Source organism: Pristiophorus japonicus, chromosome 10 (assembly GCF_044704955.1).
Source record: "Pristiophorus japonicus isolate sPriJap1 chromosome 10, sPriJap1.hap1, whole genome shotgun sequence".
NCBI classification, from domain to species: domain Eukaryota; kingdom Metazoa; phylum Chordata; class Chondrichthyes; family Pristiophoridae; genus Pristiophorus; species Pristiophorus japonicus.
The window spans coordinates 148850986-148990307 of NC_091986.1; the positions used below are offsets into that span (position 1 = coordinate 148850986).

A 139322-nucleotide genomic window follows, 5' to 3' on the forward strand; every position below is an offset into this window, starting at 1 on the left:
ACCGGTCTATAATTCCCTGTTTTCTCTCTCCCTTTTTTAAAAAGTGGTGTTACATTAGCTACCCTCCAATCCATTGGAACTGATCCAGAGTCCATGGAATGTTGGAAAATGATCACCCATGCATCTACTATTTCTAGGGCCACTTCCTTAAGTACTCTGGGATATAGACCATCAAGCCCTGGGGATTTATCGGCCTTCAGTCCCATCAGTTTCCCGAACATAATTTCCTGACTAATAAGGATTTCCTTCAGTTCCTCCTTCTCGCTAGACCTTCAGTCCCCTAGTATTTTCGGGAGGTTATTTGTGCCAGGATCCAAGTTTCGCCTCAACGGGGACCCATACGCATCGCCGAGGAAACCAGCACGAAAATGTGCTGGAAACAGGGTGGTATGTGAGTACCCTGCAAAGAAAGGTAAGTTTAAAGGTTTTTTATAATTAGTTTTTAAATTCTATGACGGCGATTACGTTAAAAAGTGTCTTGATAATGCTTTATAACTTTTTTTATTTTTTGTTTAATTGAAAAAATATTTTTTGAGTATTCCCCCCTCCCTAGACCCAACTGCAGCCTCGGACTAAATTTTAAGTACTTGCCGTCCATTCCAGTAAGAACCGCCCATTTTACCTAGTTTCGCCTTTAACTGCCGAGAAACCAGTGAGAATCTTGGTGCAAGATCCATTTTCTCGCCGGGCGCTATTTTTTTGCTTTATTATGGAAATTTTCATCAGCGTTAGTTGCAGAACCTTTGCCGCCCAGAAACACTGCTATCAGGCAGTGAGGGGCTTTAGGGAAAATCTAGCCCATTCTTATCTATCTAATCATAGCCAGAGAATAATTTGCAATGGCTTCTCTTCCTGCCCCCGCATCGTTGCCTCTGGTGTCCCCCAAGGATCTATCCTTGGCCCCCTCCTATTTCTCATCTACATGTTGCCCCATGGCGACATCATCCGAAAACACTACGTCAGTTTCCACATGTACCCAGCTCTACCTTAGTTCCAGTTCTCTCGACCCCTCCTCAGTCTCTAAATTGTCAGACTTGTCCGACATCCAGTTCTGGATGAGCAGAAATTTTCTCCAATTGAATATTGGGAATACCATTGTTTTCGGTACCCGCCACAAACTCCGTTCCCTAGCCACTGATTCCATCCCTCCCCAACTTTTGTCTGATGCTGAACCAGGCTGTTTGCAACCTTGGTGCCATATTTGACCCTGAAATGAGCTTTCAACCACATATCCACAGCATAACTAAGACCGCCTATTTCCACCTCCTGTAACATTGCCCATCTCCACCTTTGCCTCAGCTCATCCACTGCTGAAGCCCTCATCCATGCCTTTGTTACCTCTAGACTTGACTATTCTAACGCACTCCTGCCTGGCCTCCCACATTCTACTGTGTCATGTATTCTACATAGCTACTGTTGGTACTATCTCAAGGTGTGCCACTAGAGGGCACAGCAGTGGGAGTCTCGTAGGTTACCTGTACAGGTGTGTCTGGCCTCTTATAAAAGGCAGGCCACCAGGTGTGACCCTCACTCTGGAGTTAACTAATAAAGGACTACGGTCACTACGGTTCAAGTACAACACTGCCTCATGGAGTCATTGTTAGAGCATCTAAGGACACAACAACTGGCGACGAGATTACGAATTTTCACGCGGAAATGGCTACCCTTGATACATTGCAGCAGTTCATCGATGGTGATGATTGGCACGCCTTTGTGGAGAGGCTAGAATACTTCTTCACAGCAAACGACCTGGCAGGAGACGACCTGGCCGCACTGGCTGATAAGCACCCCGCTATCCTGCTTAACCAGTTGTGGGCCTAACGTCTATGGCCTCATCAGGGACTTGCTGGCACTAGCAAAGACAATGACCAAGTCGTACAAGGAGCTCATAACCCTGATCCAGGAGCAACTCAAGCCCAAGGAGAGCATCCTCACAGCCAGACACCGGATCTATACCTATTGCCGGCCCGTAGGCCAGGAAGTCGCGAAGTACGCCGCAGACCTCAGGAGGCTGGCGGCACCGTGCGAGTTCGGCACCGACCTCAACGAAGCGCTGCGGGACATTATTTCATTGGAATTGGCCATGAGGGCCGCCTTCACAAGCTACTGTCGGTGGATACCACAATCACACTGTAGAAGGCCATCTCTGTGAGCCAGTCATTCATGACCTCGACCTGTGGCTCTCGGCAGATGTCTCACCCTCAGGACTCAAGCCCGGCAGGTACTGTGCACAGAGTGGCGCCATTCAGGGGCTGGACTGTAGAGCGCGAATCCTCTCAGGCAGGAGAGAACAGGCCCCCCCCACCAAGTCCCTTAACTCAGAGTCCGCCGAGGGGGGATAATTGAGTAGCCCCATGCTGGCGTTGTGGAGGGAATCACAGGGCTCACCAGTGCCGTTTTAAAGACTATGTATGCAAAGGCTGCAGCACAAAGGGCCACCTCCAGCGAATGTGTAAGAGAAATAGGACTCACTGTGTCGATGAGGAGTCCCCAGATGGCCATGAATCCAGTGTGAATTATGAATTGTTAGACAGAGGCAGCCCAGTCCCACGGAGAGGTACATAGAATGCTTACCTGCACCACCGAGTGCTCCCCACTAAAGATGGAAGTCGAGATAGAGGAAAGTCCAGCCTTCATGGGAGTGGACACAGAGGCGAGCCAGTCAGTGATGAATCGAGGAGTCTTTGCGAGGCTATGGGACAATCTGGCTGAATGACCCGAGTTGGCCCCGGTTCAGGCAAAGCTGCGCACTACACCAGTGAAATCTTCCCAGTCCTTGGTAGTGTGAATGTAAAAGTACTCCATGATGGCGCTGTGCACAAGTTACCTCTGTGGATTGTTGCAGGTGATGAACCAACGCTGCTCGGTAAAAGGTGGATGGAGAAGATCCAATGGAAGTGGGAAGACTTCACCCCTCCAGCGATGAAAGCCCTCCGCACTCAGAGGCAAAGCAAGCCCTCACCTGAGAGTGGACCCGGCACCGGAGAGCAGACCAGCACGGCACCCGAGACACAGACCGCTCAGCACGACTGCGTGGAGGTGATCCAGCTGAGACGAACCGAACGCACCTTCCGGGCTCCAGTGACAGGACTCTGGAGGAAGAAAATCAGATCCAGAAGTGACTTCCCAACTACGGAGGGTAGAACCCGAGTAGAAGAGGATCACCTCAGTCGACATCGTGGACGAAGGAAAGATGGTGCCCGCACCATGAGGCGATGCGCTGAAGACAAAGATGGCCGCGACCAGACCACGAGGTGCAGAGCTGATGGAGCAACACGTGGCACCAAACGGAGAAGCGGATTGGGGTAAAGCAAGCAGGAGACCGGTAAAGTGTGTAACTGATCATGTAAAATGTGTAACTGATAATCGGAATTGTATACATGCAACCAGCGAGGAAAAATCGCGCAATCGTGATCGGACCCCTACAGTGTCCATCATAAGTAAGGAAAAGCTGTGCTATGCAGGATTCCCACCGCATGCAGCCAGTGCAGCGGGCAGACACCCATCGGGTGCACACAGGCCCAATGCTGTAGCCTGCATTCCGGGGACCAGAGTCATGAGCCACGAAGTGTGGCCACAAGCAGCCAACACACACGAGCTGCGAAGCAAGTGACCTCAGCAGGGCAACAGCACCGGTATCTATACCATGCCCTGGGTCGGCTCCATCTCTCAGGCAACCAATGGCACCAACTGCCACGAGCCTGAAGGCGCAAACTGCACTAAGGCCATACCCCTAGATGTAGAGTCACCCGCCACTGTTCCCCCAGAGGAAACAAGCACCAGCCAGGATTCTAAACCAAACGACGCTCAGGCCAGTGAGTCAGTAGTTCCCTGTGCACTGCTAGACGACAGCTCCTCAGGGAGCAGCTGTGACCCAGGGCGCAAAGAAAGGACAGGGAGGTCACAGACACCTGTGCACCCACCCGACACTAGAGACCATGGCAACAGCCCCGAGAGCAGGCTACGTGAGCCAACCAGGTTCCCACTGCCAGCACCGGGCACTGAGCTGCGACCAGACTGCAAGGACACAACCCAGCAGCTCTGGAACTAGCTTGTCCTCACGCACCGGTCACCGCATCGACAAGGCATCTAATGTACTTGTCGCACCACGGAACCACAGAAAAAAATGCAAAACCCACTTACCTGAACTTGAATGTTCATGAATGTCAGGAGCCCCTGACACATCAATGTGGGGCGGGTGGAGAATGGAGAATGGAGTGGTCAGGAACACACACAAACAGCAACCATCAGCATGCTCCTGTACCAACTACCCACCCAAGGTTGAGCTGGCCAGCCAAAGGTCAACCAGACAAAACCCACATAGAGCTAAGCCCAGAGCACAGTCAATGCAGAGGCGATTTGCACTGAGGGTTCAGGGCAGAGTGGTGTCATGTATTCTACATGGTTACTGTTGGTACTATCACAAGATGTGCCACCAGAGGGCACAGCAGTGGGAGACTCGTAGGTTACCTGTACAGGTGTGCCTAGCCTAGTATAAAAGGCAGGCCACCCAGGTGTGATTCTCACTCTCGAGTTAACTAATAAAGGACTAAGGTCACTACTGTTCAAGTACAACACACTGCCTCGTGGAGTCATTGTTAGAGCATCTAATGACACAATATACTCTACGTAAACTAGAGGTGATCCAAAACTCGGTTGCCAATGTGCTAACTCGCACCAAGTCCCACTCATCCATCGTCCCTGTGCTTGCTGACCTACATTGGCTCCCGGTTAAGCAACACCTCCACTTCAAAATTCTCATCCTTGTTTCAAATCCCTCCGTGGCCTCGCTCCTCCCTATCTCTGTAATCTCTTCCAGCCTCATAACCACCACCCCCCGCACCCCCCCCCCCACCCCCCGAGATGTCTACTCTCCTCTAATTCTGCCTTCTTGAGCATCCCTGATTATAATTGCTGAACCATTCGTGGCTGTGCCTTCTGTTGCCTACGCCCTAAGCTCTGGAATTCCCTGCCTAAAGCCCTCCGCCCCTCTATCCTCTTTCAAGACGCTCCTTAAAACCTACCTCTTTGACCAACCTTTTGGTTACCTGCCCTAATTTCTTTTTATGTGGCTCGGTGTCACATTTTTTATCTCATAATACTCTTGTGAAGTGCCTTGGGACATTAAAGAAACTATATAAATACAAGTTGTTGTTGTTGTAATTTACCAAGATAAGATTGTTTATTGTTTGACTTCATGACGTTTGCATAATACTGACATTTTCATTATGCAGTTGTGATAACAACATTTTAAAAAATCAGTTTAAAACTACAGTTGGGAAGTTAATGCCCTGAAATGCATTTCGGGGTGCATTTTAAAATGGCATTAAATTGTTGAAAGTGTTTGGCAAATCTTACTTGGTTTGGGAGGAAGAAGTTCTAGAAGAGCACTTTGATGCAATTTACTTCATAACATTGTGTGCAAACGGATACATAAGGGTTTGCCCTTTTTTAACGAGTAAAATACCTAGAACATTTGTATAATGCGTTACAATGCATTTCTGCTCTAATATTCTGTATCATTCATGGTGTTGCATACGTTACTTCTTACACTACGACCTTTAAACCGAGCTAACCCAAGTAGTTACTAGCTGATTAGTTTGACATTGGTGGTACTGTTTTGGAATCTTTCATTAAAGATAAAATTACTAAATATCTCTGATGGAGAGAAAAAAATTAGTAGCACCTAACAGGGATTTTAGAAAGGAAGATTGTGCCTGACAAATCTGATAAAGTTCTTTGAGGAGTTGACGGATAGGGTGGATTGGGGTAATGCAGCGGATGTGGTGTACATGACCTTTCAGAAAGTACCTGTACCACACAGGAGGCTGTTGGAGAAGGCTAAAGGGTATGGAATTAGGGGAAGGGTAGAAAATTGGATTAAACACTGGTTGGATGGGAGGAAACAGAGTAGGAATTAAGGAGAGTTTCACAGAGTGGATGAAAGTGGATAGCAATGTCCCACAGCGTTCTGGTCTGGGACTGCTTCTGTTCACTTTGTACATCAATGATTTGGATGTGGGCTGGAGAAAATGGTATCCAAATTTTCAGAGGATATTAATATAGGATAAGCACCAAAATGAACTGATTCGGCTGTGTGGCCTGTTTCTGTGTTGTAATTTCTATGTATTTCTATCCTCCACACGAGCAGTAATCCTGATCACGTGCCGAGGCTGTTAGTATTTCCTTTTATCCTCCTTTCCTACAACCACCATAACCTATTGTTAAATGTTTACATGGTCTTTGCTTCAATCACTAACTCTGGTAATGCATTACAAAGCTTCACATTACTCTGTGTAAAATATTTCACTTGCTCCCTGTCCTAAAGCATCTCATTTAATTTTGCATCTATGTCTCCTTGTTCTGAACCACTGGAAACAGTCTGTTTGTATGTAAGTTCCTAATCTCAGTTGTACCATTGGAGGGAGATTTTGAGTGGTAATCAGAAAGTTCTTTGTAGGGAGAGAAGGTAAAATCAGAGGACTGATCACTATGAACTACTGTTGAGCATTTCCCAGCAACTGTACATTTGCACTGGCAGACACCTGAGAGCAATTTTGCTACCTGCCCTATTTTACAGGAAATGGAATGTCACACCCAGAGAGCTCAAAAGAAAAATAAATTTAAAAATAGAAACAAAGGTAAAGAGAAGGGAGCATTCTTTATGCAGTTTTGTCTATTTTTCTCAAACTTGTTGCAGGTTTCTACACAAACATATTAAAAATGAATGTCCCAGCACCACTGGCTGATGCCCTAAGTACAAGAAAACACATTAAAAAAAATTAAATACTATTTAGGTGTAAGTGCAAAAACAATACAGTTCTTCATTTTGAACAGTTACTGGGTCAGTCAGAAATGACCAAAGATAAGTAATATGTCCTTGCTATATAGTACTCCATGACCAGTAACCTTTATTTGCCAGCACTGAAATGGAGAAGGTGGTTGGAGCTTCCCTTTTTATACCTGAAAGTCCAGGTTAGGAGTGTCTCCCACAAATTCACACCTAGTGGTCAGTGTTCTTACGGTGTACAACTTAGGTCAGTTTATACATGGATTACAATGACAGTAGAATACATGACATCACCTCCCCCCCCCCCAAAGTCTTATTGGGATCACAGGTTAAGTCTCTCGGGTGGTTTACCTTGTAGTGGGGCTCCGGTTGTTGGGCGCTGGCCTAAGTGTCTGCTGTTTGCGGTGCCTCAGGTCTGTCCGGACTGCCCACAGTGACTGGGCTCTCCTCCACTTGCTTCCGGTGTTCGGTCACCTGTGGTGGAGTGAACTCTACATCGTGTTCTTCCTCTGCTTCTTCTATGGGGTTTTGAACCCTCTTTTTGTTTGATCCACGTGTTTGCGGCAGATTTGTCCATTGGTAAGTTTAACTACCAGAATCCTATTCCCCTCTTTGGCAATCACAGTGCCTGCGAGCCATTTGGGCCCTGCAGCGTAGTTGAGGACAAAGACAGGGTCATTGACATCAATATATCGCGTCTTCGCATTCCCATCATGGTAGTCACATTGTGACCGGCACCTGCTCTCAACAATTTCTTTCATGGTGGGGTGTATAAGGGATAACCTGGTTTTGAGCGTCCTTTTCATTAGCAGCTCTGCGGGTGGAACCCCTGTGAGCGAGTGTGGTCAGGATCTATTGGCCAACAGGAGGCGTGATAAGCAGCTTTGTAGGGAACTCCCTTGGATTCTGAGCATCCCCTGTTTGATTATCTGCACTGCCCATTCTGCCTGGCCGTTTGAGGCCGACTTGAACGGTGCCATTCTGACATGGTTGATACCATTTCCTGCCATGAAGTCCTGGAATTAAATGCTTGTAAAGCACGGGCCATTGTCGCTGACCAAGACGTCCGGTAGACCATGGGCGGCGAGCATTGCCCATAGACTTTCTACCGTGGCAGAGGATGTGCTTGAATTGAGAATGTCACACTCGATCCATTTGGAGTAGGCGTCTACTACAACTAAAAACATTTTTCCCATGAAAGGACCTGCGTAGTCCACATGGATGCATGACCATGGCTTGGCGGGCCAGGACCAGGACCAGGGGCTAAGGGGGGCTTTCCTGGGTGCGTTGCCCAGGGAAGCCCCTGCGAACACAAAGTTTCAGGTCTGCATCTATCCCTGGCCACCAAACTTGTGACCTGGCAATTGCCTTCATCATGACAATGCCCGGGTGCTCATTGTGGAGTTCTCTGATGAACGTCTCTCTGCCCATCTGGGGCATGACTACTCGGTTACCCCATAGTAGGCAATCGGCTTGAATCAAGAGTTCATCCTTGCGCCTGTGAAATGGTTTAAATTTCTCAGGGCATGCCCCGTACATGGCTGAACAGTCCCATTTCAGGACACATTTCTTGACTAAAGACAGTAGCGGGTCTCTATTTGTCCAGACTTTGATCTGACGGGCTGTCACGGGTGAGCCTTCGCTACCGAAAGCTTCAACAGCCATGACCATCTCAGCAGCATGCTTGGTTGCCCCCTCGGTGGTGGCTAGTGGGAGCCTGCTGAGTGCATCGGCGCAGTTTTCGGTGCCCGGTCTGTGCCGAATTCTTTAGTCATAGGCGGCTAACGTGAGTGCCCACCTCTGTATGCGGGCCGACACATTTGCATTTATGGCCTTATTATCGGCCAAAAGGGATGTTAGGGGTTTGTGATCTGTCTCCAGCTTAAATTTCCTGCCAAACAGGTACTGGTGCATTTTTTTTACTGCATATACACATGCTAGCGCTTCCTTTTCTGCCATCCCGTAGCCCCTTTCTGCCTGGGACAGACTTCTGGAGGCATAAGCTACTGGTTGTAACTGACCCTTGGCATTAACATGCTGCAACACACACCCGACCCCATAGGACGACGCATCGCACGTTAAAACAAGTTTCTTACATGGGTCATATAGCGTTAACAGATTGTTGGAGCATAACAAATTGCATGCTCTGTCAAAAGCCCTTTCCTGGCTGTCCCCCCAGAACCATTCGCGACCTTTGCATAGGAGCACATGTACCGGCTCTAACAGCGTGCTCAATTTGGGAAGAAAGTTACCAAAATAGTTCAGGAGCCCCCCCAGGAACGAACGCAGCTCCGTCGTGTTACGGGGTCTGGGTGCTCTCTGGATCGCTTCTATTTTGGACGCAGTAGGTCTGATCCCGTCTGCTGCCACCCTCATCCCCAGGAATTCTACTCAGGAGCTAGGAAAACGCACTTCACCTTTTTCAGTCGCAGACCTACCCGGTCCAGTCTGCATAGCACTTCCCCAGGTTGTGGAGGTGTTCTTCAGTATCGCAACCCGTGATGAGGATGTCGTCTTGAAAAACCACCATCCTTGGAATCGACTTGAGGAGACTTTCCATGCTTCGTTGAAAGATCGCGGCGACCGAGCGAATCCCGAACGGACATCTGTTGTACTCAAACAACCCCTTGTGTGTCGTGATGATGGTTAGCTTCTTTGACTCACTCGTCAGCTCCTGGGTCATGTAAGCCGAGGTCCGGTCCAATTTTGAAAAATGTTTGCCACCGGATAGCATCGCAAAGAGGTCCTCCGCTCTCGGTAGCGGGTACTGGTCTTGGAGTGACACCCGATTGATAGTGGCCTTATAATCACCCCATATCCTGATCGACCCATCCGCCTTGAGCACTGGCACAATCGGGCTCGCCCAGTCACTGAATTCGACTGGCGAGATGATGCCTTCACTCAGCAGGCGGCCCAATTCGCCTTCTATCTTTTCCCGCATCACGTACGGCACCGCTCTGACCTTGTGGTGTTACTGGCCTGGTGTCCGGGTTTATGTGAATTACTACCTTGGTCCCCATGAAAGTGCCGATGCCGGGTTGAAATAATGAGTCAAATTTGTCCAGAACCTGTGAGCATGATATTCGCTCCACAGAAGAAATTGCATTGACATCGCCCCATTTCCAGTTCATGACAGCAAGCCAACTCCTCCCCAGCAGTGCAATACCGTCTCCAGGGACAATCCAGAGTGGCAACCTGTTCTCCGAATCTTTGCAGGTCACGACTACTGTGGTGCTGCCTAGCACCAGAATGATCTCCTTTGTATATGTCCGTAGCTATGCGTCAATCGGCAATAAGAACATAAGAACATAAGAATTAGGAACAGGAGTAGGCCATCTAGCCCCGCGAGCCTGCTCCGCCATTCAACAAGATCATGGCTGATCTGGCCGTGGACTCAGTTCCACTTACCCGCCCGCTCCCCGTAACCCTTAATTCCCTTATTGGTTAAAAATCTATCTATCTGTGACTTGAATACATTCAATGAGCTAGCCTCAACTGCTTCCTTGGGCAGAGAATTCCACAGATTCACAACCCTCTGGGAGAAGAAATTCCTTCTCAACTCGGTTTTAAATTGGCTCCCCCGTATTTTGAGGCTGTGCCCCCTAGTTCTAGTCTACCCGACCAGTGGAAACAACCTCTCTGCCTCTATCTTGTCTATCCCTTTCATTATTTTAAATGTTTCTATAAGATCATCCCTCATCCTACTGAAATCCGAGTAAAGACCCAGTCTACTCAATCTATCATCATAAGGTAACCCCCTCATCTCCAGAATCAGCCTAGTGAATCGTCTCTGTACCCCCTCCAAAGCTAGTATATCCTTCCTTAAGTAAGGTGACCAAAACTGCAAGTGCTATACTCCAGGTGCGGCCTCACCAATACCCTATACAGTTGCAGCAGGACCTCCCTGCTTTTGTACTCCATCCTTCTCGCAATGAAGGCCAACATTCCATTCTCCTTTCTGATTACCTGCTGCACCTGCAAACTAACTTTTTAGGATTCATGCACAAGGACCCCCAGGTCCCTCTGCACCGCAGCATGTTGTAATTTCTCCCCATTCAAATAATATTCCCTTTTGCTGTTTTTTTTCCCCAAGGTGGATGACCTTGGTCTCCTGGCCTCGGACGCCTACAACTTGTCAAACTGTTTGATACTCATCAGGGACTGGCTGGCCCCCGTGTCTAGCTCCATTGATATTGGGATGCCATTGAGGAGCACTTTCATCATTATCGGTGGCGTCCTGGTGTATGAACTGTATATGTGCTCCACATGAACTCGCTGAACTTCAGCTTCCAGCGATTTCCCCCAGTGTCCATTTGGCCTCGTTGGGCTTACATCGGGTCCGTCCTCCTCGGACATCAACCTAGATGCAGGCTTCCTGCACATACGCGCCAAGTGACCACTGATGTTGCAGTTTCTGCAGGTATATTGCTGATACCTGCAAGCTCTGGCTGTGTGTTTGCCTCCACACCTCCAACATGTGCCGTTGTTGGAAACAAAAGGTCCATTACCAGTCGATCATCTCTGACTGTCTCTAACTTTCCTTAAACGCACCATTGACAGGTGTTGATGGCCCCATTACTGGCCGCATTATCCCTTGCGATAGCATGAATCGGCGTTCAGCTAGCCATTGTCTCTGTTGAATTCCCCCTTTTGGGTTCGACTACATGCTCGGGCATGTCCAATTGCCCCTGCCTGCCTGGAGAACTGTGTGCCGCGTTAACAATGTTGACTCCCTATCCATTTGCAGCATTTAAACCAAGATTTTTGTCAAACATCATTCTGGTCTCTTCCTCCCCTGAGATAAATGTCTGGGCCATCATAGCCGTCGTTTCCAGGGTCAAGTCTTTGGTCTCAATCAGTTTCCTGAAAACCCCAGCGTGCCCGATGCCCTCAATGAAAAAGTCTCACAGCATCTCCGCTCTGCATGCATCTGGGAACTTACATAGGCTCGTCAGTTGCCGGAGGTCTGCCACGAAATCTGGAACGCTTTGCCCTTCTCACCGCCGGTGTGTGTAAAACCGGTGTCTCGCCATATGCATGCTGCTCGCCGGTTTAAAGTGTTCCCCGATCAACTTACTGAGCTCTTCAAAGGTCTTGTCCGCCGGCTTCTCTGACGCTGGAAGGTCCTTCATCAGGGTGTATATCCTGGATCCACAAACCGTCAGGAGATGAGCCCTGCGTTTGTCGACAGAATCCTGTCCCAGCCATTCCTTAGTGACAAAACTTTGCTGTAGTCTCTCAATAAAATCGTCCCAATCATCACCAACACAGTACCTCTCGTCTGTGCTGCTAGTGGCCATGCTCGCGTGGTTTAAATCCCAGTTTCTCATCGCCAATAATATGTCCTTGCTATACAGTATAAATGCACACATGGCCCATATTAAAGAGGTGGTCACTCCATGACCAGTAACCTTTATTTGCCAGCACTGAGAGGATGGATGGAGCTTCCCCTTTTATATTTGAAAGTCCAGGTTAGGAGTGTCTCCCACAAATTCACCACCTAGTGGTCAGTGCTCTCACGATGTACAACTTAGGACAGTTTATACATGGATTACAATGACAGTAGAATACATGACAATAAGGAAGCCTGAAAGTTAACCAAAAGCTAAATGCAAGCTTTTATTATCATGGTCAATATTTCTATTTTGACAGAAGAGCACATTTGGAGGGCTGTAAAAAGAATGTTACACAATTCTTGGACTTGTATAGAATTTGATATGGAAGACTGTTGTAAATCGCTCATGCTCATACTAACATAGTCTAAACTTTCTGATCATGAATAATCAGTTTGTTGCAAAGAGTGAAAAGTTGGACAGGGTAGTTTCAGTTGCATATTACTTCATAAAATTACACAAGCTGAGGCTACTTCCTTGAAGATAATAAAGGAAAGGGAACTGGATGTGCTCATGGAGAAGGGTGACAAGATACAGGTTTAGTTTCAGGCTCATCAAACTTTTGACTTGCATGACCTCAAAGAAATACAACTTAGTGTTGTTAACCAAGCCCATTAAAGATGGTAAAGTCTTTTTTAAAAAAAATGAGTGAGCTTAAAGTTGAAGCTTGTGGAATTGAAGGCAAATTAATGACCTGGTTAGGAAATTGGTTGAGCGGCAGGAGACAGAGAGTAGGGATAATGGGCAGGTACAGGTACTCTAATTGGCAGGATGTGACTAATGGTGTCCCGCATGTTGGGGCTTCAACTATTCACTGTATTTATTAACGACTGAGATGATGGGATAGAAAGCCACATATTCAAGTTTGCCAATGACACAAAAGTAGACGGCACTGAAAACAGTGTGGATGGAAGCATAAAATTACAAAGATATTAATAGATTATGTGAATGGGCAAAACTGTGGCAAATGGATTTCAATAAAGGGAAGTGTGAGGTCATCCACTTTGAACCTGAAAAGGATAGATCAGAATACGTTCTAAATGGTGAAAAGGTAGAAACAGTGGAGGTCCAAAGAGACTTAAGGGACCATGTACATAGATTGTTAACATGTTATGGATAGGTACAGAAAACAATTAAAAAGTCTAATGGAATGCTGGCCTTTATATCTAGAGAACTAGAATATAAGGGGTAGATGTTATGCTACAGATATACAAAACCCTATTTAGAATACACCTGGAGTACTGTGTTCTGTTCTGGACACCACACCTTAAGAAAGATATATTGACCTTGCTTGGAGGGAGTGCAGCGTAGATTTACCAGAATGATACCTGGACGCCAAGGGTTAAATTACAAGCAGAGAGTACACAAGCTAGGGTTGTATTTATACCTTGGTCCTAAGCTCTGGAATTCCCTCCCTAAAAAACTCTGCCTCTCTACTTCTCTCTCCTTTTAAGGTGCTCCTTAAAACCTCCTGATATTTCCTGTGGCTCAGTGTCAAAAATGTTTTTAATGATAACACTCTTGTTCAAGTGCCATGGGACGTTTTGCTATGTTAAATATGCTGTATAAATGGAAGTTGTTGTTGTATTTTCTGGAATTTAGATGGTTAAGGGGTGATTTGACACAAATTTTCAAGTTATTAAGGGGAACTGATGGGGTAGATAGAGAGAAACTATTTCCATTGGTTGACATTCTTGCACACTGTATATGGTCTGAATTTTTAATCCATAATACTCCTATGAAGCGCCTTGGGATGTTTCACTACATTAAAGGCACTATCTAAGTTTAAGTTATTGTTGTTGAATTCCTCTTGTGCCTACAATTATATGAAAAGATAGGAATAAACCAGCTGGCCCGTCTAGCCTGCCCCATAGAGTTGTGATGCCTTAGCATCACATCAAGAGACTGCTTATCCCCTAGTTGCCATCTAGTCTCTTGGGTGAGCTGAAAAACCAGATCCAAAGCCTTAGGCCAATTATTGAAAAAAAAATCTGGAAAATCCCTCTAGGCAACCAAAACTAATCCTGGAGATAGTGACCATATTATTTGGTACTTGTATATTCTTGTATAATGCCATCTCTGCCCCAGCGAGGAATCAGCCCAGCTCTCTTGAGGGTCTACATATCGTGAATCAATACTCACTACACAAGCCAGCAACTTGTTCCATAGGCCTATTATTCTCTGGAAAAAGAACCGCCTAACATCTAACCTATTTCTTCCCTTGTGTAATTAGTATGCATGACACCTGGCCTTCCCCTAGGAATATAGGGTGCATAAAATAGGAAAAGTTTCATTTTCTATGCTAACATCCCTCACTTTGATGAGCACAATTTATTTCTAATTGAAGTAAATGTTCAACGTGCACACAATCTAGTCCTTTCAGTATTTATTTTATAGACTTCAATCAAATTGCCCCTGTCTATGCTTCCAAAGGCAGATAAATCCCCTGGACCTTATGGCTTGCATCCTAGGGTCTTAAGAGAAGTAGCGGCAGGGATTGTGGATGCATTGGTTGTAATTTACCAAATTTCCCTGGATTCTGGGGAGGTCCCAGCAGATTGGAAAACTGCAAATGTAACGCTCATATTTAAAAAAGGAGGCAGACAAAAAGCAGGAAACTATAGACCAGTTAGCCTAACATCTGTGGTTGGGAAAATGTTGGAGTCCATTATTAAAGAAGCAGTAGCAGGACATTTGGAAAAGCAAAATTCGGTCAAGCAGAGTCAGCATGGATTTATGAAGGAGAAGTCATGTTTGGCAAATTTGCTGGAGTTCTTTGAGGATGTAACAAACAGGGTGGATAAAGGGGAACCAGTGGATGTGGTGTATTTGGACTTCCAGAAGGCATTTGACAAGGTGCCACATAAAAGGTTACTGCACAAGATAAAAGTTCATGGGGTTGGGGGTAATATATTAGCATGGATAGAGGATTGGCTAACTAACAGAGCACAGAGAGTCGGGATAAATGGTTCATTTTCTGTGTTGTGTATGCAAGCACTCTAATAATGACTCCACGAGGTAAGGGTATAGTACTTGAACTGTAGTGACCTTAGTCCTTTATTGCAGCTCCTAGAGTGAGGACACCAAGAAGTGAGCTCCCTTTTATACTGGGTTACCTGCAGTGTACAGGTGATCCTTAGGTCTCCAGCAGCAGCACCCTCTGGTGGTACAGGTATAGTGTATACAGGGTGAAGGTACATTCAGTGGTCTAGTGTTACAGTGCATACATTAACATGCATACATAACAACACTCCCCCATAAGCCTTTCCCAAGTCCTTATTGCCATGACATGGGGAGGTGATCAGTAGTGGACGGTGGGAGGTTATGGTGAGGGTTGTGTGGGTGCCGGGTGTGATCCATGTGTTCGTGGCTGCACAAATCCATCCCCCCCCCGCCCCCAATCATAGATCATGTGGGTGTCACTGTTGGAGGCTTCCGCAGTGGTGGAGCAAGTACATGTTGTTATGGGTAAGGTACATATATTGTTGAAAGGGTAGGTGGTGGCGTTTAGTGGTGGGCAGGGCCACAGGGTGGTGTGGCCTCCTTGTCCTCCATTGGTGGTGGAAGTCTGGTCATCCCAGGTTCCGCCGGGAAAGCTGGAGGGTACTGGCCTCTTGCTTCCGGTGGTGGCCAGGGGGGTAGGGCCGATCTGGGGCAGGTTGCCAGTGGTGGTGGCTATTGCTGCCCATTGACCGCTGTCCCTGCAGTGCGTATGCTCCCACTGGGTGTGTGTGAACCCTTCCTGGGGCATCACATTGGTCCCGGATGCGCAAGCTACATGATCAGGTAGCCCACTGGACCTGGGTGTTTCCCACGGGGGGGTTCCCTTTGGCATTGTCATTATACTTGTAGAACGGTATCATTTCTCATTCTATCATTAGCATACATGATACATTGGCTCCGATCGCAACTAGCTACTTCGACATTGTTATACTTCTTTATACTTTCACATTTGTCACTTACAACGCTTTCTTGTGTGCTATCAGTATCTCTGTACAAGGTTACATTTGGATACCTGCCTTTGTTGGTTACATTTGTCATGTTAGCATTACTGGCATCACTATTCAACAGTACAAATTTGTCACTTACATCACTTTTTGAAGCATTCGTTACATTTCTCCCGTTAGCATTGCCGGCATCACCATTCAACAGTACATTTATATACCTGCATTCATTAATTACACTTTTATCTTGGCATCGCTGTGCCAAGAGTGGAACTGTCCCTTTAATTGTTCTGGGTTGCTGGTTTCCTTTAAGAGGGCCTTGCAATCTTTACCCCAATCCGTTTCGCTGCTCGGTAACACGTGTTGCTCCCTCAACGCTGCCCCTCGTGGTCTGGTCGCAGCCATCTTGATTTCAGGTACTTCGCCCCGTGGTGTGGGCGCCATCTTCTTTTTCACCACGGGGTAGGCTGCGGTGATCCTTCTCTCCCCAGGTTCTGCCACGGACGTTGGAAATCTACCTTCTGCGCCGATCATCTTCCATCGGAGTCCTACCACTGGAGCCCGGAAGGTGAGGTCTGGTCATTCAGGTTGGATCATCTCGCTGTTGAGGTGTGCAGACTGTCGTCGGATGGTAGGATTTTCAGATGCTGCGATGGATCCAAGTTTGGGGCCGCCGGGGCCAGGAGGCCTTCGTCGCTCTGACAGATTTGGACTTGCTTCATCCATCTTCTTCCCAGCAGCGTTGGACCATCACAAGCAACGATCTACAAGGGAAGCTTGTGCATCATGCCGCCATGGGATACCTGGACCTCCACGCTGCCAATGACTGGGATGGTGCCTTTTGTGTCGGTGAGCAGCTTTGCCTGGATTGGGGATATTTTGGGTCATTTTGGGGGATTGTCCCAGAGTTTCTGAAAGGCCTCCTGATTCATCAACGACTGGCTCGTCCCTGTGTCAATCTCCTTCAAGACTGGAACCCCGTTGATTTCCACTTCCATTTTCCACGGGGATCTCTCGGTGGAGCAGGTATATATTCCGTACTCCTCTTCTAGGGGCTGAGCAGCTTCGTCTTCATCAGCACTGGAGCCCGGGTGATCAGCCAACTCTTCAGCGACTCGGTGAGTAAAACTTCTACACATTCGCTGAAGGTGACCTTTAGTGTTGCAGCCTTTGCAAGTATAATCTTTGTATCGGCACTGGTGGGCCCTGTGGTTTCCTCCACAGTGCCAGCACGGGGCTAGCCTATTGGCCCCATGTGGTGGACTCAAGGTTGCGGGACTTGGGGAAGCTATCTTGTCTCTGAAAGTCGCCATTCTGTTCACTGTACTCGTCGGGTTAGAGTCCTGGGTGTGAGTTATCATCCTTTTGGAGTCGCAGACCGAAATCATGAATGCCTGGCTCACTTTGATTGCCTTCTGCAGGGTGACCATATTGTCCACAGAGAGCAGTTTATGGAGGAGGCCCTCGTGGCCGATTCCAATAACGAAGATGTCCCTTAGTGTTTCGGTCGCCAAAATCACACGGTGCAGCCAATCTTCTCAGATCTGCAGTATATTTAGCAATTTCTTGGCCTTCGGGCCGCCGGTGGGTGTAGAACCAGTGTCTGGCTGTGAGGATGCTCTCTTTGGGTTTGAGTTGATCTTGTATTAAAGTTACGAGCTCCGCATAGGTCTTGGTTATCATCTTCGCTGGGGCTAGCAGGTCCCTGATGAGGCCATGGATAGTGGGCCCACAACTGCTGAGCAGGATGGCGCTGCGCTTGTTCACCAGTGAGATCGGTGAGTCCCCAGCCAGGTCGTTCGCGATGAAAAAGTGTTCTAGCCTGTCCACAAAGGCATCCCAATCATTCCCATCAGCGAATTGTTGGAAGTTGCTTAGGTTAGACATATTGGGCCCAAGTTTCTACATGATTTGCGCCTGATTTTCAGGAGCAACTGGTGGAGAACGGACTATCTTAGAAATCGCAATTCTCCACATTTTTTTTCTGCAGTTCTAGTCAGGTAGAACAGTTCTACTTTGGAACAGAATTTTTTCTTCAAAAGGGGCGTATCCGGCCACTGACGCCTGATTTCAAAGTTTGCACAGTGAAAACGTACTCCAAACTAAGTTAGAATGGAGCAAGTGAAGATTTTTGTAGAACTGAAAAAACCTGTTCTACACATTAAAAAATCAGGCGCAGGTTACAAATTAGAACGAGGTGGGGGAGGGGGGAAGGGAACTCATTAAATTCTACAATAAATCCTCATTTATACTTCTACAAATATTATACAAATAAATCCAACCTGAATAAACATTTATAAGCAAAGAAAAGATTAAATAAACCATCTTCCTACCTGTGTGAAAGTGCTTCAGGCACGGAGAATGCTGCAGTCAGCCTGAGGCGCCCGTTCTTCCCGCCGGGGGGGTGGGAGGGGAAGAGGAGGCGCCCGTTCTTTCCCGCGGGGGGGGGGGGGGGGGGGGGGAGGCGCCCGTTCTTTCCGCGGGGGGGGGAGGGGAAGAGGAGGCGCCCGTTCTTTCCCGCGGGGGGGGGGGGAGGCGCCCGTTCTTCCCGCGGGGGGGGGGGGGGGGGAGGGGAAGGGGAAGGAGACAGTGAGAAGGCTGCAAGTGCTGATGGCAATGTGCTTTTATTAAAAAAAAATTCAAAAATTAAACAGCTACAAAGAACTACAAAAATGGCCGAGTGCCAATGTTTTTTTCACACTGAGCATGCGCGAATGCTCCAACACACACGTGCAGCGTTGCCGGCAGGAAAAAAACTAATTTAAATAGTACCCGCCCCCTCCCACTTACAAAATCGGCCGCGCCAGGCAGACAAGGAGCTGCAGAACGTTCCAGAATCGAGTTTTTTTTTAGGCGCCGTTTTAGGCGCGAAAAACGAGCGCCCAGCTCGGAGGGGCGCCCGTTTTTTATCGTGTGGAAACTTGGGCCCATTGTGTGGAAATTCATAACCTCGTCGACAGCTATTGTGTATGCAAGCACTCTAATAACGACTCCACGAGGTAAGGGTATAGTACTTGAACTGTAGGGACCTTAGTCCTTTATTGCAGCTCCGAGAGTGAGGACCCCAAGCAGTGAGCTCCCTTTTATACTTGGTTACCTGCAGTGTACAGGTGACCCTGGGGTCTCCAGCAGCAGCACCCTCTGGTGGTACAGGCATAGTGTATACAGGGTGAAGGTACATTCAGTGGTCTAATGTTACAGTACATACATTAACATGCATACATAACACTCTGGTTGGCAATCAGTAACTAGTGTGGTGCCACAGGGATCAGTGCTGGGACCCCAACTATTTACAATCTATATTAACGACTTGGAAGATGGGACTGAGTGTAACGTAGCCAAGTTTGCTGACGATACAAAGATGGGAGGAAAAGCAATGTGTGAGGAGGACACACAAAATCTGCAAAAGGACATAGACAGGCTAAGTGAGTGGGCAAAAATTTGGCAGATGGAGTATAATGTTGGAAAGTGTGAGGTCATGCACTTTGGCAGAAAAAACCAAAGAGCAAGTTATTATTTAAATGGGGAAAGATTGCCAAGTGCCGCAGTACAGCGGGACCTGGAGGTACTTGTGCATGAAACACAAAAGGATAGTATGCAGGTACAGCAAGTGATCAGGAAGGCCAATGGTATCTTGGCCTTTATTGCAAAGTGGATGGAGTATTAAAGCAGGGAAGTCTTGCTATAGCTATATAAGGTATTGGTGAGGCCATACCTGGAATACTGCGTACAATTTTGGTTTCCATATTTAAGAAAGGATATACTTTGGAGGCAGTTCAGAGAAGGTTCACTAGGTTGATTGTGGGGATGAGTGGGTTGACTTATGAGGAAAGGTTGAGTAGGTTGGGCTTCTATTCATTGGAATTCAGAAGACTGAGAGGTGATCTTATCGAAACGTGTAAGATTATGAGGGAGCTTGACAAGGCGGATGCAGTGACGATGTTTCCACTGATGGGGGAGACTAGAACTAGAGGGCACGATCTTAGAATAAGGGGCCGCCCATTTAAAACTGAGATGAGAAATGTCTTCTCGGAGGGTGTAAATCTGTGGAATTCGCTGTCTCAGAGAGCTGTGGAAGCTGGGACATTGAATAAATTTAAGACAGAAATAGATAGTTTCTTAAACGATAACTGGTTACGGGGAGCGGGCAGGGATGCGGAGCTGAGTCTATGATCAGATCAGCCATGATCTTATTGAATGGCGGAGCAAGTTCGAGGGGCCGTATGTTCCTATTTCTTGTGTTCTTATGTTCTCTAAAGTAAATACATAGACCCAGCTCTTTAAGCCTGTCTGTGTAGCTAAGGTGTTTTAAACTGGTAATCATTCTTGTGGCCCTCTTCTGAGCCTTTTCCAGAGCCTCCATATCACCCATCACCAAAACTGGACACGGTATTCTAAATGAGACCTAACGAACATCTTGTACGAGGACAAAATGAAATGTTTTGTTTTGCAATGGATAGTCCTGTGAATGCAACCAGTACCCTGTTTGCTTTATCTATAGCGTCATAGCTGAACAGATCAATAAAATGTAAATATAATTTTAAAATATAATGGCTGAAAATTGTGAGATATGATTATTAGAACATGTCTGTTCGACTGGATGCAGGTTTGCAATTAGCCACAAGAGAGCACTATAGGATAAATGAACTGAACACTAAATTCAAAACAGTAACTAAATTGCTTGATTGATTTTTCCTGAATCAATAAAAGAATACAAGTGAGTCCAGGGGAGGGGGGGGGGGGGGACAAACATGGGCCAGCAGCAGCTGCAGTCTTAATCCAGTGGTCTAGTTAAGGAGTGCTCATTTGAAACCCTGGTTACACGCACAAAGAGTGTTTCTACCAATCTTCCGCCAAAGTTACAGCAGCAGATCGGGAGAACCTCATGGAAAAATCCAGGCATTTGTGTACTACAGTGGTGTGTTGTAATGCTGTTGCCTAATTCTGGGTTTTTTTAAATTGTGCTCATGAAAGTGAGGGATGTTAATGTGGAAAATGAAACTTTTCCCAATTTAAACATCCTATATTCTTAAGTGAGGTGTAGCACAGGCAGATGCAAATTAAAGCTGCCTTTACTCTGCCCAACAGAGAAACATAGAAAATAGGTGCAGGAGTAGGCCATTCGGCCCTTCGAGTCTGCACCACCATTCAATACGATCATGGATGATCATGCAACTTCAATACCCCATTCCTGCTTTCGCTCCATACCCCTTGATCCCTTTAGCCGTAAGGACCACATCTAACTCCCTTTTGAATATATCTAAAGAACTAGCCTCAACAACTTTCTGTGGTAGAGAATTCCACAGGTTCACAACTCTCTTGAGTGAAGAAGTTTCTCCTCATCTCGGTCCTAAATGGCTTACCCCTTATCCTTAGACTGTGTCCCCTGGTGCTGGACTTCCCCAACACCGGGAACATTCTTCCTGCATCTAACCTGTCCAATCCCATCAGAATTTTAAATGTTTCTATGAGATCCCCTCTCAGTCTTCTAAATTCCAGTGAATAAAAGCCTAGTTGATCCAGTCTTTCTTCATATGTCAGTCCTGCCATCCCGGGAATCAGTCTGGTGAACCTTCGCTGCACAATCTACCTCAGGCCAGCAACATGTCTCAGAAGAGCATCCCCTACTGCACCAGTCTGACTTTTTTTTACCATTTCCCTGTGGCCTCCCTGAAATGAGGGATTGTTTTGCTCATTGTAGACCCATGCCCACTTGGAGTCAGATTGAGACTGTCCAAACTCATTTCACATAGGATCTTTACATTCAACAGATGGAATTACTTTCATCTCACTTCTGATAGCAGTCCATTTCTGGTTACAATTCTTTCCAAGGACCTCTGGAATATAGCCTTTTGCTTTTATAACGCCATGCTAAGTAATCGCCATTGATTAAGTCATAGTTCTTTCATATATACATTGTGCCAGCACTACTATAACTGTTAACAAAATGCATAGATTGCCACCAATATTGAAAAGAAAAGCTTGCATTTAAATAGCATTATCACATCTCTCAGAAAGATCTCAAACATTTATATACAATGCCTTACTTTGAACTGCAGTGACCGTTGTTATGTCAGCCAGCATAGTCACCATTTTGCACACACAAGATCCCACAAAAAGCAATGAGGTGAATGATCATTTAATGTGCTGTGGTGATATTAGTTGAGGGAAGAATGTTGTTGGCGCACCAGGAGCAGTGTTGGAATCGTGCAATTGCATGGGGCCCAAGCCAGTCAGGAACCCTGAGCAGATCCAGTGATACCAGATTAAGTAGGCAGTATATGGTATCATTGTCTAGTAAAATGTAGGAGCCCCAACCTGAACCGTTGCACAAGAACCCCTGCATAGTAAAAAGAGCCTCAGAAGGTCAGCAGGAGAACGCTCTGGTCTTTTTCCAAATGGCTGTAGGGTTTTAAACACCCACTGAATTTGCTAAGAGCTGACAATTCAAAATGTATAATTTTTCAAACAAGAACACATCATTAAAAGATTGGCTTTTGTAAGAAAAATGTACTCTTTGTATTCATTGAAAAAATTGTAGTATATGTCACATTATTTACTAAAATGCACATACAAACATTACTAAATGAACATAAATATAATTCAGACAGACTTCTCTGATAGTTGAGTGACTTTATCCAGTAAGTTACTCAATCATAAGGACATAAGAACATAAGTAGTAGGAGCAGGAGTAGGCCATTAGGCCCCTCGAGCCTGCTCCGCCATTTAATAAGATCATGACTGATCTGATCATGGACTCGGCTCTAGTTCCCTGCCCGGTCCCCATAACCCTTTATTGCCTTATCGCTCAAAAATCTGTCTAACTCCGCCTTAAATATATTCAATGACCCAGCCTCCACAGCTCTCTGGGGTAGAGAATTCCATAGATTTACATCCCTCAGAGAAGAAATTCCTTCTCAGCTCCGTTTTAAATGGGCGGCCCCTTATTCTGAAACTATGTCCCCTAGTTTTAGTTTCTCCTGTGAGTGGAAATATCCTCCCTGCACCCACTTTATCGAGCCCGCTTCCACGCTCCCCCCCACCCCCAGGAAGGTCTCAGGTTTGATTTCTGATATAGATTAGCCAAGGCAGTGGTACGGACATTACAATTGGGCATAGTGCCTCTGGGTTAGGGAGGAGAAATCGTCCAATGTTTCTGCTCTTAATGGGAAAGGAAGGTTGAAGTGACTGTTTGTTTGATGGGACAAATGGATCAAGGATAGGTTTTATGAGGAGTGGGATGATGTTGATGGTTTTGAAAGGATGGACGGTGCTTAAGCAAGGAGAGCCATTTACAATGCAAGTGAGCATCAATCAGGAGGAGTAATTGAGTAGTCAGGAGATGATGTGTGGGGAGATCAAGGAAGTCGGTTACATGGAAAAAACGGAAATGGGGTAGATGGGAGTGAAACTGCAGAATGATGGAGATCAGGTTCGGTTTGGTGAGCAATTTAGAAGGACAAGAGATGTGTGCGTAAGGCGTAAGGAAATGGGGGAAGCAACAGTTGACCAGATGGTCTCTGTTTTGGCGATGAGAAATCTGAGATTTTCACTCTTGTTAGAGGTGAAGACGGAAGCGGTAGGGAATATGGGTTTAAGGTAGGGTGACCATATGTACGAAACCAAATCCGGGGACACTGGGTGGGAGCATGGCAAAGTAGCAAGGACAGAAAATGAAGGTTGCGCAGCGTAGCGAGGCAAAACATTTTTAGCAGCCTATATTTTAACAGTTGTACATATACTCTACATCATCATAGGCAGTCCCTCGGAATCGAGGAAGACTTGCTTCCACTCTTAAAATGAGTCCTTAGATGGCTGAACAGTCCAATACGAGAACCACAGTCCCTGTCACAGGTGGGACAGATGGCCGTTGAGGGAAGGGGTGGGTGGGACAGGTTTGCCACACACTCTTTCCGCTGCCTGTGCTTGATTTCTGCATGCTCTCGGCGCTGAGACTCGAGGTGCTCAGCGCCCTCCCAGATGCACTTCCTCCACTTAGGGCGGTCTTTGGCCAGGGACTCCCAGGTGTCAGTGGGGATGTTGCACTTTATCAGGGAGGTTTTGAGGGTGCCCTCGTAACATTTCCTCTGCCCACCTTTGGCTCGCTTGCCGTGAAGGAGTTCCAAGTCGAGCGCTTGCTTTGGGGTCTCGTGTCTGGCATGCGAACAATATGGCCTGCCCAGCGGAGCTGATCAAGTGTGGTCAGTGCTTCGATGCTGGGGATGTTGGCCTGGTCGAGGTCGCTAATGTTGGTGTGTCTGTCCTCCCAGGGGATATGTAGAATCTTGCGGAGACAATGTTGGTGGTATTTCTCCAGCGACTTGAGGTGTCTACTTTACATGGTCCATGTCTCTGAGCCATACAGGAGGGCGGGTATTACTACAGCCTTGTGGCAGTTTTGAGGGCCTGGTCTTCTAACACTTTTCCTCAGGCGACCGAAGGCTGCACTGGAGGCGGTGTTGAATCACGTCGTCAATGTCTGCTCTTGTTGATAAGAGGCTCCCAAGGTATGGGAAATGGTCCACTTTGTTGAGGGCCGCGCCATGGATCTTGATGACTGGGGGCAGTGCTGTGCGGCAAGGACAGGCTGGTGGAGGACCTTTGTCTTACGGATGTTTAGCGTAAGGCCCATGCTTTCGTACGCCTCAGTAAATACGTCAACTATGTCCTGGAGCTCAGCCTCTGTACGTGCTCAGACGCAGGCATCGTCCGTGTACTGTAGCTCGACGACAGAGGTTGGGGTGGTCTTGGATCTGGCCTGGAGACGGCGAAGGTTGAACAGGTTCTCACTGGTTCTGTAGTTTAGTTCCACTCCAGCGGGAAGCTTGTTGACTGTGAGATGGAGCATGGCAGCAAGGAAGACAGAGAAGAAGGTTGGGACGATGACGCAGCCCTGTTTGACCCCGGTCCGGACGTGGATTGGGTCTGTGATGGATCCGTTGGTACGGATCACGGCCTGCATGTCGTCGTGGAGCAGGCGGAGGATGGTGACAAACTTTTGGGGCATCCGAAACGGAGGACGCTCCGTAGACCCTCGTGGTTGACAATGTCAAACACCTTTGTAAGATTGAAGAAGGCCATGTATAAGGGCTGGTGCTGTTCCCTGCATTTTTCCTGTAGCTGTCGCGCTGCAAAAATCATGTCCGTTGTGCCCCATAGGGGACAAAATCCGCATTGCGACTCCGGGAGGAGCTCCTTAGCCACAGGAAGAAGACGGTTGAGGAGGACTTGAGTGACAACTTTCCCAGTGGCTGATAGCAGGAGATTCCTCTGTAGTTGCCGCAGTCGGACTTGTCCCCTTTTTTTAAAGATGATCACGATCACTGCATCTCTGAGATCTCCCGGCATGCTCTCCTCCCTCTAGATGAGAGAGATGAGGTCATATATTCGTGCCAACAGTGCCTCTCCACCATACTTCAGTGCCTCAGCGGGGATTCCATCCACTCCCATAGCCTTGTTGTTCTTAAGCTGTCTTATGGATTTTTCTACCTCGTGCAGTGTTGGGGTTTTATTGAGGTGGTGGCGGGTAGCATGCTGTGGGATGGACTCGAGAATTCGCGAGTCAAAGGCAGAGTCTCGATTGAGAAGATCTTCGAGATGCTCCTTCCAGCGGGCCCTGACTGCCCCGGTCTCCTTGATTGTTTCCCCGTTCTTGGCCAGCAGTGGGGTGGGGCCTTGGGTGTTTGAACCGTAGGTGGCCTTGACTGCGATGAAGAATCCTTGCACATCATGGCTGTCGGCCAGCTGCTGTACCTCCTGTGCTTTCTCCATCCACCATCTGTTCTTCAGATCCCGGGTTTTTTGTTGGACCTCAGCCTTCAGCCTACAAATGCAAAACAAATGTGCGTATAATTACTGCAGATGTGACATCATACTATTGAAGTGCATTCAGACACCGTTTACAAATAATACAATAACATTGTTCAGGAATGTCTGTTTTCCGTACTCACTGCTGTAGGCTCTTGCTGACACAACTGGTTGATCCTTCTGTCTCTGCTGTGTCCACTAACTGATTTTTCCCCCAAAATAAACACGTCATATTAAAGGAATCATTGGGCATAACCGTCATTGACCAATCGGCTTCCAAATTGCGGCCATTTTGAATTGTGGGGGTGGTGGGACCAATTTGCTTGTGGCCGCCTGCGATTCAAACTGGTACATCATGTAGCGAAGGAAGAGGGGCAACAAAATGTGGGGTTTGGTTGTCGAGCGAAGCTGTGTTGGGAGAGCAGCCAAACTTGCTGATGGCGCATGCCTGCCCCTCCATTGATGTAGATATTAAAACAGATCATTCCCAAACACCATTGAGCCCGTCTCGGGTCTGGCCTCCCTACTAGTCGGCCTCAAGGTGAGTGTGATTGACGGGGAGTGACGGGAAGGAAACCTGTAATCAAGTTCGGATTAACAGTAAGTGTATGCGTATTGTATGTCATAATTCTGCACGAGAAATTAGAAGTTAGGGTATTTGGGGCTGAGTTTCGTGAAACAGAAATTCTTCCAGGGACATTATTTGCCCAGGGACACAGTACCTCATAAGAACATAAGAACATAAGAACATAAGAAATAGGAGCAGGAATAGGCCATACGGCTCCTCGAGCCTGCTCCGTCATTTAATACGATCATGGCTGATCCGATCATGGACTCGGGTCCACTTCCCTGCTCGCTCCCCATAACCCATTATTCCCTTATCAGTTAAGAAATTGTCTATCTTAGCCTTAATTTTATTCAATGTCCCAGCTTCTACAGCACTCTGAGGCAGCGAATTCCACAGATTTACAACCCTTTGACAGAAGAAATTCCTCCTCATCTCAGTTTTAAATGGGCGGCCCCTTATTCTAAGATTATGCACCCTAGTTCTAGTCTCCCCTATCAGTGGAAACATCCTAGAAACAAAGAAACTTGGAAATTAGGTGCAGGAGCAGGCCATTTGGCCCTTCGAGCCTGCACCACCATCCAATAAGATCATGGCTGATCATTCAACCTCAGTACCCCTTTCCTGCTTTCTCTCCATACCCCTTGATCCCTTTGGCCGTAAGGGCCATATCTAACTCCCTTTTGAATATATCTAACGAACTGGCCTCAACAACTTTCTGTGGTAGAGAATTCCACAGGTTAACCACTCTCTGAGTGAAGAAGTTTCTCCTCATCTCGGTCCTAAATGGCTTACCTCTTTTTCATTTACTGTGACCCCTGGTTCTGGAACTCCCCAGCAATGGGAACATTCTTCCTGCATCTAACCTGTCCAATCCCGTCAGAATTTTATATGTTTCTATGAGATCCCCTCTCATTCCTCTAAACTCCAGTGGATACAAGCCCAGTTGATCCAGTCTTTCTTTATATGTCAGTCCTGCTATCCCGGGAATCAATCTGGTGAACCTTTGCTGTACTCCCTCAATAGCAAAAACTTCCTTCCTCAGATTAGGCGACCAAAACTGAACACAATATTCTAGGTGTGGCCTCACCAAGGCTCCGTACAACTACAGTAAGACCTCCCTGCTCCTATACTCAAATCCTCTAGCTATGAAGGCCAACATGCCATTTGCCGCCTTCACCGCTTGCTGTACTTGCATGCCAAACTTCAATGACTGATGTACCATGATATCCAGACCTCGTTGCACCTCCCCTTTTCCTAATCTGTCATCGTTCAGATAATATTCTGTCTTCCTGTTTTTGCCACCAAAGTGGATAACCTCACATTTATCCACATTATACTGCATCTGCCATGCATTTGCCCACTCACCTAACCTGTCCAAGTCACCCTGCAGCCTCTTAGCATTCTCCTCACAGCTCACACCGCCATCCAGCTTAGTGTCATCTGGAAACTTGGAGATATTACATTCAATTCCTTCATCTAAATCATTGATGTATATTGTAAATAGCTGGGGACCCAGCACTGAACCCTGCGGCACCCCACTGGTCACTGCCTGCCATTCTGAAAAGGACCCATTTATTCCGACTCTCTGCTTCCTGTCTGCCAACAAATTCTCTATCCACATCAGTACATTACCCCCAATACCATGTGCTTTAATTTTGCACACAAATCTCATGTGTAGGACCTTGTCAAAAGCCTTTTGAAAGTCCAAGTACACCACATCCACTGGTTCTTCCTTGTCCACTCTACTAGTTACATCCTCACAAAATTCTAAGAGATTTGTCAAGCATGATTTCCCTTTCATAAATCCATGCTGACTTGGACTGATCCTGTCACTGCTTTCCAAATGCGCTGCTATTTCATCTTTAATAATTGATTCCAACATTTTCCCCACCACCGATGTCAGGCTAACTGGTCTATAATTCCCTGTTTTCTCTCTCCCTCCTTTTTTAAAAAGTGCTGTTACCACTTTTAGCTACCCTCCAGTCCATAGGAACTGATCCAGAGTCAATAGAATGTTGGAAAATGATCACCAATGCATCCACTATTTCTAGGGCCACTTCCTTGCGTACTCTGGGATGCAGCCTATCAGGCCCTGGGGATTTATCGGCCTTCAATCCCATCAATTTCCTTAACACTATTTCCTGACTAATAAGGATTTCCTGACTAATAAGGATTTCCTTCAGTTCCTCCTTTTTGCTAGACCCTTGAATCCCTAGTATTTCCGGAAGGTTATTTGTGTCTTCCTTAGTGAAGACAGATCTAAAGTATTTGTTCAATTGGTCTGCCATTTCTTTGTTCCCCATTATAAATTCACCTGGTTCTGACTGCAAAGGACCTATGTTGGACTTCACTAATCGTTTTCTCTTCACATATCTATAGAAGCTTTTGCAGTCAGTTTTTATGTTCCCTGCAAGCTTCCTCTCATACTCTATTCTCCCCCTCTTAATTAAACCCTTTGTCCTCCTCTGCTGAATTCTAAATTTCTCCCAGTCCTCAGGTTTGCTGCTTTTTCTGGCCAATTTATATGCCTCTTCCTTGGATTTAACACCATCCCTAATTTCCCTTGTTAGCCACTGTTGAGCTACCTTCCCCGTTTTATTTTTACTCCAGACAGGGGTGTACAATTGTTGAAGTTCATCCATGTAATCTATAAATGTCTGCCAGTGCCTATCCACTGTCAACCCTTTAAGTATCATTTTCCAGTCTGTCCTAACCAATTCACGTCTCACACCATCGAAGTTACCTTTCCTTAAGTTCAGGACCCTCGTCTCTGAATTAACACTGTCACTCTCCATCTTAATAAAGAATTCTACTATATTATGGTCACTCTTCCCCAGGAAGTTTCGCACAACAAGATTGCTAATTAGTCCTCTCTCATTACACAACACCCAGTCTAGGATGGCCAGCTCTCTAGACATATTGGTCTAGAAAGCCATCCCTAATATACTCCAGGAAATCCTCTTCCACCGCATTGCTACCAGCTTGGTTAGCCCAATCAATATGTAGATTAAAGTCTCCCATGATAACTGCTGTACCTTTATTGCACGCATCCCTAATTTCCTGTTTAATGCCATCCCCAACCTCACTACTACTGTTTGGTGGTCTGTACACAACTCCCACTAGCGTTTTCTGCCCTTTGGTATTCTGCAGCTCTACCCATACAGATTCCACATCATCCAAGCTAATGTCCTTTCTTACTATTTCCTCTTTAACCAGCAACGCTACCCCACGTCCTTTTCCTTTCTATCTATCCTTCCTAAATGGTGGACACCCCTGGATGTTGAGTTCCCAGCCTTGGTCACCCTGGAGCCATGTCTCCGTAATCCCAATTATATCATACTCGTTAATAGCTGCCTGCGCAGTTAATTCATCCACCTTATTCCGAATACTCCTTGCATTGAGGCACAGAGCTTTCAGGCTTTTCTTTTTAGCACTCTTTGTCTCTTTAGAATTTTGCTGTAATGTGGCCCTTTTTGATTTTTGCCTCGAGTTTCTCTGCCTTCCACTTTTACTATTCTCCTTTCTATCTTTTGCTTCTGCCCCCATTTTATTTCATTCTGTCTCCCTGCATAGGTTCCCATCCCCCTGCCATATTAGTTTAACCCCTCCCCAACAGCAGTAACAAACACTCCCCCTAGGACATTGGTTCCGGTCTTGCCCAGGTGGAGCCCAGGCTTCCACCTTGTCAAGCCTCTTCATAATCTTGTACGTTTCGGTAAGATTACCTCTCATTCTTCTGAATTCCAATGAGTAAAGACCCAACCTACTCAACCTTTCCTCATAAGTCAACCCCCGCATCTCCGGAATCAACCTAGTGAACCTTCTCTGAATTGCCTCCAAAGCAAGTATATCCTTTCTTAAATATGGAAACCAAAACTGCACACAGTATTCCAGATATGGCCTCATCAATACCCTGTAAATCTGTAGCAAGATTTCCTTGCTTTTATACTCCATCCACTTTGCAATAAAGGCCAAGATTCCATTGGCCTTCCTGATCACTTGCTGTACCTGCATACTAACCTTTTGTGTTTCATGCACAAGTAGCCCCAGGTCCCACTACTGCAGCACTTTGTAATTTTTCTCTATTTAAATAATAACTTGCTCTTTGGTTTTTTTCTGCCAAAGTGCATGACCTCACACTTTCCAACATTATACTCCATGTGCCAAATTTTTGCCCACTCACTTAGCCTGTCTATGTCCTTTTGCAGATTTTTTGTGTCCTCCTCACACATTGCTTTTCCTCCCATCCATCCCTCATCCAGAGACTGTACCCAGAAAACAGGGACGTATGGTCAGTCTAGTTTAAGGAGGCAGTTAGTAATGGGAAAAAGCCAGGGGTTATCTTTGCTCTCCAAGATAATCCTAGAGTAGTGAGTAGGATTGGCAGAGGGAGTGAGGCTTGATAGAGTTTGCTGTGCTCCAGCCAGACCTGGCTGGCGATGGATGGCTAAACTCGTTTGCGAAAGGAGATTTTCACCTTGCACCATCATCCCTTTTGTCATTTAATCTCTTCTGCCTTCACCCGATCACAGACTTTCCCTTTTGTTCTTTCCTCCCTTCCCCCTTTTCCTGCCTCTGTATTTGCTTAAAAACCTGTTACATCGCTAACTTTTTCCAGTTCTGATGAAGGGGTATGGATATGAAACTTTAATTATATTTTTATCTACAGATGCTGCCTGACCTGTTGAGTATTTCCAGCATTTTCTGGGTATTTTCAAATTAACGTTACTTGCGCCGAGGTGGAGTTTGTTGAAGGTCGCTGATTTAGGATCCATAGTCCGAGGTGAGAGGGAGCGCGTTATCCTTCTAGCCACGAGGCGATGTCACTTACCTGCTTTAAGGTGAGCGCTGGAGTGCCGCTGTCCGATTGCTGAGAGCAGTGCTGTCCTCCACGGCAGGGGGCGCTATCGGCGTAACCGCAGTAACTGAGGGAGCAGTGATGCCCTCCACGGCAGGGGGCGCTATCGGCGTAACCGCAGTAACTGAGGGAGCAGTGATGCCCTCCACGGCAGGGGGCGCTATCGGCGTAACCGCAGTAACTGAGGGAGCAGTGATGCCCTCCACGGCAGGGGGCGCTATCGGCGTAACCGCAGTAACTGAGGGAGCGGGTGGAGGAGCGGCACTACCCTCCACGGCAGGCAGCGGTGTCGCCGGAGCGGGAGAGCGAATGGTGTCGGTGAAGGAGCGGCGCTGTGGTTGGCCGTTGCCTGGGGATCACATGAGCCTGCCTGATATGGCTCTGTTGTTGCGGAGCTAAGTTTAGACCCAGGCAGGATGCGGCAGGAGGAACGGAGTGGAGACCAAAACATTAACAAGGAAAACAAAAACCCACACACGGGAAAAATAAACAATACTGAATATTAAAAACCGATGACCCGGCCGCGCGCTCGCCCCGTTACCATGTGAACTGTTGGTTTTTTTGTGTTGGAGACAATTTTTTTTATCCACACTTTCTGTCACTTTTCGGCTGGAAGTTTCCCCCTCCTCCCTGAAATCTCGCGAGAGGCTGCGAGGGATTCAGTAAAGTTGAACATGGCGTCTAATCTGTTAAAGGTAAGCGGGGCCGCGGCTCTCCGGCAGCTGGCCGGGCTCCGACATTCATCTCGCTCATTGTTATCGGTCGCAGGTTTCAGGGCCTCGGCTCCGCTGGTTCCGAAGTGTTTGATCTGCTGCAGGTTTTTGATGTGTGGAGGTTGAGGGAGATGCGGCGGCGCTGGCCGGTTACTGGAGTGTCCGCTGCTGCCCCCCTCACACTCAGACGCTCACGACGCGGGCCCGGGGCCCGGGGCGCCGGTAGTGAGCGGCCGGGGGAAGAGGGAACGTCAAGGAGAAAGATCGCTTTCAAAAGCGTGTTTCTTCCCAGGTCTCTCAGTCCTCGCAGCAAACCGATGGCCCTGCGTTTTCTAAACTACTTTGCTCTGTGGCGTGCGAGGAGTTTGTTTATAGAGCAGCATGGGATGTAATGTATTTCAAAAAAATACAACTCCGTTAAACTTTAGGTTTATGATGTGTGTTGAGGGCGATGCTTTATTGTAAAAGCTAAATCTGGAGCTCTTCCTGTAAGTGAGATTGTCTAATTTGTATTATAGATAACTTCCTATGCCAATGTTACATTGAAAGGTGAATTTTAGTAGCTCATTTGTTAGCTTGCATTATAGAACTTAGAATACATAACGATCAAGTGTAAGTTTATTAAGCAAATATAGTACTTCCTTTTAAAATAGAAGATTAGAAATAGCTAGAAACATCGGGTCAATCAGTATCAGTTGAGCGAACAGACGGTCTACGTGTCGGGTACATACCCTTCACCAGTACTAAAAAATAAGATAGTCAGGCATATTAATAGAATCAGAAATAAGGATGAGGGAGATATGTTACAAATTTCAAATGGAGAAAGTATTAGTGGAATTATGTCTTGAGTAGAACTGTTAGCAGTTCTGAAGAAGGATTCTACTTGAAATGTTGTTGTCTTATCTCTGACAGACCTGTGTATTTTCAGTTATGTTTGTTTTGTATCAATATCCTAGTACAAATAATACGATCAAAAACCGTAGCGTTTAAACACTGATCATTTATCACCTAAATAGTGTCCATTACCAAGGACTCGATCTTATCCACAAAACGTTTGTTCCCAACTTTACTGTACATTAGTTGCATAATGTTTACTAAGTGATATTTTACATTCATCGTTTTCAATTGTTCCATCATTAGTGCTTCTACTAGCAATAAAAAACCTGTATCCAGCAGTATTCCACACTAATGTTCTCTTCAGGCACAACTCAACTTTTATTACTGCATTGTTGGATGTTTTTTCACAGATTAAGTGAACATTTATATTGTGCTTGGTAATGTCCGGCTGACATTGACTGAACTTGCATGCCAAGAGGGCATTTGGCCCATGTGCAGTGGGTTTGTTGGTGCATAACTGACTGTCTTCAGGAAGATGGGGGAGTTTTTAAGTTTGTACATTGTCAAATACCACCTTTTTGTTTTTCCACTAGCTTTACATCTGAGAAATTTGATTAAAAATGTTGACCTTGACATTTTGGAAGTTTGTATATTTAGTTCAGTTGAGCTAAAATCAGAGTTCTCGTTATCAAGAATATTCGGACATCACTTCTTTCAGGACTGAGTAGTTATTTTGTTCACAAAACTCTAGGCTCAGCTGAACTCAAACTTCATACATTAAAATAATTCAGTTCTCTAAATAATACAAACAAAGCAGCTGCTTTGTCATCATCATAGTCAGTCCCTCGGAATCTAGGAAGACTTGCTTCCACTCCTGAAGTGAGTTCTTTGATGGCTGAACAGTCCAATAAGAGAGCCACAGACTCTGTCACAGGTGGGACAGATAGTCGTTGAGGGAATGGGTGGGTGGGTGGGACTGGTTTGCCGCACGCTCTTTCTGCTGTCTGCACTTGATTTCTGCATGCTCTCGGCGTTAAGACTCGAGGTGCTCAGCGCCCTCTCAGATGCACTTCCTCCACTTAGGGTGGTCTTGGGCCAGGAACCCCCAGGTGTCTGTGGGGATGTAGCACTTTATCAGGGAGGCTTTGAGAGTGTCCTTATAGCGTTTCCGCTGCCCACCTTTGGCTCGTTTGCCATGAAGGAGTAGAGCACTTGCTTTGGGAGTCTTGTGTCTGGCATGCGGACTATGTGGCCTGCCCAGCGGAGCTGATCGAGTGTGGTCAGTGCTTCAATGTTGTGGATGTTAGCCTGAATGAGGACGCTGATGTTGGTGTGCCTGTCCCCCCAGGGGATTTGCAGGATCTCGCAGAAACATTGTTGGTGATATTTCTCCAGCAACTTGAGGTGTTTACTGTACATGATCCATGTCTCTGAGCCATACAAGAGGGCAGGTATTACTACAGCCTTGTAGACCATGAGTTTGGTGGCAGTTTGGAGGGCCTGGTCTTCAAACACTCTTTTCCTCGGGCGACCGAAGGCTGCACTGCTTTGCACTCTGCTCGTTAATGTAATTTTTTAAAAAAACTTTACGAAGTTGTAACATGCATCAAAAACAGTATATTCACGCACCATAAGCTGATATTTTTAAAAACATTAATTATAGTGTGTAACTTCTAGCCGAACTGTTCCTCTACTTTGGTTGCATGGAGTAAATGCAAGTGTCACAAGCATGTGTCTTAAATACAGGAAGGTGTAGGAAAAAGGAGTCATCCTGGATTCCTTTTATGTTGGGGATATTCTTTGGAAAGGAGGACCAACTTTAGTAGCTGTTGTTATAACACTTATGGAGCAATCCTAAGTTTTGCTCCATTTGACAGGGACCATAATGAGTTTGTGCTCAGCACTGGACCTGAAAATGTGCTTAAGATTAAGATCACCAACCTGCTTCTTTTCAGTGCAGGCTTCATTACAGATAATTGGTATAGCGTATTGTGGCACTGCCTTATCTGTGCTTATTTGAAGGGGTAAAAACCTATGGCATCCTGTAAAGTGTGTAAATAATCTGAATATGGCTTGTGAGGGTCTGCAGTATCTTGTGCAGGCAAGGACAGGTAGTGTAGTGGTTATGTTACTTGACTAATAATCAAGAGAACATGAGTTCAAATCCCATCATGATGGTTTAAGATTTTGAATTGGAAATAAAAAGCTAGTATCTGTAAAAGTGACCATGAAGCTATTGGATTGCTGTAAAAACCTAATGTTCTCTTGCCCCCGGAACATTCTGTTCTTACCCTGTCTGACCTTTATAGTCCCACACCAATGTGGTTGACTCTTAATAGCCCTCGATTAGAAGGCCCACTACCTTCACAACCCAACTAGGGATGGGTAATAAATGCCAGCCTTTCCAGTGCCCACATTCTGAGAACGAATTAAAAGAAAACTATCAGCAATGAAGGCTCTTGCTTACTGAATAAGGATATTCTCCATTTTCTCCTCTCATAGTTGGGCTATTTTTAAATGAGACTAGTATTTGGCAGTGGAAGCTCAACAGCTGCATTAGTTCCCTAAAATCAGGGGTATGACCAGTCTGTAGCATTTCCCTATTTATTTTAATACTATTAAAGTTTTTTGATAGCTAACTGTTCTGGAGAAACAACTGGTTATCGTCTCATCAGATTTTGTCATACAGTTGACTGAGATTTGGAATAGTCATTAATGAACAAAACAAACCCAATCATAACTTTAGTTTTATATTTCTATATATATGTGAACACTTCTAGTTTACTATGTATTTTAGCAACAAATAACTGCTAAAAGGTACCACCTAAGTAGTTACTGTCATTCAATTTGTATTTCCTTTTTCATCTGCATGCTAAAAATTAATTGGTGGTAAAAGTTAGAAATTCAATGGGTTGGCACAAAATACACATTTTTAGGAACAACCTAACAAGGCAAACTTTTTTTCAGAGATTAGTCTCACCTTACTTGCCTTTTCTGCAGAATTTCTTTAATTGTCTCTTTGTACTGTTTATACTGTCTGTTTCAATGACGTTCCTTAGTAAATTATTCCAAAAGTGTGAGAAAACTTCTGACTCCCCTTTTCACATCTTTCTGCCTGTTATCAAGTCCTTGATGGGTCAATTTCTTAAAGGTAAAGCTGATCCAAATCTCAGGCTGCTTGCACAGGTAGTGCCCAGATATGCACAACTAACTGCAGTAATTTCTTTGACCCTGAGTTTACTTGCAGTCTGTCATCATGCCACCACCTTCCACTTTGAATATTCCATGCTTTTTTAATTAATTCTCTGGATCGTGAGTGTCATTGGTAAGACCAGCATTTGATGCCCATCTCTAGTTGCCCTGAGAAGATTGTGGCAGTTCAAATATTAAGCTAGGGCACTTCAGAGAGTAGCTTAAAGGTCAACCATGTTGGCGTGGGACTGGAGTCACATTTAGGGTAAGGGTGACAGGTTCCCTTCCCAAAAGGATACTCGGGAACCAGCTGGGTTTTTATGATCGTCTGATAGCTTCATGGTCGCTTTCACCAGTTTGTTTTATTTTAGACGTTTTTCAAATTCTTAAATTGCCGTAATGGGATTTGAACTCGCGTTCTTTGGATTATTAGTGCAGGCTTCTGTAATACTAGTTCAATAACATAGCCACTACAATACCCCTGTATCATACCCTTAATTCTTCCTTCCTAGACTAAAACTATCATCCATACTTTCAACTCCAGGATTGACTTTTCAAATGCTCTCCTTGCTAGCTTCCCCATCTCCAGATTCTATGCTGTTTCTTCCTTGACTTTCAGTAGTTTAGGGTGCATGATAGCACTCAGTGACTTATCAAAACCAGTTATTTTCCTACAGTTAGCACCATCAATTGTTTCATATCCTCCTCGACTACACTATGTTCTCATTTCCACCGTTTATAAAAGCTGATGAAAAATAATGATTTAATATCTCTGTCATACCTTCACCTGCCACCATTAGACCCCTGAGTGGTTCTACCTTTTCCAACTATTCTTTTACATTTTATTTGCTTATAAAAGCCCCTTTTGCTTTTGCATGATCTGAGTCTTTATTTATATTCCATTTTAGCCTTTCTAATCTCCTTTTTCACCTCCCTACTAAACTTTCCACATTTGGTGGTACTATCATATTGTTAAACCTAAATTTACCTTTTTAACTTTGTTTAATTTTAATCTCTCTCCTTATCCATGGAACTCTATATTTTGATGTGCCTCCTTTCACTTTATTGGAATCTATTTATTTTGTATTCTGTCTAGCTCGTATTTGAAGATTTCCCACTGTAGATCTGTCGATGTGTTTGCTAACTTTTCTGCCCTGTTAGTATGGGGCAGACCCCTTTCCATCTGACTGGACTTCGCTTTGTTTTCAGTCCAGACCGTTTTTTAAAAAATCTTAATTATACTTTTCTATTCTTTGTGATTGCCTATACTATTTACCAATGTTCTCCAGCTCTCATCAGGTATTTGTCGGAAGCAGTCCTGGATGCATTCTAAAAAGCATTCACCACTTGACCACATTCATTATCTTTATTCCAGTCTATTTTGGGATAGTTTAAATCACCCCAATATTGTTGCCTTGTTCTTGCATATCTCTCTGAGCTGTCAGCAGATCTATAGCTCTGGTTTATCTCCACTGTTTGAAGGTCTGTAATGCATATTAAGATTTGTACCATTTCCCTCTCTCTTTTGTAACTCCGTATCTTAATGCAATCCCCTAGATCACCTTGCATTCTTATAGAATCCTTTACTAACACTGCCATCCAACCCCTTTTTCTCTCCATGGCTCTCATAGGAACCTGAACTGCGTTGCCCAAAAATGAACACGGTATTGGGTCTGACCAAGGTTCTGTACAATTGAGACTTCACATGGCCAATTTTATATTCCTGCCCCCTTGAAATAAAGGGCAACATTCCTTTAGCCCTTTGATTACTTTTTGTACTTGTGCACTAGCTTTTAGTGATTTTTGTACATAGGCATCCAAATCCCTTTGTTTCTCCACAGCTTCTAGTCTGAAATTATGATCAGAAATATTACATTTATAGTCCTGTCCAAACTTGAGCCACAAATCTATTAAAGCTACAATATATTTACCAATATTTCTAACTCTTGAGTTTTTGCATTGAGTGCTTTGTGCATTCACATACATCTCACTCCATCCAATTTTTTGAAATGTTGATCATTATTTTTCCTGGTCTTTCCATTTATGATATCCCTTGCCCTTTTATAACAGTGCGTTTATCTTTCCCTACCTCTTGGCTTCTTTCTTTTGGTTTCTCTTATCATAGAATTTTCTCCCTTTTTATTTCAGCTAAGCATTCTGCTATTCAGTAGATGTATTAATTCTGCTCTCCCTTTCTAATCTCCAACCTAGGCTTTCTCCACCAATGCTATATTGGTTTAAACCCCCCCCCCCCCCCCCCACTACTTTATTTAACCACTCCATAAAGACATTGGCAATCAAGTAGTTCCAGAAATCATTTCCCTGTCCCAACAATGTGAACCCTTCTCTTCTGCACCAGCTCTACAGTGCCATATTGATCGTCCTAATCTTCCTTTCTCTAACTTATCCAGCATATGGCAGAGGAAGCAATCTGGAGATTACAATTCCTGTGTTTTGCTTTTTAATTTGGTACCTAACTTCTTAATCTTCTTCTGTATGACTCAGATGTATTACAATCTATGTCATTACTTCATCAATGACTTAGATGAGGGGACTGTGTGTAATGTATCCAAGTTTGCTCACCATATAAACTTAGTTAGGAAATTCAGTTGTGCGGAGGACGCAACGAGGCTGCAAAGACATATAGACAGGTTAAGTGGACAAAAACATGGCAGATGGAATATAATGTGGAGAAACGTGAAGTTATCCACTTTGATAGGAAAAATAGAAAAGCAGAATATTTTGTAAATGGTAAGAGATTGAAAAATGTTGGTATTCAGAGGGGCCTGGGTTCCTTGTACATGAATCACTGACAGTGAACATGCAGGTACAGCAAGCAATTAGGAAAGCAAATGGTATGTTGGCCTTTATTACAAAAGGATTGGCGAATAAGAATAAATAAGTCTTACTGTAATTATATAGGGCCCTGGTGAGACCACAGCTGGAGTAGTGTGTACAATTTTGGTCTCCTTGCCTTAGAGGGAGTGCAATAAAGGTTCACCAGACTGATTCCTGGGATGGGGGGGACATTCCTATGAGGAGAGATTGAGACTAGACCTATATTCCCTAGAATTTAGAAAAATGAGAGGTGACAAGGATCGATAGATTTTTGGATATTAAGGGAATCACGGGATATGGGGATAGTGTGGGAAGGTGGAGTTGAGGTAGAAGATCAGCCATGTTATTGAATGGTGGAGCAGGCTTGAATGGCCGCCTTCTTTTTCATGTGTTCTATTATTTCTTGTTTTACTTTGTGGTTTGGACTCTGTGTTTCAGTGAGGATTCTTCAATCTTCTTGGTTGAAGAGCCATGCTATTTCTTGCTCTGCCCTCACATGCCACAGATCCTCTGTACAGGGTGCCGCGCAGGATAAGACGTCATCTCTGCTGACAAGCCTATGAAGTCTATGGGCATCTGTCAGCAAGGTGAATGGCTAGCGCCGTTCCTTTGCCGCTGAGAACAACATCCAGGCCAATGTATGTTGGTAAATAGCACAGGTTCTTTCCCATATATTTTTGTTAAGGTTATGGAAAAATGTTGCTATTAATTATGTAATTTGGAGTTATGTTCAACTGTCACCAGTTTACATCATTGTAATATTCATAGATTAGGTGGAACTTGGGTTGCAACTGAAGGGGAGTCGCAAGGGCCTACTCTGCTTTACATTGCTGATGCAAATAATGCATTTAGTGCTTCATTTAAAAAAAGAAGTGACTCTTCGACTCAAATCAGCTGTTTTGGGTTTAAAGGCTTGGGTACATAATATTGTATTCATATCCTAAATCTAGTTTTGCTAAATTGAATGTCGAGACATGCTGTTCTCTTTTAATCTACAGGATGTGAATTATCTTAACAGTAAATTTTAGAGTGATGCATTTTCATAGTATCATAGAATGGTTACAGCACAGAAGTAGGCCATTCAGCACATCGAGCCTGTGCCGGTTCCCCTTCCTGGTTTTGACTAGATCAGCTAGGAGAGTTCTAAGAAAATAATAGGAGCAGAAGTAGGCCATTTAGTCCCTCGAGCCTGCTCCGCCATTCAATAAGATCATGGCTGATCTGATTATGGGCTCAGCTCCACTTCCCTGCCCACTCCCCATAACCCTGCCTATCTCCACTTTAAATATATTCAATGACCCAGCCTCCACGGCTCTCTGGGGCAGAGAATTTCACAGATTTACAACCCTCTGAGAAGAAATTCCTCCTCATCTCTGCTTTAAATGGGCGATCCTTTATTCTAAAACTATGCCCCCTTGTTTTAGTTTCCCTCATGAGTGGAAACATCCTCTCTGCATCTACCTTGTCGAGTCCCCTCATTATCTTATATGTCTCAATAAGATCACCTCTCATTTTTCTGAACTCCAATGAGCACAGGACCAACCTGCTCAACCTTTCCATTTAAGCTGAGGACACTGGTTTGAGATCCAACTTTCTCACCTTCCAATTGAATTTGAAATTCAACCATGCTATGATCACCTCTTTCCTACAGGATCCTTTACTAGAAGTTCATTTATTAATCATGTACCAGATCTAAGATAGTCTGCTCCCTAGTTGGTTCCGCAATGTACTGTTCAAGGAAACTATCCCGGATACACTCTATGAACTCTTCCTCAAGGCTACCTTGGCCAATTTGGTTTGTCCAATCAATATGAAGGTTAAAACTGCCCATGATTATTGCTGTTCTTTTTTTACAAGCCTCCATTATTTCTTGATTTATACTCCGTCTGGAGGTCAACTTCTTCTTTCCTCCACGGAGAGAAAAAAAAATTAGATCGTCTAGCCTTTGCGTCTCACGATGGAGAGTTACAAAAATAATCATAGATGTGCAAACTTGATGTCCGGCTTCTATAGATGGGTTGTTGTGCAATAGCAGGCCACTGGTGACGAGGGAGACGATGTAAACTGACAAATCAAATTTTGGGTGTTCTATGAAAATACATTTTTCTTGTTGAAAACTGTTCTTCTCCCAGATTCTAAAATGCAATTTTAACTTTTAACCTTGTAATTCTCAATGCCATTGATCACAGAAAATATTTAGTAATAGTAATTTCTCTTGCACTTGCATTTTTTTTATAATCATTGCCCAAAAGATAAATTGCACAACACAATGGCCATGGAGGTGTAGAATGCAAGTTTGAACCTGTTATTCCCAGCACAATGAATTTATATTCTCAGCTGCACATGGTTAGAGGGGAAAAAACAGAGGGCATGACTACAAATATCTGATTACAAAGTAGTTTTATGCGACCTCATGAGATTGGTTAGCTGATAATTCAGACAATGTGCATGGTCGAGATTTAAAAAATCTTCAAATAGGGCTGTAGGAGCTTTAATGTCTACCTGAACTGGCTGGATGGATTTTCAGTTTAGTTCAGTGGAGCTTGAACCACAACCTTCAACTTGGAGGCAAGAGCGCTTTCACTAGACCAAGCTGACACTTGACTGCTCTGGTGCCAACTGATCCAGTAACAACAACTTGCATTCATAAAGCGTCATTAAAGCAGAAAATTGTTGCAAGGTGCTTCATAAGAGGCATGTGAAAAACTGATGCCAATCCAAAGAAGGAAAAATTAGAGGCCAGCTGAGAGGTAAACAAAAGCCAGATCAAGGAGGTAGGTTTTAAGGAAGTCTTAAAAAATGAGAAGGAAATGGACAGGTGAGGGGTTTAAGGAGGGAATTCCAGAAAGTGGGACCTAGGAGGCTGAAGGCTAGGTATTAATGGTGGTCGGTGGGGGGGTGGGGGGTGGGGGGGGGGGGGGGCGGCGGAGGAAGGAGATTGGCAGGCTGTAACTAGTGGGGTGCCGCAAGGATCAGTGCTGATGCCTCAGCTATTTACAATCTATATTAATGACCTAGATGAAGGGATCGAATGTGATGTATCCAAGTTTGCTGACGATACAAAGCTAGGTGGGACAGTAAGCTGTGAGGAGAACATAGAGTCCATAAAGGGATATAGATAGACTAAGTGAATGGGCAGTAAGGTAGTAGATGGCGTATAATGTAGGGAAATGTGAAGGTATTCACTTTAGTAGGAAGAATACAAAAACAATATTTTTTAAATGGTGAGAAACTTTTCAATGTGTGTTTGAGAGATTTGAGTGTCCTTGTGCAAGAAACACAAAACTAGCAAGCAATAAGGAAGGCAAATGGCATGTTGGCCTTTATTGCAAGAGGGTTGGAGTAAAAGAGTAAGGAAGTCTTCCTTCAATTGTAGAGGGCCTTAGTGAGACCACACCTGGAGTACTGGGCACAGTTTTGGTCTCTTTTTATCTAAGGAAGGATATACTTGCCTTGGAGGTGGTGCAACAAAGGTTCACTAGATTGATTCCTGCGATGAGAGGGCTGTCCGGTGATGAGAGATTGTGTAGAATGGATCTATACTCTCTGGAGTGTAGCAGAATGAGAGGTGATCTCATTGATGCATACAAAATTGTGAAGGGGATTGACAGGGTTCATGCTGAGAGGTTGTTTCCCCTGGCTGGACTGTCTAGAACTAAAGGACATAGTCTCGATAAGAGGTAGGCCATTTAAGACCAAGATGAGGAGGAATTTTTTCACTCAGTGTTGTGAATCTTCGGAATTCTCTGCCTCAGAGGGCTGTGGATGCTGAGTCTTGAGTATATTCAAAGCTGAGATAGATAGATTTTTGGACTCTAGGGAAATCCAGGAATATGGGGATCGGGCGGGAAAGTGGAGTTGAGGACGATGATCAGCCATGATATTGAATGGCGGAGCAGGCTCGAGGGGCCATATGGCCTACACCTGCTCCTATTTCTTATGTTCAAAAGACTGGCGTCAGAACAGGGAGTTGGTGGGAGGGTTTATAGTGCTGAGAGTTTAGAGATAGGGAGGGCAAGGCCTTGGAGGGATATGAACATGAGAATTTTAAAATTGAAGCATTGGGGGACTGGGAGTCAATGCAGGCCAGTGAGGACAGAGGCGATGGACAAGAACAATAATATTTATGGAACGTCTTTAACATGGAAAAACATTCCAAGATGCTTTGTGATGTTACGGAGATTGATGTAGATGGTCTTAGTAATAAAAACAGAAAATGCTGGAAATACTCAGCAGGTCAGGCAGCATCTGTGGAGAGAGAAATAGTTAACGTTTCAGTATGACCTTTCCTGGAAAATTGGCTGGGGCCATGGACTGGCCTTTGAGGCAGCCAGAAGTGCAGCCCACTGAACTTCCACTGACCGTCCACACAGGACAACAATTTGTCCCAACATTTTTACAGTCTCAATTAGATTTTTCAAGTAATTCAGATACTTACGAAAATTTATTTGAGATTTTCAGCATCTGCAATATTTTGCCTTTATAGATAGTCTTGGTGATGGAGAGGATATAGGGTCGGAAGCTCAGCTCGGTACAACAGGACACCAAGGTTGTGAATGCTCTGGTTCAGCCTGAGAAAGTGTCCAAGGAGGGAAATGGAGTTAGTCACTAGTGTAAGGAACAGACTCCAGGAGCTGAAAGGCCTACTCTTGTTCCCATGGGGTCAAGTTTCGGCCTGAGTTGCTCCTATTTTTTTGGAGCAACTAGTTTAGAATGGAGTATCTTAGAAATTGCAATTCTCGCCATTTAGTTTGCTCCAGTTCTAGTCAGTTAGAACATTTTCATTTTGGAACAGATTTTTTTTTCAATAGGGGGCGTGTCCGGCCACTTACGCCTGTTTTGCAAGTTTAGGCAGTAAAAACTTACTCCAAACTAACTTAGAATGGAGTAAGTGTAGATTTTTGTACGCTCATAAAAACCTTGCCTACACTTAGAAATCAGGCGTAGGTTACAAATCGGGCGTAGGGAACGGAGTGGGGGGGGGGGGGGTGGGGAGGGGAGGGAAGGGAAGTAATTGAATTCTACAAGCATTCAACAGTCTTACTTATATAAATAAAGAGCCATCCTGAATAAAAAATTATAAATAAAGCAAATAAATATTGAATATTCCTACTTGTGTGAAGCAGCAGCAGCCTTCGAGCTGCGGTGCTTCAGGCAGGCCTTCCATGTAGGAGACAGGGGCAGCGTCAGTGGCTCGACGGCAGCCAAAGAGACAGCAAGCAGCCTTCGAGCTGCGGAGGAGGCTGAGGCCATTCGGCAAGGGGACAGGGGAGGGACACGGTTGAGGCCACACACAAAGGTAACGCAGCAGCCTCCACAGCTGTGAAATTATTTTTATAGGCTGCAGGCCATTCGGCCAGGAGACAGGCTAGGCGTGCAAAGCACCGGGAGGGAGAGCCAGCCAGCCAGTTTAAAAGTTAAATTTGTAATTCAAGTATGGGTGCTGCGTTGTCAACACCACGGATTATGCAATGGTTCGCCAGCAATTCACTGCTTAGGAGAGAACTGATTAGAGCTCACCGCACCAGGAACGTTATAGCCCGTAGACTGATGGGCAGGAGACCTTACCCACGTCGGCAATATCGAGCCAGGCGCTCGTACCTGGATATGAGCGAGGCTGGTTGTGTCAGATGGCTGCGTTTCCGCAGAGAAGTTGTCGTTGAGATCTGTGATATGCTGAGAGCAGATTTGCAGCCCAGAAGCAGAACGCCAACTGCCTTGTCTGTTGAAGTGAAGGTAACAGCCTCACTTGCCTTCTATGCCTCGGGATCATTTCAGGCTACAACTGGAGATGTGTGCACCATCTCTCAACGTGCAATACATGCCTGCGTTTACCAGGTCATGGCTGCACTGTATGCATGGAGGAATGACTTTATCAAGTTCCCAATGACCGCACAAGCGATCCATGACAGGGCTGTGGGCTTCTTCAGGAATGCTGGCTTCCCAAAGGTACAGGGTTGCATTGATTGTACCCACATCGCCTGTGCACCTGTGGAGGATTCCGAGCAGTACAGGAATAGAAAAAGTTTCACTTCATCAATGTGCAGCTTGTGTGTGACGACAAGCAGTGCATCATGTCAGTCGATGCGAGATATCCTGGCAGCAACCATGATGCGTTCATCCTACGCGACAGCGTTATATCTGACATGTTTGAGTAGCAGCCAGAAGGGCATAGCTGGCTACTGGGAGACAAAGGGTACGGCCTGGCCACCTGGCCCATGACGCCCCTATGCGTGACACGGACGGAAGCTGACCATCAATACATCATGGCGCACATTGCAACGCGCAGCATCATAGGGAGGACCATTGGCATATTGAAACAGTGTTTCCGAAGCCTGGACCATTCCAGAGGCCACTTGCAATACTCTTCTCAGATTGTCGGTCACTTCACTGTTGTGTGCTGCATGCTGCATAACTTAGCCATCATGAGGCAGCAGGAGCTGGTAGTGGAGCCAGAAGACCCACATGAGGGGTGAGTGCCTGATGATAGTAATTTGGAAGAGCAGGATGATGACGACGATCAGGAAAGCATGCAAGTGCCTGATGCCGGAGCACGAGATCGGAGGAGGACCGTCCATCGTGCTCCTTTAACGATTGCTCGAGCCCTGCGCCCAGCAGCTCATCCGTGAACGCTTCAATTACTGATGCCTGAGGGCTCTGCGACAACTGTTGTGCATGGACATGTTTATTTTTTGGAGTTGTTCCTATGTTGTGTTGTGTTAATGGAACATGATTCAGTTTTAATGAAAAATTGTCACTGTAAAAATATTTGTTGTACCAAACTTTACTTTTTAATATGACTGTTGAAGATCACTTAAAAACCCTAAGATCACTTATAAGTTGTAAAGTTACAAAACTTACAAAACAAATTCAACTTGGAAAAACGCAACTACAGCTACATCAAGAACAAAAGCAGCAAAGAAAGGCTGCAACCATCTCATCCACATCTCAGTGAATGTTCACTTCTTCATGGGGGTGTCATTTGATTGGCCGGGCTGTGTACCCTTATTGCAGCAGCTACCTCCCTGAGGGCCTGTGCCGTCAATTGCACTCCCTTGGACATTCCCTCCCTAAGTTCCCGTGTCATTACTGCTATTTCTCCCGTCAGTACCGTCGCCTCTTCACCCACACACTGATGCTGCTGATGAGTGATCGGGTAAGTTCATTGGTCTCCATACCCAATGCCACAACCTGAACCGCATCTGTTGCATGCTGCATCTCAGGAGAGCGTGACTCCAATCTCCTTCTCCTCTACCTGGGTCCACCTCGCGGCACCACTACACTGGGATGGTGGGGCGCTCAGTGTTCCAGACGGCAGCACTAGAGTGGGAGGTACGGGCTGGGATGGTGCGGCCCTGGGTCTTTCATCCGGCACCACTCGAGTGCGAGCCGTGGGCTGGGATGGTGGGTGAATGGGCGTAAACTGCTCCATTATATCACCAGCACCACTGGGACCCGCAACGTCGGAATCAAAACCATGCAAGGTGGAACCAGAACCTATGCAAGGGGTTGAAACTCTGATGCCCCTTAATATGGGTTCATAAACATTAATTTGGAAGGTCTCCCCTGTAGACATTTCAGTTATCGCCACCAGCATCCAGTCTGGATCGTCCACATCAGGTTCTACTGGTTCTTGTTGTGGATCGTCAGGGTCGGCATCATCATCATCATCATCATCACCTTCTGCAAAATATATCAGAACAGTCAAATGTTTAACAGTAAGGGAGGGGGCAGGATGGGTGGCATGAGTACTCTCACACATAGCAGGCCAGGCAGCAGGTTGATTTGAAGGGCCATGATGCATTTTCAGGACTTACCCTCTTCCTCGTGTGCTGGCCCAGCTTGTGCTGTACTGATTGCTTTTCTCCATGTACGACTCATCATAGCAGCTACCCTCTGTTGCAAGGGTGTCAGTGGATGCAGATTGGGCGGGCCTCCTCCTGTTCGAGTTGCTTCCCTTTTGTTGTGGGCCAATTTTTTCTGCAAAGAGTAAAATATAATTTTTTACAGAGTGCGTCTTTCTGCAGGGTGGGGTATACAGATAGTCACATGACAATTACGATTACATTAAAAAATGAAAATATTACTTACACTAACTGACCACGGTCGTGCCACTTCTTTTTATACTGGCTTCCAGATCTCCTGGTATGCACCACTGCGCAGTAATCTTCTGCAACTTGGTTCCAGCGTTTCTTCATTTCTTTAGGTGGCACTTTTATGCGATCTCTGTTGCTGGTATCTAGCTCCTGCCATCTCTGCTCAATGACGTTTAATATCTCCACTTCCTCATGCAAGAAATTCTTTGCTCTTGGTGGACGTTGTTCCATTGCTGTATTGAATTGACACTCTGATTTTTCAAAACACACAGTCCTTATTTTGCATACACCTATGCAGCACTTGTTCTGGAAGTTTAGCAGCAAAAAGCAGCACTCACTGATTTCAGCAGGTGATTTCTTCAACAGTGCTGCTAGAAGCACTCATTCCGGCACAAAAAATCACCAAGATTCAATCCCAAGGTCCACGAAACAAATCAGCACTTTACTTTAAAAATGGCCAAGTGCCAATGTTTGTGACCTACTGCGCGCTCCAATGCGCACGCGCAGGGCTGCTGGCACGACGTCCTCAGATCTAAGTTAGCCCCCCCCCCCCCGCACTTCCAGAATCGGCGCGACGCTGTGGCTCTGCCTCCTGCTGATCTCTGCGCACCGCGCCGAGCTCCGAGGGACCTGCAGGGAGACCGAGAATTCCTAGGTAAGTTTTGGGCGCGAAAAACGGGCGTCGATGTCGGGGCTGCGCCGTTCTAGGCACGGCCCGAAACTTGACCCCATGTGTGGAGTTTGTGGCAGGAGCTGAAGAGGATGGCTTTGGACAAATAAAGATAAAATCAGTTGGATTGTAATGTGTATTTGTATTCAAATGCACTCTTGGTACCTCTGGCATTGTGTTCACTAAAATATTAAAATCGGTGAGTAAGCATTGATATAAGGTGGTTATTGATATATATCGGTACACTCATATTAATGCCTTAATCAATTAATGCCATTCCTACTCATTATGTTAATTTCTTTCAGAATAAAGGCTCCCTCCAGTTTGAGGACAAATGGGACCTTATGCGCCCCATTGTTTTAAAGCTGTTACGGCAGGAATCTGTGACAAAGCAGCAATGGTTTGACTTATTTTCGTAAGTATCTAAAATACTGGAAAATCTAATTGAGACTGTAAAAATGTTGGGACAAATTGTTGTCCTGTGTGGACAGTCAGTGAGGTTGCACTTCTGGTTGCCTCAATGGCCTGTCCATGGCCCCAGCCAGTTTCCCAGGGTAAGGATCATTTCAATATTTTGAGTGGATGGATTGTTTTGGGGGTTGGTGGGAGCACAAACAGGATCGGAATGAAATTGCTGGTTGCCAACTGCTGTATAACAAGGCCAGCTGCCTTTGGGGCAGGTGAAGGAGATAGAAGCAGGTGCAGTTTAGACTACACATTTAAATTTGTGGGGCACAGGAAGTGTCATAGAAAATTATAAATATAGAAAATAGGTGCCGTTTCTCTGCTCCCCACCTACACCACTCTCCCCTCCATCACCCGCCCACGTCTCCCCTCAACTTCCCTATGCCTCCCCGCACAGACTCCCATCTTGGGGGAGGTAACCTTCTGGGGCAGCGAATTTTAGTAAACAGCATGGAAGTCCTGCTCCCGCCGCAGAATTGGCCTTACCACCCCTCAATGGAAGCGGAGTGCAATTTCACATTTTTTTTGTTTATACTCTACAACCTTTCGATTTTAATTCGTCTGTTCCCATATGATAGCATGGTATTCCTAGCACCCAACATTGCTTTGTGCAAATAATGGGAAATAAGTCTTGTGACATATCATTATACGTATGTGGGCAGCTGTTTGGGATGCCCAACATTACTTCTAACTGGAATCCTGAAGCTGATGGTGCGAAACTGATGAGAATCACATTTCCAATTTTCACCTCTTGCCTACTCCAGCTCTGTCTAAAATCAAGCAGAAAAGAGGAAAATCGGTCCTGTTGTTTTAATAGATGGTTTTCCATCTTCTATTTAAAATGAATGAAGACAAAATATCAATAGTCTTCAGCAAATTATTCTGGCAGACATTACAATACAAGTACAAAAGAATCCGGACATTATAGAAAAAATTGAGGTTTGAGTTGCGGGTCTGATGTCAGTCTTGCTGTTCAGATATTGACAAACCTCAATGCTTTGCTCTAGTAGTGTGACATCTTCAGAACCCCTCAGACTTGCAACACACTCTAACCTAACTGCTTATAGTCTTGCATGAGTTGAGCAAATTAATTTAATATGCTATTCCATTTGGAAGCAGCTTGGAATAATTTTATTTTATTTACTCAATCAGCATGTACACTAAAGTTTCTTCCAGCCTAGAAGTCACGTTTTTAAATGCACAAGGTAATAAAGGGAATACATTTTCCTCAAAGCAAAATATGAGAAGGTGCCTGATTTTCTGTTCTTTTTAATGTAATGTAAGAATTTCACCCATTGTCAAAGATTTCCATTCTCAGGAATGAAACCTGTTGTCACTTACTTGCCCACTGTAAATGAAGAACTCCGTGTTGGATGTTGTTTGGCCAAATGCAGACTTAAAGCTACCTAGCTCAGCAGTTTTTTTTTAATGAACTTTGACTCCAGAAAAGCACCACTGTAGCAGATATTTTTCCCATTTCACATGCATGCCATCCTTATAGGTTGAGTAAGAATGCTAATTTGTGCTAAATAGTGGCTAGTTTTGCATAGTGGCTTTTCACCCAGTAGGACCTGGACTGAAAATGCCCAAACTCATTTCACACAGGACTCTTACAGCTTTCAGTTGGGGAAAGAAAACTTAAATCCATTAAATCTGGCTGAATTTAACAAAATTTAGATTATTTGTACTTTGTAGTTCAGACTGTAGAAAAATTGGTTTTGGTCGACAGTTTTTATTTTCCTATTTAGAGCAGTCGTATCATTTTCAAATCTAAAAATCAATTAAATATAAGCTTCATACACGTTAAATGAATTATTTCAAGGTATGCTGTGCTTTACTTGTTGAAGTTAATGTTTCTTGTGTTTGTGCAAAATTATACATTGTAAATACTGTTGTTTTCTCAGAGATGTTCATGCTGTCTGTCTATGGGATGATAAGGGCCCAGCAAAAATTCATCAGGCTCTCAAAGAAGACATTCTAGATTTTATCAAACAAGCTCAAGCTGTAAGTCTGCATTTATTTATTTTTTTAAAGTATTCGTGTATTGAATGTTTTGTTAACAATACTGCAACACTTAATCGGACTCTTCACGACTTTATACTACTTTTGTACAATGCCTCGTTGAAGCCTGGAGAAATACTTAACTGTGTTCGTATGCCACTTCAAAATTATAACGAAATTCCTATTGTATTATTCAGAATTCTTTATTTAATTTTTATATACCTTTACCACACAGCATAATTTTGCCAAATAAATTTTTTTCGTAAAAGTTTTCACCTCTTTTTCACTAACAGGAGAATATTTTTTGATAACTTTATTTTCTGATATTTTCTACAAATATGATAGATTAGGTGTTAACCGTTGCATCTGCACAAATCTATATTTAAGGTTGCGAAAACTACTTTCCAGATTACATTAATTTATATTTATTTCTATTTATACAACACTATTTTTGGCTGGTATAAACATTTCACAAAACATGGCCATTTCATATGAATAAGTGAATATCAAAATTAAACACCAACAATTTAACAAGAAACGTCTTTCATAGATCACTTCATAATAACAAACTTGGTGCCATTCTGAGCCCACCTGTATAATCACAGATTGTCATGACAATTTAGACTTTTATATTCACAGCTCAGCTGCTTTTCCTAAACAGCCCAAATCACTGAAGAACCAAAATCTGCACCTTGTATATGACATATGGGTTAGCATGGTCAGATTTAACAATAATCCCTAATTGCAGCATATTGTTCAGTAAAGATCGTAAGGGATGCTCACCATGCCCTTCCAAGTTTTCCAAGTGGCAGAAAGTACCATGCGGTCATACCAATATATACAGGTTAAAACTACTTTGTCAGATTTATTTACAGGTTAAAATACATAGAAATCAAATAATACAGCACAATATTAGGAAAATAAAATTAGAATCAGTATCTTCTCCTGAATCCTTGGTATTTTATCCTCACTGTTCCACCCATGGCCACCCCCTCGACCCCCATGTCTTGCAGCCTCTCCGTCTCTCATGGCCTTTCCACTTCTGAGGCCTTGATCATCAACAACGATATCTCTGACCATTTTGTTAATCCTCTTCCCACCCATGTTCCCTGCATTTCTCCAACCATCGCTATCTTCTACAGTAGAAGATACATCTTTACTATGTAAGGCAACCATCAGTTTTGAAAGATGATGGTGTAAGTACCAAAGCGCTTCAGTTAGTTATTTGTAATAACTGTTCAGAAAAGTTCAGCAAGGATTATATGGTTGAAGTGTACTTGTTCTGCTTCGACGCAGTCTAGATGTAATATACTACTTTCTCTACAACAAAGTCTGTGGTAGGGTACTGCCTAGAGATACCATTTTTTGCACCCTGATGTATTTTTGCTTGACCTGATGTAAATTATATTTGTTTTTTTTTGCAGAGGGTGCTGAGTCATCAGGATGACACTGCGTTACTGAAAGCCTACATTGCAGAATGGCGGAAATTCTTCACACAGTGCGACATCTTGCCCAAACCTTTCTGCCAATTAGAGATTACTTTAATGGGCAAACAGGGCAGTAATAAGAAATCCAATGTAGAGGACAGTATTGTCAGAAAGGTATGCAGCTGTGCATTCAATAATTACTTGGGTTACTGCAAGGTAACTGTTGTTTCCTAAAATTCACAGTTTTTAATTAACCATGAGCAATGCCACAGAAGATCAGGTAGTATGTCAGACACGAGACTCCCAAAGCAAGCGCTCTACTCTGAGCTCCTTCACGGCAAACGAGCCAAAGGTGGGCAGCGGAAGCATTACAAGGACACCCTCAAAGCCTCCTTCATAAAGTGCGACATCCCCACTGACACCTGGGAGTCCCTGGCCGAAGAATGCCTTAAGTGGAGGAAGTGCATCCGGAAGGGCGCTGAGCACCTCGCGTCTCATCGCCGAGAACATGCAGAAATCAAGTGCAGACAGCGAAGGAGCATGCGGCAAACCAGTTCCACCCACCCCTTCCCTCAACGACTATCTGTCCACCTGTGACAGAGACTGTGGTTCTCGTATTGGACTGTTCAGCCACCTAAGAACTCATTTTAAGAGTGGAAACAAGTCTTCCTCGATTCCGAGGGACTGTCTTTGATGATGATGAGTGTATTATATATAAAATGTTTTTGGGTCTGGTGCACATCTGTTGCACTCTAGAAGTCACACTGGGTTACATTTGCAAAACAATCTTAAAGAAGTAAAGCCAACTGTTTTGATCTGGAGCCTGGCATTAATAGGCAATTTACACATTTCAGAATTACTTCAGAATGTGTACAAGCAATTGCAATTACCTGGATTCTCGAGTATTTGTGCAGTGGCCTTAAAAGAACAGGCCAGGTTAGCAGATAACCATCACTACTGTGCTTAAGACCCCACATTGCCCTTGAGCAATGCCATGGGAAATCTGCTAGCTTTTATACTTACTGGCTTCAGCTTATTTGATGGATTTCATCTTCAACTGCCATGAATACATTTGTTTTAAACCCAAGTTTATTTGTATGCCTATCTTAATATGCATTTGATAAGAATTTGAATAATGTAGAAAATTTATGCGGGATTAATTGAAATGCAGTGCAAATGTGTACAAGGTTTGATGTTTTTGGGTTTCTGTGGATGTGTGGTGCAGCCAATTGTGCATCTAAAGAATACAAGCCAACATGTGACCCTTTGTCATTTCTATTCATACTTTACTAGTTATATGCATTCTGGTGTCATTTTAATTGGTTCTTAAATTGGTCAGGTGGCCAAAAATAAAATTTTATTAAATGTACATTAAGGTAATTGAAGACCGAATCCTAGATTTGGAAACCATTTTCATTAAAACTAAAGATTTGTATGATTTTAATCTTATCTTTAACTTTATTTAGATGTCAGCCTTGCCTCAGTGGTAACACTTTCACCTGAGTCAGAAAGCCGTGGGTTCAAGTCCCATTCAACAGACTTGAGCACATAATCTAGGCTCCAGTACTGAGGGAATTCTGCACTATCTGCAGGTGCAATCTTTCAGATGAGACGTTTAGCCGAGGACACATCTGCTTTCTCAGGTGGATGTAAAACATCCTGTAGCACTATTTCAAGACAGGCAGAGAAACTCTTGGTGTTCTGGCCAATATTTATCCCTTAATCAGCATCACTAAATAGCAACTTGCATTTATATAGCACCTTTAACGTAGTAAAACGTCCCAAGTCGCATCACGGGAGGAGTGTTATCAAACAAAAGTTTACACCCACCCTCATAAGGAGATATTAGGACAGGTGACCAAAAGCTTGGCCAAAGAGGTCTAGGGAGGGTATTAAAACTCTGGGCCTAGGCAACTGAAGGCACGGCCGCCAGTGGTGGAGCGATGGAAATCGGGGATGCGCAAGAGGCTAGAATTGGAGGGTTGCAGGATTGGAGGAGGTTACCGAGATTCACGTAGCTTAAGCAGGAAGTAAGGTTTTCTAGACAGGAAATATTCACAGATGTAAGATTTTTTAATGTATTATCAGTCAGTCCCCTGTCAAGTTGCATACATGGAGTCAAGACCATTGTTATCTTCAGCTGAAACGGGGTTAGTGGGCAAGGGAATAAATAGGCCTGCATCTACCGATTTAATTCACTCTCCATATGAAAGTTATACATTCCGTCCTTTATATATAATTTTATTTTATACCGATTGGCCTGAAGATCACGTGTAGTCCTCGGGTGAAAGGGGGTTAGAGGGTGGTAGATAATTGAACCTCAAGGTGTGCAGATGTATTTCAGTCCTCAATTTAAAGTTAAGGTCAGGGATCAGTGATAGTCATCGGGGACTAATCAAGTTGGGGAAAACATAGATGGCATTGCAACTGCATCAATTGGAATATTACATAGATTTACAACAACGAAACAGGCCATTCGGCCCAACTGGTCTAAGCCGGTCTTTGTGCTCCACACAAGCCTCCTCCCACCCTACTTCATTTAACCCCAACTGTATATCCTTCTATTCCTTTCTCCCTCATGTACTTATCTAGTTTCTCCTTTAAGGCATCTATGCTATTTGCCTCAACTACCCATCCTTGTCATTCTTTTTTGCACCTTTTCAGTGCCTATATATCCTTTTTGCAATATAGAGACCAGAATTGTACACCTTACTCCAAGTGTGGAATCATAAAATGTTTACAGCACGGAAGAAGACCATTCGGCCCATCGAGCCCATGCCAGTTCTCGGCTAGTCCCACTCCCCGCCCTTTCCCCGTAGCCCTGCAAATTTTTCCAATTCCCTTTTGAAAGATAAGATTGAGTCTGCCTCCACTACCCTTTCAGGCACTGCATTCCAGATCTTAACCACTCGCTTCGTACAAGTACAAATTTAACATAACTTTCCTGCTTTTCAATTCTATTCCTCGAGAAATGAACCCCAGTGCTTTATTTGTATTTTTAATGGCCTTGTTAATTTGCATTGCTACTTTCAATGATTTATCCCATGATTTCTTTGATTCTGTACCTCATTTAGACTTTGATTTTTCAAGCAGTATGTGGCCCCCTTATTCCTTCTACAATAATGCACTACCTTACCCCCTGATTCACATGTCCAAATCGTTTATGTAAATGATGAACAGCAGTGGTTCCAGCACCGATCCCCGTGGAACACCACTTTCCACATTCTGCTAGTCTGAGTAACTACCTCTAGTCCCTACTCTGTTTTCTGTTTTGTAGCCAATTTGCTAAACATTCTGCTACTTGTCCCTGAGTCCACATCTGACCATAGTCATGAATCTACTATGCTGTACATTATCAAAGGCCTTTTAAAAATCCAAGTACATTAAAATATTGCTGCATCTCGAGCTGAGATTCCTGATGGGTGGATGACATGTATAATTGCTAGGTGGCTAGGTGGGTGGGATTCACCAGACATTCAGGGACCGGCAAGGAGGTGATTTTGACTGAGATAGACATTCAAGTTTTCATTTTTGCACTAATTTATCACAGTGTACTTGGCTCTGGTCCTCGCACTGAGATATTGTTACTAGAGATTACGCATTCATATGCGATGACCTAGTGTCTCTGGTGGAAGTGCATGCTCACTCTGAGCCAGAATACCGAACCAATAAAGGTTACCTTTAACTAATGTTGCGGGACTGGTCTTCACAATGTTAAAATTCCAGCCACAGTGCCACCTAAAGGTGTAACAAGTACTGCAGTTAAATGATGGCACCTGTTTAAAATGGTTTTTTACCATTGACCAAGCCAAACACAGGAGTTTTCAATGTATTTAAATTTAGCACACCAATCAGCATTTAATAGACTGTTTAATATAGCTGTGTAGGTTTGGGAGAATATGATGAGCAATTGTAGAATCACGTTAACAATATTTGGTATGTGAACACAAGTTTTTTTTCACTGCAGAATGTGTTTTAATTCTTTCAGCTTATGCTTGATACCTGGAATGAGTCAATCTTCTCTAATATTAAGAATCGTCTTCAAGATAGCGCAATGAAGTTAGTTCATGCTGAAAGACTAGGAGAAGCATTTGACTCGCAGCTGGTCATTGGAGTCAGAGAATCTTATGGTAAGATTTTATTGTAAGTCAAGTAGCTCTCCTGGATTAAACCATGATCGTTTGAAACAAAAAATTGTCTGAAGCTAACTAATAGCAAGATGTTCTGTGGAAGGGATTGAATGTTGGTGGGCTCATAAGTTAGAATTTTGTATGTCAGTAGCTGAGTTTTTTTTTGTGTTCTTTTTTTGGAAAAACTCGTGCCATTTCTATTTAAAGATCTATTTCATGGTTATGTGGTATTTTCTCATTTGTTTGAAGAAAATATTCCAAAACTATGCCATAGAACTTGTTAATACTTCTCTGTTAGAAAATTGACAGTTGTAGCTCTTGAGAAAAGCTTCATGCATGCAATTAAGTGCATGCAAGTCGAACTCTGTTTTCCCTGATTTAAAATGCGTTGAGCAGACAGAATAATAGGGTTTCCCTCTCCCTCCAAACTCAAAAACAATTAAAAACAAAAACAAATACTGGTCTTTAGCCAAACAGGGTCAGATGCTGAAGTTATAATAATCAGTTGAAGATATTTTGACTGCAGCCACAAATTGAGACTGGCATTCCTTTGCAAGTCACAAACAGGAGCAAGACAAAGAGAAATGAAAATCAGGTAAACTTGTGCATTTTGTATTTGTATATACTTTAATTGTGCAAATTTTATTTTTTATCTTAACTGACTTTAATGTCAGCTGTGGCTCAGTTGGTTGCACCCTCGCCTCTGAGTCAGAAGTTTGTGGGTTCAAGTCCCACTCCAAAAGACCTAAACACACAAATCTGAGCTGACACTCCCGTGCTGCACTGTTGGAGGTGCCATTTTTCAGAAGCGACATTGAACCGAGGCCCTGTCTGCCCCCTCAGCTGGAAGTGAAAGAGCCGATGGCACTATTTTTAAGAAGAACAGGGGAGTTATCCCCAGTGTCCTAGCCAATATTTATCCCTCACTCAACATCACTAAAACAGATTGTCTGGTCATTCTCACATTGCTGTTTGTGGGAGCTTTCTGTGCGCACATTGGCTGCTGCGTTTCCGACATTACAACAGTGACTACAGTTCTTTTAAAAAAAAAAAAGTACTTCAATGGCTGTAAAGTGTTTTGGGACGTCTGGTGGTCGTGAAAGGTGCTATATAAATGCAAGTCTTTCTTTCACAGATGTTGCAAAAACTACTGTGCAAAAGTTTTCTAAACCAAGTTTTTGTCTTTAATTGCAGTCAACCTGTGTTCTAATCCAGAAGACAAACTTCAAATTTATCGTGATAATTTTGAAAAGGCTTATTTAGATTCAACTGAGAGGTTCTACAGGACACAGGCCCCATCTTACTTGCAACAGAATGGTGTACAAAATTACATGAAATACGTAAGTTAAACACAGTAATACCATTATTTTTCAGTAATAGCATAATTTGAGAAAATGGTAATTAAAAAAAAAACATAGCAATTCTGTTTTAATATAATGGACTTGATCTCATCTGGGCAGACGTAGCACTACATTTCACCACCGTGAATACCCTCGAGTAAAGGAAGGGACAGTCATACAGGATTTCCTTCTCCTGACCATTATCTAATATCATCATCATCATTATTATAGGCAGTCCCTCGAAATGAGGATGACTTGCTTCCACGCCAAAAAAGGATGAGTTCACAGGTGTTTCAATGAAGGACCTAAACCAGGTCCTGAACTACATCCTGAAGGGTGGAAGATGCTCCTAATAATGTCTGCTGCAAGTATGCATATTTGGATTTTTTTTTAATGGTCATACTCATTGTATATAGAGGGTCACACTCACAGAATTACCACTCAGGTGAGATATTCAAGGATTACAAACTGTACCCTGGCATGGAATCAACATCTCCAGGTAGGGAGGGAGAATAAAATAAAATTGACCTATATTAAACTGAAGTAAAATTATTTAAAAAAGGAAGCAGACAAAAAGCAGGAAACTATAGGCCAGTTAGCCTAACATCTGTCGGGAAAATGCTTAAGTCCATTATTAAGGAAGCAGTAGCGGGACATTTGGAAAAGCATAATTCAATCAAGCAGAGTCGACATTGTTTTATGAAAGGGAAGTCATGTTTGACAAATTTGCTGGAGTTCTTTGAGGATGTAACGAACAAGGTGGATAAAGGAGAACCAGTGGATGTGGTGTATTTGGATTTCTAGAAGGCATTCGATAAGGTGCCACATAAGGTTACTGCACAAGATAAAAGTTCAAGGGGTTGGGGGTGTAATATATTAGCATGGATAGAGGATTGTCTAACTAACAGAAAACAGAGTCTGGATAAATAGATAATTTTCCAGTTGGCAAACAGTGACTAGTGGGGTGTCGCAGGGATCGGTGCTGGGTCCTCAACTATTTACAATCTATATTAATGACTTGGATGAAGGGCCCGAATGTAATGTAGCCAAGTTTGCTGATGTTACAAAGATGAGTGGAAAAGCAAATTGTGAGGACGACACACACAATCTGCAAAGGGATATAGACAGGCTAAGTGAGTGGGCAAAAATTTGACAAATGGAGTATAGTGTGGGGAAAATGTGAAGTTATCCACTTTGTTAGAAAAAATAGAAAAGCAAATTATAATTTTAAATGGAGAAAAATTGCAAAGTGCTACAGTACAGAAGGACCTGGGGGTCCTTGTGAGTGAAACACAAAGTGAGTATGCAGGTACAGCAAGTAATCAGGAAGGCAAATGGAATGTTGGCCTTTATTGCAAGGGGGATAGAGTATTAAAGCAGAGAAGTCCTGCTACAACTATACAGGGTATTGGTAAGGCCACACCTGGAGTATTTCGTACAGTTTTGGTCTTCGTATTTAAGGAAGGTTATACTTTCATTGGCGGCTGTTCAGAGAAAGTTCACTTAGGTTGATTTCCGGAGATGAGTGGGTTGACTTATGAAGATAGGTTGGGCCTATGAACATTGGAGTTCAGAAGAATAAGAGGTGATCTTATCGAAACATATAAGATAATGAGCGGGCTCGACAAGGTGGGTGCAGGGGGGATATTTCCACTCATGGGGGGGGGAAAAGTAAAACTAGGGGACATGGTCTCAGAACAAGGGGCCGCCCATTTAAAACTGAGATGAGGAGGAATTTTTTCTTCTCGGAGGGTTGTAAATCTATGGAATTCTCTGCCCCAGAGAGCTGTGGAGGCTGGGTCATTGAATATATTTAAGGCGGAGATAGGCAGATTTTTGAGCGATTGAGGGAGTAAAGGGTTATGGGGAGCGGCAGGGAAGTGGAGCTGAGCCCATGATCAGATCAGCCATGATATTGAATGGCGAAGCAAGCTCAAGGGGCCAAATGGGCCTACTCCTGCTCCTATTTCTTATGTTCTTATGTACCCTGGAATCAACATCTCCAGGTGGGAGAATAAAATAAAATTGACCTTTATTAAACTTAAGTAAAATTTCTCTTGCAGGCAGATGCAAAATTAAAAGAGGAGGAGAAGAGGGCACTTCGATATTTAGAAACCAGACGAGAATGCAACTCTGTTCAGGCTGTAAGTACTTCTTTTGGACAGTTTACAAATTATGTATTTTTTGGTTTCTCCTCCCCATTGTTCTGCTTCTCCCACTTCCCCTGCATTTTCTTGAGCTCACTCTTGATGTACACTGTCCATGCCCCTGATAAATTGCTCCCAGGTTTCTGCCAATGCTTTCAGCGATGGACCATTTTCCTTTTATTTCTTCGTGGTCACTGCAGAGGAGGAACATGTAAAGAAGTACCATGCATAAGCCAGTTATTTCTTCACAGGAGGGTGTAAGTGTTACTCGGGCCACTCTCCTTTATTTTGTAGTGGGCACGTGACACTTTCCTCACCCTGTGGAGAAATAACTGGCTTATGCTTTGTACTTTACCATACTATTGGCAAATGATATGTTAGCCTTTATTGGGTTGGAGGAAAGAAAGAAAGAAAGACTTGGATTTATATTGCGTCTTTCATGACCACCGGACATCTTAAAGCGCTTTACAGCCAATGACGTACTTTTGGGGTGTAGTCACTGTTGTAATGTAGAAAACGTGGCAGCCAATTTATGCACAAACCAGCTCCCACAAACAGTAATGTGATAATGACCAGGTAATGTCTTTTTTGTTATGTTGATTGAGCGATCAATGTTGGCCAGGACACTGGGGATAACTCCCCCGCTCTTCTTCGACATAGTGCCATGGGATCTTTTACGTCCACTTGAGCGAGCAGATGGGACCTTGGTTTAATGTCTCATCTGAAAGACGTCACCTCCGACAGTGCAGCACTGCACTGGAGTGTCAGCCTTTTTTTTTTGTTTGTGCTCAAGTTCCTGGAGTGGGGCTTGAACTCTCAACCTTCTGACCTGAGAGGCGAGTGTGCTACCCACTGAGCCACAGCTGACAGTGAACGCAGCCTGCTATGATTGGAAAATTAATATCCAAATATGCATACTTGCAGCAGATTATTGGATAATGGTCAGGAGAGGGAAATCTTGTATGACTGGCTCTTCCTTTACTTGAGGGTAATCATGATGGTCAAATGTAGTGCTAGTTCTGCCACCCCAGCTGACGCTGACACACAAGAGTAAGAAGGTCTTGCGGCAATTGTATAGGGCCTTGGTGAGACCACACCTGGAGTACTGTGTACAGTTTTGTCTCCTTACCAAAGGAAAGGATATTTTTGCCTTGGAAGGGTGCAACAAAGGTTCACTAGATTGATTCTTGGGACGAGAGGGCTGTCCTATGAGTAGAATAGGCCTATTTAGAAGAATGAGAGGTAATCTCATTAAAACTTATAAAATTCTTAGGGAGTTTGACAGGATTGATTCCGAGAGGCTGTTTCCTTTGGCTGGAGAGTCTAGAGCTAGTGGTCATAGTTTCAGGATAAAAGGTCGGCCATTTAGGACTGATGAGAAATTTCTTCACTCAGAGGTGTAAATCTTTGGAATTCTCTACCCCAGAGGGCTATGAATGCTCAGTTGATGAGTATGTTCAAGACTGAGATTGATAGATTTTTGGGAACTAAAGGAATCCGGAGATAGGGCGGGAAAGAGGAGTTGAGGTAGAAGTTCAACAATTATCTTATTGAATGGCGGAGTAGGCTCGAGAGGTCGTATGGCATACTCCTGTTCCTATATCTTATGTTCTTGTAACAATATGGCCAAAATTGAGATTGGGCCATGTGGGACTCACTGATGTCAACTGATGTATTGGCATAATGTGTTGTGGCAGTCAGGTTTTTGGATGTTTAATTGATAAGAATATATAGTGTAGTGAGAATTGCATCATTCAGAAGCCTTTGTGATTAGTACAGTCTCCACAGATTATATTGGGTACATTCATGCAAACGCGGTTTGTCTGCGATATGAGGTTGATAAAAAGAATAGCACTTCTCAAACATTAACTTGACATTTAAAATCACAAAGCGCCATTGAACAAAGTGAACCAGCGTGTTTGTGGTTTCAGAAACTTTATTTAAGTCACATTTGCTAGAAAGTGTTTTTTAAAGTAACTTGTACCTCCGAGTGCATGGAGTTGCAGGAAAAACGGGCAGGTGACCACATGTTCAAGGACTTTGGAGAGGAAATGGAAGCTGGAGATGTGGCAGTAGTTTGTAAGGGCACGGGAGAAGGGCAGATTTTTTGCAGGGGTGATGGCAGTTTTCAAAGGGCTGGTGGGGGGGTGGATGATGAGGGAAAGAGTACATAAGAGGGAACCATTTACAATGTCAGCTAGCATTGGGGCCAGGAAGGGAAGTTGGATAGTCAGCAGTTTAGTGGAAATAGGGTCAAAGGAGCTGGAGCTGGAGGTGGGTCTCGTGGATAAGATGAGCTCAGACAGGATATGGGGAGATAGAAGAGAAACTAGTGAAAAGCTGACTTATTGGGCCCAAGTTTCCACATGATTTGCTCCTGATTTTTAGGAGCAACTGGTGGAGAACGGACTATCTTAGAAATCGCAATTCTCCACATTTTTTTTTCTGCAGTTCTAGTCAGTTAGAACAGTTCTACTTTAGAACAGAATTTTTTCTTCAAAAGGGGGCATGTCCGGCCACTGACGCCTGATTTCAAAGTTTCCATAGTGAAAACGTACTCCAAACTAAAGTAGAATGGAGCAAGTGAAGATTTTTGTAGAACTGAAAAAACCTGTTCTACACTAAGAAATCAGGCGCAGGTTACAAATTAGGCGTCCAGAACGAGGTGGGGGGGGGGAAGGGAACTCATTAAATTCTACAATCAATCCTTATTTATACTTCTACAAATATTATACAAATAAATCCAACCTGAATAAACATTTATAAGCAAAGAAAAGATTAAATAAACCATCTTCCTACCTGTGTGAAAGTGCTTCAGCCATCGTTCGAAGGAAACCGCCGTTTGTTGTCGCGCAGGGGAGGGAGGGGAAGGAGACAGCGGCTTGTTGTCGTGGAGGGAGGGGAAGGAGACAGCGGCTTGTTGTCGTGGAGGGAGGGGAAGGAGACAGCGGCTTGTTGCCGCGGAGGGGAGGGAGGGGAAGGAGACAGCGGCTTGTTGCCGCGCAGGGGAGGGAGGAGAAGGAGACAGCGGTTTGTTGCCGCGGAGGGGAGGGAGGGGAAGGAGACAGCGGCTTGTTGCCGCGGAGGGGAGGGAGGGGAAGGAAAAGAGACAGTGAGAAGGGAAGCCTCAGTGCTGATGTGCTGATGGCAATGTGGTTTTATTAAAAAATGTTCAAAAATTAAACAGCTACAAAGAACTACAAAAATGGCCGAGTGCCAATGTTTTTTTTCACACTGAGCATGCGCGAACGCTCCAACGCGCACGTGCAGCGTTGCCGGCAGGAAAAAAACTAATTTAAATAGTACCCGCCCCCTCCCACTTACAAAATTGGTGCGAGTGTAGGCTCCGCCCCCCTGGGCGCTGCGCCAAACAGACAAGGAGCTGCAGAGCGCTCGAGAATAGTGCGTTTTTTTTCTGGCGCCGTTTTAGGCGCGAAAAACGGGCGCCCAGCTTGGAGGGGCGCCCGTTTTTTATCCTGTGGACACTTGGGCCCATTGTGTCTGGGTGAGGGGGAGGTTTGGCTTGGTGAGCAAAGGAGGAGGAAGCAGCTGAATGGATGGTCTCAATCTTGGTGACAAAAAGTCCATGAGCCCCTCAGTTCTTGTTGGACTTGAGGGTGGAGGTGCAGGGGTTTAAGAAATCAGTTGGAAGTGGAGAAAAGAAGCTGGGGGTTATCTTTGCTCTCCAGGATGATTTTGCATAGTGGCCACTTTTGGCTTGATGTGGTCCTTCCTTTCTATTCCTTAATATCTTCCTCCATATAAACTGTTCTACCCATATTCATGGCAACCCCATTCGATCTTGCTTCTTTACTCCCTAGGTCTTGATTATAGACAAGTCCATCTCTGACCACTTTCATGGATCCCTCACTACCCACATCCTCTAACCCCTTTCTGACATCACTTCCTTCAACAAATGCTATGGGGAAAACTCTTCTCCCAAGTCAATTACAACTGCACTTTCAAACTCGCAGCAGTCTAGCCTCTGGCTTTCTATTCACAATATTCTCAGTAGAACCTTTACTCTTTCCCCTCTTGGTAGTTTGCCTTGGTACAGCCTCCATTTTTACTCCGTCCAAGGGGCTCAGATTTGAACATATTTGGCTCAAAACTGGTTTAGCTATCCATCAGGACTTGGCTGGATTTACTGCATTCCTCTCTCTCCCTCCACTACTGTACACTATAGACAAGCAAGGGTAAAAGCTGAACTTGAATGTGAGGGTAAGGACCATTAAATCTTCTTCAGAAGTTCAATTGGAGGCCTCTGAAATCCAAACCATTAGTCCCAAAAGAAATGAAGAATTCTGAATATTGTCTGCTTGCAAGATGTTGCAAAGTTATTTCTGTTTTTTAATTTGTAAAATCAGGCATTTAGTTCCCTAAAAATACACTGTCTGGCTACAATGGATATTTAGTTAAGATAAGATAACTAATATGGATATTTTTATTTGATTGCTAAATTAATGGATTGAAGGTTTAAAGTCACATGGGAATCATTCAAGGTATCATTTGACAAGAGAATCCTTTCTAAATTTAATATGTAGAAATTAATGTAGGTGGCATTTTTATCTCCATTTGGAAATATGATTTGCTTACTAATTATTCACTTAACCAGAAGTAATTTATACTTGGAATCATTGGGGTCAAGTTTCGGGCCGCGCCTAGAACGGCGCAGCCCCGCGAGCCACGCCTGAAACCATGCCGAAAACTTAGCTCGGTATTCTCCCCTCCCTCAGGTCGATCCAGGCCCTCGGCGCAGTGCAGCACAAGCTGTGGGGGGCGGAGCCAGGTCCCGGCGCTGAAAACCATGCCGGGACCTCTGCACATGCGCGCTAGAGTGTGCGTGCATGTGCAGTAGCCCGAGGCTCTGTGGGAGGGGCCCGAAGCACGTCACCCTAGCCCTGGCTGAATGGGCTCACTGGCGGTGAAGATCGGACTGGACCTCGCTTCTCGAGCCCACCCCCCCCCCCAACTTGACTCTCCCGCACCCCACCCCAGCTTTTGCTCCCGGTCCTGCTCTCTCCCGCACCCCCTCGTTTCAGCTCCTGCTCCGCTGCCTGCCGCTCCCCCCCCCCCCCACCCGAATCTCCCGCTCCGCTCCGGCCGCGCCCTCCCTTCAATCCAGTCCGCTCCCTTTCCAAGTCTTTGGCGGAGCCCGTCATCTTGCTGGGGGCGGGCCCCGCCCAAAGTTTTGGCCCGACTTCTTCTCGTTGACTGGGCCCGTTCAGCCTCCCCCCCCCCCCCCCCCCCCTCAGACAGAGAGAGCGAGAGAGAGATACTGACAGACAGAGAGACATATACTGGGAGGGGGCCCATCCCAGCACGCTGTTGGAGGGCTCCCAGTGCTGCAGTCGGTGAGTAGAAACTTAACTTTTTATTTATTGATTTTTAAATTTTTTGATTGATTTATTGATTTATCATTTATTATTGATGATGGCTCTTTATTTGTAAAAGTGATGTGTTTCGTGTTTGTAAACTTCCCTTTCCCCCCGCCCCTCCCCCTTATCTCTCTTCCTTATGCCTGATTTTTTAAGTGTACAAAAATCTACACTTACTCCATTCAAAGTTAGTTTGGAGTAAGTTTTAGCTGCCTAAACTTGCAAAACAGACATAAATGGCTGGACACCCCCCCTTTGAAAAAAAATGTGTCTAAAATGAAACTGTTCTAACTCATATTAGAACTGGAGCAAACTAAATGGCGAGAATTGCAATTTCTAAGATACTCCATTCTAAACTAGTTGCTCCAAAAAAAATAGGAGCAACTCAGGCCGAAACTTGACCCCATTGACTTTTTTTTTCTGCTCTATATTTATTTTTAAGTTAGGTCTATGAATTTTGCAATGGTATTAAGTTAGAGAAAGAATGTACTGGCAACTCAAAATGATTCTACAGGATTTTTATGGGTGTGTAAATACCACTGAAATAATTTAGTCCTGACTCCAATGAAGAATATGTAAATGTTGAAAAGAGCTGTGTTAATTGCAAGAGTTTCATTTCAGCTCATGGAGTGCTGTGTGAATGCTCTGGTGACTTCGTTTAAGGAGACAATTCTAGCTGAATGCCCAGGCATGATCAAACGTAATGAGACAGATAGTGAGTAAAATTGTAACCTTTATGCTTATTTTACTGCATTACAATTATTTGTATTGATAAAGCTGTGAAGTTATACTTTGTCCTCTTGATGGCATGTTCCAAATGGTTGCATAATGACTAATCAAAGTATTTTACTGGAGAAGAGTAGGAAAGGTGCTAATTGTTCTACCACTAATTACTGATAGATAACACTCAAAAATCTAAAATTTCTATTCAATTAAAATTGCAACAGTATACACAATACATTGCCAGAACTGCTGCTTTATTTTTACATATACAATTAGACACCACCCATCCTGTGCTTTGTTTATTCTCAAAATGGACTGCCTGTTGCTAAATTTCAGGATGGTCTGGGCTTCAGCCTACTTCGTAGTGAGTGTAGGAGCTGTTCTGATGAGTTTCACAATTTGGTTTAGGGACTATTCTCCATTTTGTTTTTTAAAATTTTTTTATTTTGCTTCTCAAATTGGCCAACCAGTCAACTTTTTGTGTCAGGACTTGCTAACTTTTTACTCTTATTATTTGATTTCTGAACCAGAATTTTCCAGAAGAATTTAGTCCACAACCTGCTAAAATAGAATCATTAAAAAAAAATTATGGGTAAGTTGTGGTACCTTCTGGAAATCCAGAACTCTCCAAATCTGAAGCTCAATGAACAAATCTTCATGAAGACTGCCCAACAATTGGGCACATTTCTCCTGCCTATCTTGACCAAACCAAAAGTGAGTCAGTTATATCTTCCGTATCCATCAGTGCCCAATTTCCACAAATGAAGAAAAAATACTATTCCTTAACTCAGAAAATGTTCTCCCTTCTAACTGTGACTACTCACCTGTGCGCAAAGTGTAGCACAATGTCCATGCGTGCCATTTTTAAAGGCAAAGTTCACCTTAATTCATACTGTACCAAATTTGGACATGGGCACAATTCTGATTCTAAATGAGCTCAATTCAAGCCAGTTCAGATTCAGTGCCCCTATTTGCATTAAGTTATTATGTAGCAACAAATTTAATCTTGACCAGTTTGTCCTTTTAGTTTAAATGTTTCTTTGAATTAAACATCATGTTAGTCAGTGATTTATCAGCTATTCAAGGTCATGGAATGTTTCATTCTTTAAGTTGGTCACCCTTGTTTTAAAACTAAAATGTGTTAACAAAGTATGAAGCTAGTTGCTAAAAATTTGTGGCACACATTAAGATTTCTGGCTCTGTGTATCAACCAAATGTTAAAATAATTGAATTAGACAGCATTCTGAGATTTATTGATCATGTGTGTTTATGCATAAATGGTTGTAGAATTTCTGTTCATGTTTATTGATTTAGAATGAATGATTTTAGCAAGCGATTTGGCTTTATCAGCCACATGAAGTACTAACTGCAGTTTTTTTAAACCTGCTATGCATTTTACAACTTGATGTCAGTTATGTTGCATTAGATGTAATCTATTTATTAATCTCTGCAGAACTACACTTAATGTTTACACTGATGGATAAAGTTCCGAATGGGATTGAGCCAATGTTAAAAGATTTGGAAGAGCACATTATTAGTGCTGGTTTAGCAGATATGGTAGCAGCTGCAGAAACTATAACTACTGTAAGTATTTAAATCTAGAGCTGAAGTGATAAACAATGTTCCACTGAACAATGGCTATATCCAGAAGTAAATGATGAACATTGAGTTGACATTTTTAAAATCTGTTTTTGATGTAGCATTTTTGCTGTTTGGGAGGATAAGAGAGGAATAGAGACACAGTTTAATGATGTGTGTACGAAGCCATTATTCAGTAAATTTTTAAACAAAGCTGTGTCCCTGGAGGACTACCTTCTCCCTCCCCCCAAAAATGTTTGAAGAACAGCACTTTGATGTTTTTAAATTTCTCTTGTATATTTTCTTTTCTATTTGAAAATACTTCTAGCTTATTGTTGCTACTTTTATTACTGCATCTTGACTAATGTTGCCTAGGTTTTCTCAATTTAAAAAAAGACAATTTGCACTCATCAGAGATCTGTGTGTTGAAAGAAATAACTCATTTATAAGCTATTTTCATCCAAATGAAGTTCTTCAATTTTCCCATGCACTGCATTAGTTCCTTGCAAGAAAGCATGGTTTCAGCCTTCTCTTAATACTGTTAATGTGACCACTGGAAAATGCGTAAGAGTGGCCTGAGGTGAATTGCTGTTGCCCTTGGTCTTCACTGGATTTGCTAAACATGCCCTTGTATCTTGTTCATCGTGCACTCAGCATGGCTAAGTTCTTGATAGGAAATTGAATCACCAGCTTTCACTTGCAGGTTACAGGAACTTGTGAAATGCATTGAGAAGCCTATTCCACCAAAGTCATTTAAAGATATCAGTCATGATCTTTTCATATAAATGCTGTACAGGCACTCAATGTTGATTCAGGAACAGTTCAGAGAATTGGTGAGATGATGTCTTACTCTTTCCATATTCTGATTTAAAGGTCAGTAAATGTTTGTGCAGAGACACTTCAGAAGGGCAGAAAAGTACTCCTACAAAGCAAAATTTCATCGTTGACAAACTACAAAGCTTCACATGGGTTAAAAACTATCCATAATTGAAATTTTCATGTCCATACAAATTTAATTCTTGGAAGACCATCTGCCTACCATAATTTTCAGTTACCATTTACATTGGAAGTGAGATTACCAATTGAGTCTCTTTTTTTTGATCATTTTTTTCCTCCTTTTCTTGTGCTTTCCCGGTTGTACACTCTACATTCTGCCTGAATTAATTGGATGTCTGCAGACATCTTTTGGTCTCTTTCTATGTTGTCATCTTGCCAATAGAGAGTAGTGATTCATAGCTTAGAGATAAAAAGAAAATAAACTTCCATTCTACTTGATGTTGTAGATGATGATGATCATACCAAGATTGGCAACTTATCAGCTGGATGGAGGTTAATACCCAAGTAAAAATGTCTGGTCCATAGCCCAGGGTACTAGTATGAAAATAGGACACTTGTATTATTTTACATGCTTTTTAACATTAAGCAAATCATTTTATTTCTATGTTACAGGATTCTGAAAAATATGTAGAGCAGTTGCTTACATTGTTTAATCGATTTAGTAAGTTGGTAAAAGAGGCATTTCAGGATGACCCTCGCTTTCTTACTGCTAGAGATAAGGCAAGTGATTTTTGCTTTAATGTTGAGAGTTATGATACTATGTGAATTAGAATATTTTCAAACCTTGGTATATGGCTTTTTTTAAATAGAAATGTTTATGGTCGCTTTTAATTTTCTGAAATTTACTACAAGGTTACAAACTGAATCCTCATGTAGTCCTTTTGTGTTTTAATCCAATTAAGTTGATTAGTTCAAACATGGCTGATATTGTTGGAATTTGCATAGCTTTTAAAATGCTGTTTGCCTTTTTATTTATGTGGGTTGCATTTATTGGTTTGTTATATCAAAAATGTTGAAAACCTACTACATTTAGTTACCTAATCATTTGTCTCTAATTGGAAAAAATATCTTCCAAACAGGCATATAAAGCAGTTGTGAATGATGCTACCATATTTAAACTTGAACTGCCATTGAAGCAAAAAGGGTGAGATTTTTTCTAGAATGCTATTGCTAATAATTTTATAAATAACAAAGATGGTTAAATGTATTTTATTGGTGGATAGGCTATGATCAGTGGAAAAATTTGGAAAGTATTTCTGTCCAGTTCAAAGTCATTCCTCAGACCAACAAGCATAAAGATTAGTGTTTTTCTCTCCCGATTTCTGCCTTACCCCATCATGTCCTGAAGATGTTGATTTTTGTTAGGGTAGAATTCTGTGGGTGCCAGCACCACTGCAGTACCCAACCCATGTGGCCATACTTCATATGTAAGCTCAGACAAAAACCACTTGCCTTTAACGTAGTAAAATATTCCAAGGTGCTTCACAGGAGTGGTAGGTTTTAAGGAGCATCTTAAATGAGAGCGAGGTAGAGAGACAGAGCAGTTTAGGGAGGGAGTTCCAGACCTTGGGGTGTAAGCAGCTGATTGTACGGCACCTAAGCTGGAGCAATTAAAATTGGAGATGTGCAAGAGGCCAGAATTGAAGGTGTGCGGAGATCTCGGAGGGTTGTGGAGCTGGAGGAGGTTACACAGATAGGGAGGGGCTGGGCCATGGAGGGATTTGAAAACAAGGATGAGAATTTTAAAATCGGTGCATGCCAGACCAGGAGCCAATGTAGGGGTGATGGGCAATGTTTCTTGTAAGCGCTCCAGGGGCCCCACACAGTCGGCTTGCTGGCTTTTCAATAGAAAAACAGCGTGTGCGTAGTATTTTGAATGGGGCACGCAGCTCCTTTTTTAAAGGGGATGCGTGGCCTGATTCAAAATTACAGGGAACATTGGTGATGTGTGAATGGGACTTGGTGTGAGTTAGGATATAGGCAGCAGAATTTTGGATGAGCTCAAGCTTGCAGAGGGTGCCAGTTGGAGGCCGGACAGGAAAGCATTGGAATAGTTGAATCTAGAGGTTACACAGATGTGGATAAGAGGTGCAGCAGCAGATGAGCTGAGGCAGGAGCGGCGACTAGGGATGTTACGGAGGTGGATGTTGGGGATGTCTTGGTGACAGAGCGGATATGGGGTTCAAAGTTCATCTCTGGGTCAAATAGGATGTCAATGTTGTGAACATTCTGGTTCAACGTCAGACAGTGGCCAGGTTGAGCAGTGGGAAGATTGTGATGGATACTGAAGACAGTGCTTTCAATCTTCCCATTATTTAGTTGGAGGAAATCTTTGCTCATCCAGTACTGCATATTGGACAAGTGGTGTGACAAATCAGAGACAGTGGAAGGGCTAGTGAGGTGGTGATGAGGTAGTCGGCAGTATACATGTGGAACCTGATGATTTCGGATGATGATGCTGAGGAGCAGCATGTAAATGAGAAATAGGTGGGACCTTGGGGACTCCAGAGGTAATGGTGCAGGAGTGGAAAAAGAAGACACTGCAGGTGCTACTAGATCGATAAGAATCAAACCAGAGTTTCGGCAGTTATTTGATCCTGGAGGACATCATAGCCAAGATTGATTCTGGCAGCTGTGCTTTTCAGCAGGAATCAGTGGATAGCAATCAAAAGAAAGAAGAAAGACTTGGATTTATATAGCGCCTTTCACGACCACTAGATGTCTCAAAGCACTTTACAGTCAATGAAGTACTTTTTGAAGTGTAGTTACTGTTGTAATGTAGGAAAAAGAGAGATTCTGCCCTAACCCAGTGACTGAGGCCAATTTTACTACCCCAACTGCTGCCCCAAATGGATCAGAAGTCTAATCTAACTTGCCATGTATATGAATTTGTGCTACACTGAACAGTGCCTTCACTATTGAGATCATTGCAAGAGCTAGCCTTTTTTATGTACTCTGCAGTGTTCAGGTGAATTGCAAGCATGTGATGCTGAATATTATAGTAATAATGCTCAGAGCCATGGAGCAAGGGTTGAACATATCTTTAATCTCCACTCTGCTCAGTTCATCAGCTAAGTTCCATCCAGCAAAGGCTGTTGTGGGGTAAGAGTGTGGAGAGGGATGCAATCTGAGCTGTTGATGGATGATCTGTGCCATCTCTTGGTGGCCAACTGCAGGATCGTTAGCATTCGGAGCAAATTCCCTACCCATGCTCCATCTCCTTTGGCAGAAGAGTTAGCTATGTCAGATGGGTCAAAGGTGGAGGATAATTTACAATGAAAGAGAAGTAGATAAAATATATATATTTTTTTAAAGTGATAATTTTCTATTCTCACTAAACCCTCTCTTCCATCTCCTGCTCCCTCAATGCCTCCACCATTAATCCTTAACTGCTGAATTACCCTCCCTGGCCATCATTCTAGCTGACATTTTGATGCCTCTTTTTGCTCAATGCTGTCCCTCCCCCTTTGGAAGAAGATGCACACTTAATCCATCTGTCCTCTCCAATTATCAACCCATCTCTAACTACACTTTCCTCGCTCCAAGGTCTTTGCGCATGTCATCACAACTGTGCTCTGTGCCTAACTCTTCCAACAACTCCGTGCTTGAAATCCTGCAGTCTGGCCTTTGCCCTACTCACAGCACCAATGCTGCCCTGGCCATCCTCTGTGATTATGACCGTTGTTCATTATCCCTTCTTGTACTCATAAATCTCTGCAATATTTTATATGGTCCACCATTCTGTCACCCTGAGACTCAATTTCTCCAATGTCCTCCTTGATAGCATCCCATCTTTCATCCTTCATAAATTCTGAATTGTTTATAACTGAGTATCCTGTTCTGCACAAAGTCTCACTTGCCCTTCCTCCCCATCCTCACTGACCCATATTGGCTCCCTGTTCTCTAGTCTTGTAAGTCCTGCACCCTTTGGCCCTCCAACTCTGGCCTTTTATGAATCCCAGCCTCCCTTCACCCCACCATTGATGGAACCTGCACTTGCTGAAATATCCTCCCTAAACCCTCTGCATTTTAACTTTTTCTTTCACCTTTTCAGACCTCCTCTTAATTTCTCTTTCATCAAGCTTTAAGTCACCTCCTCTAACTCTGATTTCATAGCTTGGAATTTATTCCTTTTATCTATTTCATTTTTTACACTCTCCTTTGTAAAGCACTTTAGAACTATTTTGTTAAAGACTAGTTAATATATTATATATAAGGTATTGAAGCTTTTAACATTAGACTACTGAATTTTTTTCTGTGCACATATTAGATTAAGAATCTAATAAATGGCAAAATAAAAATGTATGTTTTTTAATAAGTAGCCAAATTCAAGGAGCTGTGATTGTGAACTGTTGATTGCTTTTATCTTTTAACATAACAGCACCAACTAACATGGCATCACTTCAACATGGCAAAGTGATGAAGTGCAGGGCAGTGATGCAGCATGACATGTTGGTGCTCCAAACATGCTGCATTATGGAGCAGTGGAGCACATAGTGTTTGCATCCACTATTTCTAATCCAACAGGTTTTTGATCATTGCTCCCGCTGAGCTGTTAAGTAGAAATTAGTATCTTCCTCTCAGGAAGAGTGATAATTGGTACTTGAATCACCATGGGCTGTGCTTGTATGCCCCTCATGGCTGGCTCAGCATAGAGAATTGGAACCTTGGCTAGGAAATAGTGCATGATGGTGAAGAAATAGATGATAAATCGTTATCAACTATTCTACTATTATGTACATGGAGCTACTGATCACAGGATATAATCTGACATTGTTTAATGGAAAATAAAATAAAAACTCCATTTATAGCGTTTCTGATTGTGAAATAGGAATGTTATTCTAAAACTACTTTTTAAAAATTTCATTCTGCTCTTTCAATTTAGAGTTGGGTTGAAAACGCAGCCTGAATCAAAGTGTCCAGAACTACTAGCAAATTACTGTGACATGTTACTAAGAAAAACACCACTTAGTAAGAAGCTTACTTCCGAAGAAATTGAAGCAAAGCTAAAAGAAGTGGTATGTATATGTCTGACATAATAGGTTTACCCCTCCATTGAATATTTGGTTTTATCCAGTGGTCTAAATCTGTTTCTTTCCCCACCCCCACCCCAACATTTAAGTATTCTGAAAACTGCAAAATATCAGAAATCCAAGTGACAATGCAAATCTTGTTTTTTGTAAGAATAATGTGCGCATAAGTTTATAGAGTTTAATTTGTTCCATGTTCCACAGCAAGACAAATTAAACTACTAACATGAAATGTGCTACTTTTTTACACTCCATTTCTTTGATGATGTTGATGAGGATCACAAATATACGTTGTCTAGGTTTGGACAATTTGATTGTTTCCCAGTAGACGTTGGGTATATTCAATTCACACCTGGTCCAAAAGCAAGCAGCCTTCTTTCTGCAGTCTAATCTAATTGTATTGCAAGAAGTGTCCTTGTGCTGTATCATCTCTTGATTTTTCAGTTAAGACATTGACATATCAAAATGCTTTGCCCTTTTTGAAGAGTACATCTCATTTGACTTTTAATGAAGTTGTGATGACTATTTTGAATTGCTGTTTAAAACTCCTATTTAAATCAAAATGAAAACAAGTGAAACAGGCAAAAATTCCATTTTATCAGTAATTTCTCAGTCCAGTGTGCTTCCTATACATACCAGTGTGAGTCTGAGACAAAGGCAAGGCAGATCCATGCCACTCAGTAGATACAAGACTGTATGGTCATGTTAGGTTAGCTAGGATCATACAGCACAGAAAGAGGCCATTTGGGCCATCTTCTCTGTGCCAGCTCTTTGAAAGAGCTTTCCAATTAGTCCCACTGCCTTGCTCTTTCCTCATAGCCCTTCATTTTTCCCCCTTACAGTATTGATCAACGTGCATTAGATATTCCAAACTCCTCCTAACTCCAGAGTGCGACTGCACAGGGACATGCAAGTCTCCGCCTACTCAATTGTTCTTCGAGTTTTGGAGAATAATGGTGTTGTTTAATGCCATAATTATGTTTTTCTGATAATTACAACAGCATAAATCTATCTGGTGGTCAAAGTAATCATACCTGTAAAGAACTTTACAATATAGATGCACAATTTTGTTGCTTTGGAATTGATGGTATATGGGGCATTAATATTACTGTAGTTTTGTAATTGGTATTCTTATACTCTAACCATGTATAGAAAGTTTTGCATCGGTACAATGTAAATTGTTACCTGCTTGTTTTTTTTTAATGAGTCTAATATTTGTCATTCTCTATAAAGATGAACCAGATAGCCACGCCTACAAGTGCTTTCTTTATAACTCAGTCCAGGGCTGTATTTTGGAGTTGGTTACTATTTGGGTGGATTTCATTGCCCAGCTTCCATTCGCAACTCCTCAGATAATGAAGCAGTCTGTGCTTGGGCTGATAAGTGGCAGTAACATTCGCACTACACACGTGCCAGGCAATGACCATCTCCAACACAAGAGTCTAACCACTTCCCCTTAACATTCAATGACATTACCATTGCCAAATACCCCACCATCAACATTCTGGGGGTGGTTACCATTGACCAGAAACTTAACTGGACTATGGCTGCAAGAGCAGGTTAGAGGCTTGGGTATTCTGCGGCGAGTGATTTGTTTCCTGACTCCCCAAAGCCTTTCCACCATCTACAAAAGCATAAGTGTGATGGAATACTCTCCACTCTCTACTCAACTGGATGAGTGCAGCTCCAGCAAAACTCAAGAAGTTCGACACCATCCAGGACAAAGCAGCCCCCTTGATTGACACCCCAACCACCACCTTAAACACTCTCTCCCTCTACCACCGGCGCACCGTGGCTGCAGTGTGTATCATTTACAAGATGTACTGCAGCAACTCACCACGGCTTCTTCAACAGCACCAGCCAAACCCACGACCTCTACCACCTAGAAGAACAAGGGCAGCAGGTGCATGAGAGCACCACCACCTCCAAGTTCCCCTCCAAGTCACACACTATCCTAACGTGGAAATATATCGCCGTTCCTTCATTGTTGCTGACTCAAAATCCTGGATCTCCTTACCTAACAGCACTGTGGGCGTACCTTCACTTCACACAGTGCAGCAGTTCAAGAAGGCGGCTCACTACCACCTTCTCTAGGGCAATTCGGGATGGGCAATAAATGCTGGCCTTGCCTGCGACGCCCACATTCCGTGAATACATTTTTTAAAGCCATTACCCAGGACCCTGATTTTGAAGTATAACTTACAAAAATGTACCTTTTATACAATACATTTCCAATATATTTACTTTTCAAGCGAAATATCAACATCCAGTGATCTGTAAAGATTTGTTTTGCAATTACCTATGCTGTCTTCAGTTGTTTATGCTTGCAACAGTCTTTTGGGCTGTGGATTTTTACTGTTGACGAATTGAAAATAACCGCACTAAAGTGCTATTGCAAAGTTAACATTGGGAACATTTTCAGTGTACTGTTTTATAGTAACAGATTAACAGTATTGATTACTTTCTTCAGCATAGTCATTAGTTATTTTTACTCTAAACTATTTAAGAAGTTTATTTTTAAACTATGTGCAGGCACTTAAGCTGGGTTGTTTTCTTTAAAATCAGATTTCAATAAGATAATATTACAGGTTGAACCTCCCTTATCTGGAACTCCCTTATCCGGCACTACCCCTCGCCCGGCACCATTCCCGGCCGCCAGGTGGCGTATGCGCGGAACGCAGCCAGTCAAAATCCTACTCATCAATATAATCTTTCTCCTCGATGCTGAGGTTATCGGCTGCCTCGTCGCCCTGCTGGAACTCCTGTAGCCACAGTCCTCGGGCCGGCCGCTCCTCCCCACAGTGCTCTTTCCGGGAGGTTGGGCCGCATCCTCAGGTCGGGCACTCCTTCTGGGGGGTCAGGCCGCGCCGACACTTTGGGGCCCGCCTGCGCCGACTCTTTGGAGCCCGCTAGGCCGTCGATCTCCTGCTCCTCCTTCCCCACCCCACCCACCCCCGACCTCGGGCGACCTCCTCTCCCCCCACTGACCTCTGGCGACCTCCTCCTTCCCCCCCGCCCCTTTCAGGTCGATGACTTCCCCTCATCTGACAAAATCCCTCATTCAGCACAAGCCAGGTCCCAAGGGTGCCGGATAAGGGAGATCCAACCTGTAGTTAAAATGTTGCTCGAGACATGCTTGGCAAGAGTGGGGCAAACTTAGATTTGGTCCTCGCTCTGCTCAATGACCAAAATGGAAGTCCAAGTGGGAGCCACTGCATTTCCTTGCAGGAGAAGAGAGAACTGAGTGAAGAGGAGCACCTGGCAAACTGTTGTGGAGTATTTGTAGTCTATTACAGGTATAAGATGTGGGATAATTTACAAGTTATGTAACACAAATGTATGCTGTTTTGTTTTTGATTATAACTGATGGTGGATTTCATATTTGCAGTAGTCTCCAAAAAATGCTTGAATTCTCATGAATTATTTTTAACAGCTACTTGTACTGAAGTACGTGCAAAACAAAGACGTCTTTATGCGGTACCATAAAGCTCATCTGACGAGGCGTTTAATCTTGGACATATCAGCAGACAGTGAGATAGAAGAAAATATGGTGGAATGGCTTAGAGTAAGTAAATGTAAAAACATATTTTTTCCTAATGCTCCCTCTTCCTCTACCACCCAAAAAAACTTCCTCATTGCTCTGCTGGGTTTGGTTAAGTAAGTAAATGAGCAAGTGTTGACTCCTTCACAGCTCTGGTAATAGCATTGCTCCTTGCTCAGGGATAAAAGGCACTTGCTATAGGGCAAGAAGCCGAATGGCGGCCTCCTGTGCTGTAACCATTCTATGATTCCATGATGAGATTTATCTCTCCTCTGTCCCAGATATCATAAATTACTTAACCTAGATGATGTTGAGAATTTAGAAAAACATGTGAAAAATAGGGCATGTTTTCAATTAGGCAGGATTATGAATTGAATCAAAGGAAGAACTCTTCCTCCTTTATCTCCAATTCCCTTCCCCACTCATACACCCCATTTAATTCTGAGTGAGGATTTGGGCAGTTGACTTGTAACCAGGCCTCTCCCAGTGGAGTGTTTTTATTACAATTGGAATGGACCAGATTTGTTCTTTTCAGAACAATTCTTATGGAGTCTCAAAATGTAAATCTTCTGACACTGCTTTATTTGCAACACTTAAAAAAAATAATTAGTATCCATTGCAGCCATGCTAAAGCTGATCCAACTGGCATAATACAGTTGATACCAATGTAGAATTATAGTTTTAGTGATAGCTATCTCGTTTGAGTCAGAAGCTTGTGGGTTCAAGCCCCACTTCAGAAATTTCAGCACATAATCTAAACTGACACTTCAGTGCAGTACTGTGGGAGTCGGAGGGTCTGTCTTTCAGGTGAGACGTTAAACCGAGGCCCTTTCTGCCTGCTTTAAGTGGACATAAAAGATCCCATGTCCCGATTTGAAGAGTAGCAGGGATTTCTCCCAGTGTCCTGGCCAGCATTAACCCTTAACCAACAAGCTGTTATGGGATGTCCTGAGGATGTGAAAGGTGCTCTATAAATGCAAGTTCTCTTTTTCTTTTTTAAATAAAATTGAAAATCCCAAAGTGGAGTTACATGGTAAATCATTCTTTGCAATAGCCAACCTAAAGAGCATTAACATCTTAACCTGTTGATTGCTATTGAACTTTACTGCCAGGGTTTGAGATGTACGTTTTGTCCAGTTTAATAGATTATCTGTTAATCTTGTATATGACCTCATTGGAGCTGACTCTAACCTTGCCATGTAATCTCCCTACTGACCAGTATACAATTGTGATCCTTTGAGTTAAATTGCCTTCGTAGCACCCAATACTATGAGTTGCTTGTTGTTGAACTTAATCCAATTCCTACAGATTATATAAGATTCAGACTTCATACACTTTCAACTCCATCGGCCATCCAGAAAAGCTGTCAAATCTAGTCTAGATTTGATGTCTGAAGATTTGGGCATTAGTGTATACCCAATTAACTTTGTGATGTGTGTTTAGGATTCATTTAATCGTGCTAATTCTGATTACTGGAGGTGCCCCAGTCCAGGTCACATAGTAATATTAAATTATAAGGTTTAAGTGGTTTGGGTTTTCAAAGCTTTATTGTAACATGTATTTATATCCAGTACACCATTTCATTTACATCTGCAAATCTAAATCCGTTAGATTGTTTCTGAACTGTACATACCTTGTAAGGATGTCGATAAGTATAAGTGAACTGTATTTATTTTGAGGAAGTAACACCTCAAGGGGAATGTGGAAAACACTAACAAGGTATACCTAGTCTTCCAAAAAGCATTTGACAAATATCCACAAGTTCAAATCTGGGAGTTCAAAGCTAAACCTTAGGAATGTATGAGAAATTGGCTGAAGACTAGAAAACAATAGGTATTTGTTAAAGTAATTGTGTTGGAGTGAAGGAGTGCTACTGAATGGAATGATCCAGGGATCGGTGTTGGGACCACTACTGTTCTAACTTGCATTAATGACTTAGTCATAAACTCAAAGCAAATTGGTCATATTTACAAATGATACCAAAGTAGGAGCAGCATTGGAAGCAGCTCAGAAACTATAAAATGAGTTGGACAAAATATGTATGTGGGTGGAACAATGACATGAAGTTTAATGTGGACAAGTATAAAATACTGCAATACTGTATAAAAAAAATGGGTGGTACACCTACTCCATGAATGGTGTTGAAAGAGACCATGGAGTCTTGATAGATTCAGCCAATCCATAGCAGCAAGCAACAAAACGGGAGTAAGCCATTTAGCCCCTCGAGCCTATTCCACCATTCAGTTAGATCATGACTAGCCTGTACCTCTCAGAGAGACGTTCAAGCATTGGTGACGATGCAAAGATGCCGATCAATTGTGTCAAAGGTCTGAGTTATGAGGAAAGACTTCAGAAACTTTTCAGCCTTGGAAAGATGTGTCTGAAATGTGATATTAAGATAGTAAATGATATGGAAAAGGTAAATCTGGAAGATTACGGTCGTAACTACGCACAGAAAAACGTATGTGAAGTAGCCCTGCAGAGATGTTATCAGCACTTCTTAAAAGGACACACATCTTTCAGAAGTTTGGATTTCAGCTTTTGGACTGTTGTAATATTTTATTTAAGTAGTGGCTTGATGCAATACCTTTTAGAAGGTTGTTAAAGTGTGCAGGAAGTGCTGCTGAATGCTTGCAAGGCTTTGGATGGTAAAGGAAGGCCTCTGAGAAGATACACAATTCTGCAAATATTCAGCACATTAGGCAGCATCTGTGGAGAGAGAAACCGTTAACATTTCAGGTTGAGATGCTGTCTGACCTGCTGAGTATTTCCAGCATTTTCTGCTTTTATTTCAGATTTTCAGCATCCACAGTAATTTGCCTCTGGGACAACCACTTGCTCACAGTCCTGGGAGGCACATGGAGATGAAGTAGAGGCAGCAAAGGGGACAAGCTGCTTGCAGAGGGAAGAGGAGGAAGCAACCCAGGCAGCCCCCTTTCTGCCGGGATATCCAGGATGGAATCATCCACCAGTGGTATCAGTGACCACAATCCCAATTCCTCTTTCAACATTTGTCCCACACCTTAACTTTCCTCTGTTACTGACTATCACAACACCCTCTTGGCCACAATGCTGAAATAAAAGCCACCGCAAAGCAAACTTTACACTCTAACTTTATCCATTTCTGCATTCTATATGACCTTAGAAAATCAACTAATCACCCTTGTGCCTTCCCTTAGTGACTGTAAGAACATAAGAAATAGGAACAGGAGTAGGCTATTGGCCCCTCAAGCTTGCTCTGCCATTTAATAAGATCATAATTGATCTGATCCTGGGCTCGGCTCCACTTCTCTGCCCGCTCCCCATAACCCTTCACACCCTTATCGTTCAAAAATCTGTCTTTATCTCCACCTTTTAAATATATTCAATGACCCATCCTCCACAGCTCTCTAGGGCAGAGAATTCCACAGATTTACGACTCCACAGAAATTTCTCCTCACCTCAGTTCTAAATGGGCGACCTCCTATTCTTAAACTCTGCCCCCTAGTTCTAGATTCCCCATGAGTGGAAATCTCCTCTCTGCATCTACCTTGTCGAGCCCCCTCAGCATCTTATGTTTCAATAAGATCACCTCTCATTCTTCTAAACTCGGGTTGTGCTTATACTCATTTCATAAGTCAACTCCTTTATCTCAGGAATCAACATCGTGAACCTTCTCTGAACTGCCTCCAATGCAAGTATATTCCTTCTTAAATAAGGAGACCAAAACTATAAGCAGTACTTTAGATGTGGTCTCACCAATAGCCTGTACAGTTGTAGCAAGACTTCCCTGCTTTTAGACTGTCTTGTGTGTGCCTTTGCCTATCATATTCATGACATGCAATGCTATTCCAGTGCCTGCAGCATGGCTGCTGACTTTCAGTGGGCATCACTGCAGATGGCCTTGCAGGACGACCTCGAGGAACTGGTATCAGGGAGTGTGAAATTGAGTGGTGTTTCTTCAATTTCTTCTCCCTTGTCTTGGTCAACCGTTGGCTGGGCAGGCTGGATTTCTTGGGTGTCAGAAATAAGGAAGGCACAAGGGTAAGGCTGTGGTGAGGGGAGGCCGGGAAAGCAAATGTTTCATGCTTACACCGAGATCAGCTTGTAAATCAGAAGAGATTGTGGGATGAGGGGGAAGGAGGATAATGTATGAGCATACCAGCATCTTGTATTCTTTCAGCCCAGCTGCTGGCCAAGGGCTCGGCTATGTCCCTGCCAAGAATGGCCAGCACACTCTTCTCCAAGATTTTGAGGTATGTGAGGGAGCTAGGAATGTGCAGTGTGCCTTGTGTTTGGTAGAGATTGTTGGTAGGTGAGTGATGTGGGGAGGAGGGAGTGGGGGGGTTGTGCATTGAGCAGTGTGAGGATAGTGATGCAGTTATTAGGAGACAGCTTTTGAAGATCCATCCACTGACCTTGACCCTGAAGTTTCTTTGGGCACTGGAGCCAGGTCGTGCGGGGGAGACACTTCTGACAGTGACCATCAGTGATCTGGTCTCACATCCTTCTTTCTGGAGGGCCTCCTGGCTCCCTGTGGATAGAGCACCTCTCTTCCAGTGTTGACCCCCTGCACAAGGCTGGAGTGCTGCGTCCGAGACCCTGGGTCCCCTTCCCTGGCCTGTTGAGCTATTTATGTTCGTGCTTTTATCATTTTGTTTTGTGCACAAGACAGTTCAGCTTTTAAGAGCAGAAGACTACCGTTTTGGCATTATTTTTAATGTTCTTTTTCAGAAGGCAATTAAGCTCTAAGGGCTAAAGACTGGCTATTAAATGATTTTTATTTTTTAATTTTAGAAGACGGTTCCCGCTTAAGAGCTCGAGGCTGCTTTCTAAAATGACAGCCTAGCTTTGCGAAGGCTGCCTCACTTCAGGGATGTTACGGTCACGCTATGTCGGGCCTCTTGCTGAGCGCACCGCCTGAAACAGCGCATTGTTCTGCGCTGCAGCCATTTTAAGTCAGCAGGCAGCACCAAAATAATGATGCTGCCTGTGTTCTTTCTATGGGTGACAGTTGACCTCGCCCTGCAAGCGGCACATCGCGCGTTATCTGATTTTTAGGCTAGTGTGTTTGCATAAACAACAGCAAAGTGACAGTTAATTTATTTGGTGGTGTTTGTTGGGGGAAGAAGGTTGGCCAGGATGCTCAGAACGCCCTGCTTTTACAATAGTGCCATGTATCCACAAGAATACACCGATGGATTTTAAGTTGGGAGCAAGAGTAAGGCCTATTAGAGACCTTAAAGGTAATCTGTGTGTGGCGGCAGAAGAAGTGGGTATGGTTCTTAATGAATACTTTGTGTCTGTTTTCACAAAGGAGAGGGACAATGCTGATATTGCAATCGGGGAGGAGGAGTGTGAAATGTTAGATAAAATAAACAGTGAGAGAGGAAGTATTGAGAGGTTTGACAGCTTTAAAAGTGGATAAATTCCGATGAAATGTATCTCAGGCTGTTAGAGAAACAAAAGAGGAAATAGCATAGGCTCTGACCATTATTTTCCAATCTCCTCTGGCTACAGGTGTGATACTGGAAGACTGCTAACGTAGTACATTTGTTTAAAAAGGGAGAAAGGGATTGACCGAGTAATTATAGGCCAGTCAGCCTTACCTCGGTGGTGGGAAAATTATCCGAGAAAATTCTGAGGGATAGGATATATCTTCATATAGAAAGACACGGATTAATCGTGGACAGTCAGCATAGATTTGTTACGGGAAGGTCATGTCTGTCTGACTTGATTTGAATTTTTTGAGGAGATAACAAGGGGGGTCGATGAGGGGTAGTGCATATGATATAGTCTACATAGATTTTAGCAAGGCTTTTGATAAGGTCCCACATGGCAGACTGGTCATGAAAGTAAAAGCCCATGGGATTGAAGGCAAAGTGGCAAGTTGGTACCAAAATTGGCTCAGATGCAGGAAGCAAAGGGTAATGGTTGGTAGGTGTTTTTGTGACTGGAAGGCTGTTTCCAGTGGGGTTCCGCAGGGCTCAGTACTGGATCCCTTGCTTTTCTGGTTGTGTGTATATTGTGTATATACTTACACATGATTGCATACATGATCATGTGAAACAGCTGCTGGGAAGATGTTAGTATATTATTAATTGTCAGTATATTATTATGTTACTGGACTAGTAATGGGGAATGGGGACAGAGAAGAAAGATCTTTTAACTTCCTGTTATGTTGCCCCTATCTCATTGTTGTGAACACATGTTTGTGGCGGAGGAGCGACGAGAGATCGTGGCGGGGGTGCGGGGCCCAGAAGAGCTGAGGGCCCAGGGGCAACACGGGCCGGGCAACACGGGCCAGCCCACACTGCGATATGTGTGCACACTAGGTCCGTGCAGCAGTGCAGATCTCCTGTCGTCCTGGTTTACCCTTGCCACTGGATAAAGGCTAGCTCTGTCAAGCCCGTGTGATGGCTGAAGTGCAATGGTCACCACACATTAAAAAAATCCACGCGCAGGCATCTTACGCCCCTGGAGTTCAGGACTGGAACATCGGGTCCTCCATTGAAACATCTATGAACTCATCCCTTTTGGTGTGGAAACAAGTCATCCTCGTTGAAGGGACCGCCTATGATGATGATGTGTTTATCAATGATTTAGACTTTAATGTAGCAGGTATGATTAAGAAGTTTGCATATGATACAAAAATTGGCTGTGTGGTTGATAATGAAGAAGAAAGCAGTAGACTGCAGGAAGATATCAATTAACTAGTCAGGTGGGCAGAACAGTGGCAAATGGAATTCAATTTGGAGAAGTGTGAGGTAATGCATTTGGGGAGGGCTAACAAGGCAAGAGAATACACAATAAATGGTAGGACACAGAAGTGTAGAGGAACAAAGGGACCTTGGAGTGCATGTCTATAGATCCCTGAAGGTAGCAGGCCAGGGAGATAAGTTGGTTAAAAAGGCATATGGAATGCTTGCCTTTATTAGCCCAGGCATAAAATACAAGAGCAGGGAGGTTATGCTTGAACTGTACAAAACACTGGTTAGACCACAGAGTACTGTGGACAGTTCTGGTCACCACATTACAGGAAAGATGTGATTACACTAGAGAGAGTAGAGAGGAGATTTAAGAGGATGTTGCCTTGACTGGAGAATTATAGCTATGAGGAAAGATTGGATAGGCTGGGTTTGTTTTCTTTGACACAGAGGAGGCTGAGGGATGACCTTATTAAGGTGTATAAAATTGAGGGGCCGAGATAGAGTGGATATGAAGGACTTATTTCCCTTGGCAGAGAGGTCAACAACCAGTGAGCATAGATTTAAAGTAATTGACAGGAGGTTTAGATGGGATTTGAAAGGAGATTTTTATCACCCAGAAGGGTGCTGGGGGTATGGCACTCACTGTCTGAAAGGGTGGTAGGGACAGAAACCCTCACCACTTTTTAAAAAGTGCTTAGATATGCCCTTGAAGTGCCGTAACCCACAAGGCTATGGACCAAGAGCTGGAAAATGAGATTAGGTTGGATAGCTCTATCGGTCGGCATGGACACGATAGGCCATGCTGTAAATTTCTATGAATTTTAACATTTCATCCCAAGTATCTACTCACTGGCAATGCAGCATGGAAGTGTTGGCCTACATCTATATGCTCAAGAACCCATTGCCTTTTGACTCAGGCAAGCATTTTGGCAACTGAGCAAAGTAGACACCCCTATACAAGTATTCAAAGAAGCTTCAGAGCAACACAAATAACGGCCAAGTAAAAAGACATGCATTATTCTGAAAGATTAAAGAAACTCTACTGAAGGTGATTAACAGTGGAGCACCTCATTGAGACTATATAAAATACGATATGTATATATGGATGAGGTAACCCAAAATATTTCACATTAAGCCAGGAAAGTAGGACTAGAAAACATGAAATTAAAAGAATGTAAAGTAAACGTGGTGGGTGATATTGAGGCTCTGGAAAGGGTGCAGAAAAGGACCACTAGACTAAATCCAAGTCTAAAGCATCTTAGTTATTGAGATAGGCTAAAAGAGTTGGGACTCTATACTTCAGAGCAGCGTAGACTTGGAGGGGGGGGGGAATCTGATTGTCTATTCCCTTCATTATCTTATAAACCTCAGTATTCTAGCTGGCAGTTTGTTTCAATTAAATAGGTTAGGCAGGACATGGGGTCACAAATTTAAGTTGTATAAGATTAGATCTAGGTTAGATGTCAGGAGGTGGTTCTTTTCCCAGAGAATAGTAGACCTCTGGAACAAGCTGCTGTTTCATGTGGTGGATGCAGACTCACTTAATTACTTCAAGCGAAAGCTGGATTTGTTTCTGGCTGCGGTGGAGATTATTTCTTGCGGAAGGTAGATACTGCAGAGAATTTAATAGCCAGAGTGATCTCCTGGACTAGTTTCGATTGCCAAGATGGGTCAGAGAGGAATTTCACAGATTCTTTTCCCCCAAATTGGTTTGGGTTTTTAATCTTTTTTTTGCCTCTCCCAGAGGATCACATGGTTTCGGGTGGAGTGGAGTATATATGTGATGCACAAGTTATTGCAATTGTGTGGGACAGGCTTGATGGATCAGATGGTCTTTACCTGTCCGTCATTGTTCGTATGTTCATAAATTGAAAGCAGACATTGAGAATAACTTAACTGTTGGGAATACTCGGTTGATCAGGGTAAAGAAGGCAAAAAATGGGAACATTCAATATGCACCTGAAGGCTGTAATAAGATAGTTTAGGTACTATAGGGATGAATTTCAATGAGCCGAATAATGTTTTCTTGTCCTTGACTGTATTTATGTTTAGCTGTTCTTCTCATCTGTACTACTGAGTTCTTTATTATTCATTCTGAATGTTACTTTGTTACAAGATGACTTTCTAGTCCTTGACCAGATTAGGCCTTGAGTTATGCAATAAGTGTGATGTATGCCTATTGTGTGCAGCTAGGTGGAGTTTAAGTGATGGCGTCTAAGCAAAGATTTGGTCATAATTTCTTATAATTTGCATTTTATGTATAGAATTAAATTTTGTTTTGCATTGATTTAGGATTAAAATGTAGTTCCCCCCCCCCCCCCCATAAAAGCATTAGTTGCTCTGTGACCACTGCTTGGAAGTGTGGTAAAAGAGTGATCCGAGGTGACTCTTTTTCTCTTTGTTTCCCGCAGTCCCATTTTGTGTGGCAGTCACTGCTCAGCAGCTGAGATCAGAAACTTGCCATGTGGGGATTCACGGGCACAGAGCCTACCACTCTATCAAGTGTGCATTGGAGCCTGATACGCTATACTGTGGTGTCACCAATCTTAATTTTAGAATTACATTTTTAATTAAGATGTTTAGGGCTAGAAATGTGGTTTTCAGTGAAAACGGTATTTTTTCGCCAAAATTACCGTCTTCGCTATCGCTATCGGGACAAAAATTCAGCCTTTAATTTGCGCAAGAGTAAAAATTGGCATTGCACGAGGATTCACGGCGCAAACCACGATCCTCGCCAACTTTAGTCCGAGGCTGATACCGCTACGAGCGAGGCCTTGGGAGGGTGGAAAAGCACCCAAAAATAAATTGGAAAAAAAAATTCACAACATTTATAAGACATATCTATCGAATCACTGAAAAAGAATTAAAAAATAAAAACTTGAACTTAACCTTTTTGCAGATCTTCATACTTACTGCTGCTGGCAGGGCTGCTACGACAGGTTTTTCCCTGTCGGTATTCTGAGCGCAGAATACAGGTGCGGAGAGAGGCAAATTTTTGGCAAAAACACTATTTCGGGTCTTGCACAGTGGCGTTCCCCTGCCCGGCGGTACATGGAAAGTGCTGCTGCAAAACGTCGCCGAATTTCCCGCCGACCGGGTTTTCGCCAAAAAGGGTGAAATAGCACCAAAAGCCCGGTTGCAAAATCGCTGAATTTCTAGCTCAAAGTATTCTTGTGCAGTTAAATATTTTTCCAGTGCACATTCTGTGAACAAAATCGTACACATTTTTGTAAGAATCTATTTTTGTACAATGTGCACACATTGCAGCCTTTATTTGTGCTGATGCGTTGAACTTCCTTCGAGTCTCCTTTGACATTCTACAAATCTTTTGACTAAAATGCACTTTTGCCCCACTGGAAGAATTCCAAAACTGGAGATGTGTATTATAAGAACATAAGAAATAGGAGCAAGAGGAGGCTATATGGCCCCTCGAGCCTGCTCTGCCATTCAATAAGATCATGGCTGATCTGATCATGGACTCAGCTCCACTTCCCTGCCTGCTCCCCATAACCCTTTACTCCCTTATTGCTCAAAAATCTGTCTATCTCCGCCTTAAATATATTCAATGACACAGTCTGCACAGCTCTCTGGGGCAGAGAATTCCATAGATTTACAACCCTCTGAAAGAAGAAATTTCTCCTTATCTCAGTTTTAAATGGACGGTCCCTTATTCTGAGACTATGTCCCCTAGTTTTAGTTTCCCCAATGAGTGGAAATATCCTCTCTGCATCCACCTTGTCGAACCCCCTCATTATCTTATATGTTTCGATAAGATCACCTCTCATTCTTCTAAACTCCAACCTACTCAACTTATCTTCATAAGTCATCTCCGGAATCAACCTAGTGGACCTTCTCTGAACAGCCTCCAATGCAAGTATATCCTTAAATACGGAAACCAAAACTGTTCGCAGTACTCCAGGTGTGGCCTTACCAATACCCTGTACAGTTGTAGCAGGACTTCTCTGCTTTTATACTCTATCCCCCTTGCAATAAAGGCCAACATTCCATTTGCCTTCCTGATTATTTGTATCTGCATATTAACTTTTTGTGTTTCATGCACAAGGACCCCCAGGTCCCTCTGTACTGCAGCACTTGCAATTTTTCTCCATTTAAATTAAAATTTGCTTTTCTATTTTATCTGCCAAAGTGGATAACCTCACATTTTCCCACATTATACGCCATCTGCAAACTTTTTGCCCATTCACTTAGCCTGTCTATATCATAAGAACATAAGAATTAGGAACAGGAGTAGGCCATCTAGCCCCTCGAGCCTGCTCCGCCATTCAACAAGATCATGGCTGATCTGGCCGTGGACTCAGCTCCACTTACCCGCCCGCTCCCCGTAACCCTTAATTCCCTTATTGGTTAAAAATCTAACTATCTGTGACTTGAATACATTTAATGAGCCAGCCTCAACTGTTTCCCTGGGAAGAGAATTCCACAGATTCACAACCCTCTGGGAGAAGAAATTCCTTCTCAACTCGGTTTTAAATTGGCTCCCCTGTATTTTGAGGCTGTGCCCCCTAGTTCTAGTCTCCCCGACCAGTGGAAACAACCTCTCTGCCTCTATCTTGTCTATCCCTTTCATTATTTTAAATGTTTCTATAAGATCACCCCTCATCCTTCTGAACTCCGAGTAAAGACCCAGTCTACTCAATCTATCATCATAAGGTAACCCCCTCATCTCCGAAATCAACCTAGTGAATCGTCTCTGTACCCCCTCCAAAGCCAGTATATCCTTCCTTAAGTAAGGCGACCAAAACTGCACGCAGTACTCCAGGTGCGGCCTCACCAATACCCTATACAGTTGCAGAAGGACTTCACTGCTTTTGTACTCCATCCCTCTCGCAATGAAGGCCTACATTCCATTCGCCTTCCTGATTACCTGCTGCGCCTGCAAACTAACTTTTTGGGATTCATGCACAAGGACCCCCAGGTTCCTCTGCACCACAGCATGTTGTAATTTCTCCCCATTCAAATAGTATTCCCTTTTTTTGTTTTTTTTTCCCAAGGTGGATGACCTCACACTTTCCGACATTGTATTCCATCTGCCAAACCTTAGCCCATTCGCTTAACCTATCTAAATCTCTTTGCAGCCTTTCTGTGTCCTCTACATAACCTGCTTTCCCACTAATCTTTGTGTCATCTACAAATTTTGTTACACTACACTCTGTCCCCTCTTCCAGGTCATCTATGTATATTGTAAACAGTTGTGATCCCAGCACCGATCCCTGTGGCACACCACTAACCACTGATTTCCAACCCGAAAAGGACCCATTTATCCCGACTCTCTGCTTTCTGTTAGCCAGCCAATTCTCTATCCATGCTAATACATTTCCACTGACCCCACGTATCTTTATCTTCTGCAGTAACCTTTTGTGTGGCACCTTATCGAATGCCTTTTGAAAATCTAAATACACCACATCCATTGGTACACCTCTATCCACCATGCTCGTTATATCCTCAAAGAATTCCAGTAAATTAGTTAAACATGATTTCCCCTTCATGAATCCATGCTGCGTCTGCTTGATTGCACTATTCCTATCTAGATGTCCCGCTATTTCTTCCTTAATGATAGCTTCAAGCATTTTCCCCACTACAGATGTTAAACTAACCGGCCTATAGTTACCGGCCTATATCAGCTTTGCACATTTTTTGTGTCCTCCTCACAATTTGCTTTCCCACCCATCTTTGTATCATCAGCAAATTTGGCTACATTACATTCTGTTCTTTCATCCAAGTTATTAATATAGATTGTAAATAGTTGAGGACCCAGCACTGATCCCTGCGGCTCCCCACTAGTCACTGTTTGGCAACTGGAAAATTACCCATTTATCCCGATTCTCTGTTTTCTGTTAGTTAGCCAATCCTCTATCCATGCTAATATATTGCTCCCAACCCCGTGAACTTTTATGTTGTGCAGTAACCTTTTTATCTGGCACCTTATTGAATGCCTTCTGGAAATCCAAATACACCACATTCACTGGTTCCCCCTTATCCACCCTGCTCGTTACATCCTCAAAGAACTCTAGCAAATTTGTCAAACGTGATTTCCCTTTCATAAAACCATGCTGACTCTGCTTGATTGAATTATGCTTTTCCAAATGTCCCGCTACTGCTTCCTTAATAATGGACTCCAGCATTTTCCTAATGTTAGATGTTGGGTTAACTGGTCTATAATTTCCTGCTTTTTGTCTGCCTCGTTTTTTAAATAAGGATGTTAAATTTGTGGTTTTCCAATCTGCTGGGACCACTCCAGAATACAGGAAATTTTGGTAGATTACAACCAGTGCATCCACTGTCTCTGCAGCCACTTCTTTTAAGACCCGAGGATGTAAGTCATCAGGTCCAGGGGACTTGTCTGCCATTAGTCCCATTATTTTACCGAGTACTACTTCATTCGTGATAGTGATTGTATTAAGTTCCTCCCTCCCTATAGCCCCTTGATTATCCACTATTGGGATGTTTTTAGTGTCTTCTACCTTGAAGACGGATACAAAATATTTGTTCAACTTCTCTGCCATTTCCCTGTTCTCTTATTAATTCCTCAGTCTCATCCTCTAAGGGACCAACGTTTACTTTAGCTACTCGCTTCCTTTTTATGTACCTTTAGAAACTCTGACGATATGTTTTTATATTTCATGCTAGTTTACTTTCATAATCTTATCTTCCCTCTATCATTTTTTTTTAGTCGTTCTTTGCTGGCTTTTAAAAGTTTCCCAATCCTCTGGCCTCCCACTAGTCTTGGCCACATTGAATGCCCTTGTTTTCAATTTGATGTCATCCCTTATTTCCTTAGCCACGGATGATTATCCTTTTCTTACAGTCTTTCCTCTCATTGGGATATATTTTTGTTGCGAGTTATGAAATATCTCCTTAAATGATTGCTAATACTCATCAGCCATCCCATACTTTAATCTATTTTCCCAGTCCATTTTAGCCAACTCTGTCCTCATACCTTTGTAGTCTCTTTTATTTAAGCTTAGGACACTGATTTGAGAACCAACTTTCTCACCGTCTAACTGAATTTGAAATTCAACCATGTTATGGTCACTCATTCCACGAGGATCCTTTACTACCAGATAATTTATTAATTCTGTCTCATTACATAGTACAAGGTCTAAGATAGCCTGCTCCCTGGTTGGTTCCACAACGTACTATTTGTGCCGTCAACTCATCTATTTTGTTGTGAATGCTACTTGCATTCAGATAATGAGCTGTTAAATTTGTGTGTTTTTAACTTTTTTTTCCTGCTTTGACCCCACTTTCTGATTCACCTTTATATTTATACATTCTGTCCCTTTCTGGCATGCTCTGGTCTTTATTTCACCCAGTGCTACCCTGATCTATTGCCTTCTCCTTGTTCTTTGACTTTTTAAATTTTCGCTCACCTGAATCCTCCCCTCCCCCCATTAATTAGTTTAAAGCTGTCTCTACAGCCCTAGTTATTTGATTCGCCAGGACCCTAGTCCCAGCATGGTTTAAGTGGAGCTCGTCTGAATGGAACAGTTTTACCCCAGTACTGGTGCCAATGTCCCATGAACCAAAACCCATTTCTCCCACACCAATCTTTGAGCCACGTGTTTAACTCTCTGATCTTATCTACTCTTTTGCAAATTTGCTCGTGGCTCGGATAGTAATCCAGAGATTATTAACTTTGTGGTTTTAATTTGGCCCCTAGTTGCTCTCTCAGCAGAGCCTCTTTCTTTGTCCTATCTATGTCGTTGGTACCCACATGGACTACGACAACTGGATCTTCCCGCTCCCATTCCAAGTTCCTCTCCAGCCCTGAGGAGAAGTCCTTAACCCTGGCACCGGGCAGGCAACACAGTCTTCGGGGCTCACGCTCTTAGCTGCAGAGAATCTTATCTATCTCCATAGGCAGTCAGTCGAGGAGGCGGGAGCTCGGAGCAGCGCGAGTCCGGGGTCGGCGAGAGGCTTATAAAGGCCAGCGGGAGTCAGGCAGTTCGAGCAGTCAGTCGAGGAGGCGGGAGCCCAGAGCAGCGCGAGTCCGGGGTCGGCGAGAGGCCTATAAAGGCCAGCGGGAGTCGGGCAGTTCGAGCAGTCAGTCGAAGAGGTGGGAGCTCGGAGCAGCGGAGTCCGGGGTCGGCGAGAGGCGTGCTTGTGCAGCTACAGGGAGAAGGCAAAAAAGAAACAGAAAGGTGACGTCACAGCCAAGGGGGTAAGTGATTGGCTGGTGATTGGAGAGTAGTTTTTCTTTTTTCTCTTCTATAACAGTGAGTAAACTTTAGCATTGTTGTTGCCAATTTAAGTGTATCTAAGGGTTAAGTCATGGCAGGAGAGCTCGGTCACGTGTTATGCTCCTCCTGTACCAAGTGGAGGAGCATAATACGATGCTGAGAATGACGTGAATAGCACGTTTAGTGAGTTGGTCTTACCGCAGGTGAAGGGTCCACAGCCAGCTAGGGAATGGAAGACCAGCAGGAAGAGCAGTACAAGGAAGGTAGTGCAGGGGTCCCCTGCGGTCATCCCCTTGCAAAACAGATACACTGTTTTGAGTACTGTTGAGGGGGATGACTCATCAGGGGAGGGCATCAGCAGCCAAGTTCATGGCATCGTGGCTGGCTCTGCTGCACAAGAGGGCAGGAAAAAGAATGGGAGAGCGATAGTGATAGGGGATTCGATTGTAAGGGGAATAGATAGGCGTTTCTGCTGCCGCAACCGAGACTCCAGGATGGTATGTTGCCTCCCTGGTGCAAGGGTCAAGGATGTCTCGGAGTGGGTGCAGGACATTCTGAAAAGGGAGGGTGAACAGCCAGTTGTCGTGGTGCACATTGGTACCAACGATATAGGTGAAAAAAGGGATGAGGTCCTACGAGACTGGCCTAAGGAGCTAGGAGCTAAATTAAAACGTAGGACCTCAAAAGTAGTAATCTCAGGATTGCTACCAGTGCCACGTGCTAGTCAGAGTAGGAATCGCAGGATAGCTCAGATGAATACGTGGCTTGAGCAGTGGTGCAGCAGGGAGGGATTCAAATTCCTGGGGCATTGGAACTGGTTCTGGAGGAGGTGGGACCAGTACAAACCGGACGGTCTGCACCTAGGCAGGACCGGAACCAATGTCCTAGGGGGAGTGTTTGCTAGTGCTGTTGGGGAGGAGTTAAACTAATATGGCAGGGGGATGGGAACCAATGCAGGGAGACAGAGGAAAACAAAAAGGAGACAAAAGCAAAAGACAGAAAGGAGATGAGTAAAAGTGGAGGGCAGAGAAACCCAAGGCAAAAAACAAAAAGGGCCACAATGTAAAGGAGCTGCAGGAGGGGTCAAAACTAAAAATCATGGTTTAAAAACTAGTATTAAAACACTACCTAAACGCACGCAGCATTCGAAATAAAGTAAATGAGTTGACAGCACAAATCATTACAAATGGGTATGATTTGGTGGCCATTACAGAAACGTGGTTGCAGGGGGGCCAAGACTGGGAATTAAACATACAGGGGTATCTGAAGATTCGGAAAGATAGACGCGAAGGGAAAGGAGGTGGGGTAGCTCTGTTATTAAAGGATGATATCAGGGCAGTTGTGAGAGACGATATTGGCTCCAATGAACAAAATGTTGAATCATTGTGGGTGGAGATTAGAGATAGTAAGGGGAAAAAGTCACTGGTGGGCGTAGTTTATAGGCCCCCAAATAATAACTTCACGGTGGGGCGGGCAATAATCAAGGGAATAATGGAGGCATGTGAAAAAGGAACGGCAGCAGTCATGGGGGATTTTAACCTACATATCGATTGATCAAATCGCACGGGGTAACCTGGAGAAGGAATTCATAGACTGCATACGGGATTGTTTCTTAGAACAGTATGTTACAGAACCTACAAGGGAGCAAGCTATCTTAGATCTGGTCCTGTGTAATGAGACAGGAATAATAAACAATCTCCTGGTAAAAGATCCTCTCGGAATGAGTGATCACAGTATGGTTGAATTTGTAATACAGATTGAGGGTGAGGAAGTAGTGTCTCAAACGAGCGTACTATGCTTAAACAAAGGGGACTGCAGTGGGATGAGGGCAGAGTTGGCTAAAGTAGACTGGAAACACAGACTAAACGGTGGCACAATTGAGGAACAGTGGAGGACTTTTAAGGAGCTCTTTCATAGTGCTCAACAAAAATATATTCCAGTGAAAAAGAAGGGCGGTAAGAGAAGGGATAACCAGCCGTGGATAACCAAGGAAATAAAGGAGAGTATCAAATTAAAAACCAATGCGTATAAGGTGGCCAAGGTTAGTGGGAAAATAGAAGATTGGGAAAATTTTAAACGACAGCAAAGAATGACTAAGAAAGCAATAAAGAAAGGAAAGATAGATTACGAAGGTAAACTTGCGCAAAACATAAAAACGGATAGTAGAAACTTTTACAGATATTTAAAATGGAAAAGAGTGACTAAAGTAAATGTTGGTCCTTAGAGGATGAGAAGGGGGATTTAATAATGGGAAATGTGGAAATGGCTGAGACCTTAAACAATTATTTTGCTTCGGTCTTTACTGTGGAAGACACAGAAACCATGCCAGAAATTGCTGGTCACAGGAATGTGGGAAGGGAGGACCTTGAGACAATCACTATCACTAGGGGGGTAGTGCTGGACAGGCTAATGGGACTCGAGGTAGACAAGTCCCCTGGTCCTGATGAAATGCATCCCAGGGTATTCAAAGAGATGGCGGAAGTTATAGCAGATGCATTCGTTGTAATCTACCAAAATTCTCTGTACTCTGGGGAGGTACCAGTGGATTGGAAAGCAGCTAATGTAATGCCTCTTTAAAAAAGGGGGCAGACAAAAGGCAGGTAACTATAAGCCGGTTAGTTTAACATCTGTAGTGGGGAAAATGCTTGAAACTATCATTAAAGAAGAAATAGCAGGACATCTAGATAGGAATAGTGCAATCAAGCAGACGCAGCATGGATTCATGAAGGGGAAATCATGTTTAACTAATTTACTGGAATTCTTTGAGGATATAACGAGCATGGTGGATAGAGGTGTACCGATGGATGTGGTGTATTTAGATTTTCAAAAGGCATTCGATAAGGTGCCACACAAAAGGTTACTGCAGAAGATAAAGGTACGCGGAGTCAGTGGAAATGTATTAGCATGGATAGAGAATTGGCTGGCTAACAGAAAGCAGAGAGTCGAGATAAATGAGTCCTTTTTGGGTTGGAAATCGGTGGTTCGTGGTGTGCCACAGGGATCGGTGCTGGGACCACAACTGTTTACAATATACATAGATGACCTGGAAGAGGGGACAGAGTGTAGTGTAACAAAATTTGCAGATGACACAAAGATTAGTGGGAAAGCAGGTTGTGTAGAGGACACAGAAAGGCTGCAAAGAGATTTAGATAGGTTAAGCGAATGGGCTAAGGTTTGGCAGATGGAATACAATGTCGGAAAGTGTGAGGTCATCCACCTTGGGGGAAAAAAAACAAAAAAAGGGAATACTATTTGAATGGGGAGAAATTACAACATGCTGTGGTGCAGAGGAACCTGGGGGTCCTTGTGCATGAATCCCAAAAAGTTAGTTTGCAGGTGCAGCAGGTAATCAGGAAGGCGAATGGAATGTTGGCCTTCATTGCGAGAGGGATGGAGTACAAAAGCAGGGAGGTCCTGCTGCAACTGTGTAGGGTATTGGTGAGGCCGCACCTGGAGTACTGCGTGCAGTTTTGGTCACCTTACTTAAGGAAGGATATACTGGCTTTGGAGGGGGTACAGAGACGATTCATTAGGTTGATTCCGGAGATGAGGGGGTTACCTTATGATGATAGATTGAGTAGACTGGGTCTTTACTCGTTGGAGTTCAGAAGGATGAGGGGTGATCTTTAAAATAATGAAAGGGATAGACAAGATAGAGGCAGAGAGGTTGTTTCCACTGGTCAGGGAGACTAGAACTAGGGGGCACAGCCTCCAATTACGGGGGAGCCAATTTAAAACCAAGTTGAGAAGGAATTTCTTCTCCCAGAGGATTGTGAATCTGTGGAATTCTCTGCCCAGGGAAGCAGTTGAGGCTAGCTCATTGAATGTATTCAAGTCACGGATAGATAGATTTTTAACCAATAAGGGAATTAAGGGTTATGGGGAGTGGGCGGGTAAGTGGAGCTGAGTCCACGGCCAGATCAGCCATGATCTTGTTGAATGGCGGAGCAGGCTCGAGGGGCTAGATGGCCTCCTCCTGTTCCTAATTCTTATGTTCTTATGTTAATGATATTGTCCCCTATCACTACAATCTTTCTTTTTACTCCCCCCACTTGAATGGCCCCCTGTACCACGATGCTGTGGTCAGTTTTCTCATCCTCCCTGCAGTCCCTGCTCTCATCCACACAGAGTAAGGGCCTCAAACCTGTTGGGCAAGGGCTGAGGCTCCTCCATCACTCCATCCTGAGTCCCCATACCTTCCTCACTTGTAGTCACACCCTCCTGTCCCTGACCACAGATCGCATTTGAATTAATTACACTAATTGGTGTAACTAGCTCCTGGTAACTCTTCCCCCTTCCTGATGTGTCTGCAGCTCGGATTCCAGCTCATCAACACGGAGCCGAAGTTCCTCGAGCTGCAGACACTTGCTGCAGATGTGGTCACGATGGACCTCAATGGCGTCCACTAACTCCCATATATTGCAGCAGAAACGCATCACCTGTCCTGCCATCTCTAATGTATTTAACTAATTTGATTACGTTTTTAGTTATTAATCCCGGCCCTAATCTAAGGCCCTTAATTTAAAGCAAGAAGAGAGAAAAACTCACCAACTAATCACTTCCCTGCCTTCCTGTGACGTCGAATGTAGTCGCCCTGTTCTCCTTTGTCGCACTCTCTTACCTACTCGCGCTGTTCCCTGTGGTGGCTGGGCTGCTCGCTGCTTTTAAGCTACGCCCCTCCTCTGGTGTTCCCTCCTAGGTCGGGGTGTGTTCTACTTGCAGATGTACAGTATCTATTAAGACCAACTTAATGTGTAGACACATTTACTTTGGTTAGCAAAATGTACATATATATATTTCATCCTTATTTACCAGTGTTGTGTATTTTTCTAAGATAGAACTTTAAAAATACTTTCTGTATGTGTATAGGAAGTAGGCATGCCCGCTGACTACGTGAACAAGTTGGCCAGAATGTTCCAGGATATTAAAGTATCTGAAGACCTGAACCAGGTTTTCAAAGAAATGCACAAAAACAACAAATTGGCCTTACCAGGTGTATTTTTTTTAAAAAACTTTGGGAGGGAATTTTTTTTTGAGTACTGTGTGGGTAATGATTTAAAATAAAAACAAAAGTAAATGCTATATTATTTGAATGCTTAATATGTTTAAAGAATGGTGTTGTGCCTGTGTATATTAAGTTTGGCTTGGAATCAAAAAACTTTATTCTTACAAGCAAAAGTCTGTCTAACATAGTCCCAGAAAAAACCTTTATTACTAGGGGGAAAAAAAGCGTCTTTTTTTCAAACGCTATCCAACTAACTTGGTTATAACCATTAATATTATTTAGCGGACTCTGTGAATATCAAGATTTTAAATGCTGGTGCCTGGTCACGAAGTTCGGAGAAAGTATTTGTTTCTCTACCAACTGAACTCGAAGATCTTATCCCCGAGGTGGAGGAATTCTACAAAAAAAATCACAGTGGTAGAAAGCTGCATTGGCATCACCTCATGTCTAATGGAATTGTGAGTAGCAGATTTTTAAAAAATCTTACGACTGTTTCAGATAGCTTTTAGTTCAGGTTTGGGTGTTAAACTTACCGTCAGTATGTTTTTAAAAAAAAAAAATTGAAGACAACCAGCAAAAGATGTTAATTTGCATTCCAGCAATAAATTAAACTAATGGGTTTGCTGTACATGGTCCATGTCTCTGAGCCATACAGGATGGCAGGTATTACTACAGCCCTGTAGACCATGAGCTTGGTGGCAGATTTGAGGGCCTCGTCTTCGAACAATCTTTTCCTCGGGCGGCCGACTGGCGGCAGTGTTGAATCTCGTTAATATCTGCCCTTGTTCAAAAGAGGCTCTCGAGGTATGGGAAGTGGTCCACGTTGTCCAGGGCCACGCCGTGGATCTTGATGACTGGGGGGCAGTGCTGTGCGGCGAGGACAGGCTGGTGGAGGACCTTTGTCTTATAGATGTTTAGTGCAAGGCCCATTCTTTTGTACGCCTCAGTGAATATGTTGACTATGACTTGGAGTTCAGCCTCTGTGTGCGCAGTCGCAGGCGTCGTCCAAATACTGTAGCTCGACGACAGAGTTTGGGGTGGTCTTGTATTTAGCAATACCACCAACGATGTCTCCGCAAGATCCTGCAAATCCCCTGGGAGGCAGACGCACCAACGTTAGCATCCTTGACCGGCCAACATTCTCAGCATTGAGCATGGTCAGTGCTTCAATCAGCTCCGCTGAGCAGGCCACATTGTTCGCATGCCTGACACGAAACTCCCAAAGCAAGTGCTTTACTCGGAACTCTTTCACGGCAAACGAGCTAATGGCGGGCAGAGGAAATGTTTCAAGCACACCCTCAAAGCCTCCTTGATAAAGTGCAGCATTCCCACCGACATCTGGGAGGCCCTGGCCAAAACCGCCATAAGTGGAGGAAGTGCATCCGGGAAGGCGCCGAGCACCTCGAGTCTCATCGCCGAGAGCATGCAGGAACCAAGCGCAGGCAGCGGAAAGAGCGTGTTGCAAACCAGTCCCACCCACCCTTTCCCACAACGATTGTCTGTCCCACCTGTGACAGGGACTGTGGTTCTCGTATTGAACTGTTCAGTCACCTCCGAACTCATTTATAGAGTGGAAGCAAGTCTTCCTCGATTCCGAGGGACTGCCGATAATGAAACTAATGGGTAAGCATGTTTTTAAATAGCCAGTTTATATTAAAAAAATCTCCAAGTTGGCTCACATTTGGCAGAATCTGGGTGAGTGTTTATTTTTAATTAGTGTGATACTTAGGCTGGATTTAAGCCATTTGGGAAATTATATTTGCTTTTGAAAATATGTAAATAGAAATTCGAATATATTTGAGTGATGTTCTGACTGTTTTTTAGCATGTTAATGACTCCTTCCTCATGAGCTCAACCAGACTGAGATGATTCGTATTTATATTGTAGATTTTTTGCAGATTTTTAAATGAATGCTGCCTCAGCTGATAGTATTCTGTCTCTTTTGCACTTTGATGGTATGACAGAGCTGGAATTTTGGTTTGCTATCCAGTGACTCCTGCTGGAGAGTGCACATGTGAATGTGTGATGATGACAGGATCAGGCTCAGTTGTGGTACCCCCTCAAATAATCGAAGAGCCTGCCAGAATTGACTGGCTAGACTAGCATGAAGAATGGCCATTTATGCGAGGTAGTGAAGGGCACCTGGCGTTGGTGGAATTGTGCCTAAGCAGTCATTCATGCAATCAGGAGAGGAAAAGGGGGGTAAATTGGCAGTAAAAAAACCTCTCCAGATAGTAGCCCACTGGGCTTCTGTTATTCGCCACAAGCTGATCTATTGGCTTTATTTTTAGTACAGAAGTGGACATGACTTAGAGTTGAAATAGTCTAGTTAAGATTAAGTCCGGACCGGGGTCAAACAGGGCTACGTCATCGCTCCAACCCTCTTCCCAATCTTCCTTGCCGCCATGCTCCACCTCACAATCAACAAGCTCCCCGCTGGAGTGGAACTAACCTACAGAACCAGTGAGAAGCTGTTTAACCTACGCCGCCTCCAGGCCACATCCAAGATCACCCCAACCTCTATCGTTGAGCTGCAGTACGCAGACGATGCCCGAGTCTGCGCACATTCTGAGGCTGAACCACAGGATATAGTCAATGTATTCACTGAGGCATATGAAAGCATGGGCCTTACGCTTAACATCCGTAAAACAAAGGTCCTCCACCAGCCTGTCCCCGCTGCACAGCACTGCCCTCCAATTATCAAGATTCCCGGCACGGCCCTCGACAACGTGGACCATTTCCCATAACTCGGGAGCCTCTTATCAATAAAGGCAGATATTGATGCGAAGATTCAAAATCTCCTCCAGTGCGCCAGCGCAGCCTTTGGCCGTCTGAGGAAAAGAGTGTTTGAAGACCAGGCCCTCAAATCTACCACCAAGCTCATGGTCTATAATGCTGTAGTAATACCCGCCCTCCTATATGGATCTGAGGCATGGACGATGTATAGAAGGCACCTCAAGTCACTGGAGATATATCACCAATGGTGACTCCGCAAGATCCTGCAAATTGTACCAACATCAGTGTCCTCGTCCAGGTTAACATCCCCAGTATTGAAGCACCGACTACACTCGATCAGCTTCGCTGGGCAGGCCACATAGTTCGCATGCCAGATACGAGACTCCCAAAGCAAATGTTTTATGCAGAGCTCCTTCATGGTAAACGAGCCAAAGATGGGCAGCGGAAGCGTTACAAGCACACCCTCAAAGCCTCCCTGGTAAAGTGCGACATCACCACTGACACCTGGGAGACCATGGCCGAAGACCGCCCGAGGTGGAGAAAGTGCATCTGGGAGGGCATTGAGCTCTTCGAGTCTCAATGCAAAGAGCGTGAAGAGGTCAAGTGCGGACAGCGGAAGGATTGCGCGGCAAACCAACCCCACCCACCTCTTCCCTCGACAAATGTCTGTCCCACCTGTAATAGGGTCTGTGGCTCTCGTATTGGACTGTTCAGCCACCAAAGAACTCACTTTGCGAGTGGTGGCAAGTCTTCCTCGATTCCGAGGGACTGCCTATGATGATGATAGTGTTGACTGTAAGCCAAACATTTGAGTAATAAATATTATAAACATTTTAACATTTGAAAGACAGCTAGAGAGCAAATTGAGAAGCTCCTACACAACTCTTGATCTCTACTTACTATTGAAAAGTGTTGTTCCTAAGGAAATTAAATCTGCATAAAGACAAAAGTCAGTGTTTTTTCACAAATATAAAAAATAATAATTCAGTTTTATTTGATTTAGTATTTTGCACTTTGTCATGCAGCGAATAATAATGCAAGCTACAATACACCATACAGTAACGGGATAATTTTTTTCCCCAAACAGATAACTTTCAAAAATGAGGTTGGCCAGTATGATTTAGAGGTTACCACATTTCAGTTGGCAGTACTGTTTGCCTGGAACCAAAGACCGAGAGAAAAGATTAGTTTTGAAAATCTAAAATTAGCAACTGAACTACCAGATGCAGAACTTAGGAGGACATTATGGGTAAGTTACTTTCCTTAACAATTGTTTTCTCTTGCACTACTTTTTTTTTCTTCCAAATATCATGCATCCTTTCACATTTGAGGAAGTAGGCGGGAGACCTGCTTGTAAAAGTTCAATACAACAATAACTTAAATTTATACAGCATCTTTTAGCTTGGAAAAAATGTTCCAGGTGCTTCACAAAGGCATAAGGAAAACAAACACCAATCTATTGAAGAAAGTAGGAGGGGTGACCAAAAATTAGTTTAGAGATGAGGTTTGAAGAAGGATCTTGAAAGAGGATAGGGAGATGGGTTTTAGGGTGGAATTCCAAAAAAATGGGACCGAGGCGGTTGAAAGTACAGCCACCAAAGGTATAGGAAGGAAGGGAGAGGGTGGGGTTGGGGGAGAGGAAGAGGGCATGGTAAGAGGAAGGGAGAGTTTAGGGCTGGCAGAGGTTAGAGAGATGGGGGTGGGGGGGGATATGTGGCCATTATGGGATTTAAGCACAAAGTTGAGAATTTTAAATTGAAGGTGTTGGGGATTGGGAACCATTTAATGTTCATGAGGAATGGGTGTGATGGGCAAATGGGACTTCTATGATATAGGATATGGTGAGCAGAGTTTTGGATGAGCTAAAGTTTGTGGAGGATGGGAAGCTAGTTATGAGAGCATTACAGTAATTGAATCTGGAGGTGAAAAAGGCAATGATAAAGGTTTTGGCAGTAGATAGGCTGAGGTGGGTGGGGGGAAGCCGATGATAATTCAAACAAAATTGATTTTGTCTATCATCCTTGCTGGCTGCACCTCTTTTATAAAAGATCTGTCTACTTCAGATATATATAGCATAACAATAAACCATCAGACATCCCAGTGATAAAAATTTGCAATCAATGATTGTGTACAGGTCTTTCTATTTCACTGGCATTGTACTTTGTCCTGAGGTCATCTGCTCCTAAAAAATAATTTAAGAGATCAGCAATTCAGTATCCCCCCAAAAAACAGGCCTTCATTTTGGAGGAGCGTTGAGACTGCCCAGATAGGCCTTTGATGTATTATTTTGGCCCTGATCCCTCCAAGCTTTCAGTGCTGATGCATAGAGAATATCGTCTGGCAGCAGAAAGTAAATTGTAGCATCTAGCCCTTTTCAGCCTGATTGTTTTGCCTGTATGTAAAATTTAAATAATAGATTTTTGCAGATTTAAAACCTCTAGCTGTATGAACAATGCTGTAACTAAGATGGTGTACATGTGACCCTTCACCATGAGAGCTGTGAATCTCGATTTGATGGCTGCCTGTCACCTATTTATTTGTCTTTGAATGATATGCTGGTCAAGAATTTGAGATTTTTTTAAAAATCCCTCTACCTGCAGAGTTTGACGCAGTTGACCATTCTATCTTTCTCTGTGGCACTGCGTTTGCTTGGTTCCGCTCCACTGTCCCATTTTTAAAAAAAACAGATCTCCTCCTGTCCTGGTCACCTTGGGATTGTCCCAAAGTTAGTTATTGAATTTGGGCCATCATCCCTTTTGTGTCTCTAATCTATCCTGTCTTCCAACCTATCTCAGACCTTCCCTTTTGCTCTTTCTTCCCATCCCCTTTTAGTGCTTGTTAAGAATCTGTTCTTTCCGAACACTCTCCAGTTCTGATGAAGGGTCATCGACCCGAAACATTAACTCAGCTTTCTTTCCATAGCTGCTGCCTGACCTGCTGAGATTTCTAGCATTTTCTGTTTTTATCCCAAAGTTGCATCCTAATCTGCTCCTCTTCCTAGTTTATATGCTGTCCTTCAGTGACAACATCTGTAAGCATGGCGTCAGCATCCATATATATGCTGGTGACACCAGTTCTACTTTCCCACCAGCTACGTTGATGACATGGCAAATGCTGTGCTGTCTGGTTGTTTATATGGTTGTGGATGATCCAGAACTTTCTCCATTTCAGCTCGCCAAAGCCATCCTGAAACCTTGCACATAAACCCCCATTCCATCCTCTTCCCTTCTCTGGCTGCTTGCTGAATCTCCAGACGCCACATCGTCACTTGAATGAATTCTAACTCATGCAAAACTCTGCCACTTACATCTTATCCAGTAATAAACCTATTAGTTCTGTTTTCCATTGGCTCCGCAACCGCAACACGTTAAATTCAAAGTGTAAAATAAAAAGGAAAAGCTGCAAATGCTGGATATCTAAAATGAAACAGAAAATGCTGGAAATGCACAGCAGATTGGTTAGTATTTGTAAAAAGAAAAGACAGGCTTTGATGAGGGGTATATACCCAAAACATTATAACCTGCTGTCTCTCTTCACAGGTGCTGACTGAATTGCTGTTTATTTCCAGCATTCGCAGTTTTTATTTCACGTTGAAATCAAAGTCCTCATTTACAAATCCCTCCACAGCCTTGCCCATCCAACTGTTGCACTTTCCCAGCTCTGTTCCAGTGTGCACCTCCTCCATTTGTTCCATATTCGATGGCAGTGGCTTTAAGTGTCTTGACCGACGTTCTGGAACTCTCTTTAAAGCTCTCGCCATCTTTAGAAGCCTCTCAAAAACACACCTCGTTGACCATGCCTTTATTCACCTCCTTCTATTATTGCTTGTCTTCACTTCTGTGGAAACACCTTGATATTACAAGTGCAAGGTTTTTCTGCTTTTTTGTCCAATAAATGTATTATGACATTTATGAGGTTTCTATGTATTTGTGGATGGGAAGGTAAAGGGGGGGGAATCTCTGGACAATCCATTGATAATTTGGACGCCCGTATTACATATCGGTGGGACAGTGAGTCTTACTGGTTCTGTTTTTGTTTCAAAAGTCTCTTGTAGCTTTTCCAAAATTGAAACGTCAGGTTTTACTCCATGAACCTCAGGTCAGCTCACCCAAAGACTTCACAGAAGGCACTCTTTTCTCAGTGAACCAGGACTTCTCATTAATGTAAGTGTTAATAGTGTTTTTCAAATCATGTTTATTTTTAGTTATTAGAGCTGCAATTTCTTACAACCTAAATTAATTTTTCAACCAGCTAAATTTTGTTTTCATTCTATGCATCCATCTTGTTTTTCTTTTGCTCTCATAGCTTTTTAAAATGGGTTTATCAGTGATATTCAAAATGATAGATTTTTTTGTCGCATCTACAGAGAAGTGTAAATGTATTAACGTTTTGGGACCAGAAAGTTTTATATCCGGAGAAACCAATGCATAGTGCAGGCTGTAGCATCCTCTATGGCAAATCGTGTCAAGTCCAGCTTTATGAATGCTACTAGAATGTGGCTACTGGAAAACTAGCTTTGAGCGATCCAGTTAGGTGGAACATTGTATGCGCGGCTGTTTCTTCTTTTAACTTGGGAGAGAGCAAGAGGAAAAAGAAATGACAGAAAAGCTTAAACAGATTAGTTGGGGAGAATTCATTTAACAATATTTCCGTATGGAAGCGGAAGACATTTAAAGGCATAATGCTGATGCAGGATAACATAGAAACATACAATACATAGAAAATAGGTGCAGGAGTAGGCCATACGGCCCTTCGAGCCTGCACCACCATTCAGTAAGATCATGGCTGATCATTCACCTCAGTACCCCTTTCCTGCTTTTTCTCCATACCCCTTGATCCCTTTAGCCGTAAGGGCCATATCTAATTCCCTCTTGAATAAATCCAACGAACTGGAACTCTCTGCGGTAGGGAATTCCACAGGTTAACAACTCTCCGAGTGAAGAAGTTTATCCTCATCTCAGTCCTAAATGGCTTACCCCTTATCCTTAGACTGTGTCCTCTGGTTCTGGACTACCCCAACATCGGGAACATTCTTCCTGCATCTGACCTGTCCAGTCCTGTCAGAATTTTATATGTTTCTATGAGATCCCCTCTCATCCTTTTAAATTCCAGTGAATACAGGCCCAGTTGATCCAGTCTCTCCTCATATGTCAGTCCAGCCATCCCGGGAATCAGTCTGGTGAACCTTCGCTGCACTCCCTCAATAGCAAAAACATCCTTCCTCAGATTAGGAGACCAAAACTGAACACAATATTCCAGGTGAGGCCTCACCAAGCAAGGTCCTGTACAACTGCAGTAAGACCTCCCTGCTCTTATACTCAAATCCCCTAGCTATGAAGGCCAACATACTATTTTCCTCCTTCACCGTCTGCTGTACCTGCATGCCAGCTTTCAATGACTGATGTACCATGACACCCAGGTCTCGTTGCACCTCCCCTTTTCCTAATCTGCCACCATTCAGATATTCTGCCTTCGGGTTTTTGCCCCAAAGTGGATAACCTCACATTTATCCACATTATCCTGCATCTGCCATGCATTTGCCCATTCACCTAACCTGTCCAAGTCACCCTGCAGCCTCTTGGCGTCCTCCTCACAGCTCACACCGCCACCCAGCTTGGTGTCATCTGCAAACTTGGAGATATTACACTCAATTCCTTCATCTAAATCATTGTAAATAGCTGGGGTCCCAGCACTGAGCCCTGCGGCACTCCACTAGTCACTGCCTGCCATTCTGAAAAGGACCCATATATCCCGACTCTCTCCTTCCTGTCTGCCAACCAGTTCTCCATGTCAGTACATTACCCCTAATACCATGTGCTTTAATTTTGCACGCCAATCTCTTGTGTGGGACCTTGTCAAAAGCCTTTTGAAAGTCCAAATACACCACATCTACTGGTTCTCCCTTGTCCACTCTACTAGTTACATCCTCAAAAAATTCTAGAAGATTTGTCGAGCATGATTTCCCTTTCATAAATCCATGCTGACTTGGACCGATCCTGTCACTGCTTTCCAAATGTGCTGCTATTTCATCTTTAATAATTAATTCCAACAATTTCCCCACTACTGATGTCAGGCTAACCGGTCTATAATTACTCATTTTTTCTCTCCCTCCTTTTTCTTTAAAAAGTGGTGTTACATGAGCTACCCTCCAGTCCATAGGAACTGATCGAGAGTCGATAGACTGTTGGAAAATGATCACCAATGCATCCGCTATTTCTAGGGCCACTTCCTTAAGTACTCTGGAATGCAGACTATCGGGCCCCGAGGATTTATCGGCATTCAATCCCATCAATTTCCCTAACACAATTTCCCGCCTAATAAGGATTTCCTTCAGTTCCTCCTTCTCACTAGACCCTCGGTCCCCTAGTATTTCCGGAAGGTTATTTGTGTCTTCCTTCGTGAAGACACAATCAAAGTATTTGTTCAACTGGACTGGCCTGGCATTTCTTTGTTCCCTATTATAAATTCACCTGATACATACCTAGCATTAACAAGCAGCGCCATAATTCATTAACAGATCAAACTGAAATGGAATGTGTCAAAAATCTGACTTTACAAATCCTGTAGGGAGAAAGTTAAAATGGTTCACTATAACAAATATGGCAACATGTAGAAATATGTTAAGAGTGCCTGAAAGGTCAACCTGGAAAATAGTATAGCTGCAGATGCAAAACATAACAGTTAGAAATTATTTCACTACTTTAAGCACAAGATGGCAGTCAGAAGAGACGAGGGCGCTAAAAGATAATTGGGCCAGAATTTACAGTGGCTATGACTGCGTACTCTGAATGCGGCGTCATACTGCCTTTGAAATGGCCTGCAAGTTCGGGATTTGCACATGCACTAAATTCGAACTTGCAGTGTCTATGTACGCGTTAACAGATCATCCGCACAGCCAAAGAAAAACCAATTGTTGTCGCAGAGTTGGGCTATTTGCCCACCAACTGCCCAGCAAAACGTACGAAAAAGGGAATACGTCGGGTATGTTTTAATCATTTTCATCTCAGAAATCGGATAGTTTAATTGTATCAAATTAGTTTTTCTTGCTGCAAAGATTGGAATTTTAATGATGTTGATAATTATCAGCAAAATTAAATTTTTACTAACAGAACTAAGATTACTGAAGTTGGTGGAATGAAGCTAATTAGGAATTAAATTCCACTCCTAATTGTAATTAAATCTGATTATGGGATTCCATTCTGAAATGATGTAAAATCCAATTCTGTTTCCTGATTGGAGGACCAGGTCCACGTGATCCCAGGTATGCTTCCACACAGGCTGCACCCCTGGGATCCGTGAACCATTACGCTGCCTTCCGGCATGCAGCATCAGACAACACGATTGCGAAGGAGGGCCCCCATCAGGTCGTTGCATATTTTTGCAGGTTCGTGGCGTACTCTAGTTATACCAGGACCACAATTTTTGGGCCCATAATTGTACTGAACTTGATGTGTATAAAGTAGCTACTATAATAAATTATTACTTCTTCCAAGTATTCATTAGGGAAGATACAAGAAACTTCGCTCTATCCACTTTTTCCCCCAAAGAAAATGATAATCCAAGTAGAATTAATGTCTGACATAAATGACATGGCTATCCTAGACAGCATAAACGGGCTTAAAACAAATAAATCTTCAGTGTGGATGATGCTTATTCCCAAGAACAAAGAGAGATAAGAGGTAACATGTGGTATTGGCCACCATTTATGAGGGACTCAGAAAATCCCAGTAGATTGGAAACAGGCCCATTTTCAAAAGACGTTGACTAACATTGGTCTTAAATCAATACCATAAAATAATTAAATCAATTTAACAGGATAAAACATAAGGATTAACCTAATAAACAGCAGACAACATTGATTCAGGGGAGATTCTATCTGACCAACTTTTGACATCATTGAAGAAGTGACACCCCGTGTAGACGGGAAAGCCCTAAAACATGGTATACTTTGACTTCCAATAAGCATTTGACATTCAAAGTGGTGGGAATTTTTAAAATTTGGAATGGGTAAGAAATTTGTTAAAGGATCAGATGTTTAAAGGAAATATGTTGGGATTGAGGGAACTGCTGAGTGGAGTGCTCCCAGGATTGGTGCTAGAATTCCTAGAGCTAGACTTTCGGCATATCATCGGTCATTTAGTGCCCATATAAGCGCTGAGATTGGTGAAAAATGGAAACTAGCGCCTGATTATAGCCATTTATTGCCGGCGCAACTTTCAGCACACAGGAATGAGCTGCATCGCTATTTAAAAAAAAAAAATACGACGTCATTCTCGTGTAAGGCCTGGTTATACAGGTTCGACCTACAAAATCCGGAATCCAGACATCGGGCCGATCCGTGGCGGGGTCGTCGGGAAACCAGAAAATGTTCTGAAATCCGGACTCCCCCCGTCTCGGCGAACCGACTTCGCCCCGGCCCGACTTCACTTGCCCTGACTTTGCCATGACTTCACACAGCCCGACTTTGCATAGTCCAACCTCGCCCCGGCCCAACTTCACCCCTCCCTCCCCTTTACCTCGGCTGCCGGACACCACCTACCTCAGCCCAGACATGGAACCCCTCCACAGCGGCAGGGTCCCGCCCGATCAGGTCCTCCTCGGTGGGCCCCGCGAGAACCTCTGTTGCTCAGCCCTCGCCCCCCCTCCCCACTGTTCCTCGGCAGGGCGGCCCCCTGCCCAGTGACATGGTATTGGGGGTAATGTATTGACGTGGATAGAGAACTGGTTGGCAGACAGGAAGCAGAGAGTCGGGATAAACTGATCCTTTTCAGAATGGCAGGGGTGCCGCAGGGCTCAGTGCTGAGACCCCAGCTATTTACAATATACATCAATGATTAAACGAAGGAATTGAGATGACACTAAACTGGGTGGCGGTGTGAGCTGTGAGGAGGATGCTAAGAGGCTGCAGGGTGACTTGGACAGGTTAGGTGAGTGGGCAAATGCATGGCAGATGCAGTATAATGTGGATAAATGTGAGGTTATCCACTTTGGCGGCAAAAACAGGAAGGCAGAATATTACCTGAATGGCTGCAGATTAGGAAAAGGGGAGGTGCAACAAGACCTGGATGTCATGGTACATCAGTCATTGAAGGTTGGCATGCAGGCCCAGCAGGCAGTGAAGAAGGTAAATGGCATGTTGGCCTTCATAGCTAGGGGATTTGAGTATAGGAGCAGGGAGGTCTTACTGCAGTTGTACAGGGCCTTGGTGAGGCCTCACCTGGAATATTGTGTTCAGTTTTGATCTCCTAATCTGAGGAAGGACGTTCTTGCTATTGAGGGAGTGTAGCGAAGGTTCACCAGACTGATTCCTGGGATGGCAGGATTGACCTATAAGGAGAGACTGGATCGACTGGGCCTGTATTCACTGGAGTTTAGAAGGATGAGAGGGGATCTCATAGAAACATATAGCATTCTGATGGGACTGGACAGGTTAGATGCAGGAAGAATGTTCCCGATGTTGGGGAAATCCAGAACCAGGGGACACAGTCTAAGGATAAGGGGTAAGCCATTTAAGACCGAGATGAGGAAAAATCGCTTCACTCAGAGAGTTGTTAACCTGTGGAATTCTCTACCACAGAGAGTTGTTGATGCCAGTTCGTTGGATATATTCAAGAGGGAGTTAGATATGGCCCTTATGGCTAAAGGGATCAAGGGGTATGGAGAGAAAGCAGGAAAGGGGTACTGAGGTGAATGACCAGCCATAATCTTATTGAATGGTGGTGCAGGCTTGAAGGGCCGAATGGCCTACTCCTGCACCTATTTTCGATGTTTCTATGAACAGCTCATCGACGAGCACCCCCACCCCTTCCCCTTTCTGACCTTCTGAAATTCGGAAATACCCGAACCTGGGCTCGGATGTTTCCGGATTCGTGACGTTAGAAAGACGTTCCAGAATCCGGCAAAACGCAAAATCCAGAACGGCTTCGGTCCCAAGGGTTACGGATTCGGGGCGCTGCACCTGTAATGGAAACTAGCGCCCGACTATCGCCCAGATGATTGCCGAGCGCTACTTTCGGCATTTCGCCCAAATGATCGCTGGCCCAAAAAGACGCTGAAGAAAAGCTGCAATCACCTGACCTTAATTCAGCACAACGGACACCATTTTGTAACTTGGAGGATCTTTAATAAAAGGCTGCTTGAAGTGCTTGTTAGGAGAAGCAATTTGTGAGAGACTTTTAAGGGCGTTTTTGACTCTTGCCAATCATCTAATCGCATTTGTATTTGTTGAGGACAAATATTAAGGGCATTTCTCGTGATGTGGCCTGTAATTTCTCAACCACTATTGATGACTAATAACATGCTACAGAATAGAGATGAGAGAAGGTTTATTGAAGAGCATTATGTGCCCAGTAAGATTGCTCATGAGGAGGAGACGTTACACCCAACGCATTTACAGGGATAAGCGCTCATACCTGGACTTGTCCGATAACACGTGTGTTAGAAGGCTGCGATTCCGAAAGGAGATCATCAGTGAGATATACCAGCTAATTAAGGGAGATCTGCAGCCTACCTAGCACTATCAGGACCGCACTGCCCATTGAGGTTAAGATTACTGTGGCACTTTCCTTCTACGCATCGGGCTCCTTTCAAGCCTCAGCTTGCAACATTTGCGGTATCTCTCAGCACGCCACACATTGCTGCATTCAACAGGTGACTGAAGCCCTTTACGCATACAGGATGGACTTTATAAACTTCCCTATGACCAGAGAGGCACAGACTGAGGGGGCTTTGGGTTTCTTGAGAATAGCAAACTTCCCCAAGGTGCAGGGAGTAATAAACTACACGCACATTGCCCTGCGAGCACCTTTATAATATATAGAGGTGTTTCGGAACCGAAAGGGATTCCACTCCCTTAACATGCAGCTCGTTGTCGACCACAAGCAAATAATCATGGCATAAATGCAAATTTTCCAGGGAGCATCCATGATGTGCACATCTTGTGTGAGAGCACTGTCCCTGACCTGTTTAAAGGTCAGCCACAAGGTCACGGTTGAATGCTGGGGGATAAAGATTATGGCTTTGCAGCTGGCTCATGAGCCCCCCCCCCCCCCCACCGCATAAGCCCCAGACAGAAGCCGTTGGTGTAGGGGCCTCCCGTTGCACCTGTGGAGCTGGAAAACATAATTGAGGTTATTAGAAGAGAAGGAGAGACATGAAAATGTTTGCGCTGCACTAGCATATATACGAGGAGCAACACTACTGCAATAAATGTGAACGAGAGACGTTCCATATGATTAACATGAGAGTACAGAAGAGTGCAGAAACTGCATGCATAACATTACATCATTCATATAATTAAATGCCTTTAAATTACCACTGGTTTACCATTGCTTTACACATTACTCACATGGCGCAACAACGGGATCTGCACCACCAAGTGTGGCAGAACGATTATGGGTGCCCACTAATGCTGCGGCATGTTCTTCCAGGTCAGTGAGAGGGTGCAGCTCAGGCCCTCTGGTCAGCCTCGCTCGGCATTATTCTTTGATACCTTCCTCTGCAAACGTGACAAGAGCATAGCATAAGCAAATTGACTCGGTACTATTATGGAAACACAACAGATATTGTAATCCACAATTAGTCACCCCATATGCTATTCATCGTTAATGTTATATGCTAATACGGATTGTATCCACAATGGATGCATGGTTAGAACATCTACGTTCAGAGAAAATATTTAATAAGATCATATTTATGAACTAATGCTTGACACCAAACATCTCGTGTACAATCTCCAGGAAAGGCCCCATCCACAGGCCGTGCCATTTGGCGCTTGAGGGGAGGTAGGCGGTTTATTTGAATCGCTGGAGGTCCCCTGGGGTGGGGAGGAGGAAAATCAGGACCACTGGTGAGCTCGGCAATGACAGGACTGTGCTCGGAGACCTCAGTGTGGCTGGAGCTAATGTCCCAAAGTGTCCCAGAGCAGACAGTGAGCCTGGGCAGCTCTTCCCCAGTCCAGGCTGGGTCACTGAGTGACAGCAGCCAGAGAGACTCACACAGTAAAGGTGACCGGACCCCTCGGCGCTCAGTCGTGTCCCATCCACCAACGTAACCAAAAAGGAGACAGTGCCCAAGTTAAAGACTTGCTCACAACACACAAGAATTCTCCTAAACTAAAGTGGCAGAAATGCCAAATGTTTGCAGTCTGTCCATTTCCAGTCATTCCTTTGGCCACAATTTTCGATCAAAGCCTTTAAATAATAATTAATGCTGTTGATTAAATGTAAGGTATCTCAGCAAAATTAGACTTAAAGGGCGCAGGTTCTGACCCCAGTCCAAATCTTAGAAGGGAAGCTACCCAAGATTACCTAGTTTAATTACAATCCATCAGATTTACATTCTAATTAATGAGTCAGTGCATCATTACATTTTAAAATTTAATAATTGAACACTTACTCTTGCCAATGCAATGAGACTGTTCCACTGCTTGCGTCACTGGTCTGCCTTGCGCCTATTGTGGACTACTGATGAGATTAGGGCGGCGATATCGCCCCATACTTTTTGATATATTGGGGGGGTGGGGGGAGGTTTCCCACGCCCACCCCGGGTTAATTGGCCCCACCGATTTTCAACTTCATTAACCAGAACCTCATCAGAGAAGGCTTTCGCCCTCCTTCTCCCTGAAAGCTCCTGCTGCTACAATCGCTAGATTCGTGGTTGGACATTTTGCACCCTGCACAGACTTCTTTTCACCTTCCTTCTCGCTCTCCCTGTCTTTGTCTTCTGAGCATGCCCCCTGAACTCCCGAATCGCAGGAAAAATTATTTGCTGGAAAAAAACGCATATGAGCAGAACGGCCGTTGCTATGGACGCCAGCCTTACACAACTCAATACATCTCTAAGGTCCATTTCACCTCACTAAGACTATCACCCAAATGAAAAAGGCGAAAGGCTGGAAATATCGCCTACTTTTGGGTGATAGCGATCATAGTGGAAAGTCTAGCCCTAGCTAGTGTTTCTAATTTACATTAACCTGGATTCAGAAACTCAATACAAACTAGTCAAATTCAAAGATGATATCAATTTCTTTTGGGGTGTGGGGAATGAGGCAGAGGATCAGGACTTACAATATTTAACCTGCTATTGTGTCTCGTACTTGCATATATTGTTTGTAATGGTGTCAAAGCATCTAAGGGTGAAGTTGAAAAGGGAAATAAAAGATTTTGCTCAACCTGTTTAATCACTACGGAGCAAGAATCAACAGCAAATAAAATGTTGGACTATGTAGCTGAAACAGTACATAAGAACCTAAGAAAAAGGAACCAGGAGTAGGCCATACGGCCCCTTGAGCCTGCTCTGCCATTCAATAAGATCATGGCTAATCTGATCATGGACTCAGCTCCACTTCTCTGCCCGCTCCCCATTACCTCTTATCGTTTAAGAAACTGTCTTTCTGTCTTAAATTTATTCAATGTCTCAGCTTCCACAGCTCTCTGAGGCAGCAAATTCCACAGATTTACAATCCTCTGAGAGAAGAAATTTCTCCTCATCTCCGTTTTAAATGGGCGGCCCTTTACTCTAAGATCATGCCCTCTAGTTCTAGTCTCCCCCATCAGTGGAAACACCCTCTCTGAATCCACCTTGTCAAGCCCCCTCATAATCTTATACACTTTGATAGAATGCAAGTTTGAGGAAGTCATCATGAAACAGTACAGTATTCAGCTCCGACTATTACCATGAGCACTTCTCAATTCTGGTCACCAAGACACAAAGGAGACATTAAAGCCCGAAGGTAATGCAGAGAAAATTTGAGACTTGACTCACTAGTGTCAGGGAACTGAGTTATAAGAAAGACTGGTGATATTTAGGGTAATCAGCCTTTAAGGACAACTTAGTGTTGTAAGACTACAGCATAGAAAGGCAAATCTGGACATGTGGGAAACAGGCTCAATCTAGTGAAAGGGAAATTTAGGACTGACATTGGACAGTTCCTCAAAGATCAGTCAATATATGGAACGGTTGCCTGCTTTCGGTGTTTTATGGGTTGACTGGTACCAGAGCTTTGAGTTACCCAACTCCGGTGTGGTGGAGCATGCTTCAGAATCTTGGTGTATGACCTATGTGAACACTAGTTGCTAGCAGATGGCCTGAAATAAGCACCAGTTTTCAAAGAAATTCTTGTGGTTCATCCTTGAAGCGTGCTTGATTTTCTTCGGCTGGGCTGTCTTCCGTACTGTCAAAATTGGCATCAACCAGATGGGGGTGTGTGGTCATCCTGCCACAGTGGGCTGCAGTTAAGAGGAAGCAGTGCTTGCCATAGTGAGCTCTTGGGTTTTTAGGAGGCCCAGGAGGCAGTAAGTTATAAATGTGAATCATTTTTAAGAGGTGAAAATATTATGTATACCTTGCCTTGTAAAAATGCTGTTATTTGGCAAAGGATTATTTCAAGTATCCTCATTAGATATCACTGATTTTTTTTCTTTGTGTTATATAAGTAATGTCAGAAACCCTCCCTTCCACCTCCCCCCCGCCTTCCATCCCAAAGAAAAACATAAGAACTCTATATTTCAATGGCATGCATATCTGTCTTCCAGCAAGAACAGCAAAGTTCAGAAGAGGGGAAAGATTAATTTAATTGGAAGATTACAGCTAACCACAGAAAGAATGAGAGAAGAAGAAAATGAAGGAATAGTCCAGCTGAGAATATTACGCACACAGGTATAATTTAATGAGTATAAACTCTTGACTCTTTTAAACTCTTATTAACATTTGTTGTGATTAATTTAATTAATAGTTAAAAATGTGTATGTTGAAATGTAAGGGATAATTTTCTGCCTTTACACTCAAGGCAGGGAGACTTGCCCACTGGCAACACGTATTAGAAATTTAAGTGCACACATAAATGACCATAGAATTGCATGCATGTGGGAACATTGGGTGAGGAAGGCTATGATGTTTCTGGTGGTAGAGAATACTGGTAAGTTATTCAATCAGGGTTCACAAAGAATGGTTATTTGGGCATGGTCTTGGAGGTGCCTGACCCACATGGAGCCATGCCCTGGAAGGGGGGTGGGGGTGGGGGGGTGGTGGCAGCAGCGAAGGGAGATCAAAGCCCTTCAGAAGGGGAAAGAAAAGGGATGGAAGTTATTTCTCTCTCTCCACTCATCAAAGTATTTTCGTTTGGACACCACACATATTGATCTCCTTGTGCTTGGCCAGGTGGTAGTAAGATATGGATTTGTATATGTTGTTTTCCATATTGGAGCAGAGACCAAATTCTGTGTCATCAGAAGATGTGGATGGTGTTAGGGAGGACTACATGAGCTACCGAAAAGCTGTTCTAGAGTGGTATTGCAAGGGATCTCGACAAGTGCTATTTGCACATATGTGCCCTCAATCAAAGAATGGAGAATCTAAAAGGAGGAGAAATGCAAAGTAACTTGGCCCACAGCAGTAAATTTCCTCTTTGCCGTTACATGACTGAGGGGGTTTGGCTTCTCGTCTTGATCTGACTAATAGGAAATATGAGAAGAGCTTGTTCATCCATAGGGATAAATCTCCCACTCGGTGGGAAGCCTCTAGTCTCCCCTAATGGCGCACCAGAATTTACCAGAAAGAGAACCATAAGGATACTTTAAACAGAAATGTATTTTGTTTCACACCTGTTACACATATTACTTTACATTGAAATCATTTTCTTCCTCTTGTTTGTTTTTCTCAATGTAAGAATTTCCACAAACTCCAAAGTAAACTACTTTTTATATATAGTCCTACTCGGCACAACCATCTTAGATTCTTACCAGTTCTTGTACTTGGCATGTTCCAATTCAGCTCATTCAAATCAGTTGTGACTTATGAGCTCCCTGATAATTTACATATATGCTTAAGTGTTACTGATGTCATTCAAATAATATATATAATAATGACTGCAAATCCCCTGGGAGGACAGATGCACCAACATCAGCGTCCTCGTCCAGGCCAGCATTGAAGCACTGACCACACTTGATCAGCTCCTCTGGGCAGGCCACATAGTTCGCATGCCAGACACGAGACTCCCAAAGCAAGTGCTCTACTCGGAGCTCCTTCATGGCAAACGAGCCAAAGGTGGGCAGCTGAAACATTACAAGGACACCCTCAAAGCCTCTCTGATAAAGTGCGACATCCCCATTGACACCTGGGAGTCCCTGGCCAAAGACCGTCCTAAGTGGAGGAAGTGCATCCGGGAGGGCGCTAAGCACCTCGAGTCTCAACGCCGAGAGCATGTAGAAATCAAGCGCAGGCAACGGAAAGAGCATGCGGCAAACCAGTCCCACCCACCCCTTCCCTCAACAACTATCTGTCCCACCTGTGACAAAGTCTGTGGCTCTTGTATTGGACTGTTCAGCCACCAAAGAACTCACTTCAGGAGTGGAAGCAGGTCTTCCTGATTCTGAGGGACTGCCTATGATGATGATGATGATAATAATGGCTATTTTGAGACAGCTGCTGCAAGTTTTTTACGGCCTGATGGATTTGAATGAACAACTTCATCATATTGGTCTAAAGCAAGTATAAAAGCAAGGATTCTCAAACTTTGTGGTAGTTTGCCCTCTTTGTGTGTGTCTCCCCATACCACTCCCAAATTAGTTGGAAAACCCACAGCTCCTTTAATGTAAAATTGGCCCCAATATAAACGTACTGAACTTTCCAGCCCATATGACACTACAGCATCATTTAAAAATTGAATATGCATAGCTTACATTTCCATCAGTGGGATGCGTGAGTTTATTTCTTAGCTTTGCACAAGTTTTCTATCCGATGTTGTTGAGCCAATGTAGAGGGTCTGATTACTCCCCACGTTGAGATCATCGTCTGTTGAATTGTGATTCTTAGTGCTGGCTAGACTTAAGGGAATGAGCAGCTTCAGAGCTTCTTGTGCTAATTGAGGAAATTCACATTCTACAGGTAGCCAAAAATTAGCAAAAACTTACGGGGAAATGCAAACATCAATATTTAATCACTGACCAATTTGTTTAGGTTTCCTCTTCCTTTGGTAAAAAATTAGCTGCAGATTTTAATTTAATGATCTTTACCCAGTTGTGATCATCATTGTTGTTAAGATTCTGAAAAGTACTCTGGCAACTGGCCCCTTAGCCCAATCAAATGTTGAACAATCATAGACTGGACTCTTTCAGCTGATGGGAAATTTACCCTCTTGCACACAGTGAGTCTCAAAGGAGCACAAAACCCCTTCTCTGTTTGTGAAGATCACAAGGAAAGCTTGGAATGAATGTCTCAATTGGTCTTTAGCTGCTCTCCCCTCGGAATGGTGTATATTACATTTGGGGTGAAGATTATTTTCTCATCTTTTAACTCCTTTAGCAAATTTGCTTAGTTGGTAACATTCTTGCCTCTGAGCTAAATGGTTGTGGATTCAAACACTACAGGATTTGAGCATTTATTTTAGGCCGATACTTCAATACAGTAATGAGGGTGTGTTGCATTTTTGGTGCTAATGTCTTTCAGATGAGATGTTAAAGACCCTATAGGCCTGTTCCATTGGTTCAGGTGGATGCTAAAGATTGTATGGCACTATTCAAAGGAAAAGAAAGACTTGCATTTATATAGCACAAACAGCAATGTGTTAAATATCAGATAATCTATGTTTGGTGATGTTGATTGAGGGATAGCTATTATCCAGGAGACCTGGGATAACTCCCCTGCTCCCTTTCAAAATTGTGCCATGGGATCTTTTACATCCACCTGAGAAAGATGATGTATCCCTGTGGTTTAACATCTCCTCTGAAAGATGGCACCTCAGACAGTGCAGCACTCCCTCAGTACTGCAATGGAGAGTCGGCCGAAACTTTTATGCTCGACTCTCTGGAGTAGGATTTGAACCTTCTGACTCAGCAGCAGCAAGCCTGCTACCAACTGAGCCATGGCTGACGGTTGTTCTTCTGGTGTTCTGGCCAGCTCTCTTCCTTCAACCAACAACATCAAAAACAGATTATTTGGTCCACAAAAGCAAAATACTGTGGATGCTGGAAACAAAAACAGAAAACGCTGGAAACACTTAGCAGGTCAGGCAGCATCTGTGGCGAGAGAAACCGAGTTAATTTTCAGATTGATCTTTCATCATAATTGGTTATTTATCTCATTGTTATTTGTGGAATCTTAGTGGGCAAAATGGCTACTGTCTTTACTTCAGAACAGTGACTGCACTTCAAAGTAATTCACTACCTGTGAAGCACTTTGAAACGCTTAAGAAATATGATGGGGTGCTATATAAGTGCAGGTTTGTTCTTTATCAGCCTGATGCTGAATTGATGTTGATACAGTAGCTACTTACTATGGGCCCAAGTTTCCACATGATTTGCGCCTGATTTTTAGGAGCAACTGGTGGAGAACGGACTATCTTAGAAATCGCAATTCTCCACATTTTTTTTTCTGCAGTTCTAGTCAGTTAGAACAGTTCTACTTTGGAACAGAATTTTTTCTTCAAAAGGGGGCATGTCCGGCCACTGACTCCTGATTTGAAAGTTTCCACAGTGAAAACGTACTCCAAACTAAGTTAGAATGGAGCAAGTGAAGATTTTTGTAGAACTGAAAAAACCTGTTCTACACATTAAAAAATCAGGCGCAGGTTACAAATTAAACGTCCAGAACGAAATGAAAGAAAACGAGGTGGGGGGGGGGAGGGAAGTCATTAAATTCTACAATAAATCCTTATTTATACTCATACAAATAAATCCAACCTGAATAAACATTTATAAGCAAAGAAAAGATTAAATAAACCATCTTCCTACCTGTGTGAAAGTGCTTCAGCCAGGAAGAATGCTGCAGCAAGCCTCACAAAACGAGGCAGCCGTTCCCGAACGCGGGAGGGAGGGAGGGAACCGACCGCCGACCGAACGCGGGAGGGAGGGAGTGAACCGACCGCCGACCGAACGCGGGAGGGAGGGAGTGAACCGACCGCCGACCGAACGCGGGAGGGAGGGAGTGAACCGACCGCCGACCGAACGCGGGAGGGAGGGAGGGAAACGACCGCCGACCGAACGCGGGAGGGAGGGAGTGAACCGACCGCCGACCGAACGCGGGAGGGAGGGAGTGAACCGACCGCCGACCGAACGCGGGAGGGAGGGAGGGAAACGACCGCCGACCGAACGCGGGAGGGAGGGAGTGAACCGACCGCCGACCGAACGCGGGAGGGAGGGAGGGAAACGACCGCCGACCGAACGTGGGAGGGAGGGAGGGAACCGACCGCCGACCGAACGCGGGAGGGAGGGAGGGAACCGACCGCCGACCGAACACGGGAGGGAGGGAGGGAGAGAACCGAACGCCGACCGAACGCGGGAGGGAGGGAGGGAGAGAACCGAACGCGGGGGGGGAAGGAAGCCGTTCCACACGGCCGGCGGGAGGGAGGGAGGGAAGGAGACAGAAGGCCGCAGGAAGCCTCAGAAATTGAGGAGCCATTTCCCGACGGCAAAAGGGGGGGAGGTCGTCGGGAAACGGCTGCCTCAACTTTCTGAGGCTTCCTGCAGCCTTTTCTGTGCTGATGGCAATGTGCTTTTATTAAAAAATGTTAAACTAAACAGCTACAAAGAACTACAAAAATGGCCGAGTGCCAATGTTTCCTTCACACTGCGCGTGCGCGAACGCTCCAACGCGCACGCGCAGCGATGCCGGCAGGAAAAAAACTAATTTAAATAGTACCCGCCCCCTCCCACTGACAAAATCGGCGCGAGTATAGGCTCCGCCCCCCATGGGCGCCACGCCAAACAGACAAGGAGCTGCAGGGCTCTCCAGAATCGCGAGGTTTTTTTTAGGCGCGAAAAACGGGCGCCCAGCTCGGAGGGGCGCCCGTTTTTTATCGTGTTGAAACTTGGGCCCTATATGTTAATATTATGTGCCGTAAATTTTGAATACCATCAATTATTTTATTATCTTCAGGTTTGTGACAGAGTTTTTAAAAGGAGTATTCACTTTTGTCGGTATACTGAAAATAAATTATATAGTATATAAAGTATTCTGTACTAATGTTTAATTGCTTAAATAAAACTTTCAATTTAAAAGCTAGGAAAGTTTGTTTGTTTTCATTTTTAAGAACAGGGAAAATACCAGAGGCTATTATGTAAATTGATCTACTGTTTGAAATTTTGATTCCTTTTTGTTTTAATTTCCAGGAAGCGATCATACAAATCATGAAGATGCGGAAAAAAATCACAAATGCTCAGCTCCAGACAGAACTTGTAGAAATACTGAAAAATATGTTCTTGCCACAGAAAAAAATGATCAAAGAACAAATTGAATGGCTGATAGAGCACAAATATATTAGAAGGGATGAGTTGGACATAAACACTTTCATTTATATGGCATAAGTGACTGTGTAAGAGAACAGCGCCAGAAGTTGGAATGAGTCCTATTTTGTCTTTGCAGACTTTGAAAAAGGTAGCTGAAGAGTGACTACAGTTCAAAGATTTATTCAGTTGCATTATTATTAAGTCCCTGCCTTACCGTACCACAGATGAACAATATTTACCAGTTTCATCCACTTAGCATTTACCTGCCTTTGTGTAGTTCACTTTTGACAGCATGCTGTTTTGTGGGAGTACTGAATTCATTGGAGCCTGCTATGCTTTCTTGGTAACTTTAGCCCTATTTTCACTTGTTCTGTACCGAGTTAAATACAGTTTTTTTCCAGACACACTTAAACCAGTGACTATAGGACTTTTAAATTTCATGCACTAGGGAAAATACTTGAGTCATTTTGTATTACAAAGAAAAATAGTGTTAGGAGCAGTAGTTTCACTTTTCTGAAGATACCAGGTGCAATAGAGATTGACCTATGATTTTTTTAACCTGTTGCACATTTGAAATGTTTAATATTACTCTGGCTATTGTGGTTCACTATTGAGCTTAGCTGATGTGGTAATGTTAGAAGAAGGAGTTGTCCATATCCTAGTAATTCTCATGCTATCTGACTTAAGTGGTTGCAACCTGAATTCAAAGGTTGCCTTCATTCAAGCTGGTCAATCAAACTCGTCACAGTTGGGATGAATTTTTCACTATTTTACTGCCATCCCAAAGGAATATCTTGAGTTAGAAAAGGTTCCAACACGTTTGATGCAGAGGCGAGGGAAGGATAAAAAAGCTATAATTTGAAGTTTTCCTAAAGGCCTATTGGGTAAAGGAATCATCCATTATAGCATAAAGCCATACAGACCGTAAGATACCGGATTTTATTTGCAGTCTGTGTTACTGGGTTTTCTCAACAAGGGCACCAGTTGCTACAATTGGTCTGGGATCTTGCATTGTTCTGAGACAGTTGAGAACCTTGGCCCAGTTAACCATTTGTACTAAATTAATAAAAATGTCAGTGTAGGTGGTAAAATATTGCTTCATTGTTCTCTTTCCCCAGCCCAGGAAACAGTGAGCCAGGGTTTCTGTTCCTGTCTGCTAGCCAGTAATTGCAGCTGGAAAGTATACAATGGGTGGGGACAGAATAGGGCTTCGTTGCCCTCTACAGTCAAATAGCCTGATACAATTTAGGCTCATGTGAAGAACAATGGTGTTGCCAGCTCCTGTGAAACTGTATCCCATCAAGATTTGGCGCCTTCAGGAGAGAAAATTTGAGGATGAAAAAACCTACAGTTCATTTTACCTTGTTGCATCCAATTCTATTGACTGGTAATGTTTGTGAAGATGTCTGTAGCCTGCCCTTACCCCATTTTCTTTGCTAGAGGTCAATCCTAGATGAACAGTTTCTAAGGAAAGCGGGGGAGGAGAGGAGAAATAGTAACAGACTAAATGTGTATCTGCTTTTGTGGCTGTTTACACAAGAAAAATGCAACATGCAACTGTCACTAGAATTAGTGTAATTCTGAGGCAGCTAAAAACTTAAGCTCAGTTTATTACTTGCAGTGAGTAGTCCAGTAATTGAACCAACTTATAAAATTGGATCACGTTTCACAAAATCTCTACTAATAAAAAATTAGCTAATATTTTGGCAACCACCCTTGCATGTGTGCATACAGTGCTCTTAACTGTTTTCCTTTTTAAATCTTCAGTGCCCCACAAACACTTGTCAACACTCTCTCTGACACTGCTGAAAATGTCTTGCCTAACTTTTCTATGTGGTTTCAGTTATATTGATGTATTGCAATTTTATTCAACTCCACAGCAATTTTAATTATCATTGGCATTGTAGATCCCTTAGTTGGAATCCCTTGTGCTGACTGCATTTCAACCTGACCTTTCTCCTTAGGATGAGTTTTGCCAGTCTTGGTACTGTGGGGAGAGGCAAAATTGACTTATGTGAGGATCTCTGCTGGTGAGTTGACTGAGGAGTGACATTGGATAAATAGATTATGGTCTGGAATGTCCTGCACTCCCTAACTCGGGTTAATACCGATGTCAGAAGTTTGGTTCAGATGGGGAGTGGGGGGGGGGGGGGGGCGGGCTGGTTGGTGGCGGAGACTATGCAGCTTTGTCAAAGATTTTATCTAGTTAACATGGTGTAAGCCTGCTTGGAATTCATGGTATTGTATATTCTGGGAATTGAGAAAATTGTCAAACTCATTAAGAGTTATGATAATTCAATATATTAAATGTTAGGCAGTTCACATTTTAAATCTGATTCCTTTAATGACTTTTTTCCATATGTGCTGCAGATTCAAAGAAATTGTGACTGTGGTTGGCAGTGACCTTTGACTCTGAATCTATGCTCTTAAACATTTTTTTTTGCCACTCAGCCAGTAGGAATACAAATCCATAATGTTTCATTTTGATTCATAGATAATTGATGAATTGTGGGACTTGGCAAAAATCTATTTTTTTTTAGATATACAATTTGACATTAAGTACTAGTTGACTGTTCTCCAGTGTCTTGGTGAAATTATCCAATGAGTAGCTGGAACATACAGACTATGAAGGTCCAAGATTCAATTGCTGGACTGTGACAAGTTAGCTGATCTCTGCCAGAACAGCAGTCGACCTCAGCTTCCCTACATTGGGGGGGGGGAAGATAAATCAGGATTCCTGCTTCAGATTGATATCTTGTGATTCCTGCTGGAGTGTGCATTAGTTAGATGTCAGGTGATGATTGGATTGGGCTCAGCATGGTGCCAGCTACAGTTGAACAGCCTATTGCACTCAAACATGAATAACAGGCACTTGGGCAAAGCACCAGAGGGCAACTAACTTCCATGAAACTACCGCAGAAAGGAGTCCAGGAATTTAGGAGGAGAAGGGAGAAAATTAGTTGACTCTAAAATTACTGTAGTTTGTGCAGGGCACTGATGATTGTACACGTGGCATGCATAAGAGGGGATTCCTGCAAAAACTTACATCCCTAATATTTATGGGGTGGTAAAATTGAATACCTTACTTTCAGGTTGGGGTTTTCATTAAGAAGTACCTAGGCATTCTCCCCTTTTAAAAGGGAGTATTATTAAATGTAAAATGCATTCTATGTAAATGCAATAATTGAATGTGGGGATCATGAATTCTCAGTTTTGGAACATGTTCAATCCCTTAAGTGCACTGAGGTGAGCAATGGCATGACTGAAAAATATGCATAGGAGTGAGGATGAGCAAAGAAGGAAAAAAGGATGCATACCATTTTTGTTGGTCCCAGTATTTGCTTGGTACTGTTGTTAGATGAGAACTTGAAAAACATCCGAGTACCAATTCAGTTCTTCAGTGCCAACCAAATACCAAATGCAGAGAAATCAATATCTAGTTCTGGATCTAATCACAATGATCTGGGAGGAGGTCCTGAATAAATATTTTAATAAAAATCAAAATTAATCTTGATTGTGACCAGCTTATTGTGATTTAATACAGAATAAGTTAGTATAAACAAAAACAAATTGCATGCTCTATGAAAACCCCAGAAACGGCATGCACCATGTATCTGCACAGAGTTTCACTTCATTAAATAAAGATGTGTATATGGATCTTGTTGCAACACTGCCTGGCAGAGAAAACATGGGAAATATTAGAATTATTACTTTTATTCAAATGAAATAAGAATCATCTTTTTATATGGAATCAGTCAACAATTTAGAATTGTGAGACATAATAGAAATTGTTTTATCAAAATCTTCAATTTAATGGTAATATTAAAATTACGTTTTGAAGTCTTCCATTTCTGTGTCCACAGAATCTTTAATTTTAGTGTTTTTTTAAAAGAGACCTGTTCATTTGCTCCCTGCGGCATCAGTGATTGAGTGTAATTTGACACATTATTTTCCCCGTAAAAATAAAATCCAAGAAAAAGACAACTGATTTGTAACTTGTATGACTTAAAATTTAGAAATAGTATACAAGTTATTAAGTAACTAGTTAAAATATTTCACAAATCCTCAGTGTTTGGATCTACTCGTTTGTACTACCCTAGAAACCATCTTTTTAAAAGTATAGAAAACTGCAATGAAAACTTAGAACTGAGTTTTTTCATTATGTTGAGAATAAGATTTCTTTACTCATTTGTGCAATTTATTGTACACAAAATACTGAAGAAACTTGGAACTGCACAGATGATTTTTCATGTGGAGCTGTGTGTTAAGGTCACCAATAAATTGTGTACATTTGTTACCCTAGTTATACATAAGCTGTTGCATATTTTACATATCATTGTAAGATGTTGAAAACTTAGCCTTCCTGTAATATACACTAAAGCCTGGAGTGTTGCGCAAAGTTGAATTGATAGGTTTTACTTTATCTACAATTAATAATTACAAGTTGAATGTGTGCCACTACATACCAAGGTTATGATGCTGTACAATTTTTGAATGGTAGCAGTTTCTACATAGCAGCCTGATCAAACTATTTTGATGTACTACATTATTTTTTGAATTTTTATTTTTTAAGTTGCATAATTTATTTTCCAGCAAAATAAAAGTGCAATATAAAATCTCCATGTGCGTTTTATATAATCAGTTATGTAATTTTAAGACACTATAGCACAGTTGCAAATTAAAAGATTTTTTTTCTAAACTCAGCTTGATACCGTATACTTAAAAAAAAAAATCTAATTTGCTATTATCCTACTGTTAAAGGGATGATCTTCAGTATTGACTATACCTCGTCTGCACTAAACTTCCACCACTTGTGTATATGATATAATGTGAACATCGGATTTTAAAGGATTGATCATCTTAAATATTGTCAAGAATATTGGAACTAGAAAGGCTTGTGAAAAGGAATGTTGCTTGGATAAGATACGAGAAGCTTCCAGGCTGTGTATTTATAGTTTCATATTCTTGTAAATTTTAAATTGAATACTGTTATATTAAATTGTATACATCATAATACATAGTACATTATATTAGCCACATCTTAAGAAAGAAATCAGTCCTCCATGGTAATGCTGATGACCAAACAAGCCCGCTCCTTCCATAGACCATGAAATTTGTGAAGTTTACGCAGGGCCATCTGTTCGTAGGAGGCAGTTTAGCAACAATTTTGCACCTATATGTGGATGGGACAAATGTTCTTATGGATTTCATTTTTATAGCACAGGCATGAAATCCACAAATCGAAAGCTTATCTGAAAATAAGCTGTAATTTTGAAATGGTCAGCAGTAATGTCTCAGCGTAATTTCAGTAAGCTGTGTTTTTGACTTGGTTCTTTTTGGTGCTGCCTATATTTTGGTTTGCAATTACATAGTTCACTAAATTTATAACTATGTAGCAAATATTCCCCAGATATTTAGGGAAAGATGAACTATGGTATGGGGATGCACCTATTTACTGCAAGTATTAAACACTGTGCATCATAGAGGCCTTGGGTGTAAGAGTCCAAACACATAGGCAGGATGCAGACTTTCACTGTAACTATCTGCCACTGCTAAAATTCCTGAGTGAGGTGAGATGAGAATTTGGGCAAATCTAGCATCTAGGAGCCTTAGTAAAACTGTCGATGGGGATCAGAGGTAAAAATCTGTAGTGGCTGGAGCCCTACCTGGCACAAATAAAGATGACTGTCGTTGTTGGAGGCCAATCGTCTCAGCCACAGGATGTTGCTGCAGGAGTTCCCCAGGGCAGTGTCCTAGCCCTAAGTATTTTCAGCTACTTCAGCAATGGTCTTTGTTCCACTTCTGACTTTTTGATGGGGCTGTTCACTGATGATTGAACAGTGTAAGTCATATTCAGGATTGCTCAGATAATGAAGCAATCCATTCCCACATGCAGCAAGACCCTCGACAATATCCAAGCTTGAGCTGATAAGTGATAACATTTGCGCCACGCAAGTGACGGGTAATGACCATCTCCAACAAGAGCGAGCATAACTTCCATTGACATTCAATAGTATCATCATCATAGTCACTCGGAATCGAGGAAGACTTGCTTCCACTCTTAAAATGAGTCCTTAGATAGCTGAAGAGTCCAATACAAGAGACACCGTCCCTGTCACAGGTGGGATAGATCGTCATTGAGGGTAAGGGAGGGTGGGGCAGACTTGCTGCATGCTCTTTCCACTGCCTGCGCTTGATTTCTGCATGCTCTCGTGCTTTTCTGCATGCATTCAATGGTATAAACGATTACCAATTCCCCCACCATCAATATCCTGGGGGTCACAAATGACTAGAAACTGCATTGGGCCAGTCACCTAAATGCTATGGCTACTAGAGCAGGTCAGTGATTGGGTATTTTGTAGCTAGTGGCTCAGCTGAGTTTCTAAAGCCTCTCTACCACTTACAAGGCACAAGTCATGTGTATAATGGAATATTCTCCACTTGCTGGGATAGGTGCAGCTCCAACAACACTCAAGAAGCTTCACACTACCCAGGACAAACAGTCTGCTTGCTTGATACCCCATCCACTGGCTTAAACAATCACTCTCCACCATCGCTGTACGTTGGTTGCAGTGTATACTATCTACAGGATGCACTACAGCAACTTGCCAAGACTTCTTCCGTAGCGCCTCCCAAACTTGTGACCTCCACCACCTAGGACAAGGATAGCAGTTGCATGGTAACACTATCAACTTCAAGTTCCCTGCTAAGTCCTACACTATTCTCTCTAAGATGTATATCACTATTCCTTCATGGCTTCTGGGTCAAAATCCTGGAACCCACCAGCACTGTAGGAGCAAAAGCAAGATACTGCGGATGCAGGAAATCTGAAATAAAAACAGAAAATGCTCGAAATATTCAGCAGGTCAGGCATCATCTGTGGAGAGAGAAATAGAGTTAATGTTTCAGATCAATGACCTTTTGTTAAAACAGCATTATAAGAGCACCTTCTCCACATAGACTGCAGTTCTTCAAGAAGGCTCACAACTATGTTCTCAAGGGCAACTAATGATGGGCAATGAATGCTAGCTTTGCCATGGTGCACACATCCCGAGAATGAATTTTTAAAAAACAGCTGAAAATTTAAAGTGAAAATTTAGGACTGAACTTATGTCCTCTTGGTCCACCTTCATGGTTTAAATGGGTCTGCAATCTGTGTCATATTATCAATGCTATGATGTCAGCATCTCTAACATTTGTGTCACTAAGTCCTACCTAAACTTAGTGCATTATAAATATTATTGACATTGTAGAAATAGACATATATAGTAATGCCAACTTTCACAAATTAACCACAAGACATACGATTTTTAATGAAAATGTAGCCCAATCCCGTGAATCAACACCGACATCTCGAATTTTTTTTCTAAACTTGTAATATGTTTCTCATTGATTTCAGCACCAGACAGACTCGATTGTCCATCAAAGCGCCATGATGGAATGATGCTGGGCGGGAGTTGAACAGCGCGGCAGCACCGCTCAGCATAGGCTAAGGGAATTGGAATGCTCTCCGGATTGGGACCTTCAGTAGCGGATGTTCCATTCTTGCGTCGTGTGCACACAGCACTCTTTGCATGCACCCTGATTCGTGGCTCGTGTTGCTGGGGACCTGGCCAGAGGCTGCACATGGTGCACTGCTTTCTCTCCTCAAATTGATGGAAAATACTTGTATTTAAAAAATATATTATAATAACCATTGGACTGTTTCAGGAACTCCTTGGCGGCTTTGTTGAACTTATTATGCAGCTTTGGAGCACGTGGTCTGAAGCGCTCAGGGAATAATGAGCATATGCAGCAAGTCAGTGAACATCTTCCATAGTATTACTTTATTCACTGAAGACAGCACAGGCAGCTGTTAGTGCTGTGATGGGAATGGTAAACCGCCTATAGGCCAGACAGTGAGCTGCGGAGCAGGACTGGATGTCACTCTAGGGCCAGTGCTGAGCCCACAGCGGCCTGAGTCCAAATATCACCCACACTCAGACCTCGCATCAATATCATTAGAACTGTTACACGCCTCCCTGAGTCTTTGAAAAACCGGGCATTACAAAGTCTTAATTTTTGTTTAGAAATAATTTTGCGCTAACCTGATATTGAAAAATCATCCACCCGAAACTCAAGGGGAGTACCCAAACATAGCAACATGGTGATAACATAGGATTTTTTTAATAAAGTTTTTTCTAAAGCATTTACTGATGCTGTGATAGGGTTTTTGTAAAGAGCTGTGACCTGTTACAGATGAACTAAGCCACTAATGATGTTTATAAACCAACTGTCAGTCCATATAGGTTGATAACATAAGAAATAGGAGCAGGAGAATGCCATTCAGCTGTTCCCACTGCTCCGCCATTCAATAAAATCATGGCTGATCTTCTACCTCTCCTCCACTTTCCTGCACTATCCCCATTTCCCTTAATTCCATTAATATCCAAAAAATTATCGATATCTGTCTTAAATATACTCACAACTGAGCCACCACAGCTCCCTGGGGTAGAAAATTCCAAAGATTCGCCACCCTGAGTGAAGAAATTTCTCCTCATCTCAGTCCTAATGGCTGATCTCTTATTCTGAGACTGACCCTTAGTTCCAGGCTCCCCAGCCAGGGAAAGCATCCTCTGTGCATCTACTTGGTGTCTGCATCAAGCCCTGTAAGAATTTTGTATGTTTCAATGAGATCACCTCTCATTCTTCTAAACTCTAGAGAATATAGGCCTAGTCTACTCAGTCACTCCTCGTAGGACAATCCCCCCATCCCAGGAATCAGTCTGTTGAACCTTCATTGCACTCCCTCTATGGCAAGTATATCCTTCCTTAGGTAAGGAGACCAAAAACTACACAATACTTCAGGAGTGGTCTCATTCAAGGACTTATATAATTGTAGTAAGAATTCTTTACTCTTATATTCCAATCCTCTCGTAATAAAGGCCAACATACCATTTATTTTCCTAATTGCTTGCTGTACCTGCATGTTAACTTTCAGTGATTTGTGTACAAGGACACCCAGGTTCCTCTGAACACCAACATTTCCCAATCTCTCACCATTTAAAAAATACTCCATCTATTTTTCCTACCAAAGTGAATAACTTCACATTTCTCCACATTATATTCCATTTGCCATGTTTTTTCCCACTCACTTAGCCTGTCTATATCCCCTTGAAGCCTCTTTGCATCCTCTTCACAACTTACATTGCCACCTAGCTTTGTATCAACAGCAAACTTGGATATATTACATTCGGTCTCCTCATCCAAATCATTGATACAGATTGTGAATAGCTGAGATCCAAGCTCTGATCCTTGCGGTACCTCACTAGCTACAGCCTACCAACCCGAAAATGAGCCGTTTATTCCTGCTCTCTGTTTTCCATCAGCTAACCAATCCCCAATCCATGTTAGTATATTACCCCCAATCCCATGAGCCCTAATTTTGTTTAATACCCTTTTGTGTGGCACCTTATGGGAATGCCTTCTGAAAATCCAAATACTCCACATCCACTGTTTCCCTCTTATCTATTCTGCTCGTTACAACCTCTTAAAACTCCTAACAGATTTGTCAAACATGTTGCTTTCATAAATCCATTTTGACTCTGCCCAATCCTACTATGATTTTCGAAGTGTCCTGTTACCACGTCCTTAATAATAGATTCTAGCATTTTCCCTACTATTGATGTCAGGTTAACTGGTCTGTAATTCCCCGTTTTCTCTTTCCCTCCTTTCTTAAATAGTGGGGTTACATTTGCTACATTCTAATCCGCGGGAATTGTGGAGCAGCCCAGCAATAGCCTGCAAAACAGCGTGAGAAAAGCAGCCCAGGGGTCTATAAAGCAGCACGAGATAAGCAGCCCAGTGGCAGCCGACAAAAGAACCAGTCCAACTGGGAGGGTAAGAAGTAGAAAGAATCAATATGTGACATCACAGGAAAACAGGGAAGTGATTGGTTGGTCGTTATTTCTTTTTCTTGTGCAATGGTTTAAATTAAGAGCGGGGATTTAAAAAAAAAATCTAAACTTAATTAATTAAATAAAATACATTAGAGATGCAAGGGGAGGCGATGTGTTACTGCTGCTGCATGTGCGAGTTGGTGGACACCATTGAGGTCCACGGTGACTACATCTGAAGTAAGTGTCTGCAGCTTGAGGAACTTGTTGATGAACTGGAGTCCAAGCTTCAAACAGCACATCAGGGAGAGAGAGTTACCTGGACGCTGTGTTCCAGCAGGCATTCACACCCCTTAGGTTAAATAATTCAAATTTGGTCCATGGTCAGGGACAGGAGAGTGTGACTACGAGTGAGGCAGGTATGGGACCCAGGATGTAGTGATGGAGGAGCCTCAGCCTTTCATCTTGTCCAACAGGTATGTAAGGGGTTTTTAGGGAGTGTTGTTGTGCCTTGGGTGTCTCTCTCTGGGCTTCTGCCCTCACAGCTTATGCCTGGCCTGTGAGGTACCCTGAGTGCTGCAAGAGCACCCCTAGAGAGACTGTGTCCACAGCTTATGAAGGGGGTTTTGAGACTCGTGTGTCCCCACAGCTTATGCCTAGCCTGTGAGGCACCTGTGAGTGTCAAACACTCCTAACCCCTTCTTCCCTAGCCTGTGACACACAGTTGAGCGTTTTCGAGGCGCTCCTAGCTTCCCTTACACTGTTCTGACATAAGACTCACGATCAGGAGATGTAATACAATAGAACTGAGACAAGGTGATTCCAAGAGGAACTTTAGGCTTCCAATTTATTTGACAAGGTGTATCTCAACAAACAGCAATACACCAACAAAACAATCCCACTAAACGGACACAACGAAAATCTTTACACAAGTTTAGCAGTACAATGTCCAACCTCCCACCTTTCCTGACCTAACTGAGTTGGAAGTTCCGGGGACCAGAGGTTATACTCACTACTGTGCCTTTCTGGAGTCTGGTGGTTTGTTTCTTCTATCTTCGGTGTCTTCGGACACTGGTTTTCCTTCAGTGTTGAGAGGCTTGCTGGTTGTTGGATCACGAGAGCAGGGAATCACACACACTACGTCAGAAACCCCTTTTTATAGCCAGATTATCCAGTCCGCCTCTCCTGCTGAAATCGATTCTTCCCATTGGTGGGCTTTGTGATTTTGAAAAATGCAGCAGTTTTAGATTATTGCGGGTTTTTTCCACTGATGTTAACCTACTCAAGGTTTGAATGGGTGTTGATTGCGTTGGCCTCCTGTAGCCATTGTGTAGGCCCTTGGGTTGTTTTGGGTTCCCTAGTTTTCTGAAGGTCTGCATAATTTCCTTCCATAGTGTAAACATGGGGAAGACAATAGTCCGATAATGTCTGTGAGTCAGTCCCACAGTTTTCGAGCAAGTGCTCTCCCATTGGCTTGAAAGCCCCATGCTTCGGGCTGACTGTCCCACCATTGGCCCTCCGGTGTCCTCCCCCGTCCAATCACTGCTCTGCCAAGGTCAAACCATATCGGTTTCAATTCACAGCACAGACTGATCCCACAGCCCTTTTCCTTCTGGGTAAAATGAGGGGGTTTTCGTCCTCCCCTACAGGTACGAGGTTCTTATTCCCTGTGTGGATGGGAGCAATGACTGCCAGGAGAATGAGCAAACTGACCACAGCACCGTGGTACAGGGGGCATTCAAGTGGGGGGAGTAAAAAGAAATGTTCAGTAGGGGACAGTATAATTAGGGGGATAGATACTGTTCTCTGCAGCTGAGAGCGTAAGTCCCGAAGTCTGTGTTGCCTGCTCGGTGCCAGGGTTAAGGACATCTCCTCTGGGCTAGAGAGGAACTTGGAGTGGGAGGGGGAAGATCCAGTTGTCATGGTCTAGGTAGGTACCAATGACATAGATAGAACAAAGAAAGAAGTTCTGCTGAGGGAGTATGAGCAGCTAGGGGCCAAATTAAAAAGCAGAACCACAAAGGTAATAATCTCTGGATTACTACCTGAGCCACGAGCAAATTGGCATAGGGTAAATATGATCAGAGACAGGCTCAAAGACTGGTGTGGGAGAAAGGGGTTTCGATTACTGGCACCAGCACTGGGGTAAGAGGGAGCTGTTATGTTGGGGCGGGCTTCACTTGATTTGGGGCGGGCTTCACTTGATCTGTGCCGGGTCTAGTGTCCTGTTGAATCGAATAACTAGGGCTATAGAGAGGACTTTAAACTAAATAGTGGCGGCGGGGGCGGGGGGGGGGGTTCAGGTGAGCGGAAATTTAAAAAGTTAAAGAGCAAGGAGAAGGCAATAGAGCAGATAGTGTTAGGGAAATGATAACCAGAGTGTGACAGGAAGGGACGGAATGTATAAAAATGAGAGTGTACCAGAAAGTGGGGTCAAAGCAGGGAATAATGGTAAAAAGACAAAATTAAAAGCTCTTTATCTGAATGCACGCAGCATTTGTAACAAGATAGATGAGTTGATGGCACAAATAGATATGAATGGGTATGATCTGATAGCCATTACAGAGACGTAGTTGCAAGGTGACCAGGACTGGGAACTAAATATTCAGGGGTATTTGACAATTTTGGAAGGATAGACAGAAAGGAAAAGGAGGTGGGGTGGCTCTGTTAATAAAGGATGAGATCAGAGCTGTAGTGAGAAATGATATTGGCTCAGAAGATCAAGATGTATAATCAGTTTGGGTGGAGATAAGAAATAATAAGGGAAGTAAGTAACTGGTGGGCGTAGTCTATTGGCCCCCTCACAGTAGCCACCCTGTTGGACAGAGTATAAATCAAGAAATAATGGAGGCTTGCAAGAAAGGTACGGCAATAATCATGGGCGATTTTAATTTACATATTAATTGGACAAATCAAATTAGCCAAGATAGTCTTGAGGACGAGTTCATAGAGTGTATCCGGGATGGTTTTCTTAAACATTGTGGAACCAACCAACCAGGGAGCAGGCTATCTTAGATCTGGTACTGTGCAATGAGACAAGATTAATAAATGATCTCACAGTAAAGGATCCTCTAGGAAAGAGTGATCATAGTGTGGTTGAATTTCAAATTCAGCTGGAGGATGAGAAAGTTGGATCTCAAACCAGTGTCCTGATCTTAAATAAAGGTGATTACAAAGGTATGAAGGCAGAGTTGGCTAAAGTGGACTGGGAAAATAGATTAAAGTGTAAGACGGTTGATGAGCAGTGGCAGACATTTAAGGAGATATTTCATAACTCTCATCAAAAATATATTCCAGTGAGAAGAAAAGACTTTAAGAGAAGGGAGAACCATCCATGGCTAACTAAGGAAGTAAAGGATGGTATCAAATTGAAAACTATGGCATACAATGTAACCAAGATTAGTGGGAGGCTAGTGGATTGGGAAATTTTTAAAAAAACAGCAAAGGACATCTACAAAAATAATAAAGAGAGAGAAGATGGATTCTGAGAGTAAACAAGCAAGAAATATAAAAACACATAGTAGGAGCTTCTACAGGTATATAAAAAGAGGGTAACTACAATCAGCGTTGGTCCCCTAGAGGATGTGACTGGGGAATTAATAATGGGGAACATGGAAATGGTAGAGACTTTGAACAAATATTTTGTATCGGTCTTCACGGTAGAAGACACTAAAAACATCCCAATAATGGATAGTCAAGGGGCTATATGGAGAGGGGAACTTAATACAATCACTACCAAAATTCCTTGGAATTTGGAGATATTCAAACAGATTGGAAAACTGCAAATGTAAGACCCCTATTTAAAAAAGGAGGGAGACCGAAAGCAGGAAGCTATAGACCAGTTAGCCTAACATCTGTTGTTGGGAAAATGCTGGAGTCCATTATTAAGGAAGCGGTAGCAGGACATTTGGAAAATCATAATTCAATCAAGTAGAGTAGGTATGATTTTATGAAACGGAAATCATGTTTGACAAATTTGCTGGAGTTCTTTGAGGATGTAACGAGCAGGGTAGATAAGGGGGAAACCAGTGGGTATTTGGATTTCCAGATGGCATTCGATAAGGTGCCACATGAAAGGTTACTGCACAAGATAAGAGCTCACGGGGTTGGGGGTAATATATTCGCATGGATAGAAGATTGGCTAACCAACAGAAAAGAGAGTCGGGATAAATGGGTCATTTTCCAGTTGGCAAACGGTAACTATTGGGGTGCCACAGGGATTGGTGCTGGGGCCGCAACTCTTTACAGTCTATATTAATGACTTGGATGAAGGGACCGAGTGTAATGTAGCCAAGTTTGTTGATACTAAGATGAGTGGGAAAGCAAGTTCTGAGGACACAAAGAATCTGCAAAGGGATATAGACAGGCTAAGTGAGTGGGCAAAAAATTGGCAAATGGAGTATAATGTGGGAAAGTGTGAGGTTATCCACTTTGGCAGGAAAAATAAAAATGCAAGTTATTATTTATATGGAGAGAGATTAGAAAATGCTGTAGTACAGAGGGACCTGCGAGTTCTTGTGCATGAAACAGAAAAAGTTAGTATGCAAGTAATCAGGAAGGCAAATGGAATGTTGGCCTTTATTGCAAGGGGGATAGAGTATAAAAGCAGGGAAGTCCTGTTGCAACTTTACAGGGCCAGACCACATCTAGAGTACAGCATACAGTTTTGGTCTCCTTATTTAAGGAGGGTTCAACATCATCATAGGCAGTCCCTTGAAATCGAGGAAGACTAGCTTCCACTCTAAAAGTGAGTTATTAGGTGACTGAACAGTCCAAAATGGGATTTACAGTCTCTGTCACAGGTGGACAGACAGTCGTTGAAGGAAAGGGTGGGTGGGGAGACTGGTTTGCCGTATGCTTTCTGCATGCTCTCGGCAATGAGACTCGAGGTGCTCAGCGCCCTCCCGGATGCTCTTCCTCCACTTAGGGCGGTCTTTGGCCAGGGACTCCCAGGTGTCGGTGGGGATGTTGCATTTGATCAAGGAGGCTTTGAGGGTGTCCTTGAAACGTTTCCTCTGCCCACCTGGGGCTCGCTTGCCGTGTAGGAGTTCTGAGTAGAGCGCTTGCTTTGGGAGTCTTGTGTCAGGCATGCAAATAATGTAGCCTGCCCAACGGAGCTGGTCGAGTGTGGTCAGTTCTTCAATGCTGTGGGTGTTGGCCTAATTGAGGACAGTAACGTTGGTGCGTCTGTCCTCCCAGGGGATTTGCAGGATCTTGGGAAGACATCGTTGTTTAGGGGCCTATAAACAACTCCCACCAATGTTTTCTGCCCCTTGCTGTTTCTTAGTTCCACCCAAACTGATTCTACTTGTTGATTTTTGGAGCCAAGATCCTTTCTCTTTACCTTCTTCATCCCATCCTTGATTATCAGGGCTACCCCTGCTGAGAGTCTGACGAAAGGTCATCGACCTGAAATGTTAACTGTTTCTCACTCCACAGATGCTGCCTGACCTGCTGAGTATTTCCAGCACTTTCTGTTTTTATTTCAGATTTCCAGGATCTGTAGCATTTTGCTTTTGAATGAATCTATTTTGTTGTGAAATTCATCTCATCTCATCAACATAGGCAGTCCCTCGGAATCGAGGACTTGCTTCCACTCCCAAAGTGAGTTATTTTATGGCTGAATAATCCAATACGAGAGCCATAGACCCTGTTACAGATGGGACCGACATTTGTCGAGGGAAAGGGTCAGTGTGGTTTGTTTGCCGCGCGCTCCTTCCGCTGCCTGCGCTTGGCCTCTTCATGCTCTTTGCGTTGAGACTCAGAGCTCAATGCCCTTCCGGATGGACTTTTTCCACCTCGAGCGGTCTTCGGCCAGGGTCTCCCAGGTGTCAGTGTTGAAAAAATAGCAACTCATGATTTCTATCGCAAATGATTTTAAAGAGTTTGTCTCTTGATTTATGTGCCGGTCGCGGTTGGCATTACTGCATGTAAAAACTTACAGTATTGGGACTCTGCCTCATTCACCAAGTCCTCCATTCAAGACTACAACTCCCAGGAGGCATTGCAATGGGGCGGATAACTGCGCCGCTCGAGCACACACCTCCTGCCATCCCAGCCCGTGATTGGACGGTGAATCTGCTCGCTTGTGATTGGCGCTTTGAGTAAGGCTGCTCAAGGTGAGCGGGGTCGCAGTTTGTCTGCAATGGCGGCTGCTCGATTTGTTCCGTTAACCAACTGGCAAGCTCAGCGAGGTGGCAATGTGCTGTGGCTGCTGGTGAGTAATCAGTACTCGATTAGTTGAGAGGCGGGCGACACGGTGTGGGTTCGGCTGTGAGGTTTTCTGTAAAGGTCGATCGGGACACGGTCAGGGGTTGGTTCCTCGACCAGGCTCCCATTGATGTCAATTCAGATACACCGGGCGCTGTTGAGCTCGTATAAGATGATAGCTTGTGCAAAGCTGTCAGTATGGAGGAAATGTTAGGAACGTAACTGATGCTAACCTATTTAAACAAATATTCTTTATTAGTGACATGTATCTGTATCAGAAACTAAACCGAGGCGAGGGTCACCCCTCATGAGTGAGAGTTGTCCAGTCTCCATAGATTGATAAATAGTGGACACATGACGTGAAGAGCGAAGTTCAGTTGACTTTAAAAATGCTGGAAACGTCCAAATCAGTCAGTCAGCATCTGTGACCAGAACAGACAAGTTCAGTTTGAGGTGAGGATCCTTAATCAAAAATGCTGGACCAATAAATGACAGGCACTCTTAAAACAAAATATTAGGAAATCGCAAGAATTATCTTTCAAGAAATTAGAAAAAAAGAAGTCACTAGGAGCCAAGTAAGTGGTTGTCAATCTGGAGAAACTGCCAGTAAACAATAATCCTTCAGTTGCTTCAAGATTTATTTAGAGCACCTCCCACTGAGCAGTGGATTTAAAGGGAAAGGGCAGATTAACAATTTAACATTTTAAATATGTCACAGGAGAGTAGCTCATTCTGTGTTTTTTATTGTGTTTCTCACTGCAGTACATTGCAAGTGCATGAACGGTGTACTCTGTCTCAAATATACTGCCATAGCACTGAGTTTTACATGGAGTATCTGAAAAAGGAAATTATTTGGATGAAGGGACTGAGTGTAATGTAGCCAAGTTTGCTGATGATACAAAGATGGGTGGGAAAGCAAGTTGTGAGGAGGACACAAAAATCTGCAAAGGGATATAAACAGGCTAAGTGAGTGGGCAAACATTTGGCAGATGGAGTATAATGTGTGAAAGTGTGAGGTTATCCACTTTGGCAGAAAAAATAAAAAAACAAATTATCATTTAATAGGTGAAAAATTACAAAATGTTGCAGTACAGAGGGACCAGGGGGTTCTTGTGCATGAAACACAAAAGGTTAGTATGCAGGTATAGCAAGTAATCAGGAAGGCAAATGGAATGTTGGCCTTTATTGCAAGGGGGATAGAGTATAAAAGCAGAGAAGTCCTGCTACAACTGTACAGGGTACAGGTGAGGCCACACCTAGAATACTGCATTCAGTTTTGGTTTCCTTATTTAAGGAGGGATATACTTGCATTGGAGGCAGTTCAGAGAAGGTTCACTCGGTTGATTCCTGAGATGAAGGGGCTGACTTATGGAGAAAGATTGGGTCTGTACTCATTGGAGTTCAGAAGAATGAGAGGTGATCTTATCGAAATATATAAAATAATGAGGGGGCTCAACAAGGTAGATGCATAGAGGATATTTCCACTCATGGGGAAATCTAGAACTAGGGGGCATAGTTTAAGAATAAGGGGTTGCCCATTTAAAACTGAGATGAGGAGACATTTCTTTTCTCAGATGGTTGTAAATCTGTGTAACTCTGCCCTAGAGCTGTGGAGGCTGGGTTATTGAATATATTTAGGCAGAGATAGATTTTTGAGCGATAAGGGAGTCGAAGATTATGGGGATCAGGCAGGGAAGTGGAGTTGAGGCCAAGATCAGATCAGCCATGATCTTATTGAATGGCGGAGAAGGCTCAAGGGGCCAAATGGCCTAGTCCTGCTATTTCTTATGTTCTTAAATCTTGCTCTTCTCACTGTGCATGAGAGAATCTCCTGGAAGGCAAAAGTGACTTGTCCCCAAAGCTGTGCTCTTCTGCAACTGCCCCTGAGTGGTATTCCGGTTGACTTACCTGTTCCTGTGAAAGCCCTTTGTTCCATTCACCCACACAGTTCAAACTTATTGTTTGTGGATGGGAACTTTTTTCCTAAGAGTGGTTTTCATTATATTAAGGCTAAACTGTTTCATAAATTATATAACTGGCGCTTTGACCTACTGTGCCTCAGAGTGGGTGGATATAGGTTCCTACTTATAATTTTGCACACAGTTCATGATCATGGCTATGTTAGAATGCACCCAATAAGAGTTGTGCATTCCACAAGGAGGAAAAACACTTATGAAAGTGCCTAACAAGTATTCTGGGATTAGGCTGTCGACAAACATCCACTGACTCCCACAGCTACCTGGACTACACTTCCTACCCTACTTCTTGTTAGTTTCTCTGCCTCCGTCACATCTGTTCTGACAATGCCAACTTCCATACTGATGCTTCCGATATGGTTTCCTTTTTCCTTAATCGAGGATTCCTCTCTCCTTTGGTTAACATGGCCCACAACCGTGTCCGGTCCATTTCCTGCACTTCTGCTCTCGCCCTTTACCCCTGCCTCCCAGAACCACGACAGGGTTCCCCTTGTCCTCACCTTTCACCTCACCAGCCTCCACGTTCATTGGATCATTCTCTCCCATTTCCACCACCTCCAGCCTGATCCCATCACCAATCACATCTTCCACTAGCCTCCCAGCATTTCGAAGGGACCGCTCCCTCTGAGACACCCTGGTCCACTCCTCAATCACCCCCAACACCCCTTCCCGAGTAAGCGCAGGAGATGCAACACCTGCTCTTTGACCTCCTCCCTTGAAGACCAGGGCCCCAACCACTCCTTCCAGGTGAAACAGCGATTTATTTGTACAGTATTCGCTGCTCACGATGTGGTCTCCTCTACATTGGGGAGACCAAGTGTAGATTGGGTGACCGCTTTGCGGAACACTTCTGTTCAGTCTGCAAGTATGACACCGAGCTTCTGGTCACCTGTTGCTTTAATTCTACACTCCACTCCCACTCTGACCTCTCTGTCCTCAGCCTCTTACACTGCTCCAATGAAGCTCAATGTAAGCTCGAGGAACATCTTTCTATTGGGCACTTTAGAGCCTTCTGGACTCAACATAGAGTTCAACAATTTCAGAGTGGGTGGGGAGGGAGGGAGAGTGGGTGGGGGAGGGAGGGAGAGTGGGTGGGGGAGGGAGAGAAAGGGGGTTGGGGAGGGGGGAAGGAGAGAAAGGGGGTTGGGGGAGGGGGGAAGGAGAGAAAGGGGGTTGGGGGAGGGAGGGAGAGGGGGTTGGGGGAGGAGGGTGAGGGGGAGAGAGAGGGGGTTGGGGGAGGGAAGGCATGGGAGAGGGGGAGAGAGAGCGAGAGGGGAGGAGGAGGAGAGAGAGAGAGGAGAGAGGGGAGGAGGAGAGAGAGAGAGAGAGAGAGAGAGAGGGAGGAGGAGAAGAGAGAGAGAGAGAGAGAGAGGGAGGAGGAGAAGAGAGAGAGAGAGAGAGAGAGAGAGGGAGGAGGAGAGAGAGAGAGAGAGAGAGAGAGAGGGAGGGAGGGAGGAGGAGAGAGAGAGAGAGAGGGAGGGAGGAGGAGAAGGAGAGAGAGAGAGAGAGAGAGAGGGAGGAGGAGAAGAGAGAGAGAGAGAGAGAGGGGAGGAGGAGAGAGAGAGAGAGAGAGGGGAGGAGAGAGAGAGAGAGAGAGAGAGGGGAGGAGGAGAGAGAGAGAGAGAGAGGGGAGGAGGAGGAGAGAGAGAGAGAGAGGGAGGAGGAGGAGAGAGAGAGAGAGGAGGAGGAGAGAGAGAGAGAGAGAGAGAGAGAGGGAGGAGGAGAGAGAGAGAGGAGGAGGGGAGGAGGAGAGAGAGAGAGAGGGAGGAGGAGAGAGAGAGAGAGGGAGGAGGAGAGAGAGAGAGAGGGAGGAGGAGAGAGAGAGAGGGGAGGAGGAGAGAGAGAGAGGGGAGGAGGAGAGAGAGAGAGGGAGGAGGAGAGAGAGAGAGGGGAGGAGGAGAGAGAGAGAGGGGAGGAGAGAGAGAGAGGGGAGGAGAGAGAGAGAGAGGGGAGGAGGAGAGAGAGAGAGGGGAGAGGAGAGAGAGAGAGGGGAGGAGAGAGAGAGGAGGGGAGGAGAGAGTAGAGAGGGGTGAGGAGAGTGAGAGAGGGGAGGAGGAGAGAGATGAGGGGAGGAGGAGGAGAGAGTGAGTGGGGAGGAGGGAGAG

At 43.7% G+C, this 139322-nt stretch overlaps 2 protein-coding genes across 2 annotated transcripts in view; both read left to right on the forward strand.

Moving 5' to 3' along the window:
• Positions 1 to 31649: 31649 nt before the first annotated feature.
• Positions 31650 to 121285, forward strand: LOC139275129 (cullin-5). The gene is made up of 19 exons (XM_070892171.1): positions 31650 to 32055; positions 48012 to 48121; positions 50076 to 50175; positions 51597 to 51773; positions 55588 to 55729; positions 56924 to 57069; positions 59133 to 59213; positions 65216 to 65309; positions 66771 to 66901; positions 68345 to 68452; positions 68812 to 68876; positions 72618 to 72750; positions 76196 to 76327; positions 96063 to 96186; positions 96481 to 96656; positions 100022 to 100183; positions 102979 to 103097; positions 113469 to 113592; positions 119040 to 121285. Exons 1-19 carry the CDS (start codon positions 32035 to 32037, stop codon positions 119232 to 119234), a joined length of 2340 nt encoding a protein of 779 aa, XP_070748272.1. The 5' UTR covers positions 31650 to 32034; the 3' UTR covers positions 119235 to 121285.
• A 13891-nt stretch (positions 121286 to 135176) lies between these two features.
• atm (ATM serine/threonine kinase) overlaps positions 135177 to 139322 on the forward strand; it is a 145314-nt gene continuing 141168 nt past the window's right edge. Inside the window, exon 1 of the mRNA XM_070891313.1 lies at positions 135177 to 135248. Within this exon, the coding sequence (XP_070747414.1) occupies positions 135177 to 135248 (72 nt within the window). The remainder of the gene's footprint in view (positions 135249 to 139322) is intronic.

What these genes read in the sequence shown, in the direction of transcription:
- LOC139275129 (XM_070892171.1), top strand. Translation starts at nt 32,035, where the DNA reads ATGGCGTCTAATCTGTTAAAG. An exon ending in TTATCAAACAAGCTCAAGCT is followed by an intron (nt 50,176 to 51,596) that starts GTAAGTCTGCAT and finishes TTTTTTTTGCAG; the next exon opens with AGGGTGCTGAGTCATCAGGA. An exon ending in ACCTCATGTCTAATGGAATT is followed by an intron (nt 96,657 to 100,021) that starts GTGAGTAGCAGA and finishes TTCCCCAAACAG; the next exon opens with ATAACTTTCAAAAATGAGGT.